This window comes from Loxodonta africana, chromosome X, assembly GCF_030014295.1.
Source record: "Loxodonta africana isolate mLoxAfr1 chromosome X, mLoxAfr1.hap2, whole genome shotgun sequence".
Classification (NCBI taxonomy): Eukaryota; Metazoa; Chordata; class Mammalia; order Proboscidea; family Elephantidae; genus Loxodonta; species Loxodonta africana.
The window spans coordinates 67,551,810-67,695,988 of record NC_087369.1 but is presented as its reverse complement, the minus strand read 5'-3'; the positions used below and the strand labels follow the sequence as shown (position 1 = coordinate 67,695,988).

The 144,179-nt window shown below is 39.4% G+C and overlaps 2 protein-coding genes, 1 long non-coding RNA gene and 1 pseudogene across 3 annotated transcripts; 1 reads left to right on the top strand and 3 right to left on the bottom strand.

Annotated features, from left to right (window-relative positions):
* Positions 1-11,499: 11,499 nt before the first annotated feature.
* LOC100656060 (male-enhanced antigen 1-like) lies at positions 11,500-13,013 on the bottom strand. The gene has a single exon (XM_003420377.3). It carries the CDS (start codon positions 12,863-12,865, stop codon positions 12,344-12,346), a length of 522 nt encoding a protein of 173 aa, XP_003420425.1. The 5' UTR covers positions 12,866-13,013; the 3' UTR covers positions 11,500-12,343.
* Positions 13,014-13,073: 60 nt separating this feature from the next.
* LOC111747761 (BTB/POZ domain-containing protein KCTD12-like) lies at positions 13,074-14,076 on the top strand (annotated as a pseudogene).
* Positions 14,077-66,485: 52,409 nt separating this feature from the next.
* Positions 66,486-130,002, bottom strand: LOC111747766 (uncharacterized). The gene is made up of 4 exons (XR_002783714.2): positions 129,202-130,002; positions 74,587-74,627; positions 70,349-70,420; positions 66,486-67,225 (listed from the first exon to the last, which is right to left on the bottom strand). It is a non-coding gene; the product is annotated as an uncharacterized LOC111747766 (long non-coding RNA).
* On the bottom strand, positions 97,081-104,796 carry UBQLN2 (ubiquilin 2). The gene has a single exon (XM_010599922.3). It carries the CDS (start codon positions 104,519-104,521, stop codon positions 102,629-102,631), a length of 1,893 nt encoding a protein of 630 aa, XP_010598224.1. The 5' UTR covers positions 104,522-104,796; the 3' UTR covers positions 97,081-102,628.
* Positions 130,003-144,179: the final 14,177 nt, after the last annotated feature.

The window sequence follows — 144,179 nt, the reverse complement described above, 5'->3', positions numbered from 1 at the left end:
AATGCCTTTTCTGCATCAATTGATAAGATCATGTGGTTTTTGTCTTTTGTTTTATTTATGTGAAGGATTACATTAATGGTTTTTCTGATATTAAACCAGCCTTGCATACCTGGTATAAATCCCACTTGATCGTGGTGAATTATTTTTTTGATATGTTGTTGAGTTCTATTGGCTAGAATTTTGTTGAGGATTTTTGCATCTATGTTCATGAGGGATATAGGTCTGTAATTTTCCTTTTTTGTAATGTCTTTACCTGGTTTTGGTATCAGGGAGATGGTGGCTTCATAGAATGAGTTGGGTAGTATTCCGTCATTTTCTATGCTTTGAAATATCTTTAGTACTAGTGGTGTTAACTCTTCTCTGAAAGTTTGGTAGAACTCTGCAGTGAAGTCATCCGGGCCAGGGCTTTTTTTTTGTTGGGAGTTTTTTGATTACCATTTCAATCTCTTTTTTTGTTATGGGTCTATTTAGTTGTTCTACTTCTGAATGTGTTAGTTTAGGTAGGTAGTGTTTTTCCAGGAATTCATCCATTTCTTCTAGGTTTGCTAATTTGTTAGAGTACAATTTTTTGTAATAATCTGATATGATTCTTTTAATTTCAGTTGGGTCTGTTGTGATGTGGCCCTTCTCGTTTCTTATTCGGGTTATTTGTTTCCTTTCGTGTATTTCTTTAGTCAGTCTAGCCAATGGTTTATCCATTTTGTTAATTTTTTCAAAGAACCAGCTTTTGGCTTTGTTAATTCTTTCAATTGTTTTTCTCTTCTCTAATTCATTTAGTTCAGCTCTAATTTTTATTATTTGTTTTCTTCTGGTGTCTGATGGATTCTTTTGTTGCTCACTTTCTATTTGTTCAAGTTGTAGGGACAGTTCTCTGATTTTGGCTCTTTCTTCTTTTTGTATGTGTGCATTTATCGATATAAATTCACCTCTGAGCACTGCTTTTGCTGTGTGCCAGAGGTTTTGATAGGAAGTATTTTCATTCTCGTTGCATTCTATGAATTTCCTTATTCCCTCCTTAATGTCTTCTATAACCCAGTCTTTTTTTCAGGAGGGTATTGTTCAGTTTCCAAGTATTTGATTTCTTTTCCCTAGTTTTTCTGTTATTGATTTCTAGTTTTTATTGCCTTGTGGTCTGAGAAGATGCTTTGTAAGATTTCGATGTTTTGGACTCTGCAAAGATTTGTTTTATGACCTAATATGTGGTCTATTCTAGAGAATGTTCCATGTGCGCTAGAAAAAAAAGTATACTTTGCAGCAGTTGGGTGGAGAGTTCTGTATAAGTCAATGAGGTCAATTTGGTTGATTGTTGTAAGTAGGTCTTCCGTGTCTCTATTGAGCTTCTTACTGGATGTCCTGTCCTTCTCCGAGAGTGGTGTGTTGAAGTCTCCTACTATAATTGTGGAGGTGTCTATCTCACTTTTCATTTCTGTTAAAATTTGATTTATGTATCTTGCATCCCTGTCATTGGGTGCATAAATATTTAATATGGTTATGTCTTCCGATCAATTGTCCCTTTTATCATTATGTAGTGTCCTTCTTTATCCTTTGTGGTGGATTTAAGTCTAAAGTCTATTTTGTCAGAAATTAATATTGCTACTCCTCTTCTTTTTTGCTTGTTGTTTCCTTGATACATTTTTTTCCATCCTTTGAGTTTTAGTTTGTTTGTGTCTCTAAGTCTAAGGTGTGTCTCTTGTAGGCAGCATATAGACGGATCGTGTTTCTTCATCCAGTCAGAGACTCTCTGTCTCTTTATTGGTGCATTTAGTCCATTTACATTCAGCGTAATTATAGATAAATAAGTGTTTAGTGCTGTCATTTTGATGCCTTTTCATGTGTGTTGTTGGCAATTTCATTTTTCCACATACTTTTTTGTGCTGAGACGTTTTTCTTAGTAAATTTTGAGATCCTCATTTTCGTAGTGTTTGACTTTATGTTTGTTGAGTCGTTACGTTTTTCTTGGCTTTTATCTTGAGTTATTGAGTTGTTATACTTCTTTGTGGTTACCTTAATATTTACCCCTATTTTTCTAAGTAAAAACCTAACTTGTAATGTTCTATATCGCCTAGTATCACTCTCCATATGGCAGTTCTATGCCACCTGCATTTAGTCCCTCTTTTTGATTATTGTGATCTTTTACATTTTGACTTCAATGATTCCCTGTTGTGAGCATTTTTTAAAATTAATCTTAATTTGTTTTTGTGATTTCCCTTTTTGAGTTGATATCAGGATGTTCTGTTTTGTGACCTCGTTTTGTGCTGGTATCTGATATTATTGGTTTTCTGACCAAACAATATCCTTTAGTATTTCTTGTAGCTTTGGTTTGGTTTTTGCAAATTCTCTAAACTTGTGTTTATCTGTAAATATCTTAATTTTCCCTTCATATTTCAGAGAGAGTTTTGCTGGATATATGATCCTTGGCTGGCAGTTTTTCTCCTTCAGTGCTCTGTATATGTCGTCCCATTCGCTTCTTGCCTGCATGGTTTCTGCTGAGTAGTCTGAACTTATTCTTATTGATTCTCCCTTGAAGGAGACCTTTCTTTTCTCCCTGGCTGCTTTTAAAATTTTCTCTTTATCTTTGGTTTTGGCAAGTTTGATGATAATATGTCTTGGTATTTTTCTTTTTGGATCAATCTTAAATGGGGTTTGATGAGCATCTTGGATGGATATCCTTTCGTCTTTCATTATGTCAGGGAAGTTTTGTGTCAGGAGATCTTCAACTATTTTCTCTGTGTTTTCTGTCCTCCCTCCCTGTTCTGGGACTCCAATCACACGCAAGTTATCCTTCTTGATAGAGTCCCACATGATTCTTAGGGTTTCTTCATATTTTTAATTCTTTTATCTGATTTTTTTTCAGCTATGTTGGTGTTAATTCCCTGGTCCTCCGGATTTCCCACTCTGCATTCTAATTGCTCGAGTCTGCTCCTCTGACTTCCTATTGCTTTGTCTAATTCTTTAATTTTATTTTTAATCTTTTAGATTTCTGCATGCTGTCTCTCTATGGATTCTTGCAACTTATTAATTTTTCTACTATGTTCTTGAATAATCTTTTTGAGTTCTTCAACAGTTTTATCAGTGGCTTTTTCTGCAGTTTGCCTTATTTCGTTTCTGATGTCTTGAAGCATTCTGTAAATTAGTTTGTTATATTTTGTTTTTTATCTGATAATTCTAGGATTGTATCTTCATTTGGGAAAGATTTTGATTCTTTTGTTTGGGGGGTTGTAGAAGCTGTCATGGTCTGCTTCTTTATGTGGTTTGATATCGACTGCTGTCTCCGAGCCATCACTGGGAAACTTATTTTTCCAGAAATTCCCCTGACTGGGACGCTGGCTCCAGGCTGTGAAAACAGTCGCTGCTTCCCCGTATTTGTTCGTTTTCCATCTCTAAATCTGTGTTTGTTGTTCAGGGTTCGTAGGTTGTTATGTATGTGATCGATTCACTTGTTTTTCTGAGTCTTTGTTGCAAGAGGGATCCGGGGTAGCGTTTACCTAGTCCGCCATCTTGGCCCCGCCCCCAAGATATGTTATTCTTGATTGGCATTTTTTTCTTTCAAGGTTTTATGTTTGCCATTGTATTGTCTTCTTTCCTGCATTATTTCTGCTGAATAATCAGAGCTTAGTCTTATTGTTTCTCTTCTGTATGTGACTTTTTGTTTTTTCAAACTGCTCTCAGGATTCTGGCTGTGTCTTTAGATTTAGCGAGTGTGATTAGGATATACCTTGGTGATTTCTTTTGAGGTCTATCCTATATGAGGTTTTTTGAGCTTCTTGAATGGCCAGATTTAGGGACATTTTCTGTCAGCAATTTTTTAACGATCCTCTCTGTGTTTTCTGTTTTCTCCTTGTGTTCTGGAACACTGGTCACTCGAAAATTTTTACTTTTGATTGTATCCCACATAATTTTCAGGGTTTCTTCATTTTTCATATTTTTTTTCTGATTTTTCCTCAAACAGGGTAATTTCCAACTGTCTATCTTCAATATTGCTGATCCTGTCTTCCATCATTTCAAACCTGCTCCTCAGCCCTTCTATGACACTGCCCATTTCTGAAAACTTTTTGTTTATCTTTGTGCTTTCTACTTGTTGTTTTTAATGATGTCCAGTTGAGAATTTATTTTGGCATATTTTTCCTGTACTTCTCCATTTTTCATCTTTATTTTTGATGAGTTTGCCTTTTCTATGTATTTGTCTATTTTTTCCTCATTTTTGTCTGCTTTTTGCTTCAACTTTTAGATAGCTCTTAATATTAGAGATTTGAATTCCCTACCAGGTAATTGTGGAAACTGGTGGTATAGTGGTTAAGTGTTATGGCTGCTAACCACAAGGTCGGCAGTTTGAATCCACCAGGTGCTCCTTAGAAACTCTATTGTGTAGTTCTACTCTGTCTTATAGGGTCATTATGAGTTGGAATCTTCTTGATGGCATTGAGTTTTTCTTTAATCAGGTAATTCTAATATGTTTTCTTTTACTGGGAAGTCATCCAGTGTTTTATTTTCAATGCCTACTGAAATCATTCTGTATTTTTTTTTAAGCTTTGATATTGTCTGCTGTCTTCAGGAAATTCAGTAGTTATTTTTTTGTGTGTGTAGATTTTTTTTTTGTTTCATCCCTTTTTTTTGTCTTATTTGGTTCTGTCTGAGCAGGCAGGCTGTGCGCTTTTTGTTGTTTTCTCATTTGTGGGCATGATTATTTTCACCTCCCTGTTCAATGGGCAGAGCCAATTGCTCAGCTAAGTTGCAGCAGGTCAGATTCAGCTGAAGGGGAGCAGCTGGGATGGGTTGTTTGTGGCACATACTAGGGCCTACGGGGTGGGCTTGGAATCAGTGCAGGGTAGCTTCCGGTAGGTTTTGCCTGTGCTCCTCAGGAGTGTGATGTTCAGTGCATGGTGTAGATAGGGAGGAAGGAAGAGGTTGTGATGTATGCAGCTAAGATGGACATGGAAAGAGGAGAATGAAACAGTAGGCAAAAAAAAATTAAAAAAAGTGCTAAGGGAGCTTGCTGTTGGAGCAGAGAGATGAGAAACCAAAAAATGGAGAAAAACAAAAAGGGAAAAAGAAATAAATAATAATTATATATAAAAAAGAATAGAATAGCAAAGCCCCTCAGGATCCCTCCAAGTGGGGTTGGTAAGACAGGGGAAGTGGCTTCCAGGCCACTCACTACAGCCTGGATAGAAGGGGTAGAGATGTCACACAGATCAAGGTATTCAGGAGACAGGAAAATAAGATAAGTATAGTGAGACGAGAAACTCAGAAATGAAGAAAGACAAAAAGGAAAAAAGAAAAGAAATGCCTCCAGGGATCCCACTGGTGCAGCTGAGCAAACTGGGGAAGTGGCTGCCAAGCTGCTAAAAGAAAAAGAAAATAAACAGAACAGAACAGAACAAAACAAAACAAAAAAATCTCCGGGGATCCCACTAGCGTGGTGGCATGGTCCAGGGAAACGGTTCCTCAGTAGAGCGGCACTTCACATCCCTTCAAAAAGAAGCTAAGATGGCACACTGAGCCACGTGTTTTAGAGAAAGCAGAGGGAGGTGTTGAGAGGCATGGAAGAACCCAGAAGAAGCAAAAGAAAGCAACAGCAACAACGAAGAAATGGCACTCAGGGAGCCGGCCTATGTGGGCAGGGCAAATCCAAGTGGCATGTTGCTGAAGCCAGTGTCTCCCGGTCAAAAGACTGTGGCTGGCAGGAAGCAGAGGAGGCCGAGCAGGGAGGAAGAATGGTGGGGGTGGGTGGGAAAGTGTGTATCACTGGTTACTAGGTGCCGTCTCCTGCTGGGAACTCCGTGAAGCTGTTTTCCCGTACTCTCTGTCCACTGAACTCTGAAGTGGGCAGGTTGAATCCAAGCAGCAGGATCCTTGCACTTCCCGGCCGGCCGAGCTACTTCAGCCAGCTAGTAAGTAGCAGAGGTAGAGCAGTGGGGAGAAGGATGGGGGGCTGGAAAGTGTATATCACTGGTTACTAGGTGTTCTGTCTCCTGCTGGGAGCTCCGTGAAGCTGCTTTCCCATACTCCGTGTCCACCAGTCTCCAACAGGAGCCCAAGATGTCACAGGAGTCCAAGATGTCGAATCTGTGCTGCGTATTAGCTGATAGGGAACCTCTGCACGTACCTCTCCTTGCTCTCTGTTCTCTGTCAGTTTCTTATTCCATTCAGTGCTTGGCTGAGATCTTTATCTCTTCATTTGAGACTTAGGGTTCCAGGAATGACATTTGTCTCTGCTTTACATAGTTTTTCGGGTCTTTGCCGTGGAGGGATGGCATGGCACTTCCATCTATACAGCCATGCTTTTCCTCCAGTTGTGAGGATTTTTGTTTTCTTTATGCTGAGATGTAATCCATACTGAAGGCTGTGGTCTTTGATCTTCATCAGTAAGTGCTTCAACTTCTCTTCACTTTCAGCGAGAAAAGTTGTGTCATTTGCATATCACAGGTTGTTATTGAGTCTTCTTCCAGTCCTGATGCCACATTCTTCTTCACAGAGTCCAGCTTCTCAAATTATTTGCGCAGCATACAGATTGAATAAGTATAGTGAAGGAATACAACCCTGACACAGACCTTTCCTGATTTTAAAACATACAGTATCCCCTCGTTCTGTTTGAATGACTGCCTCTTGGTCTATATACAGGTTCTGCATGAGCAAAACTACATGTTTTGGAATTCCCATTCTTTGCAATATTATCCATATTTTTTTATGATCCACACCGTGGCATTCCTTTGCATAGCCAATAAAACGTAGATAAACGTCTTTCTGGTATTCTGTGCTTTCGCCAAGATCCATCTGACATCAGCTGTGATATCCTTCATTCCACATCCTCTTCTGAATCCAGCTTGAATTTCTGGCAGTTCCCTGTCTATGCACTGCTGCAATAGCTTTTGAATTCTCATCAGCAAAATTTAATTTGCTAATTAATGATACCGTTTGATAATTTCTGCATTCTGTTGTATCACCTTTCTTTGGAGTGGGCACAAATATGGATTTTTTCTGGTTAGTTGGCCAAGTAGCTGTCTTCCAAATTTCTTGGCTCAGATGATTGAACTCTTCCAGTGCTGCATTTGTTTGTTGAAACATCTGAATTGGTATTCTGTCAATTCCTGGAGCCTTGTTTTTCACCATTCCCTTCATTGAAGCCTGAACTTCTTCCTTTAGTACCATCGGTTCCTGATCATATGCTGCCTCCTGAAATGGTTGAACATCAGCTAATTCTTTTTGCTACAGTGACTGTGTGTATTCCTTCCATTATCTTTCTGTGCTTCCTGCATCATCCAATGTATTTTTAAACTGCTGTGGTAATAGAGATTATGAGAGATTGATTTGGGGTTGGGCAGTTTGAGAGTGTATTTTATTTTAGCAAAATCTTAAGGAATTACTATGAAACTTCTAGTTCCTTGATCAACTCAGTGCACAACAAACTTTCCCTGCTTGTCCCAGGACAAACTAAGTGAGGCAAAAAAAAAAAAGTGAGGTAAGGTAACCATTAATTAAACACTTACTATGAGTTAGGCATTGTGTTTAGTACTTTGCATGCATTGTATATAATTTCCTCCTCCTCTTATCAATTTTCTCATCAATTACAATTTTTTATTATATCCCTTTTCTGGATAAGGAAACTAAGGCCTTGAAAGAATAAGTAATTTGCCCAAAGATACCCAGCTAGTAAGGGCAGAGTCAGGATTCAAACTCAGAACTTTCCAAAGACATTATTTATATTATCCAAAGAAGCAACAGGGAGGTGGGAGGGGTGGGTTGGATAAAAGAAAATATTCCAGGTAGAGACAATAATATGTTTAAGACATGCGGACATGAAAAAATGGATGAGTTCGGTGAACTGGTCTGGATCCAATGTGACTAAAGCTAATTTTTGTTTTGGGGATGCCACAGGGGAAAAAGATTGAAATTAAAGTTCAAGACCAAGGTAAATACTGAATTTTGGAAATGTCCATACACCATATTTAATGTGTTTGAGCTTGGTTCTGTGGATATTGAGGACCCTTTGACAGTGTTTATGCTAGGATGGCCATGTCATAATAAGTTTTATATTTTAAAAAGCTAATTCTAGTAGTAGTGTGAATGGTAGATTAGTGAGTGTACTGCTGAAAGCAGTAGTCGACATGAAGAATTATAATGGATTATGCCTCCAATTCTTCCTCTGAGAAATGGGAATTGCAATGGTATTTACCTCATTAGACTGCTGTAAGTCTTAATGAAGTTATTACATAAAAAAAGAATTAGAAGAAGAATGGCATATATTAAGTGCCTCATAAATGTTAGCTATTGTTACCATGTATATTATTATTATATTATGTAAAGGAATAGAAAATCATAGGAATAAAAAGGTGAACTGGGGTTTTCAACTTAAAAATAAAAACTATGAGGACGCTAACTGGTTGGAATTTAAATTGGTCATTGAAGTATGGATAAAAGTCAAAGAGTGGAATAAGTCTATCCAGAGTGGAAAAGGTGTGAGCAAAGACCACAAAAATGAATACATCATGGACGAGGAGCAGTGATTATACATTTTCATGCATGTGTAAAAGTATTAGAAGATACAGTCAAAGGGGGCCATATAGTATAGTGATTAAGAGCATGGACTCTCAAGTCCTGCTGCTTGGGTTTAAACCCCAGCTCTGTTCCTTATTAGCTATAACCAAAAAATCCGTTGTCGTCCAGTCGATTCCGACTCATATATTCCTTGCAAATTATTTGCCAGTTATTTACCAGTTTCTTCACTGGTAAAATGGGGATAATAATAGTACCTACCTTATTGTGTAGGAACAATGCATGGTACATAGCATGTCTTATAATTAAAGAGGGAATGGGGCTAGTTTGTAGATAACTTTGAGTTTCAAGGTAAGGGATTTGATTTTGTCTATAGGCAAAGTAAAGCCACTGGAGATTGTTAAACAGAGGAGAAGGTGACACGATAACAACTGATCTGGTAGTGGTATGTAGGATATATTGGTGGTGGGGCTAGATGTGGATAGGTAGCAACCAGAGATAGACAGAACAATTAGGAGGTTCTTATTATATTAGTGTAGGAAACTCTGGTGGTGTAGTGGTTAAGAGTTTGGCTCCTAACTAAAAGGTCGGCAGTTGGAATCCACCAGGCGCTCCTTGGAAACCCTATAGGGCAGTTCTACTCTGTCTTACAGGGTCGCTATGAGTCAGAATTGACTCGACGGCAATGGATTTCTTTTTTAAAAAATATTTGCGCAGAATGAGAAAAAGAAGTGACAGTGGTAATAATAAGTATTCAAGAGACATCATAAAGGAATAATTTTTTAGGTTAGTGAAGAATATGGATTCGGAGAAAGAATAAAGTGTTAAAGATGACTTTGAGGTTTCTAAATTTCACTGTTGGATGACTGGGGAAATTGTAATACCACTGACAGGAAAAAAAGTTGAAAATGTGATTTGTTTTAGCTAGAAAAATAAAGACAGAAATAATAACAACTTACATTTTACAAAACACCTTCACATATATGAGAGTGGTTTTAGACATGCTGAATTCAAGGTGCTGCCAGGGATTGCAGCAAATAATTGCTAATATTGGGCTGAGTTTTAGGAGAGAGAGGGGCCAGGATTTGGGGATCATATTTGTAAAGGTGATAGTTGGAAAACCTGAGGAGAATGAGTTCTCTGAGGGAGAGATTAGAAAGTGAAGAACACAGCTCTGATGTACAGTCGCTATTTAGGATGGTTTGAAGAAAAAGAGAAGATCCAGTGACAGAAATGAAATTAGAATGGACAGAGAGGTAGGAAGATACTCAGAAAAGTCTAGGATTACCAAGTCTAAGGAAAGGAAGAGTTTCATGAAGGAGAGTATGGCCAATAATGTTGAATGCTGCAAAGATAAAAAAAGAATGAGAATGAAAGAAAAGTGGTTAGCATGCCATGTTTGACCTTGGAAATGGTGGTTCTAGTAAATTGGTAGGTGCAGGAGTTAGAATATGAGAGGTAAGGAATGAATGGACAGTGTATAGCTATGTAAGTGTTGATGCTACTGTGGTTGCCTATATTCTTTGGTTTAAAATTAATGTATTAGAGCATAGAGATAACATGTTACACACAGTGGCAAAATTTTAGAAATGTAGATAATACCAAGTCATGTTGGGTATGTGGGGGCACAGTGGAAATATAGACAAGACCCATTTTAGAGAGCAATATGACACTACTTAACCAAATTAGGTATATGCATGCTCTGTGACCCAGCAACCCCACTGTTGATTATATAGACCAAAGACATTCTCCCACAGGTCAATAGGGAACATGTCTAGGCCTGTACATTGGAGCAGGGAATTGGAGACAATCTGGGGATGGTAAAATGTGGTGGATGTGCAACACAGCATGTTATGCCATCATTAGAAGCAAGGGATTATATGTACACATAGCCACATGGAGGGATCTGAGAAATATAGTGCTGAGAGCTTAAAAAGTAGTAAGAATGAAAAAAGAAATATATAATACAATAAAATATGCATGTATTTTAAAATACATATATATGTTATTATTGTTGTTAAGTGCTGTCGAGTCGGTTCTGACTCATAGTGACCCTATGTACAACAGAACAAAACACTGTCTGGTCCTGCACCATGCTCACAAACATTGTAAGCTTGAGTCCATTGTTGCAGCCACTGTGTCAATCCATCTCTTTGAGGGTCTTCCTCTTTTCCGCTGTCCCTGTACTCTGCCAAGCATGATGTCCTTCTCTAGGGACTGATCCCTCATAACAACATGTCCAAAGTATGTAAGACACAGTGTCACCATCCTTGCTTCTAAGGAGCATTTTGGTTGAACTTCTTCCAAGACAGATTTGTTCCTTCTTTTGGCAGTCCATGGTAAATGCAATATTCTTTGCTAACAACCACAATACAAAGGCGTCAATTCTTCTTCGATCTTCCTTATTCATTGTCCAGCTTTCACATGCATATGATGCGATTGAAAATACCATGGCTTGGGCCAGGCGCACCTTAGTTTTCAAGGTGACATCCTTGCTTTTCGATCTTTAAAGCGGTCCTTTGAAGCATATATACAGACAAAAAAAACCCCATTTTACAAGAATACGTACAAACAAAAAGATGGGCACTGAAATTCTTCTCACTCCAACAAGGTTGGCATTAATCCAAAAAACACAAAATAATAAATGTTGGAGAGGTTGTGGAGAGAGTGGAACACTTATACACTGCTGGTGGGAATGTAAAATGGTACAACCACCTTGGAAATCAATTTGGCACTTCCTTAAAAAGCTAGAAATAGAACTACCATACGATCCAGCAATCCCACTTCTTGGAATATATCCTAGAGAGATAAGAGCCTTTACACGAACAGATATATGCACACCCATGTTCATTGCAGCATTGTTTACAATAGCAAAAAGATGGAAGCAACCAAGGTGCCCATCAACGGCTGAATGGATAAATAAATTATGGTATATTCATACAATGGAATACTATAATTCGATAAAGAACAATGATGAATCCGTGAAACCTTTCATAACATGGAGGAACCTGGAAGGCATTATGCTGAGTGAAATTAGTCAGTTGCAAAAGGATAAACATTGTATGAGACCACTATTATAAGAACTTGAAAAATAGTTTAAGCACAGAAGAAAATATTCTTTGATGGTTACGAGAGCAAGGAAAGAAGGAGGGAGACGGGTTTTCACTAATTAGATAGTAGATAAGAACTATTTTGGGTGAAGGGAAAGACAACACACAATACAGGAGAGGTCAGCACAACTGGCCTAAACCAAAAGCAAAGAAGTTTCCTGAATAAACTGAATGCTTTGAAGGCCAGTGTAGCAAGGTGTATATAAGTTTTTGTATGAGAGACTGACTTGGTTTGTAAACTTTCACTTAAAGCACAATAAAAATTAAAAAAAAAAAGATCTACACTAAACAGAATGGTTACCAATGTTGGGACCAAAGGCAGGAATGGGAATGTGCATATAAATAGAATAGCAAAATAAACATCACAAAAGAGGGGGCCTTGCGTGGACTGTATTAACCTGCCACAAACTGATAAGCATGATCACCTGGCACACCCACGTTTTGAAGGACATTGAGAGAAACATTCCAAGCGCGAAGCATGTACTAATTTTATTTTTTTTTGGCTGTGTACATAGGGTGCTTTATTCTCCATAGACTGGTTCATGCTACGGTGGGTTGGGCTTGGGCCAGTGTGCCCATATGTACAGAACTGAATAAATTGGGTCTCTGAGAAGTCTGATTTGCCTTAATGTGGAAAGGGAGATGGGGAAGATGGAGGTGGGCATAAAAACCTGGGAAGTGTTCAGTCCTGTGCTACTTCTGGCCTGGAATGCAGGGTGAGATAAGGCAGCTCAGTGTCATCACTTCCAGGCTGGTGATGCCTTCTGGGCTTGGAGGGCCTCCTGTATCACATCTTCCCATTCAGCATCTGAGATCTCCAGAGCCCAGGCCGGAACTGCTCGTGCAGGCAGGCTTATTCCATCCATTGTCCTTTTCATCAGCTCTACGTGTTCTGGGTCCATGGGAATATAGCTGTAGTTCTTCAATGCTGAAGCTCCCTCCACTTCTTCATCTTCACTCTTTAATGGAGAGTCTGGCAAATGTAGCCCCAGGAACTGGAACCACTCCTGGATGTCAGCAACTACATCTCCATCCCCCACCAGTGCCAACTCCACTTCCTCTTGTTCAGAATCTTGGTTCAGGGGCTGGTAGGAGTAACCAGTTGGACCTGCCCATGCTTCCCCCTGGTGTTTCTTGTGTTCCTCACTGCCCCAATCTCCAGTGCCTTCTGTGGGGCCTACCTGAGGCCCCAGTTCCTCAGTCTGATTGGGGAAGATACCCTCTGGGCCCATGGTGTCTCCCCCTAGAATTACTGCTGCCATTTGGGGCAGGAGCCACTCGGAGCCCTCTATACTATTTTTATTTGCTGAAGTTTTCAAGTTAAAAAAAAGTTAATTAGCAAAGAGTTGTGTTTTTGCTTGACTTTCTTGGTGTGTAATGCACATATGTGTAGAAAATTAATGCTTATAAGCAGAATCCCCACACCCTAAACCATTACTTAGAACCATCTCTTTTGGTTTTGCAGTTCAAATGGCCCTACCAGAGAAATCAAGTCATATCAAACCAAGTGAAGATTTCAGTCATTTCCCTGAGATTACTGAACTCAATGTAGGCAGTCCGGTGTATATTAATTGCTACCCTATTTTTATTAGCATGCCGTGTTCCGTGCTCTGGGAGACGTTCAGTGAAAAGAATCATTGCTCCCTGATCCAGGACAGTGAAGGGAGATTGTCTGTAGATCGAGATGGTTTCCTTTTCCACTATGTACTAGACTACATGAGAGACTGACAGCTAGTGTTTCTTGACTGCTTTCCAGAGTGGAGTAGGCTCCAGAGAGAAGCAGACTATTTCAAGTTCCCACAGATGTTCAAAATGTTTGCTAAAAAAATGAACAAACTCAACTCAGTTGGTGATAATCTACGCCAAAGTGACCTAGAAGAGCAGTCCCCCAACACTGACACTATGTATAATCTCTCTTTAAATACTACCACTCAGGATAGTGGGAGTTCTGACCACAAGAAGGCAGGTTTCATCACTATTGGCTATCGAGGTTCCTATACCCTGGGTTGTGATAGCCAAACAGATGCCAAATTCGGCCATGTGGCCCGAATCGTGGTGTGTAGTAAGATCTCCATGGCCAAGTAGGTGTTTGGAGATACTGTGAATGAAACCAGGGACCCTGATCATCCTCCTGAGTGGCACACTTTTAGATACCAAACAAACAAACAAATAAAAAACCCGAAATCCACTGCCATCGTGATCCCATAGGGTTTCCACAGCTGTAAATCTCTTCGGAAGCAGACTGCCACATCTTTCTGCCGGTGTTTTCAAACCACTGACCTTTCGGTTAGCAGTTGAAAGCTTTAACCACTGTGTCAAATTTACCTTCCTGGAACAAGTCTTTGACAAACTAGCTGAGGCTGGCTTCCACGTGGTAGCAGGCAACGCCACAGGCACCTGCACTGTCACCCATGACCAAGCAGATGACAAGATCTTGACCTCTTACACTGAATATGTTTTCTACCATGAGTGAAACTTTTAAAAAAATCACCCAGAAAATACATACCAAAAAACAAACTCTTCCTCCACTTTCTATTCCTCTGTCAATTATCTCCTTTAGAAATAGACACATTATTCTGGATCTTAGATCTTCTTTCTAATATTGGAAAATGCCACTTCCTTCACCATAACTAGTTGAACTTTCTTTGCTTCCTTTTTATACATCATTCCATTCTATGTGGTTTCCAGTTTGCCTTGGATTCTGGAGTTGGATGCCTTTTGGGGAAACGTATTCAATGTGTAGGCATATGCACATGCAATTAAGACAGATAGTAGAGGTGTATTTGTTGAGTGAATGAAGGTAAATAGAGCCAAAAAGTTTAGTTAGTAGAGAAATGCTGAGCCATGGCTTTCAAACTGGTTCTCAGCACCACTTCTTGGACTTGCTTATATATCTTACTCTTTGTATTCACCTAGGGAAAGCCCAGTAATTATCAATGCATCTTGATTGCATGTTTGATCAATTTCAGACTACAGAAGTTGGTAAAAATATTCAATTTCTTCATCTCTGGCCTTAGTCGTTGGTGCGCAAATTTGAATAATAGTCATATTAACTGGTCTTCCTCGTAGGTGTATGGATATTATTTTATCACTGAGTGTTGTACTACAGGATAGATCATGAAATGTTCTTTTTGATGATGAATGCAACTCCATTCCTCTTCAAGCTGTCATTCCCAGCATAGTAGACCAGATGATTGTCCAATTCGAAATGGCCAATACCAGTCCATTTCAGCTCGCTAATGCCTATATTATCCATGTTTATGCTTTCCATTTCATTTTTGGCGGTTTTCAATTTTCCTAGATTCTTACTTTGTACATTCCATGTTCTGATTATTAATGGATGTTCGCAGCTGTTTCTTCTCATTTTGAGTCATGTCACATCAGCAAATGAAGGTCCTGAAAGCTTGACTCCATCCACATCATTAAGGTTGACTCTATTTTTTGAAGAGGCAGCTCTCTTCCCCAGTCGTCTTTTGAGTGCCTTCCAACCTGAGGGGCTCATCTTCCAGCACTATCTGAGACAACGCTCCACCATTATTCATAAGGTTTTCATTGGATAATTCTTTTCAGAAGTAGATCGCCAGGTCCTTCCTCCTAGTCTGTCTTAGCCTGGAAGCTCAGCTGAAACTTGTGGCCATGGGAGACACTGCTAGTATTTGAGTACCGGTGGCATAGTCTCCAGCATCATAGTGACATGCAAGCCTCCACATTAAGACGAACTGACAGACGAGTGATTCGAATGTGAAAGTTGAAAACAAACAAGAAGGAGCAGTATTTGGAAAATATGACCTTGATGATAGAAAGGGTGTCGGAGATTGCATGATAGATTTTTGCAAGACCAACAACTTATTCATTGCAATACCAACAACTTATTCATTGCAATACCTTTTTTCAACAACATAAACTTCGACTATACATGTAGATTTCACCAGATGGAATACACAAGAATCAAATCGACTATATCTGTGGAAAAAGAAGATGGAAAATATCAATACCATCAGTCAGAACAAGGCCAGGGGCCGCCTGTGGGACAGACCATCAATTGCTGATATGTAAATTCAAGTTGAAGCGCAAGTTCAAATTGAAGCTGAAGAAAATAAGAACAAGCCCACGAGAGTCAAAGTACGACCTTGAGTATATCCCGCCTGAATTTAGAGACTATCTCAAGAATAGATTTGATGAGTTGAATACTAATGACTGAAGCCCACACAAGTTGTGGAATGATATCAAGGACATCATACATGAAGAAAGCAAGAGGTCATTAAAAAGACAGGAAAGAAAGAAAAGACCAAAATGGATGTCAGAAGAGATTCTGAAACTTGCTCTTGAACGTTCAGTAGCTAATGCAAATGGAAGAAATGAAGTAAAAGAGCTCAACAGAAGATTTCAAAAGGTGACTTAAGAAGACAAAGTATTATAGTGACATGTGCAAAGACCTGGAGTTAGAAAACCAAAAGGAAACAACACAGTCGGCATTTCTCAAGCTGAAAGAACTGAAGGAAAAATTCAAGCTTTGAGTCGCAATACTGAAGGATTCTACAGGGAAAATATAAAATGATGCAGGAAGCATCAAAAGAAGATGGAAGGAATACACAGAGCCACTATACCAAAAAGAATTGGTCGACATTCAACCATTTCAGGAGGTAACATATGATCAGGAATGGATGGTACTGAAGAAAGAGGTCCAAGCTGAAGTAAAGGCATTGGGGAATAACAAGGCTCCAGGAATTGATGGAATACCAATTGAGATGTTTCAACAAACAGATGCAGTGCTGGAAATGTTCACTTATCTATGCCAAGACATTTGGAAGACAGCTACCTGGACAACCGGCTGGAAGAGATCCATATTTATGCCTATTCCAAAGCAAGGTGATAACGACAGCATTGGGAAATTATGGAACAGTCTCATTAACATCATATGCAAGTAAATCTCTCTCTCCATGTACTTTTTTAAAAATGTATTTGGAAACCCTGGTGGTGTAGTGGTTAAGAGCTACGGCTGCTAACCAAAAGGCCAGGAGTTCAAATCCGCCAGGCTCTCCTTGAAAACCCTATGGGACAGTTCTACTCTGTCCTATAGGGTTGCTATGAGTCAGAATTGACTCGACTGCACTGAGTTTTTTTTTTAAATATATGTGTGTGTGTGTATGACCAGTGAAAACCAAACTATTACATACATAATTGGTCATATAATTGAATGTAAATGTCAACTGCTAAGTTTTATTTTTCCTTGACTAAGTGTGTGTGTGTGTGTGTGTGTGTCTGTATCTGGGATGGGTGTGTGAAAGGGAGAGAAGGAAATTGGAAAAAGGGAGGAGAATTAAGAATAGCAAATAAAGTACAGTTTATATTTTGGAATCCCTACTGATGACTTTTTATTACACAGGTTGAAAGCAAACAGTCTCATATGAAAACGCAAGGATTGGGACAAGCGATTGGCTTGGTGGAGACAGGTCAAGAAAAAGAGACCTGGAGGGCTCATTTTAGAGGATCATTAAATGTTCAATTGGCCTTTTCTTTCCTTAATGTTCCTTATTTGCCAAAACCACAATCTCTCTTGATTTCTTTCCTTTGATTTGTTTTCTAGTCAGGAATCTTTGGTTGCAAGGAACTAAAACCCATCAGTGTGGCTTGAGAAAAAGAAAAAGTGGGTGTGTCAAGGGCGTGAATGCATTTTAAAGATGCACCTGTCCTTTTGAGTGCAAGGACAGGAAATGGACAGTCAGGCGTCAAAGATCTTGGGGAGAGGTCAAGAACTGATGTTCTCTTTTGTCTCTCAGAGGCCACATGGCTTCTCCTTTGAGCATCTTCAGAGTCTGTCTGTTCTATACTTATGTCTCCACACAGGTTACCTTAGTCTTGTTTTCCTCAGCTTGTATCTGGCCTAAAACAGTCACTTCAGCCCTTGAATGAATATGACTATTCAGCCAATCTCTCCATATCTTCTAATGCTGCTATAACAGAAATACCACAAGTGGGTGCCATGGGCAAACAGAAATTTATTTTCTCACAGTTTAGGAGCCTAGAAGTCTGAATTTAGGGTGCTGGCTCTAGGGGAACACTCTCTTGCTCTTTTTGGTCTGGAGGAAGGTCATTGTTTCTTTTCAGCTTCTATTCCTAGGTTCCTTTGTGATGATGTGGCTTGTATCTTCCCCTCTGTTTGTGCTTGCTTGCTGGCTTAATCTGATTTTTTATATCTTAAAAGACATTGTTTTGAGACATACCCTATATTAATACTGCCTCATTAATGCAACGACAGTCCATTTCCAAATGGGATTATAACCACAGGTATAGGGGTTGGGTTATAGGGGTTAGGATTTAGAACACCACAGTTAACTTCTTTAGTGATACTTCATCCCGTTAAAAAACCTCAATCAGTTGTTTCCTAGGAAAGAGAGACTGAGTCAGCAGCAGGCACTGTGTTTGTTGGGGGTCAACTCCAACAAGAGACTTTGATTAACATTTCCAAATGAATTACTACCTGTACCTGATATATAGTAAACACTCAATAAATGTATAATGTATAACAGACTTTTTAATGAATAGCCAAGGGTTTCAGGGTCCAGATTGACTTAATCGGTATGATGTGTTTAAAATGTGTTCTAGTCATTTTGTGTAGTCTTCCAATCTAACTCCGCCAATATCTTTCTGATCAGTAAGTGACTGCCCTAGAGGGCAGCTGAACACGTAGCCTAACAGGCAGCCTACATTTTAGATTTGTAGAGAAAGTGTTTGACAAGCTTCAGTCATTTGTGTATCATCATCAAAGTTTTTGCTGCTTCCATGTCACTCTTGCGCTGTTAATTTAATCTTTATATAGGCTTACTTTGTCTTTTACTCAAATAGATTTACTAATGCTTATGCCCCTTGGCATGTTTCTGATATACTCTGTGTATCAATGGCCCCACCTGTCCAATAGTAAGGAGGCTATATTTTATTCCACTAGTTGTATGTATGCCACAGTTAGGGCATAGCAGAGGGAGATGTGCAATGGTGACCTCTTGCTTTATGCAACTGCCTGGAACCCGGTCTTCTAGAAATGTAGTTAACATTCTTTAGAGAGAATTTGAAACCCTACTTAGAGCCTGGCTTACTGCTCTACTCACTTTTACTCTGTCATTAATTTACTGTACTCTTGGATTCAAATTAGCCCTGAAACACAGTGACATCTGTTCTTAAATTGTAATCATATTAGCTCAATAAGAAGAAAGAGTAGGAATAAATTATAATAATCTCTTAGGTTTGTGCAATGCATTAGGAAGGTAAGTAATAGGCTGGTTCAAAGGCTATATAGAGGCTATCTAACTGGCTAGATACACAATTGCATATTTGCTGTCTTTGAGAATCTTTAGTGAGGTGAATGTTTACAGATAATTGCTCAAACAATAGTTAAAATCATAAAAGGGTTTGTCTTAATTATCTAGTGCTGCTATAACAGAAGTACCTCTAGGGGATGGCTTTAACAAAAAGAAGTCTATTCTCTCACAGCCTAGAGTACTAGAAGTGCAAATTCAGGGCCCCAACTCCAGGAGAAGGCTTTCTCTGTTGACTCTAGGGGAAGGTCCTTGTAATCAATCTTTCCCTGGGTCTAGGAGTTTCTCAGCACAGGGACCCTGGTCCAAAGGATATGCTTATTTCACAGCTCTTCTTTCTTAATGGTATGTGGTCCTCTCCTCTCTGTTCCATTTTCTTAAAAGAAATTGACTCAAGATATAATCTAATCCTGTGAATTGAATTCTGCCTCATTAACATAATTGCCTCTAAACCTTCCTCATTAACATCGTAGAGATTGTTGTTGTTGTTGTTAGGCGCCGTGGAGTCGGTTCCGACTCATAGCGACCCTATGCACAACAGAACGAAACACTGCCCGGTCCTGCGCCATCCTTACAATCGTTGTTATGCTTGAGCTCATTGTTGCAGCCACTGTGTCAATCCACCCCGCTGAGGGTCTTCCTCTTTTCCGCTGACCCTGTACCCTGCCAAGCAGGATGTTCTTCTCTGGAGACTGATCCCTCCTGATAACATGTCCAAAGTATGTAAGACGCAGTCTCGCCATCCTTGCCTCTAAGGAGCATTCTGGCCGCACTTCTTCTAAGATGGATTTGTTCGTTCTTTTGGCAGTCCATGGTATATTCAATATTCTTCACCAACACCACAATTCAAAGGCATCAACTCTTCTTTGGTCTTCCTTATTCATTGTCCAGCGTTCACATGCATATGATGTGGTTGAAAAGACCATGGCTTGGGTCAAGCGCACCTTAGTCTTCAGGGTGACATCTTTGCTCTTCAACACTTTGAAGAGGTCCTTTGCAGCAGATTGACCCAGTGCAATGCATCTTTTGATTTCTTGACTGCTGCTTCCATGGCTGTTGAATGTGAATCCAAGTAAAACAAAATCCTTGACAACTTCAATCTTTTCTCCGTGTATCATGATGTAGCTCATTGGTCCAGTTGTGAGGATTTTTGTTTTCTTTATGTTGAGGTGTAATCCATACTGAAGGCTGTGGTCTTTGATCTTCATTAGTAAGTGCTTCAAGTCCTCTTCACTTTCAGCAAGCAAGGTTGTGTCGTCTGCATAATGCAGGTTGTTAATGAGTCTTCCTCCAATCCTGATGCCCCGTTCTTCTTCATATAGTCCAGCTTCTGGTATTATCTGTTCAGCATACAGATTAAATAGGTATGGTGAAAGAATACAACCCTGATGCACGCCTTTCCTGACTTTAAACCAATCAGTATCCCCTTGTTCTGTCCAAACAACTGCCTCTTGATCTATGTAAAGGTTCCTCATGAGCACAATTAAGTGTTCTGGAATTCCCATTCTTCACAGTGTTATCCATAGCTTGTTATGATCCACACAGTCGAATGCCTTTGCATAGTCAATAAAGCATAGGTAAACATCCTTCTGGTATTCTCTGTTTTCAGCCAGGATCCATCCATCTGACATAAGCAATAATATCCCTGGTTCCATGTCCTCTTCTGAAAACGGCCTGAATTTCTGGCAGTTCCCTGTTGATATACTGCTGCAGTTCCCTGTTGATATACTGCTGCAGCCGTTTTTGAATGATCTTCAGCAAAATTTTGCTTGCGTGTGATATTAATGATATTGTCCTGTGATTTCCACATTCGGTTGGATCACCTTTCTTGGGAATAGGCATAGATATGGATCTCTTCCAGTCAGTTGGCCAGAAAGCTGTCTTCCATATTTCTTGGCATAGACGAGTGAGCACCTCCAGTGCTGCATCTGTTTTTTGAAACATCTCAATTGATATTCCCTCAATACCTGGAGCCTTGTTTTTCACCAATGCCTTCAGAGCAGCTTGGACGTCTTCCTTCAGTACCATCGATTCCTGATCATATGCCATATCTTGAAATCATTGAATATCGACTAATTCTTTTTGGTGTAATGACTCTGTCTATTCTTTCCATCTTCTTTTGATGCTTCCTGTGTGGTTTAATATTTTCCCCATGGAGATATTAAATAGTGAAGGCACTATTGCAACTCGAGGCTTGAATTTTTTCTTCAGTTCTTTCAACTTGAGAAACGCCGAGCGTGTTTTTCCTGTTGGTTTTTCATCTCCAGCTCTTTGCACATGTCATTATAATAATTTACTTTGTCTTCTCGAGAGGCCCTTTGAAATCTTCTGTTCAGTTCTTTTACTTAATGATTTCTTCCGTTTGCTTTAGCTGCTCGACGCTCAAGAGCAAGTTTCAGAGTCTTCTCTGACATCCATCTTGGTCTTTACGTTCTTTCCGGTCTTTTCAATGACCTCTTGCTTTCTTCATGAATGATGTCCTTGCATAACTCATCTGGTCTTCAGTCACTAGTGTTCAATGCGTCATATCTGTTCTTCAGGTGGTCTCTAAATTCAGGTGGGATATACTCAAGATCATATTTTGGCTTTCGTGGACTTGCTCTGATTTTCTTCAGTTTCAGGTTGAACTTTCATACAAGCAATTGATGGTCTGTTTCATAGTCAGCCCCTGGCCTTGTTCTGACTGATGATATTGAGCTTTTCCATTGTCTCTTTCCACAAATGTAGTCAGTTAGATTTCTGTGCATTCCATCTTGCGAGGTCCATGTGTATAGTCGATGTTTATGTTGGTGAAAGAAGGTATTTGCAATGAAGAAGTCGTTGGTCTTGCCAAATTCTATCATTCGATCTCCGGCATTGTTTCTATCACCAAAGCCATATTTTCCAAATACTGATCCTTCTTTTTTGTTTCCAACTTTCGCATTCCAATCTTCAATAATTATCAATGCATCTTGATTGCATGTTCGATCAATTTCAGACTGCAGCAGCTGATAAAAATCTTCTCTTTCTTCATCTTTGGCCCTAGTGGTTGGTGCGGAAATTTGAATAATACTCGTATTAACTGGTGTTCCTTGTAGGCGTATGGATGTTATTCTATCACTGACATCATTGTACTTCAGGATAGATCTTGAAACATTCTTTTTGACGATGAATGCGACAGCATTCCTGTTCGAGTTATCATTCCCAGCATAGTAGATTATATGATTACCTGATTCAAAATGGCCTATACCAGTCCATTTCAGCTCACTAATGCCTAGGATATCGATGTTTATGCATTCCATTTCATTTTTGAAGATTTCCAATTTTCCTAGATTCATAGCTCATACATTCCAGGTTCTGATTATGAATGGATGTTTGCAGCTGTTTCTTCTCATTTTGAGTCGTGCCACATCAGCAGATAAAGGTCCCGAAAGCTTTACTCCATCCACGTCATTAAGGTTGGTTCTACTTTGAGGAGGCAGCTCTTCCCCAGTCATCTTTTGAGTGCCTTCCAACCTGGGGGGCTCATCTTCCAGCACTATATCAGACAATGTTCCAGTGCTATTCATAAGGTTTTCACTGGCTAATGCTTTTCAGAAGTAGACTGCTGGGTCCTTCTTCCTAGTCTGTCTTAGTCTGGATGCTCAGCTGAAACCTGTCCTCCATGGGTGACCCTGCTAGTATCCGAATACCAGTGGCATAGCTTCCAGCATCACAGCAACACACAAGCCCCCACAGTACGACAAACTGACAGACACGTGGGGATTAGAGATTAGGATTTGCTAAACATAGGACAATCACATTAGATAAAAAAATGGTAGACAACAAAGCAATACTGATATTCATGGCCTAGCCAAGTTAAAACACATTTTTTGGGACACAATTCCATTCATAACAGGTCTCGCAGTTTTTTTTTTATTTTTATTGTATTTTAAGTAAAAGTTTACAAATAAAGTCAGTCTCTCATACAAAAAATTTATATACACCTTGCTACATAATCCTCATTGCTCTCTCCCTAATGAAACAGCATACTCCCCCCCTCCACTCTCTCTTTTCGTGTCCATTCGGCCAGCTTCTGGCCCCTTCTGTCCTCTAATCTCCCCTCCAGATAGGAGATGTCAACATAGTTTCATGTGTCTACTTTACTGAAGAAGCTCATTCTTCACCATTATCATTTTCTATCCCATTGTCCAGTTTAATCCATGTCTGAAGAGTTGGCTTTGGGAATGGTTCTTGTCTTGGGCTAACAGAAGGTCTGGGGACCTTGACCACCAGGTCCTTCTAATCTCAGTCAGACCATTAAGTCTGGTCTTTTTATGAGAGTTTTGGGTCTGCATCCCATTGCTCTGCTGCTCCTTCAGGATTTCTCTGTTGTGTTTCCTGTCAGGGCAGTCATCGGTTCTAGTCAGGTAAAAAAAAACCATCTAGTTATTCTGGTCTCGGGTTGATGTAGTCTCTGGTTTATGTGGCCTCTGTCTCTTGGGCTCATAATTACCTTGTGTCTGTTGTTTTCTTCATTCTCCTTTGCTACAGGTGGGTTGAGACCAATTGATGCATCTTAGATGGCTGCTTGCTAGTGTTGAAGACCGCAGACGCCACTCTCTAAAGTGGGATGTGGAATGTTTTCTTAATAGATTTTATTATGTCAACTGACCTAGATGTCCCCTGAAACCATGGTCTCCAAACCCCTGTCCCTGCTACGCTGGCCTTCATTCAGTTTATTCAGGAAACTTCTTTGCTTTTGGTTCTTTCCAGTTGCTGACCTCTCCTATATTGTGTGTTGTCTTTCCATTCACCTTAAGTAGTACTTATCGAATATCTGATTAGTGAATATTTGTCTCCCTCCCTTCCCCCTCTCTAACCACCAAAGAATATTTTCTTCTCTGTTTAAACTCTTTCTCCAGTTCTTATAATAGAGGTCTGACGTAATATTTGTCCTTTGGTAACTGATTCATTTCACTTAGCATAATGCCTTCCAGATTTCTCCATGTTATGAAATGTTTCACAGATTCATCACTGTTCTTTATCAATGCATAGTGTTCTATTGTGTGAATATACCATAATTTATTTATCCATTAATCCATTGATGGGCCCCTTGGTTGCTTCCATCTTTTTGCTATTGTAAACAGTGCTGAACTGAACATGGGTGTGCATATAACTTTTGATGTAAAGGCTTTTATTTCGCTAGGGTATATTCCAAGGAATGGGATTACTGGATTTTATAGTAGTTCCATTTCTAGCTTCTTAAGGAAGAGCCAAATTGAATTCCAAAGTGGTTGTACCATTTTACATTCCCACCAGCAGTGTATGTGTTCCAGTCTCTGCAGAACTTCTCCAACATTTATTATTTTGTTGTTTTTGTATTAATGCCAGCCTTGTTAGAGTGAGATGGAAGCTCATTGTAGTTTTTGTTTGCATTTCTCTAATGGCTACTGATCTTGAGCATTTCCTCATGTATCTGTTAGCTACCTGAATGTCTTCTTTAGTGAAGTGTCTGTTCATATATTTTTCCCATTTTTTAATTGGGTTATTTGAGTTTTTGTAGTTGAGTTTTTGCAGTATCATATAGATTTTAGAGATCAGGTGCTGATCAGAAATGTCATAGCTAAAAACTTTTTCCCAGTCTGTAGGTAATCTTTTTGCTCTTTTAGTGTAGTCTTTGGATGAGCATAGGTGTTTGATTTTTAGGAGCTCCCAGTTATCTGGTTTTTCTTCTGCATTGTTAGTAATGTTTCTTATACTGTTTATGCCATGTATTAGGGCTCCTAACATTGTCCCTATTTTTTCATCGATGATCTTCGTAATTTTAGGTTTTATATTTAGGTCTTTGATCCATTTTGAGTCAGTTTTTGTGCACGGTGTGAGGTATGAGCCTTGTTTCTTTTTTTTTGCAGATGGATATGCAGTTACACCAGCACCATTTGTTAAAAAGACTGTCTTTTCCCTATTAAACTGATTTTGGGCCATTGGCAAATATCAGCTCCTCATATGTGGATGGATTTATGTCTGGATTCTCAATTCTGTTCCATTGGTCTATGTATCTGTTGTTGCACCAACACTATACTGTGGCAGTATAAATCAGGTAGAGTGAGGCCTCCTACTTTATTCTCCTTTGTAGTGCTGCATTTCTTATCCAGGACCTCTTTCTCTTCGACATGAACTTGGTATTTGTTTCTCCATTTCCTTGAAAAATGTCTTTGAAATTTGGATCAGAATTGCATCGTATCTATAGATAGCTTTTGGTAGAATAAACATTTTTATAATGTTAAGTCTCCCTATCCATGAACAAGGTATGTTTTACCACTTCCGTAGGTCTCTTTCGGTTTCTTGCAGTAGTGTTGTGTAGCTTTATTTGTATAAGTCTTTTACATCTCTGGTAAGTTTTATTCCTAAGTATTTTATATTCTTGGGGTGTACTGTGAATAGGATTGATTTGGTGATTTCCTATTCGATGTTCTTTTTGTTGATGTAGAGGAATCCAAGTGATTTTTGTATGTTTATCTTGTAACCTGAAACTCTGTGGAACTGTTATATTAGTTTCAGTAGTTTTCTTGAGGATTTCTTAGGGTTTTCTGTGTATAAGATCATGTTGTCTGCAAATAGAGATAATTTTACTTCTTCCTTTCAAATCTGGAAGCCGTTTATTTCTTTGTCTAGTTTAGTTGGTCTGGCTAGGACCTCCAGCACAATGTTGAATAAGAGTGGTGATAAAGGGCATCATTGCCTGGTCCCCATGCTCAAGGGGAAGCCCTTCAGACTCTCTTCATTTAGGGTGATGTTGGCTGTTGGCTTTGTATAAAGGCCCTTTATTATGTTGATGAATTTTCCTAGTATTCCTATTTTTCTGACAGTTTTTATCATGAATGGGTTTTGGAATTTGTCAAATTCCTTTTCTGTATCAATTGATAAAATCATGTGATTCTCGTCTTTTGTTTTATTTATATGATGGATTATATTAATTGTTTTTTTAATGTTGAATCATCCCTGCATATCTGGTTTGAATCCCACTTAGTCATGGTGAATTATTTTTTTGATCATTTTTTGAATTGTAGTGGCTGGAATTTTGTTGAGGATTTTTGCATCTAAGTTTATGAGGGATATAGGTTTGTAATTTTCTTTTATTGTGGTGTATTACCTGGTTTCAGGATCAGAGATATCCTGGCTTCGTAGAACGAGTTTGGGAGTATTCCATCCTTTTTTATACTCTGAAATACTTTTAGTAGTAGTGGTGTTAACTCTTCTCTGAAAGTTTGGTAGAACTCTGTAGGGAAGCTGTCTTTGTCAGGTCTTTTATTTGTTCGGAGTTTTTTGATTACCTTTTCAATCTCTTCTTTTGTTATGGATCTATTTAGTTGTTCTACCTTTTTTTGTGTTAGTTTAGATAGGTAATGTGTTTCTGGAATTCATCCATTTCCTCTAGGTTTTCAAATTTGTTACAGTACAATTTTTCATAGTAATCTGATATGATTCTTTTAATTTCCATTGGGTGTGTTGTAATATTCCCAATATCATTTCTTATTTGGGTTATATGCTTCCTCTCCTGTTTTTCTTTTGTCAATCTGGCCAGTAGTTTATTAATTTTGTTAATATTTTCAAACAAGCATCTTTTAGTCTTATTAATTCTTTCAATTGTTTTTCTTTTTTTTTCTTTCATTTGATTTTGTTCTAATTTTTATTATTTGCTTTCTTCTGGTTCCTGAGGATTCCTTTTGTTGCTCTCTTTCTATTTGTTCAAGTTGTAGGGATAATTCTTTGATTTTGGTCTCTTCTTCTTTTTATGTGTGAATTTATTGATATAAATCTACCTCTGAGCACTGTTTTCTCTGTGTCCCAAAGGTCCTGATAAGAAGTGTTTTTATTCTCATTGTATTCTATGAATTTCTTTATTCCATCCTTAATGTCTTCTATAATCAGTCTTTTTTGAACAGGTAATTGATCACTTTCCAAGTGTTTGATTTCTTTTCACTGCTTTTGCTGTTATTGATTTCTACTTTTATGGCGTTATGGTCAGAGAAGATGCTTCCTTTATGACCTAATATGTGGTCTATTCTAGTGAATGTTCCATGTTCACTAGAAAAGAATGTATACTTGACTGCTGTTGGGTGGAGTGTTCTGTATATGTCTACGAGGTCAAGTTGGTTGATTGTGGCATTTAGATCTTCCGTGTCTTTATTGAGGTTCTTTCTGGATGTCCTGTCATTCATTGAAAGTGGTCTGTTGAACTCTTCTACTGTTATTGTGGAGTTGTCAATCTCACTTTTCAATGCTGATAGAGTTTGTTTTATGTATCTTTCAGCCCTGTCATTGGGTGCATAAATATTTAATATGGTTATATCCTCCTGGTATATTGTTCCTTTAATCATTATATAGTGTACTTCCTTATTCTTTGTGGTGGATTTAACTTTGAAGTTTATTTTGTCAGAAATTAAAATTGCCACTCCTGCTCTTTTTTGATTGTTGTTTGCTTCATATATATTTTTTCCATCCTTTGAGTTTTGGTTTGTTTGTGTCTCTAAGTCTAAGATGTGTCTTGTGTAGGCAGCGTGTAGACGGATCATGTTTTTAATCCATTCTGCCACTCTGTCTCTGTAGTGGTGCATTTAGTCCATTTTCATTCAGCGTAATTATGGCTAGGTATGAATTTAGTGCTGTTATTTTGATGTCTTTTTTGTGTATTGTTGACAGTTTCTTTTTCCCACTTAATTTTTTGTGCTCAGTAGTTTATATATTGTCTTTTCCGCTTATTCATTATTGTTGAGTTTGTTTCTGCTGAGACTCTATTTTTTCTTATATTTTAGTTTGATATGTAGGATAGTTTGTCTCCTTTGTGGTTACCTTAATAGTTACCCCTATTTTTCAAAATTTAAACTGAACTTTTATTGCTTTTTATCGAGTTGACTTACTCTCCATATGAGTCATTTATGACTACATTTCTTAGCCCCTCGTTACTGTTTTAACGTTGTCTTCTTTTGCATAATAACATTGTTGTTTCCCTGCTTTGAGCGTTTTTTAATCTTGATTTATTTTTGTGATTTCCCTATCTGGGTTGACATCTGATTGCTCTGTCCAGTGTTCTAGTCTTGAGTTTATATCTGATGTTATTCATTTTCAATCCAAAGAACTCCCTTTATTATTTCTTGTAGTTTTGGTTTGGCTGTTACAAATTCCCTAACCTTCTGTTTATCTGGATGGTCCTAATTTCACCTCCATATTTGAGAGTCAGTTTTTCTGGACATATGATTTTTGGCTGGCAATTTTTTTCCTTCAGTGGTTTATATAAGTCATTCCATTGCCTTCTTGCCTGCATGGTTTGTTATGAGCAGCCGGAGCTTATTCTTATTGACTCTGTTTTGTAGGTGACTTTTTTTTTTTTATCCATAGCTGCTCTTAAAATTCTCTCTTTTTCTTTGGTTTTGGCAAGTTTGATTATAATATGTCTTGGTGATGTTCTTTTAAAATCTACCTAATGTGGAGTTTGATGAGCATCGTGGATAGATCTCTTCTCATCTTTCACGATATCAGGGAAGTTTTCTGCCAACAAATCTTCAACAATTCTCTCTGTATTTCCTGTTATCCCTCCCTGTTCTGGTACTCCAATCACTTGTAGGTTATTTCTTTTGATACAGTCCCAAATGATTCTTAAGCTTTCTTTGTTGTTGTTGTTGTTAGGTGTCGTCGAGTCGGTTCCAACTCATAACGACCCTATGCACAACAGAATGAAACATTGCCCGGTCCCGAGCCATCCTTACAATCGTCGTTATGCTTGAGCTCATTGTTGTAGCCATTGTGTCAATCCACCTTGTTGAGGGTCTTCCTCTTTTCCGCTGATCCTGTATTCTGCCAAGCATCATGTCCTTCTTTAGGGACGGATCCCTTCTGACAACATGCCCAAAGTATGCAAGACGCAGTCTCGCCATCCTTGCCTCTAGGGAGCATTCTGGCCACACTTCTTACAAGACAGATTTGTTCGTTCTTTTGGCAGTCGATGGTATATTCAAAATGAGTCGGAATCGACTCGATGGCAGTGGGTAAGCTTTCTTTATTTTTTAAAATTCTTTTATCTGATTCTTCTTCAAATATATTGGTGCCAAGTGCTTTATCTTCAAGTTCACCAATTCTGCCTTCCAATTGCTCAATTCTGTTCCTCCGACTTTCTACTGAGTTATCTAATTTTGTAATTTTCGTTTTAATATTCTGAATTTCTGACTGCTGTTTCTCTATGGATTCTTGCAGCTTATTAAATATTTCAGTTTGTTCTTGAATAACCTTTTTAATTTCTTCAACGGCTTTATCTGTGTGTTCCTTGGCTTGTTCTGTGTATTGCCTGATCTCCTTCCTAATTTCGTTCCTGATGTCTTGAAGAGTTGTGTATATTAATCTTGAATTCTGCATCTGGTGATCCCTGGAAGATACCTTTATCCAGAGGATTCCTTGATTCTTTGATTTGAGAGCTTGTTGAGGTGATCATGATCTATTTCTTTATGTGACTTGATATTGACTGTTGTCTCCGAGGCATCTATAAGTTATTGTATTAATTTATTTTATGGTTGCTTACTGTGTCGTAGCTTCTTGCTTTGTTTTGTTTTGATATGGCCAATTGAGTTGCTTGAATGGCCTAGCTTGATTATTTTCCCCTTTGGAACTCTGACATCCTGTCCCTAGATGGCCAGAGGTGTTATCAGGTATATCAGTCTGGAAGTCCATTCCCTTTTCTTATATGAATTCTGCTCAAGTGTCCTGGTAGCTGATCACGAAGTGTGTAGTACAGTCTCTGTCCCACAGTCTTAGAGGGGCAAGGATGATAGGTGTAGGTACTGGCATCTCACTGCAGCAGGGAGCCATGCTTTGAGCAAGGCAGGGTGTTGAGAGTCGTTCCCCAAGTGTCCGTGAAGAAAGCGTGTCCTTCTTCCCTAGAGTGTACAGGTGGCTGGGTTCTGCAGATGGACCATGTGCACGCAATATTTTTGATTGTAATTACTTGGAGGCACCAGTTATCCTTGGACCCCTGTTGTGGGTGTCTGGGTGACCTTAGTGGAGTTTCCAGTCCTTAGTCTCCTGATGTGGGTAGGTGAGAACCCTGTCCAATAGGCAAAGTGGTGTCAAACATGAAACACCCACCTCTCTACCACGCAGCTGAAACAGTTACAGTCTGCCATCAAGGGCCTATTTTCCTGAAATAGGGCACCACATGTCCACTCAGAGGGGAAATGCATTTAATGTCCATGGGCCGTTTATTCCTGGATAGGAGCCGCTGTTGACCTGAGCTCCCTAGATTAGTGGAGCTGGCAAATTATCTTTTCCCCCCAGTTGCAAATTTATTCCTTCTCCAAGGCTGGAAGGATGGCTCCGGGTGCTCAAGAGGGCCTATCTCAGGCCCAGGGAAATCAACAGCCACTGAAGCCGGCTTGGGGATGGGGGGCATGGTATAATATGCGCAAGTACTTAGCTTTTGCCAAGATCACCGTTCTTCTCTGGTTCCACAGGTGTGAGTAGGCTATGCAGCTGACTGCTTGTCCCTGAAGAAACTACGGCCGAACACTACCTCCAGCCCACTGCAGCCACTCCCGGTAATGGTGCCTGAGGGATCCTGGTGATTCTGGTCCGGCAACTCCTCTCTGCTTCTGAACTGTCTCTCCATCACCCTGCCACTCAGTCCATTTTCTAAGTTTACTTTTTATGTTCAAGGCTCCTAGGTTCCCCAAGTGTCTGTGAGGAAAGCATGTCCTTCCCTAGAGTGCACAGGTGGGTGGGTTCTGCAGATGGACCATGTGCACGCAATATTTTTGATTGTAATTACTTGGAGGCACCAGTTATCCTTGGACCCCTGTTGTGGGTGTCTGGGTGACCTTAGCGGAGTCTCCACTAAGGTCTTTGTTGTAAGAAGTTTTGCAGGATGGTTCTGGCTTTTCCACCATCTTGGCTCCGCCTCTCACAGTTTTTTTTTTTTGGAAGAATCAGAAACTTAATCTGGTTGATTTCTGCAGAGAAAAAAATTTGGACAGCTCACAGAATTTCTGGGAAAACCAGAGAACCTGTGTACAAAGCCAGGAACAATGTCCAAAATGACACTTCTTAACTAGTCTAATGGACTCAACAATGTGATTCTTAGGCACTGATATTTGAAACTTGCACTGCCTACATCAAGGGCACTGGATACTGGTGTCACTCCTTTTAGAACCACTGCTATTGTTGTCTGTACCATCACCCATCATCAGGATGAACTCTATGCAATCTCTGATTTCTCTAGTTTGCCATTAAAGTTCAGGGCAGGCATGTTTGACTGGTAGAGAATAGGTCATGTGCAAGCAAACTAACCACAAAAGATCCTGGGAAGGAAGTATCTAGCATTTTCAGCTTTTTTTTTAAATGTGAAGCAGACTCTTCAAATGTGAGATTCTGCAAGCAGAGGAAGAGGATTCGTATGCTGGATGGCCCTACAACTGACAAATATTTACCTCAGAGTAAGAAGAAAACTAACTGAAGTGGAAAAAGTAAAAGCAAATTGCATGCTACTTTGTTCATATGACAGAAACTTGCAACTTAATCAGTGTTAGCTGCTGAGACATATTTCCCATATCTGTTTTCTTAAAAACATAGCAGGTCTTCATATTAGCTTTAGGAAAAAATCAGATAAGAGTATGAATGTGTTACTTTACCAAAGTATCACAATTACATTTTAACAGAAATCTTCTGGTAGATACTGTATTCAGCTATGGTTTTCAAACACTTTTTAATGAAAATTACAAAAAAAAAAAATAAGTTTTTACTTAGATATCTGTTACATGAAACAAAAACTGTAATGGATGGCTTAGATAATACACAATATTTTATGTTTATTATTTGTGGAAACCCTGAAATAAGTTTGGAAACCTTGGGGTTCTATGAAGTGCAATTTGAGCATTAAAGAGATTAGTGTTCTAAGTGGGCAGGGAAGGGGAATTTGGGAACTGTGCAGAGGCAGTTTAGTGAGAAATTTGTGAGAAACTCTAATTTTAAGTTCTAGAAGGATATATAACTTGATAGTTGAAGTAGTTTTTAGTATTTTTGAGTTTCAAGAAGAAAAGGATCAGTTTTATAGCCAATAATTTCACCTAATATCTACCATTTAGTTAACGCCAACAATCGTGCACCATAGTAGTCCTGGTGACGAAGTGTTAGCACACTCAGCTGCTAACCAAAAGGTCGATGGTTCAAACACATTAGCTGCCCCGTGGAGAAAAAGATGTGACAGTCTGCTTCTACAAAGATTTACAGCCTTGAAACTCTGTGGGGCAGTTCTACTCTGTCCTAAACGGTTACTATGAGTTGGAATCAAGTTGATGGCAGTGGGTTTGGTTTATTATGTGTCAGGCATGGTCCTGAGTGATTTACTCGACGGCAGTGGGTTATATCTTTTATCCTTACAACAATCATGACAAGTTGGTTAGATTACCTCCCTTTAGGTTGAGGAAATTAAAGCGGTAATGGAGAGAAATGTCATTTATTGAATATCAATTAGGTACCACATGCTTTACATCCATTGTATAATTTCAATCTTTGTAAAATTCCTGTTGCTGAGATTTGAGGTGCTATCATAGTTGAGAATCCTGCTGTGAATTTGGAACGATAAGAATTAGACAGCGGGAGATCAAAATATCAGTTTTATTTCCTCTAAAGCTAACTTAGAGACTGCATCCTGGATCTGTGGCCACAATGTAGTTTTCTAGTACTTCCCTCCAAAATTAAATGTTCTTGCCCAGATACAGGAGTCCTGATGGTGCAGTGGCTAAAGTATTCAGCTGCGAAATGAAAGGTCAGTGCTTCAAACCTACCAGCCACTCAGAGGTAAAGCAACCGTCCACCCTCTGCATGGGCAGGCTGATTAAAATTTTGTTGATTACTCAAACATTGTGTGGACAGGGCACTGTAAAAAAAAAAAAAGGCAAGCCATGCATGTGTAGATTCTTTCCCCAACATGACTAAACAGATAAATGATTCCTTCTGTAAGGAGTGAGGTGGATGGAATGAAGTCCTTCCTAGAAGACTGATATTTCTCTTTTAAAGGTCCAGGCAAGAACCTTGGGAGAGGGGGATAATGATTACCTGTCCTAACTATGAATAACATATTATTATTTCTGCTTTACAAATGAGGAGATTGAGTTTCAGAGGGGCAAAGTCATGGAACTTATAAGTGGGAGAAGTAGGATTAGAACGTAGATCACTCTGACTCCACAGCCACAGTACTCTAAGTAAAACTAAATGGGCTTAGAATATAGGTTAGGCTGTAGGTGAGAGAAAACTCAAAATAATGGTTGTTTAAAAGTTTCTCTCACAATATGGTGCCCTAGACAGACTCATCATTCCATCCCTCTGCAAAAAGACTTGAAAAACTAAGTAAAACAGCTACAAATGTCAATCCTGGCAGGCTAAGTATCAAATGAAAGGATAAAGAACTAGATCAAACACTGAATGGAAGAAAAACAACTGAAGAAAACAGTGAACGAGGAGAGATATGGAGTGGAGGTCCCCTTCCAACTAACACGGCACAGTGTTGCTATCTTGAAATACAGCCAGCAACCACCCAGGACAAGGAGTGTGGGAAGACAACTTCATGAAGCTAGCAGCAGGAGAAACACACTTTCTCACACCTCACTCCTTTATCCCATATGCCACCTTCACCCATTCCCACGCAACCATGCTTTGCCTCCTTCGCTAGAGAGCCACTGGCCCACTTGCACTCTGGGTCCATCCTGCTCCTACCCACCAGCTCTCACTGTGCCATTTTTTCCCCTTTCTTCCTTTTCTTTCTTTTTTCCCACCTAGCCACTGGCCCACTACTGCACAGGGTCCCCTTGCCCACACCCCCTAGCTTCCATCACGCCATTTTTTCCCTTTCTTTTCTTTCTCCTTCCCATCTAGCTCCGTGTGCCACTTATACCCTATTATAGATTGAATTGTGTCCCACAAAAATATCCATCAACTTGGCTAGGTCATAATTCCCAGTATTGTGTGATTACTCGCCATTTTGTCAACTGATGTGATTTTCCTATGTGTTGTAAATTCTACCTCTATTATGTTAATGAGGTAGGATTAGACACAGTTATGTTAATGAGTCAGGACTTAATCTACAAGATTAGATTGTGTATTAAGTCAATTTCTTTTGAGATATAAAAGAGAGAGGTGAACAGAGAGATGTATCTCATATCGCCAAGAAATTAACCCCTATACCACCAAGAAAGCAACTCTAGGACCTGAGGTTCCTGTGCTGAGAAGCTCCTAGACCAAGGGAAGATTGATTACAAAGACCTTCTACCAGAGCCAACAGAGGGAGAAAGCCTTTCTCCTGCAGGTGGCACCCTGAATTTGAATATCTAGCCCCCAAAACTGTCAGAAAATAATTTTCTGTTTGTTAAAGCCATCCATTTGTGGTATTCCTGTTATAGCAGCACTGGGTGACTAAGACATACCCCTTTCTGTTGGGCCACATTGCACCATCATGGGTAGGAAGTCATTGGCCTGCCGCCACCTTGCATCCACCCCACCCCCACTGGGCAGCTCCTGCGGTGCTGCCTGTCTTAGGCTGGGTTCTCTAACGAAGAAAAAATTTTAAAATATATAAGTATATATATAGAGAGATTTATATCAAGGAAATAGCTCATGCAATTGTAGAGGTTGGAACATCTCAAGTTCATGGATCAGGACAGAGGCTTCTCCTGATTCATGTAGCTGCAGGAGCTGGCAAACCCGAGATTGGCAGGTCAGAGAACAGGGCTCTTATTCACAGGGTGTGAATATCGATGAATCCCAAGATCAGTAGATAAGCTGCTAGCTTAAGTCCCAAGAACCGGAGATCAGATGAACAGGAGGCAGCAGCAGGATTCAGAGCAGGCAAAACCCAGAATGTGCACTTATATTTGGATGCAGGCCACACGCCCAAGGAAACTTCAACTGATTGGCTACTCACAGCAGAGCCCATCATGTGGGTGATCACATACAAACACTGAGAATCATGGCCCAGCCAAGTTGACATGTAATCTTAACCATCACACTGCCATTTTTTTTTTTGCTTTTTTTTTCTTTCTCTTTCTCCCTCTCACCAAGCCCATTATGTCACCTCTCCTCCCAACTGGCCTTTGGGTCAGCTCTGCTCTAACTCGCTGGCCTCCACAATGCCACCAGTTTTTTTTCTTTTCTCTTTCTTTCCTCTTCTTTCTCCCTTCCACCTAGCCCAGTACACCACCTCAACCCCCTGCTGCTGGACCCTGCCAAGCTGCCACTGCTAGAGAGCCACTGACCCATTGCCACTTCAGGTCTGCCCCACCCCCTCCCTCTTCTCCTGCTGTGCCATTTTCTCCCTTTCTTCTTTTTCTTTCTCCCTCCCACCTAACCCCATAGCCACTTCCCTCCGTTCCTGCAAGACCCCCCCCCCACGCCACTGAAGCTATAGATTCACTGGCACACCAACCCACCAATGCCCTGGCTCTGCCCAGCACCTACCAATTTTGTTTTCATTTTCCTTCCCATCTAGCCCAGTAACTCACTTCACTTCCTTCCCATCAGCCCCCAGGTCCACCCCATCCCCACTTGCCAGCCCCACCCACACCATCATTTTTAAAATTTTTCCTTTCTTACTTTTCTTCCCTTTCCCACCTAGCTCTGTATGCCACCCCTTCTGCCTGCCAGCCACAGTCTGACATTGTGGATAAAGTGCAACTGCTGCTCTCACCTCCCACTGCTGTGAGTCCACCAAAACCCCACTTGTAGCCCCATAGCCATGCTATTTATTTTCATTTCCTTTCTATCTCCTCCCTAGCCCACTATGCCACTTTTCTTCCCTTCCCAGTGGTTGCCAGGTCCATATTGCCTCCCCTGCTGGCTACCCCTTTTTGATCTTTCTCTTTTCTTTCTCCCTCCCCCACAAAGCCCTGTACACCAACCCCCTATTCCCAGAGGCACCCACCATGCCAGAATGTCCCTAGCACTCAGGCCCACTGCTGCACCATGCCCACACTGCCTTTCACCTCCCATCCCTCAACCAACTGCTGAATGGTGGGACATGAGCCCATACTGCTCCCCATCAGACACCCCAGGCTATCTAGCCAGGGGATGTGAATGCATCCAAAATGCTGGACCAACATCAGGAGACAGACAATGCCTGCCCATTTGGCCTTCAGCCACCTTATCAAATCAGTGTACAGCAAAGTGAGCTCACCTGCCTGCTGCTGCCCTGTCCACCTGGACAAGGTGGTGAGAGCCATCATGTCTACAGACAAGCAAGTAGCAAGGGATGCCTGGCCCACCTGCCCTAACAAAGCAAAACAAAATAAAGAAGCATGACGAAACAAATGAACACACAATCAATAAAATAAATAATACCTCAATGTCTCAGAGACAGCAGACAATATCGAAACATTAAAAAGCAAGACAATATGTCAAGTAACCAAAATAAAGAATCAGATGACCTTCCAGTAGAAGTAAAATAGTGGAACTATCTGATATGAAATTCAAAAGACTGATATTTAGGGCTCTCCAAGAAATAAGGAAAGAGATCAAGGAAAACACAGACAAAATCATGGAAAACACAGACAAAACCAAAGAAAATATAGCCAAAATTGAGAAAAACATAGACAAAACAATAGAAGAGCTTAGGAAAATAATACAGGAACAAAATGTCAAAACAAATGAAAAATTAGAAATCGTACAAAGGCAGCAGCTAGAAATCCAGAAGATAACAAAATTTTGGAAACGAACAACTCAATAGAAGGTCTTAAGAGCAAATTTGAAACAATGAAGACAGAATCACTAAGATTGAAGACAAATACACAGATGCCACTTTGAGGAAAAATCAGAGAAAAGTATGAAGAAAACCTAAGAATCATGTGGGATACAATCAAGAGCAAAAAGTTGTGCATGATTGGAGTTCCAGAACAGAGGGAAAAAATGGAAACCACAGAGAAGATTGTTGAAGATTTGCTGGCAAAAAGCTTCCCAAATCTAAGAACGAAAAGCTGACCATCTATGACACTCAAAGAACCCCGTATAGGATAGAACTCAAAAGAAAATCACCAATATATCATAATCACACTTGTTAAAATAAAAATAAAGAAATAAAAAACAATGAATCCTGAGAGCAGCTCAAGAGAAAAAAAGAAAATCACAAAGGGGAAACATTAAGACTAAATTCTGATTACTTGACAGAAACTATGCAGGAAAGAAGGAAATGGTATGACAATATAAAACCTAAAACAAACAAACTGCCAACTCAGAATAATATATCCTGCAAAACTCTCCCAAATATGATGGCAAAATTAGGACTTTTCTAGAGGAACAAAAATTAAGTATATTTATAAAAGCCAAACCAAACTAACAAGATATATTAAAGGGAGTCCTTCGGTCAGAGAACCAACAACATCAGACAAAAACCAGACACTAGGACACAGAAAGCATCAGCCAGATATCAACCTAGGTAAAACACTCTCAATAATGAAACAAAGCTGAAAGACTTAAAACAGGGAACCAGAGACACCAATGTGTAATTGATGACAACATCAAAACAATAAAAAGGGGGAATAAACTTTGTAGGTATAAAACTTTCAAATGGAGAGGAAATCAAGGGGATATTAATAAAAGACTGGTTCAAACTTGGCACAGTGAGGCTAAATTTCAAGATAACCACAAAGAAAGTTAGCAATATTACACTTCCGAATACAAAAGAAAAAAAAAAAAGCCTCAGTAAACACAAAATCTATAATAATGAAAGAAAAGAAAAAAAAATCCAAACAAAAGGAACTCAGCACAGGAAAAAAGAGGAACAAAGAAAATGTCAGCACGACAATATTACAGCAATAAACTCACATATATCAATAGTCGCAGTGAATATAAACAGGTAAAGTGTACATGTAAAGAAACATAGAGTGACAAAATGGATAAAAAACCATGACCCATCTATATGTTGTCTAAAAGAGATACACCTTAGACACGAAGACATGAATATATTAAACATGGAAGGATTGAAAAAATATACCTAGCAAACAATAACCAAAAACGGGCAAGAGTGGCAGTACTAATCTCAGATAAAATATACGTTAAGGCAAAATCAACCATATAAGACAAGAAAAGACATTATATATATATATAGTGATTAAGGAGACAATCTATCAAGAAGACATAAGCCTAATATATATCTATGCACCCAACAATAGGGCTCCAAAATACATAAGCTCCAACAGCACTGAAAATCCAACAACAGACATTTCCACAATAATAGTAGGGGACTTCAACACACCATTCTCTGTAAAGGACAGAACATCTAGAGAGAAACTTAAGATAGATACAGAAGATCTAAAGGTCAAAATAAGCCCATTTGACCTCATAGACCTATACAGAACACTCCACCCAACAGCAGCAAAGTATACATTCTTTTCGAATACGCAGGGAAGGTTCTCTAGAATAGACCACAATTTAGGCACAAAACAACCCTCAGTAAAATCCCAAACACTGAGATAATACAAAGTATTTTCTCTGAATTGTTGTCGTTGTTAGGTGCTGTCGAGTCAGTTCTGACTCATAGCTACCCTATGCACAATAGAAGGAAACACTGCCCGGTCCTGTGCCATCCTTACAAACATTGTTATGCTTGAGCTCATTGTTGCAGCTACTGTGTCAATCCACCTCATTGAGGATCTTCCTCTTTTCCGCTGACCCCGTACTTTGCAAGCATGGTGTCCTGAATACACCACCATAGAAGTAGAAATCAATAACAGTTAAAGCAAGGAAAAAAAATCAAATATATGAAAATGGAATAACACCTTGATTAAAACAATTAGGTAGGTGATAGAAGAAACAAAAGAAGGAAACAAAAAATCCCTAGAATCAAATGAGAACGAAAACACATCATACCAGAAACTTTGGGACACAGCAAAAGTAGTGCTCAGAGTTAAATTTATAGCAATAAAAGTACACATCAAAAAAGAAGCATGGGCCAAAATCAAAACGTTAGCCCTACAACATGAACAAATAGAAAGAGAACAGCAAAAAAGCCCATAGGCACCAGAAGAAGGGAAATAATTAAGATTAGAGCAGAAATAAACTCAATAGAGAACAGAAAAACAATAGAAAGGATAAACAAGATCGAAAGTTGTTTGTTTTAAAAAATTAACAAAATCTACAAACTATTGGCCAAGCTGACAAAAGAAAAACAGGAGAGGAAGCACATAACCCAAATAAGAAATGAGATGGCGTATGTTTGCAACTGACCCAACTGAAATAAAAAGGATCATAATACAATATTATGAAAAATTGTACTCTGACAAATTTGAGAACCTAGAGGAAACGCACAAATTTCTAGAAACACTACACACCTAAAGGAACACAAACTGAGATAGAAAAGCTGAAGAGACCCATAACAAGAGAAGAGACTACAGAGGCAAAAAAAAAAAAAAAAACTACCAGCAAAAATATCAACAAGAAATCTGGCCTGGACAACTTCACTGGAGAATTCTATCAAGCATTCAAAGAGCTCATACCAGTATGACTCAAAAAATTTCAGAACATATAAAAGGAAGGGATACTTTCGAATTCTTTTTATGAAGCCAGCGTTACCTTCATACCAAGGCCAGGCAAAGACAGCACAAAAAAGAAAATTACAGACCAATATCTCTCATGAATATAGATGCAAAAATTCTCAACAAAATTCTAGCCAATAGAATTCAGCATTATATACATATAAAATAATAATACACTACACACAAGTGCAATTCATAACAGGTATGCAAGGATGGTTCAATGTAATTCTCCATATATACAGAAGAAAAGAACAACATGATCATTTTATATCAATGCAGAAAAGGTATTTGATAAAGTCCAACACTCATTTCTAATAAACACTACCAATATAATAGGAACGGAAAGGAAATTCCTCAGTATAATTAAGGACAACTATTCAAAAACCAATAGCGAACATCATTCTCAATGGAGAGGCTGACGGCACTCCCTCTGAGAACGGGAACAAGAGCAGGATGCTTTTTATCACTACTCCAATTTAATATTGAGCTGAAAGTCCTAGCTAAAGCACTAAGGCAAGAAAAAGAAATAAAGGGCATCCAAATTGGAAAGAAAGAAGTAAAACTATCCCTATTTCCAGATGATATGATAAACCCATACTATACATAAACCCATAAAAAAAAACAAAACTGGTTGCCATCAAGTCAATTCTGACTCATAGCGACCCTATAGGACAGAGTAGAACTGCCCCATACAGTTTCCAAGGAGTGCCTGGTGGATTCGAACACTGACCTTTTGGTTAGCAGCTGTAGCTCTTAACCACTATGCTACCAAGGTTTCTGATACTGTACATAGAGAACCCTAAAGATTCCACAAGTAAAGCACTGGAACTAATAGATTCAGCAGATTAGCAGGATACAAGATAAACATAAAAAATTAAGTTGGATTCCTATACAACAAATAAGAGAACTTTGAAAGGGACATAAAGAAAACAATACCATTTATAGTGCAAAAAAAAAAAATTATAGTAGCCCCTAAAAAATAAAACATTTAGGAATAAACCTAACCAGGGACGTAAAACACCTATACAATGAAAACTACAGAACACCATTGCTAGAAACCGAAAGACACCTACATAAATGGGAAAACATAACCATGCTCTTGGATAGAAAAACTCAACATTGTGAAAATGTGAATTGTACACAAAGTGATCAAATGTATAATGCAATCCCTATCCAAATACAAACAGCATTTTTTAAAGAGTTGGAAAAACTAATCACCAACTTTATATGGAAAGGAAAAAGGCCCCGTATAAGCATGAACTATTGAAGAGGAAGAAAAAAGTAGGAGAACTCATACTACCTGATCTCAGAACCTACTATATAGCCACAGCCTGCTTCTGGTACAATGACAAATGGAAACAAATGAATCAAGAACCTAGATGTAAATCCATCCACCTATGGTCAACTGGTCTTTGACAAAGGACCATTAAATGGGGAAAAGATGATCTTTAAAAAAAATGGTGCTGGCTAAACTGAATGTCCATCTGTAAAAAAATGTAAAAGATATTATACCTCACACCATTCACAAAAACTCAAAATGTGTCAAAGACCTAAATATAAAACCTAAACTGATAAAGATCATGGAAGAAAAAACAAGGACAACACTGGGGGTCGTAATACATAGCATAAAGAGAACGCAAACTGTAACTAATGATGCACAAACACCAGAAGAGAAACTAGATAACTGAGAGCTAAAAATTAAACACTTAACGCTCATCAAAAGACTTCACCAAATAAGTAAAGAGGGAACCTACAAACAGAGAAAAAATTTTTTTGCTAGGACATATCTGACAAGGGTGTAATCTCTAAAATCTGTAGAATATTTTAACACCTCAGTAATAAAAAGACAAGTAATCCAATTAAAAAGTGGGCAAAGGATATGAACAGACACTTCACCAAAGAAGACATTTAGGCAGCTAATAGGTACATGAGGAAATATTGTGATCATTAATTAAAAAAGAAAAAATTAAAAAGAACCCAGAAAATAACAAACTTTGAAGAGGTTGTGAGGAGGTTGGAACTCTTATGCATTGCTGGTGGGAATGTAAAATGGTACAACCACTGTGGAAAACAATATGGTGCTTCCTTAAAAAGCTAGAAATAGAACTACCATATGACCCATCAATCCCAAAGCTAGAAATACACATTAGAGAAATAAGAGCTGTCACAAGAATAGACACATGCACACCCATGCACACTGCAACATTATTCACAATAACACGAAAATGGAAACACCCTAAGTGCCCACCAACAGATGAATGGATTAACAAATTATGGTACGTATGCACGATGGGATACTATGCAACATTAAAGAACAATGATGAATCCATTAAACGTCTCACAACATGGATGAATCTGGAGGGCATTATGTTGAGTGAAATAAGTCAATCACAAAAAAAGATAAATGCTGTATGAGACCTCTATTATAAAAACCCAAGAAAAGGTTTACCCACAGAAAAAAACAATCTTTGATGGTCACGAGGGAGGGGAGGGGCGGGGAGGGAAAATAACTAACTAGATTGTAGACAAGTGTTAACTTTGGTGACACACAATATAGGGAAAGTCAGCACAACTTGACCAAGGCAAAGTCATAGCAGCTTCCTAGACACATTCATACACATTGAGGGACCACATCATTGGGTCTGAAGACTGGAGACCATTGTCTCTGGGGACACCTAGGTTAATTGGCATAACATAGTTCTTACGGAAAATATTCTACATTCTACTTTGGTGAGTAGCATCTGGGGTCTTAAAAGCTTGTGAGTGGCCATCTAAGATTCATCTATTGTTTCCATCAAGTTCTGAGCAAAGGAGAATGAAGAAAACCAAAGACAGGAAAATACTAGTCTAGAAGACTAATGGACCTCATGAACTAGAGCTGCCACTGCCCTGACAGGAATCACAAAAGAGGGTCTCAGACAGAGCAGGAAAAAAATGTAGAACAACATTCTAATTCAGAAAAAAAGACCAGACTTACTGGTCTGACAGAGACTGGAGGAACTTCTGAGGCTATGGCCCCTAGACACCCTGCTAAGTCAAAACTAAAGCCATTCTTAAAGTTTACCTTTCAGCCAAAGATTAGAAAGGCCTATAAATCAAACAGTAAGACATGTGAGTAAGGTGCTTCTTAGTTCAGTCAAGTATATGAGATTAAATGGGCAACACCTGCCCAAAAGCTAAGATGAGAAGGTGGGAAGGGACAAGATATTGGCCAAATGGACTTTGAGCATACAAGTTGGAAAGGGAAAGGTGGGGAGTGCTGACACATTGCTGGAATTACGACAATATCACCAAACAATTTGTGCACAAATTTTTGAACGAGAAACTAGTTTGTGCTGTAAACTTTCACCTAAAACACACACACACAGAAAAGGATTATAGCCTGGGAAAACCCTATAGGGCAGTTCTGCTTGGTTCTATGAATTAGAATTGACTCAATGGCAATGGGTTTTGTTTTTCTCTTTTTAATACTGTCACTACTTTTATTTATATTTCACAATTTCTTCAAGAAAAGTTTTTTATTTTGCTGTAAAAAAAAAAGTTTCTCTCACCTGTAAAAATTCTGAGGCATTGCTCGCTGAAATGCGGCTCTACTCTGCAAAAATGTGAAGGGCCCAGGCTTTTTTTGTGGCTCTCCTGTCGTTGTGGTACTGTCTTTACCCACAACAGTCCAATATCATCCAATCAGAATTAAAACCAGTGGGAAGAGGAAAAGAGGAGGGCCTGACCCTTCTCCTTAAGAACATAACCCTGAAGTTCCACATATCACTTCTGATTCTTCATATTTTCCAGAACTTAAACACAGTCCCATGTATCTTCAAGGAAGTCCAGGATGCATAATCTTTTTTTCTGAGTGACCATACCTAGTTACAATTTCCATTTGCATAGAAGAGGAGAACAGTTATTGGGAGACAAGTAGTAGCCTCTACCACATTTCTGGAGAATCTGAATTTAGAGAAGCAGCAATCAGTTATGTAATAATTAATCATTTTTCTACTCTGTCAAAGAACACCCATTCGGATACCTAACAGCTCACCCCCTAGAGTAGGTCAGGGCCCCTTGAACACTCCTATTACTTCTAATAAACCAAAAAGTTGCTGTTGAGTTGATTCCGACTCATAGCTACCCAACAGGACAGAGTAGAACTGCCCCATAGGGTTGCCAAGGGCGGCTATTGGATTTGAACTGCCTCCCTTTTGGATAGCAGTCGAAAGCTTAACCACTGCACCCCCAGGGCTCCATTACTTCTAACACTTTTCCTTAATAATACTAGTTAGTTAGTAACAATGTATTTTTGAAATTTGATTGAAGTTCATCTCTTCCACAAGACTATACGCCCATGAGGATATACGCTGTCTATTATTGTGTTCATCATTTTATCTCTAACACCTGGCACATAAGAGATGGTCGATACACATGTGTTGCATAAATGAATAAATGACTGACTTCCTCAATGTCTAAATGCTATGTATTAGGATTAGGGTCTGGGTGGCAAGGAAGACAAAGCATTAAGTAAATTCTGCACACTGATATCTTCCTGTGCTTAACAATACCTGGCACTGGATCTAAGCTTCTGTGAGACTCAATATAGTAGTCTGAATACATTTTTTTTCCTTAATTTTTTAATTAACATTTATTGAGGTTCAAGTGAACGTTTACAAGTCAAGTCAGACTGTCACATATAAGTTTATATACACCTTACTCCGTACTCCCACTTGCTCTCCCCCTAATGAGTCAGCCTTTCCAGTCTCTCCTTTCGTGAAAATTATGCCAGCTTCCAACTCTCTCTATCCTCCCATCCCCCCTCCAGAGAGGAGATGCCAACAGAGTCTCAAGTGTCCGCCTGATGTAATTAGCTCACTCTTCATCAGCATCTCTCTCCTACCCACTGTCCATTCCCTTTCATGTCTGATGAGTTGCCTTCGGGGATGGTTCCTGTCCTGTGCCAACAGCAGGTTTGGGGACCATGACCGCCGGGATTCCTCTAGTCTCAGTCAGACCACTAAGTATGGTCTTTTTATGAGAATTTGGGGTCTGCATCCCTCTGATCTCCTGCTCCCTCAGGGCTTCTCTGTTGTGCTCCCTGTCAGGGCAGTCATCGATTGTGGCCGGGCACCAACTAGTTTTTCTGGTCTCAGGATGATGTAAGTCTCTGGTTCATGTGGCCTTTTCTGACTCTTGGGCTCTTAGTTATCGTGTGACTTTGGTGTTCTTCATTCTCCTTTGATCCAGGTGGGTTGAGAACAATTGATGCAACTTAGATGGCCGCTTGTTAGCATTTAAGACCCCAGACATCACATTTCAAAGTGGGATGCAGAATGTTTTCATAATAGAATTATTTTGCCAATTGACTTAGAAGTCTCCTTAAACCATGGTCCCCAAACCTCCGCACTTGCTCCGCTGACCTTTGAAGCATTCAGTTAATCCCAGAAACTTCTTTGCTTTTGGTCCAGTCCAGTTGAGCTGACCTTCCATGTATTGAGTATTGTCCTTCCCTTCACCTAAAGCAGTTCTTATCTACTAATTAATCAGTAAAAACCCTCTCCCACCCTCCCTCCCTCCCCCACTCGTAACCACAAAAGTATGTGTTTTCAGTTTATACTATTTCTCAAGGTCTTATAATAGTGGTCTTATACAATATTTGTCCTTTTGCCTCTGACTAATTTCGCTCAGCATAATGCCTTCCAGGTTCCTCCATGTTATGAAATGTTTCACGGATTCGTCACTGTTCTTTATCGATGCGTAGTATTCCATTGTGTGAATATACCACAGTTTATTTACCCATTCATCCATTGATGGACACCTTGGATGCTTCCAGCTTTTTGCTATTGTAAACAGAGCTGCAATAAACATGGGTGTGCATATATCTGTTTGTGTGAAGGCTCTTATTTCTCTAGGGTATATTCCGAGGAGTGGGATTTCTGGGTTGTATGGTAGTTCTATTTCTAACTGTTTAAGATAACGCCAGATAGATTTCCAAAGTGGTTGTACCATTTTACATTCCCACCAGCAGTGTATGAGTTCCAATCTCTCTGCAGCCTTTCCAACATTTATTATCTTGTGTTTTTTGGATTAATGCCAGCCTTGTTGGAGTGAGATGGAATCTCATCGCAGTTTTAATTTGCATTTCTCTAATGGCTAATGATCGAGAGCATTTTCTCACGTGTCTGTTAGCTGCCTGAATATCTTCTTTAGTGAAGTGTGTATTCATATCCTTTGCCCACTTCTTGATTGGGTTGTTTGTCTTTCTGTGGTTGAGTTTTGACAGAATCATATAGATTTTAGAGATCAGGTGCTGGTCGGAGATGTCATAGCTGAAAATTCTTTCCCAATCTGTAGGTGGTCTTTATACTCTTTTGGATGAAGTCTTTGGATGAGCATAGGTGTTTGATTTTTAGGAGCTCCCAGTTATCTGGTTTCTCTTCGTCATTTTTGGTAATGTTTTGTATTCTGTTTATGCCTTGTACTAGGGCTCCTAAGGTTGTCCCTATTTTTCTTCTATGATCTTTATCGTTCTAGTCTTTATGTTTAGGTCTTTGATCCACTTGGAGTTAGTTTTTGTGCATGGTGTGAGGTATGGGTCCTGTTTCATTCTTTTGCAAATGGATATCCAGTTATGGCAGCACCATTTGTTAAAAAGACTCTCTTTTCCCCAATTAACTGCCACTGGGCCTTTGTCAAATATCAGCTGCTCATATGTGGATGGATTTATATCTGGGTTCTCAATTCTGTTCCATTGGTCTATGTGTCTGTTGTTGTACCAGTACCAGGCTGTTTTGACTACTGTGGCTGTATAATAGCTTCTGAAATCAGGTAGAGTGAGGCCTCCCACTTTCTTCTTCTTTTTCAGTAATGCTTTGCTTATCCGAGGCTTCTTTCCCTTCCATATGAAGTTGGTGATTTGTTTCTCTATCCCCTTAAAAAATGACATTGGAATTTGGATCGGAAGTGCATTATATGTATAGATGGCTTTTGGTAGAATGGACATTTTTACTATGTTAAGTCTTCCTATCCATGAGCAAGGTATGTTTTTCCACTTAAGTATGTCCTTTTGAATTTCTTTTAGTAGAGCTTTGTAGTTTTCTTTGTATAGGTCTTTTACATCCTTGATAAGATTTATTCCTAAGTATTTTATCTTCTTGGGGGCTACTGTGAATGGTATTGATTTGGTGATTTCCTCTTCGATGTTCTTTTTGTTGATGTAGAGGAATCCAAGTGATTTTTGTATGTTTATCTTATAACCTGAGACTCTGCCAAACTCTTCTATTAGTTTCAGTAGTTTTCTGGAGGATTCCTTAGGGTTTTCTGTGTATAAGATCATGTCATCTGCAAATAGAGATAATTTTACTTCCTCTTTGCCAATCCGGATGCCCTTTATTTCTTTGTCTAGCCTAATCGCTCTGGCTAGGACTTCTAGCACAATGTTGAATAAGAGCGGTGATAAAGGGCATCCTTGTCTGGTTCCCATTCTCAAGGGAAATGCTTTCAGGCTCTCTCCATTTAGAGTGATGTTGGCTGTTGGCTTTGCATAGATGCCCTTTTTTATGTTGAGGAATTTTCCTTCAATTCCTATTTTGCTGAGAGTTTTTATCATGAATGGGTGTTGGACTTTGTCAAATGCCTTTTCTGCATCAATTGATAAGATCATGTGGTTTTTGTCTTTTGTTTTATTTATATGGTGGATTACATTAATGGTTTTTCTAATATTAAACCAGCCTTGCATACCTGGTATAAATCCCACTTGATCGTGGTGAATTATTTTTTTGATATGTTGTTGAGTTCTATTGGCTAGAATTTTGTTGAGGATTTTTGCATCTATGTTCATGAGGGATATAGCTCTGTAATTTTCTTTTTTTGTGATGTCTTTTCCTGGTTTTGGTATCAGGGAGATGGTGGCTTCATAGAATGAGTTGGGTAGTATTCCGTCATTTTCTATGCTTTGAAATACCTTTAGTAGTAGTGATGTTATCTCTTCTCTGAAAGTTTGGTAGAACTCTGCAGTATAGCCGTCCCGGTCAGGGCTTTTTTTTGTTTGGAGTTTTTTGATTACTGTTTCAATCTCTTTTTTTGTTATGGGTCTATTTAGTTGTTCTACTTCTGATTGTGTTAGTTTAGGTAGGTGGTGTTTTTCCAGGAATTCATCCATTTGTTCTAGGTTTGCAAATTTGTTAGAGTACAATTTTTTGTAATAATCTGATATGATTCTTTTAATTTCAGTTGGGTCTGTTGTGATGTGGCCCTTCTCGTTTCTTATTCGGGTTATTTGTTTCCTTTCCGGTATTTCTTTAGTCAGTCTAGCCAATGGTTTATCAATTTTGTTAATTTTTTCAAAGAGCCAGCTTTTGGCTTTGTTAATTCTTTCAATTGTTTTTCTGTTCTCTAATTCATTTAGTTTTTCAGCTCTAATTTTTATTATTTGTTTTCTTCTGGTGTCTGATGGATTCTTTTGTTGCTCACTTTCTATTTGTTCAAGTTGTAGGGACAGTTCTCTGATTTTAGCTCTTTCTTCTTTTTGTATGTGTGCGTTTATCGATATAAATTGGCCTCTGAGCACTGCTTTTGCTGTGTCCCAGAGGTTTTGATAGGAAGTATTTTCATTCTTGTTGCATTCTATGAATTTCCTTATTCCCTCCTTGATGTCTTCTATAACCCAGTCTTTTTTCAGGAGGGTATTGTTCAGTTTCCAAGTATTTAATTTCTTTTCCCTAGTTTTTCTGTTATTGATTTCTACTTTTATTGCCTTGTGGTCTGAGAAGATGCTTTGTAAGATTTCGATGTTTTGGATTCTGCAAAGGTTTGTTTTATGACCTAATATGTGGTCTATTCTAGAGCATGTTCCATGTGCGCTAGAAAAAAAAGTATATTTTGCAGAAGTTGGGTGGAGAGTTCTGTATAAGTCAATGAGGTCAAGTTGGTTGATTGTTGTAATTAGGTCTTCCGTGTCTCTATTGAGCTTCTTACTGGATGTCCTGTCCTTTTCAGAAAGTGGTGTGTTGAAGTCTCCTCCTATAATTGTGGAGGTGTCTATCTCACTTTTCAGTTCCGTTAAATTTTGATTTATGTATCTTGCAGCCCTGTCATTGGGTGCATAAATATTTAATATGGTTATATATTCCTGATCAATTGTCCCTTTTATCATTATGTAGTGTCCTTCTTTATCCTTTGTGGAGGATTTAAGTTTAAAGTCTATTTTGTCAGAAATTAATATTGCTACTCCTCTTCTTTTTTGCTTATTGTTTGCTTGATATATTTTTTTCCATCCTTTGAGTTTTAGTTTGTTTGTGTCTCTAAGCCTAAGGTGTGTCTCTTGTAGGCAGCATATAGATGGATCGGGTTTCTTTATCCAGTCCGAGACTCTCTGTCTCTTTATTGGGGCATTTAGTCCATTTACATTCAGTATAATTATAGATAAGTAAGTGTTTAGTGTTGTCATTTTGATGCCTTTTTATGTGTGTTGTTGGCAATTGCATTTTTCCACTTACTTTTTTGTGCTGAGAAGTTTTTCTTTGTAAATTGTGAGATCCTCATTCTCATAGTATTTGACTTTATGTTTGTAGAGTCGTTACGTTTTTCTTGGTTTTTATTTTGAGTTATGGAGTTATTATACGTCTTTGTGGTTACCTTAATATTTACCCCTATTTTTCTAAGTAAAAACCTAACTTGTATTGTTCTATATCGCCTTGTATCACTGTCCATATGGCAGTTCTCTTGCACCTGTATTTAGTCCCTCTTTTTGATTATTGTGATCTTTTACATATTGACTGCAATGATTTCCTGTTTTGAGCATTTTTTAAAAATTAATCTTAATTTTTTTTGTGATTTCCCTATTTGAGTTGATATCAGGATTTTCTGTTCTGTGACCTTGTGTTGTGCTGGTATCTGATATTATTGGTTTTCTGACCAAACAATTTCCTTTAGTATTTCTTGTAGCTTTGGTTTGGTTTTTGCAAACTCTCTAAGCTTGTGTTTATCTGTAAATATCTTAATTTCGCCTTCATATTTCAGAGAGAATTTTGCTGGATATATGATCCTTGGCTGGCCGTTTTTCTCCTTCAGTGCTCTGTATATGTTATCCCATTCCCTTCTTGCCTGCATGGTTTCTGCTGAGTAGTCTGAACTTATTCTTATTGATTCTCCCTTGAAGGAGACCTTTCTTTTCTCCCTGGCTGCTTTTAAAATTTTCTCTTTATCTTTGGTTTTGGCAAGTTTGATGATAATATGTCTTGGTGTTTTTCTTTTTGCATCAATCTTAAATGGGGTTCGATGAGCATCTTGGGTAGGTATCCTTTCATCTTTCATGATGTCAGGGAATTTTTCTGTCAGGAGATCTTCAACTATTTTCTCTGTGTTTTCTGTCCTCCCTCCCTGTTCTGGGACTCCAATCACACGCAAGTTATCCTTCTTGATAGAGTCCCACATGATTCTTAGGGTTTCTTCATTTTTTTAAATTCTTTTATCTGATTTTTTTTCAGCTATGGTTGTGTTAATTCCCTGGTCCTCCAGATTTCCCACTCTGCATTCTAATTGCTCAAGTCTGCTCCTCTGACTTCCTGTTGCATTGTCTAATTCTGTAATTTTATTGTTAATCTTTTGGATTTCTGCATGCTGTCTCTGTATGGATTCTTGCAACTTATTAATTTTTCCACTGTGTTCTTGAATAATCTTTTTGAGTTCCTCAACTGTTTCATCAGTGTGTTCCTTGGCTTTTTCTGCAGTGTGCCTTATTTCATTTCTGAGGTCATGCCTGATGTCTTGAAGCATTCTGTAAATTAGTTTTTTATATTCTGTATCTGATAATTCCAGGATTGTATCTTCATTTGGGAAAGATTTTGATTCTTTAGTTTGGAGGGTTGTAGAAGCTGTCATGGTCTGTTTCTTTATGTGGTTTGATATCGACTGCTGTCTCTGAGCCATCACTAAGATATAGTAGTGATTTATTCTATAATTGCTCACTGAGTCTTATCTTGTTTTGTTTTCTTTCAATATACGTGGATGGTCTACTAGATTGTGCTGTCTTGTTTGTTGTAGCCCTTGACTAACTTATGACCTATTACCAGCTGGTTTGGGCTGTTACCAGATATATATGCCTGAGTCTATTCACTATTCTTGAGTAGAATCTGATTTTGGGTCATCAAGTGTGTGATGCACCCTAACACCTATCCACCTCGAGAAGTAGTGGTGATAGTTGTGTGCAACAGATTCTATTAGCAGCTGGGGTTCACACTCCAGGGCGTCAGGATGCTGACAGTCTTCCCCCAAGTGTTCAGTGAGGGAGGTGTGTCTCTATTCCTAAAGCACCTTGGTAGGAGGGCTCTGCAGCTGTACCTTAGGCACCCAATGCAAGTATCTCTGCTGATTAGTAGGTGTCACTCTCCTTAGACCCCTAAGGCAAGAGGCTAGGTGGTCTGGGGGGAGCTTCAGCCCTCAGTTCCCTGTTGTGGGTCAGTTAGGGCTCTGTTGAATAAGAAGAGATATCAGACCTGGGATATTTGTTTTTCCAGTAAATCTGCTGAAAAAAATGCAGTCAGATCCCTGTCAGAACTGCCTTTGCATTATAATAGCCACCTTGTTCCCTGTAAGGATGAAAGCCCGAGATTTGGATCATATATGCTTGGCTGGAGCTGGTTCTGTGTTTTTAGTCCAATTAGGGAAGGATTTTTGGTCCCTGGGTTTTTTGTGGTTTTTTTCTCTCAGGCCGGAGGAATGGGTTAGGAAAAGACCAAAAAAAAAAGAAAAGAAAGAAAAAAAAGGAGGAAAGCAAAGCCGCGGAACCGGAGCCATTCTCCCTCTGGCTCAGGAAATTCCAATGTTAATGAAGCCGCCTGGGAAGGGGAGGGGAGGGTTCAGAAAAACAGCAGAGAGTAGCACCCCGGAATATAGCCAAAGTTGCTTGTCTTGCTTGAGATCAGTATTTTATCTGAGATTCCCGAGGGGTGTCGCCTATGTGTGCTGGCTGTGTGGAGATTGTCCCAGAGGGTCTGTCCCGCTGAAGCTGTGGTCAGATCCTCCGTTGCCAGTCCAAAGCCCAGCGTCAAGGTTCCCGTGCTGGGACACTGCACTCCCGGCTCCAAAATCATTCGCTGCCTCCCGGGGACTTCTCGTCCCACCAGTCGCGTCACCCTGCCACCCTCATGGACCGGTTGGGCCCCCTCCCAGGGTCAGTTCAGGGGAGTAGGGCTTCGCCCCGTGTTTGCGCTGTCACAGATGTCGTGTTCAGCTCCCCTGTGCCCAATCCTAAGCATAGCGTCAAGGTTCCCATGCTGGGACACTGCACTCCCGGCTCCAAAATCATTCGCTGCCTCCCGGGGACTTTTCGTCCTGCCAGCCGCATCGCCACGCTGCCCCCGAAGACCGGCTGGGCCTCCTCCTGGGGTTAGTTCAGGGGAGTAGGGCTGCGCCCCATGTTTGTGCCGTGACCAGATGCCGTGTTCAGCTCCCCTGTGCCCAGACCAAAGCCCGGTGACAAGGTTCCCCGGCTGGGACGCTGCACTCCCTGCTCCAAAACCGGTCACTGCCTCCCGGGGACTTCTCCCGCCAGCCGTGTCGCCACGCCGCCCATGCGGACCTGCTGGGCCCTCTCCCGGGGTCAGTTCAGGGGGGTAGGGCTGCGCCTCGTGTTTGCGCCGTCACAAGATGTTGTGTTCAGCTCCCCTGGGCCCAGTCCTAAGCCCGGCGCCAAGGTTACCTGACTGGGATGCTGGCTCCAGGCTCCGAAAACAGTTGCTGCTTCCCCGTAGTTGTTCGTTCTCCGTCTCTGTCACTCAGGTCAACTCTTTAAATCTGTGTTTGTTGTTCAGGGTTTGTAGATTGTCATGTATGTGATCGATTCACTTGTTTTTCTGAGTCTTTGTTGCGAGAGGGATCTGAGGTAGCGTCTACCTGGTCAGCCATCTTTGCCCCCCCTGAATACATTTTTGTGTGCTTGAAACAGGTTAAGCCTTACTTGCTTTTGATGGGGTTGGGATATACAAACCGTGCATCAATTGAATATACAGTTTGGAGTTGCTCTAACAGCAAAGCAAAGCAGCACCCACAAGTACAAACTACCAGAAACATTAGGGACAAGATAAGAACTAAGTGCAGAATTGTAGGTAACATTGTGTGGTGGATCTTTAATCTGATCTTACTATGGATTCATACACTTTGGTTTTCAAAGGATGAGTGAGCAAATTCAATTTGTGGCTCAGATTCGTGTGTTATGGCTGTTGTTTAAAAAGGAGGCACATGCCAATATTAAGATGTCACCAGGAGAGACGTGCTGGCTGCTTACAAGGTGACATTTACATTGGTGAACACCTTGTAGTATAAGATCTCGCCCTGAGCCTAGTTGTTTCAGAAACATGAAGTAGCAGATCCATCACTCAGACACTAACTCTCATTAGTCATGCTCACGAAAAGGTTGATTATACCTATTGACATATCTGTAAAAACCACTTTTGTGCTTCTGGTGTTTAATTTGCAGTTAAACAGAACAGAGTACTGTATTCAACAGGGAGTCACTTTTGTCACATCTATTTTTTTCTATATGGAAGGAAATATTACAATGTAAAAGTTGTTTGTTTAGCCTGGAATCAGAACTTGGAAAGCTATTTGAATGAAGCAACTATTTAATGGCACTAGGCACAAATTGCCTGATGTGTTCCTTTTTTTTTTTTTTTTATGAAAGATGAGTCAGTTAAGTCTGTAGGCCAGGACGTCTCCTTGCCTGGATATGTTATACAGGAGTTGCCTGTATTTGCCTGTCTGACTTCAGCTTTATTATGTCATAATTTGAATTACCTCCCTGACTGCTACTTTCTTTCTTTATCCAGGTTCACACTTTCAGTCAAGGCTTGCGGTGGCTTAGAAGTTACTGAATCTTTAAGGTGGCTTTGCATAGCTCTGATCTGATCACTGTGCGTGAGTTTCATAACTTCTACTCCCAAAGGACAGTATTATTTCCTAATCTTTTTTGGGGGGGAAAGGGAGTACAGTCTTTCATATTCCTGTCTCTCCTCCCCCACCCCATGTTCAGTTTGAACCCCAGAAGCTAATTATTCATCCTCTGAAGCCAATGTATAATTCTGGGCATGCAGTTCTGGAGTTTTCAGGGTGCCGTGAGTGCTTATGGACAGGCAAGTGTGTTTCTGCTATTCAGGATATAGGCTAGAATTAACACATATGAGAATGAAAAACATTCCTAGGCTGGTTCACAGAGTTTTCAAATATCTGTCCAGTTTTCATTTATAAGAGATGGTGTTGAATCTGATTGGAAAGGCAGGATTCGTGCAGGTGTGTCAAAGACTTTATCAGGTGGATAGGATTCCTCCAGCCTGTTTTCTAAAGTTCAGCCTGAGAATGGATCTGGGAGAAGAAGAAAGAAGGAAGGGAGGAAGAGAAATTGGGAGGGAGGAGATCAAAATATGTTGAATTTTTTTAAATTCATAGAACTGCTAAATGGTTTTAATACATTACTGATTCAATCTGACAACAATCCTCTGTGGAGGGTTTTATTATCTCCTTTTTTAGAAATGATAGAATGGAGGCCCAAAGAGGCTAAGGAAAATGCACAAAGTTACACAGTTACATTTAGGATTCAAACCTAAGGCTTTATGACTTCAGAATCTATATTCTTCATATTACACTGTATAGATTGAGTAGACATTACAGGGAAGGGATTAGATGCTTGAATACAAACTGAGGCAGAGCACATGACTCAAAGCTCATTTCAGCCTGAGACTCTTTATGTGGTTTGACTCCCTCTGGGTGAGTCCTTTGAGTTTAAGGGGCTGGGTAATCCAATGTTGGCACCAGTGATTTCAGATTCTCTTATTCAGAAGGACACTTGGGCTGGAGTAGCAGGGTACCATGTGTTTGTTGTTGTTGTATAGGTGCCGCCAAGTCAGTTCCTACTCAAAGCAACCCTATGTACAACAGAACGAAACACTGTCTGGTCCTGAGCCGTCTTCAAGATCAGTGCTATGTTTGAGCCCATTGTTGCAGTCACTCTGTCAATCCTCCCCCCGCCCCAGGGTCTGACTCTTTTTTGCTGATCGTCTACCTTACCAAGCATGATGTCCTTCTCCAGGGACTGGTCCTCCTGATAGCATGTCCAAAGTATGTAAGACAAAGTCTCAGCATCCTCGCTTATAAGGAGCACTCTGGCTGTATTTCTTCAAAGACAGAGTTGTTCATTCTTCTGGAAGTCTATGGTATATTCAATATTCTTCACCAACATCGTAATTCAAAGTCATCAATTCTTCTTCAGTCTTCCCTATGCATTGTCCATGTGCCTACTCAGAGTCAAATCTTGGTGTGAAGGAGCCTCAGAACATTGTGATAGCCATAAACTTTACCACCCTTAAGCCATAAAATTCCTCATCTCCCATTACACAATCACTTTCTGGTACTAAATAAGGAAGAATGCTATCTTTGGGTCTTAATAATTTGTTAGAAAACTATACTTGTTTAACAGAATGATAAATATTCAAGTTAGAAGTGACTTTAAAGATTATCTAACCCAGTTTCCTTACTTTACTGGGAAAAAAAATTGGGTCCCAGGAAGGTTAAATGACTTATTCAAGGACTAGTGCAGAACTGGGCCTAAAATTAAGATTTTCAAACTCCCCCAGCACAATCCTCACTTTTCATCACATTGCAAACCTTACTCCATGGAAAAAGCAGGAAGAATGTCCTCTAGTGCAAAGAATAATGAAATGACTATTAAATTACTTTTCTTTGGAGATCACATTCATATTTTCACCAATGCAATTGATCCCTTGACATAGATTAACTTTCCAACAATTCGAACTGTTCAAAATGAGAACAAAGTACAGATATTGAGAGTTCTATTATTAAGAATGTCAAGATTACCACTTGCTGGAAGAAATAATGGGAATTCAAGAATCTAATTGATTAGGCATAGAACAACCCTACATATCATCCACAACTTTGAGACAAGGATATTTGATAATTACATTATTCCCAAAATCAAAATCTTTGCTGTTGTTAGGTGCCGTCAAGTTGGTTCTGACTCATAGCTACCCTACATACAACAGAATGAAATACTGCCCGGTCCTGTGACATCCTCAAAACCATTGCTATGTTTGAGCCTATTGTTGGAGCTACTCTGTCAATCCATCTCTTAGAGGGTCTGCCTCTTTTTCGCTGATCCTCTACCTGACCAAGCATGATGTCCTTCTCCTGGGACTGATCCCTCCTGATAAGATGTCCAAAGTATGTGAGATGTAGTCTTGCCATCCTTGTTTCTGAAGAGCATTCTGGTTGTACTTCTTCCAGGACAGAATTATTTGTTCTTTTGGCAGTCCATGGTATATCTTTTGCACCTCTTCCCTTTCTCCCCAACTACATTTCTACATATTGAATTGTTTGAAGAACATCTCCTTGATGTTCAAACTCTACATGTTCAAAACCACATTGATAATTGTTGTACTCCACTCTCTCTCCTATCCCCAAATCAGCCTTTTTTTTCCTGTTATTAACACAATTCTCCCAAAGTTGTCTTGGACCTTTATTTTTCACTTGCCGTCTGCATCTAAACAACCACCAGCTTTTACTTATTCCTGGGCGGTGTCTCTCTTCTTTGTTACTTTCTTTCCATTATCACTGCCAATATTTCTAGTCCAGAGCCTCTGGCATGGATAGGTATAATAGCACAGCTAGTAGTTTTCCTTCCTTCTGTTTTCCCTTCCTCTAATGTATCCTCCAGACTTCTCCTAGACTAATCTTGTTTAAGTCCCACTTTTGCATTTGATCTTCTTGCTAAAAAAATTCAATGGCTTCCCCTAGCAAATAAAGTCCAAATAACTCAGAAATACGACATTCTACTATTTGATTTTTTCAGTCACTGTTCTTTTTTTTGAGATCTATTCATGCTGACATATGTAGATTTAATTAATTTCTTTTAACTTCTTTTTAGTATTGCCCTGGGTATAGGCACCACGTTTTGTTTTTGCTATATTCTTACTGGTGTATCCTCTCTGATATTCTGCTATTTCTACTCTGACTCTTCCTTGCTGAATTCAGTAGCTATATCTTTGTAATTCTTGCTACACAAAAGGCAATTTCCTTAATATTGAGGAAAGAAGACTAATAAAAATTGCAACTAACATGGTTTGCAACTTAATCATTTATTGATTCCAAAATAACACATGCTCATTCAGATAGGTTCATTTTTTGGCTACATGTTTTTAACGGTCAAATCCCATATTTGAAGTGATGAAGATGGCTTGCAGTATCTGCAGCTTTAGGCTTAGTGTGGAGCATTCCTTAGAAAGGCCCTTCTCCTCACCTGTTATTTTCTACAGACTTGTTTCAGCTGTATGCTGATTCTTACATATTTTCACAGCACATGTACACATGGGCTATATACATAGATCTAAGTACGAATAATCTGATATTTGTCTTGTAATTTCCTAAAGGTCCTATGGTGGGTGCTGTGGATTGGTTCCTACAATATCCATTCTAACCTCTCTAGTATTCAGAGGCTGGAAAGCTGATACTAACAATAACAATAATAATGACAATACATTCTCTAGATTTCCTTGCAGCTAGGGTTCTGAGCCTGATTAAAATTTTACCCATCAGATAAGATACACTTCTATGAGACTTTGATTCCGAAATGAATCACATGAGAGAGAGGGGCAGAGCATAGGGTATTCATTTTGCCAGTATAAACTATGGCAGAGGTGACATAGTTTGGAAACTTGCAGCTATAATGGCAGCTTCCAAGTTTGGTAAGCAGTCTCTTGAACTGTCAGGTTCATGCAGTAGCAGGGACAGCTTCCCTAATTTTGGGCAAGGTAGAGTGTTTTGGGGGACTAGTATTTGTTCCTAGAAACAAAACAGACTAGTGCCTGCACTCTTCCAGTCCTTCCAACAAGCTCATAAGCACTTATTCTTTTCTATAAAATTATTTTCTGCTTAAACTAGCTAGAGTGGGTTAGGTTGTCTTTAACTGAACACTGACCAATAAAGAAGTTCTGTAATAATTCCTGTTTCTTCCTAGAAATTTATAACAGTAGAAAAGGACAAAGAAAACAACAATTACAAACATTTTGGCAATCTTTTTGCTTTTGGAAAGCATTTTTTTCATGTTGTTAAAATATATTGTCTTTTTAAAATTAGTACATAACAGATGAAGCTAAAACTCCTCTTGACATCTACCTTCCATGTTGATTCCCTCCACCCTCACCTGAGGAAAACTCAATTATTAGTTTTGAGCATGTCTTCCTAAATATTTTTAAACATTAATCAAACCTTAAAGTGCATATCTCTAAGTCAATAGAAAATATATATTAGTTTCACGTGTTTTAATAGAGTATTTTCCTATATACGACATTCTACTACTTGATTTTTTCAGTCACTTTTCTTTTTTTTTTGAGATCTATTCATGTTGACATATGTAGATTTAACTAATTTCTTTTAACTTCTTTTTAGTATTGCCCTGGGTATAGGCACCACGTTTTGTTTTTGCTATATTCTTACTGGTGTACCCTCTCTGATATTCTGCTATTTCTACTCTGACTCTTCCTTGCTGACTTCAGTAGCCATATCTATTATATTTAATAATCAAAATCTTGGGACTCTTTGCACCTCAGTAACATTCTTGTGTCCAGCATGCAGCAGGCCATTACATTAAGTTAGGACCTTCCCTTTCCCCAGATCAAGGAAAGCTTCAGGTAGAAAAAAGTCACAATACCCATTTATAGACAAAATTTCCAATGCTTGACGAGGGTCATTTCAAATCAATAAAGATTACTTGAGTTTTCCTATCTATGAAGCATTATGTTAGGCACTGGGTTAAGTGAATTTCTCAAATGCTATATGGCTGTTATTTTGAAAGATAGGAAATTGTTAAAAAAAAAAAAACAGCAATTTTCCAGGAAAATTTTAGTAACAGACACTAGTGTTATTTTAAGATATATGATATTTCAATGAAATGAGGAGGGGTGCTCTTCCTGTTGATTTTTAAATTAAGTTTTAAATGTTACTACCCACTTGTCTCTCAGTTTATTGTAGTATGGTGGCATGCATGTTGCTGTGATGCTGGAAGCTATGCCACTGGTATTTTAAACACCAGTAGGTTCACCCATAGTGGACAGGTTTCAGCAGAGCTTCCAGACTAAGACAGACTAAGAAGAAGGAGTTGGCAGTCTAGTTCTGAAAAAACTGGCCAGTGGAAACCTTATGAATAGCAATGGGACATTATCTGATATAGTGCTGGATAAAAAGCACTCAAAATATGACTGGGGAAGAACTGCTTCATCAAAGTAGAGTCCATCTTAATGACATGGATGGAGTCAAGCTTTTGGAACCTTCATTTGCTGACGTGGCATGACTTAAAATGAGAAAAACAGCTGCAACCATTCATTAATAATCAGAACATGGAATGTATGAAGTATGAATCCAGGAAAATTAGAAGTGGTCAAAAATGAAATGGAACACATAAAGATCAATATTCTAGGCATTAGTGAGCTGAAATGGAATGGTGATGGCCATTTTAAATTGGCCAATCATATGGTCTAGTATGCCAGGAATGACAACTTGAAGAATGGCATTGCATTTATCAATAAAAAGAACTTTTCAAGATCTACCCTGAAGTATAATGCTGTCAGTGATAGGATAATATCCATACACTGACAAGGAAGACCAGTTAATATGACTATTATTCAAATTTATGTACCAGCCACTGCCAAAGATGAAGAAATTGAATTTTTTAATCAATTTATGTAGCCTGAAATTGATCAAATACGCAATCAAGATGCATTGATAATTACTGGTGACTGGAATGTGAAATTTGGGAACAAAGAAGAAGGATCAGTAGTTGGAAAATATGGCCTTGGTGATAGAAATGACTTAGATCACATGATAGAATTTTGCAAGACCCACGACTTTTTCATTGCAAATACCTTTTAGCAACAACATAAAAAGTGACTATACATGTGGACCTCATGGATGTAGTACACAGAAATCACATTGACTACATCTGTGAAAAGAGACAGTGGAGAAGCCCAACATCATCAGTCAGAACGAGGCCAGGGGCTGACTGCAGAACAGACCACCAATTCCTCCTTTGCAAGTTAGAGTTGAAGAGGAGGAAAATTGAAACAAGTTCACGAGAGCAAAAGTATGACCTTGAGTATACCCCATCTGAATTGAGAGACCATCTCAAGAATAGATTTGACACATTGAACACTAATGACTAAAGACTAGACAAGTCGTGGAATGACATCAAGGATATCATACATGAAAAAAGCAAGAGAGCATTAAGACTACAGGAAGGAAAAGACCAATATGGAGGTCAGAAGAGACTCTGAAAGTTGCTCTTGAACGTAGAGTAGACAAAGCAAGGGGAAGAAATCATGAAGAAAAAGAGCTGAATAGAAGATTTCAAAGGGTGGCTCGAGAAAACAAGGTAAAGTATTATAATGAAATGCACAAAGACATGGAGTTAGAAAGCCAAAAGGGAAGAACACGCTCAGCATTTCTCTGAAAGCTGAAAGAAGTGAAGAAAAAATGCAAGCCTCGAGTTGTAATACTGAAGATTCTATGGGCAAAATATTGAACGAAACAGAAATCATCAAAAGAAGAAGAAAAGAATACACAGAGTCACTGTCCCCCAAAAAACTTGGTCAACTTTTAACTATTTCAAAGTAGCATATGATCAAGAACCAATGCTATCAATGGAAGAAGTACAAGCTGATCTGAAGGTACTGACAAAAAACAAGGCTCCAGGAATTGATGATATACCAATTGAGATGTTTCAACAAACAGATGCAACACTGGAAGTGCTCACTCGGTATGCCAAGAAATTTGGAACACAGCTACCTGGCAGGCTAACTGGAAGAGATCCATATTCATGCCCTTTCCAAAGAAAGTTGAGTCAATGGAATGTAGAAATTATTGAATGATATCATTAATATCACACACAAGAAAAATTTTGCTGAAGTCAATTCAAAAACTATTGCTGCAGTATTTAGAAAGGGAATTGCCAGAAATTCAAGCCAGATTCAGAATAGGACGTACAATGAGGGATACCACTGCTGATGTCAGATGGATCTTAGCTGGAAACAGGGAATACCAGAAATATGTTTACCTGTGTTTTATTGAATAAGCAAAGATATTCAACTGTGTGGATCATAACAAATTATGGCCAACATTGCAAATAATGGGTATTCCAGAACACTTGATTATGCTCATGAGGAAACTGTACCTAGGCCAAGAGGCAGTTTTCAAACAAGAATAAGGGGATACTGCATGGTTTAAAATCAGGAAAGGTGTGCACCATGGTTGTATCCTTTCACCATACTTATTCAATATGTATAATGACCAAACAAACAGAGAAGCTGGATAATATGAAGAAGAATGTGGAATCAGGATTGGAAGAAGACTCATTAACAACCTGCAATATGCAAATAACACAAATTTGCCACCTGAAAGCAAAGAGGACTTGAAGAATTTAGTGATGAAGATCAAAGGCTACAGTTTTCAGAATGGATTATACCTCAACATAAAGAAAACAAAAATCACAACTGGACCAATAAGCCATATCATGATAAATGGAGAAAAAAATTAAAGTTGTCAAGGATTTCATTTTAGTTGGATCCACAATCAACATCCATGGAAGCAACAATCAAGAAATCATACAATGTATTGCATTGGACAAATCTCCTGCAAAAGACCTCTTTAAAGTGTTAAAAAGCATAGATGTCACACACATTAAGGAGTAAGGCTTGCTGGACCCAAGCCATGGCAGTTTCAATTGTCTCATATGCATGTGAAAGCTGGACAATGAATAAGACCAAAGACGAACTGATGCCTTTGAATTATGGTGTTGGTGAGGAACACTGGATATACCATGGACTGCCAGAATGAATAAATCTCTTTGGTATAAGTACAGCAGGAATACTCCTTAGAATCTAGGATGGCCAGGCTTTCTCTCATGTACTTTGGACATGTTATCAGGTAGAACCAATCCCTGGAGAAGGACATCATAGTTGGTAAACAAGAGGGTCAGTGAAAAAGAGTAAGTGCCTCAACTAGAGAGATTGACACAGTGGCTGCAACAATGGACTTAAACATAGCAATGATTATGAGAGTGCAGGATTGGGCAGTGTTTTGTTGAGTTGTTTATATGGGCTCTCTGAGTCGTTATCGACTTGATGACACCTAACAACAACAGCCAGGGGGTAAACTGGAATAAATTTTATTTTATTAAACACCCCACCTCCAAATTCTGCCTGAATATTTTGTCATTGTCAGTCTAAACAGTTCAATGGTATAGATCTTGACTTGGAAATTATCCCTCTCTAAGTATAAACTCATGTTACATCTTTTCGTCTCAATTTTCTACTCTTTGACCCAATCCATTTCCCCAGCCCTTCAATCCTACCTTATCAATGGCCATTCCTATGTAAAACATTGTCATAATTATAATTTTTGAATGCCTACCTCCTAAAAAAAAAAATCAGAAACCCAAGGGGCATAGTGGTTAAGAGCTATGGCTGCTAGCCAAAAGACCGGCAGTTCAAATCCACAAGGCACTCCTTGAAAACCCTATGGGGCAGTTCTACTCTGTCCTTTAGGGTCGCTATGAGTCGGAATTGACTTGACGACCCACCTCCTACATACCAAATATTTTATATACTTTATCTTATTTAATCTTCACAAAAGCCTGCAAGGCAGATATTATTGCCCTTGCCTAACAAATGAGGAAGTGACATAATCACGGTCAAAGATGAGTAAATGAAGGATACATGTTTTGGACCTCAGTGTGTATGAATCAATGAGCCATGATCTTTCCACTTCAGACTAATTACTTTAGCTATCACCCTCTTTTTGCTGTCATCCTTACCTCCTTGACCTTGTGAGGTGACATTCTTACTAGTTCTAAACCTAGGAAAATCCTATCATCGTCTTTCTTTGATCTTGCTTCTTGACTTTGGAGCATTGCTGGAGAAATTCACAAGACCTACTTGATTTTTTTTCATTACAAGCACATGCCATCTAATCTCAGCTAGCTCAAAATAGAATATTTTGATGCAGCTATGACAAAAGGGCAGCTCGAGAAGACAAAGTAAAATATTATAATGACATGTACAAAGAGGTGGAGATAGAAAACCAAAAGGGAAGAACACCCTCGTTGCTTCTCAAGCTGAAAGAACTGAAGAAAAAATTCAAGCTTCGAGTAGCAATAGTGAAGGAGTCTATGGGTAAAATATTAAACGATGCAGGGAAACATCAAAAGAAGATGGAAGGAATACACAGAGTCATTATACCAAAAAGAATTAGTCGACATTCAGCCATTATAAAAGGTAGCATATGATCAGGAACCGATGGTACTGAAGGAAGAGGTCGAAGCTTCACTGAAGATACAGGCAAAAAACAAGGCTCCAGGAACTGAGGGAATTTCAGTTGAGATGTTTCAACAAACAGATGCAGCACTGGAGGTGCTCACTCATCTACGCCAAGAAATATGCAAGACAGCTTCATGGCCAACTGACTAGAAAGATCCATATTTATGCCTATTCCCAAGAAAGGTGATCCAACCGAAAATGTGGAAATTATAGAACAATATCATTAATATCACACGCAAGCAAAATTTTGCTGAAGATCATTCAAAAGCAGCTGCAGCAGTATACCAACAGGAAACTGCCAGAAATTCAGGCTGGTTTCAGAAGAGGACGTGGAACCAGGATGTTTATCTGTGTTTTATTTACTATGCAAAGGCATTCGACTGTGTGGATGAAAATAAATTGTGGATAACATTGTGAAGAATGGGAATTCCTGAACACTTAATTGTGCTCATGAGGAACCTTTACATAGATCAAGAGACAGTTGTTCAGACAGAACAAGGGGATACTGAGTAGTTTAAAGACAGGAAAGGTGTGCGTCAGGGTTGTATCCTTTGACCATACCTATTCAATCTGTATGCTGAGCAAATAATATGAGAAGCTGGACTATATGAAGAAGAACAGGGCATCAGGATTGGAGGAAGCCTCATTAACAATGTACATTACACAGATGACACAATCTGAATTGCTGAAACTGAAAAAAACTTGAAGCACTAATGAAGATCAAAGACCACAGCCTTCAGTATGGATTGCACATCAACATAAAGAAAACAAAAATCCTCACAACTGGACCAATGAGCAACATCATGATAAACGGAGAAAAGATTGAAGTTGTCAAGGATTTCATTTTACTTGGATCTGCAATCAACAGCCATGGAAGCAGCAGTCAAGAAATCAAAAGACGCATTGCATTGGGCAAATCTGCTGCAAAGGACCTCTTTAAAGTGTTGAAAAGCAAAGATGTCAACTTAAAGAGTAAGGTACGCCTGACCCAAGCCATGCTATTTTTAATTGCATCATATGCATGTGAAAACTGGACAGTGAATAAGGAAGACCAAAGAAGAATTGACACCTTTGATTTGACAAAGTCCAACACCCATTTATGATAAAAACTCTCAGCAAAATAGGAATTGAAGGAATATTCCTCAACATAATAAAGGGCATCTATACAAAGCCAACAGCCAACATCACTCTAAATGGAGAGAGCCTGAAAGCATTTCCCTTGAGAACAGGAACCAGACAAGGATGCCCTTCATCACTGCTCTTATTCAACATTGTGCTAGAGGTCCTAGCCAGAGCAATTAGGCTAGGCAAAGAAATAAAGGGCATCCGGATTGGCAAAGAGGAAGTAAAATTATCTCTATTTGCAGATGACATGATTTTACACACAGAAAACCTTAAGGAATCCTCCAGAAAACTACTGAAACTAATAGAAGAGTTTGGCAGAGTCTCAGGTTATAAGATAAACATACAAAAATCACTTGGATTCCTCTACATCAACAAAAAGAACATCGAAGAGGAAATCACCAGATCAATACCATTCACAGTAGCCCCCAAGAAGATAAAATACTTAGGAACAAATCATACCAAAGATGTAAAAGACCTATATAAAGAAAACTACAAAGTATTACAACAAGAAACTAAAAAGGACCTACTTAAGTGGAAAAACATACCTTGCTCATGGATAGGAAGACTTAACATAGTAAAATGTCTATTCTACCAAAAGCCATCTATACATACAATGCACTTCCGATCCAAATTCCAACTACATTTTTTAATGTGATGAAGAAACAAATCACCAACTTCATATGGAAGGGGAAGAAGCCTCGGATAAATAAAGCATTACTGAAAAAGAAGAAGAAAGTGGGAGGCCTCTCTCTACCTGATTTTAGAACATATTATACAGCCACAGTAGTCAAAACATCCTGGTACTGGTACAAAAACAGGCACATAGACCAATGGAACAGAATTGAGAACCCAGGTACAAATCCATCCACATATGAGCAGCTGATATTTGACAAAGGCCCAGTGTCAGTTAATTGGGGAAAAGATAGTCTTTTTAACAAATGGTGCTGGCAGAATTGGATATCCATTTGCAAAAAAATGAAACAGGACCCATACCTCACACCATGCACAAAAACTAACTCCAAGTGGATCAAAGACCTAAACATAAAGACTAAAACGATAAGGAACATGGAAGAAAAAATAGGGACAACATTAGGAGCCCTAATACAAGGCATAAACAGAATACAAAACATTACCAAAAATGACGAAGAGAAACCAGATAACTGGGAGCTCCGAAAAATCAAACACCTATGCTCATCTAAAGACTTCACCAAAAGAGTAAAAAGACGACCTACAGATTGGGAAAGAATTTTCAGCTATGACATCTCCAAACAGCACCTGATCTCTAAAATCTACATGATTCTGTTAAAACTCAACCACAAAAAGACAAACAACCCAGTCAAGAAGTGGGCAAAGGATAAGAACACACACTTCACTAAAGAAGATATTCAGGCAGCTAACAGATGCATGAGAAAATGCTGTCGATCATTAGCCATTAAAAAATAAAACTACGATGAGATTCCATCTCACTCCAACAAGGCTGGCATTAATCCAAAAAACACAAGATAATAAATGTTGGAGAGGCTGCGGAGAGATTGGAACTCTTATACACTGCTGGTGGGAACGTCAAATGGTACAACCAGTTTGGAAATCTATCTGGCGTTTTCTTAAAAAGTTAGAAATAGAACTACCATACAACCCAGAAATCCCACTCCTCGGAGAAATAAGAGCCTTCACACGAACAGATATATGCACACCCATGTTTATTGCAGCTCTGTTTACAATAGCAAAAAGCTGGAAGCAACCAAGCTGTCCATCAACGGATGAATGGTTAAATAAATTGCGCTATATTCACACAATGGAATACTACGCATCGATAAAGAACAGTGACGAATCTGTGAAACATTTCATAACGTGGAGGAACCTGGAAGGCATTATGCTGAGCGAAATTAGTCAGAGGCAAAAGGACAAATATTGTATAAGACCACTATTATAAGATCTTGAGAAATAGTATAAACTGAGAAGAACACATACTTTTGTGGTTACAAGGGGGGCAGGGAGGGAGGGTGGGAGAGGGTTTTTTACTGATTAGTTAGTAGATAAGAACTGATTTAGGTGAAGGGAAGGACAGTACTCAATACATGGAAGGTCAGCTCAACTGGACTGGACCAAAAGCAAAGAAGTTTCCGGAATAAACTGAATGCTTCATAGGTCAGTGGAGCAAGGGCGGGGGTTTGGGGACCATGGTTTAAGGGGACTTCTAAGTCAATTGGCAAAATAATTCTATTATGAAAACATTCTGCATCCCACTTTGAAATGTGGCGTCTGGGGTCTTAAATGCTAACAAGCGGCCATCTAAGATGCATCAATTGGTCTCAACCCACCTGGATCAAAGGAGAATGAAGAACACCGAGGTCACACGATAACTAAGAGCCCAAGAGACAGAAAGGGCCACATGAACCAGAGACCTACATCATCCTGAGACCAGAAGAACTAGATGGTGCCCGGCCACAACCGATGACTGCCCTGACAGGGAGCACAACAGAGAACCCCTGAGGGAGCAGGAGATCAGTGGGATGCAGACCCCAAATTCTCATAAAAAGACCAGACTTAATGGTCTGACTGAGACTAGAGGAATCCCGGCAGTCATGGTCCCCAAACCTTCTGTTGGCCCAGGACAGGAACCATTCCCGAAGACAACCCATCAGACATGGAAGGGACTGGACAGTGGGTAGGAGAGAGATGCTGATGAAGAGTGAGCTACTTGTATCAGGTGGACACTTGAGACAGTGTTGGCATTTCCTGTCTGGAGGGGAGATAGGAGGGTAGAGAGGGTTAGAAACTGGCAAAATTGTCACGAAAGGAGAGACTGGAAGGGCTGACTCGTTAGGGAGAGAGTAGGTGGGAGTATGGAGTAAGGTGTATATAAGCTTACATGTGACAGACTGACTTGATTTGTAAGCGTTCACTTAAAGCTCAATAAAAAGTATTAAAAAAAAAAGAATTGACGCCTTTGAATTGTAGTGTTGGCCAAGAATATTGAATATACTGTGGGCTGCCAAAAGAACGAACAAATCTGTTTTGGAAGAAGTATAACCAGAATGCTCCTTAGAAGCAAGGATCGTGAGACCGCGTCTTTCGTACTTTGGACGCGTTGTCAGGAGTGATCAGTCCCTGGAGAAGGACATTGTGCTTGGCAACGTACAGGGTCAGGAGAAAAGCGGAAGACCCTCGGTGAAGTGGATTGACACAGTGGCTGCAATAATGAGCTCAAGCATAACAATGATTTTAAGGATGGCGCAGGACCGGGCAGTGTTTCCTTCTGTTGTGCATAGGGTCGCTGTGAGTTGGAACCAACTTGACAGCACCTAATAACAACATGACAAAATGGCTCCATCAAAATTGGAATGTTACTTTTTAAACCAGCATATATGTACAACAGATATATGTGATTCACATCAGATTATGGAGGATATTTACTTTCTATTTTATTAATTTACGTATTGTTTGAGTTTTGTGGTTATACATTATTTTTAATATCAGAAAAATCAATAAATATATTTTGAAAGTCTATGAAAACTGGATACATATCTAACAACAACAATTATATAGCATGTGCCACATGCAGGTACTATTCTAAGTGCTTTACAGATATTATTAATTAGTATAATACTAACAACAACTTCATGAAATGGGTATACCATTATTATCTCCATAAGATAGATGAGGAAATCAAGGTAAAAAGAGATTAGGCAATTTGCTCAAGATTATGTATGTAGTAAATAATATTCAAGCAGTTATAAGTACTCCCCCCATATCATTAATATGAAAAATTATATCTATTTATATCTATATCTTTATTTGTATATATATAAAAAGAGAGACAGAGAGAGAGATAGAAAGGGGGAGAAACTTGTTATAAATTTAATTTAGGATTTTGTGGTACTTGTAATGGAGACCACAGTAGAGATTGTGGCCTAAATATCCTCTGGGTCTGCATCCCTTGGCCTCCCCTGAGTGTTAATATATACAGCATCAAGCAAGATTAGTATACTCAGGAAGCATACAAAGAACAGAGATGTCCATCTTTTATATTTTCAAATTGAAAATGGAATGATTTCCATTATTTATTGTGGCGGGCTGAATAATGGCCGCCAAAGATGTCTGTGCCTTAATCCCCAGAACCTGTGAACATGTTATGTTACATGGAAAAAGGGACTTTACAGATGTAATTAAGGTTATAGACCTTAAAATAGGGAGAATATCCTGAATTATTTGAGTGGGCCCAATCTAACCATGTGAATCTAAAAAAAACCCTGAACTTTCTCAGGCTGGAAGCAGTAGAGATGCAGTGGAAGAAGCAGTAGGAGATAAGTGGCAGATGGGAAAGTTGGAGAGATGTGAAGCATGAAAGGGAATTGACCGATTGTTGGAAGGAGAGGGGCATATGGAAAGCATGAGAAGGAAAACAGGCAGCCTTTAGGATAGGAGAGCTGGCTGATATCCAGCAAAAAAAATGGGGATCTCAGTCCAATGGCTGCGAGGAACTGAATTTGACTAACAACCTAAAAAAGCTTGGAAACAGATTCATCCCCAGGGCCTTGAGAAAGGAACATAGACCTGTTGACAGCACCTTGATTTTGGCCTTGTGAGACTAAGCAGAGGACTCCAAAAGAACCTTTCAGTATTTAGACCTTACATTTCACAGATCTAAGAAACTGTGAGAAAATAAATATGTTTTCTTTTAAGCTGCTAAATTTGTGGTGATTTGTCACAGCAGCAATAGAAAACTAATACATTTATCAACTTAATCTATTAAATAATCAAATTCTTGTTACTTTAAGGGAGAAGTTAGTGAATTTAAGATACAACCATTTAATTACAAATGAGTTCTCAGAGAGGGTGCAAACAAGTGTCTCAGAATGATTTGTGGCACTTTCTGAGATAAGCAAGAGTGGTAAACAAATGTATTCCAGTTACAAGTGGTTTGTCTGCCAGATGGTGTCTAGCCCTCATTCCATTCCTAAATCTTGCTCCATCTCTCATACTATTTATGGATCTCACTCCATGCCTTGCTTTATCCCTGATATTTTCACCATTTTTCTTTCTCACCCCATCCCTGATACTCACTTCAGTCTTAGGAATCATGGATGGAGTAAGGATGTAGTTTCGTACATTACTTAGGAATAAAACATATAAACTAGTTGGAAGTTTTACTTTTGTTTTTTTGGTCACATCAATATGTCTCTGGAATTAAAACAGCTGTGCCAAAATCACCATGTTAAAGTGTCATGTACCCAGGTGGATCATCACTAATATTTTGTAGTTCTTTGATTTTTTTAATAGTAGATTCCCTATTCCAAATATTTGCCATTATTTTGAAGCCTTAAACTCATATTTGTATTTCTCCCATACTCAGCAGATGACCTTGCCTTTTATTTTGCAGAAAGCCCAAGTGTTTCTATATCAGACCTGTCCAGAGTGCAGCTCTGTTTCTACTGGTCATGTAAGTGGATTCTTCTTGATGTACAGAAATAGCACCTACACTGACAATTTTCTCAGAAGAATTTTAAGGCTTCGGGTTCACTGTGAATTAATGTGTATTTGTTGTTCTTTATGTGTATTTAATATATATTAGATTTGTGTGTGTGTATATTCATTGATTGACTCATTAAAATACTTATCATTGACTTGGTATTATATGCAAAACACTGTTTCATGCACTGAGAATACAAGAATAAACCAAGAAAAATGAATGCTCTGCTGTTGTAGCACTTACATTTTAGTGGGTGAGGCAGATGATAAACAATAACAAGAAAAATAAATACAACATCAGGTACTGATAAGTGTTATAATGAAAAAATAGTGTAAGGAGTTAGGCAGGGATGTCAAGTGACATTTTATACAGGTTGATCATGGTAGACCTCACTGTGGAACAAATACTTGAGTAGAAATAAGAATCTTCATTCAAATGGATAATACATAGGGGAAGGGTGTGTTCCAGGCAGAGAAAACAGAAGGTTCAAAGCTCTGAGGCAGGAGTTTGCTTGCTGTATTTGAGTAATAGGAGGACAGTGTGACTGGAACAGAGTAAGCAAGAGGTAGAGTTGCAGGATATGAAGTCAGAGAAGTAGTTGACAGCCACATTGTGCAGGTCCTTGTGGGCAATGGGGATGATTTTGGATTATATTCTGAGTGTGAGGAAATAGGGAGGGTTTTGAACAGAGGAGTAATATAATTTGACATATTAAAAGATTGCTTTGGCTAATATGTGGAGAATAAACTATGATTAAAAAAATGATAGTCAAGGTTAAAAGTAGGGAGACCATTTAGCAGACTATTTTATTTGTCTAAGCAAGAGAATCAGTTTTCTAAGGGCAATGTGAAATCCTACCCCTAGTTGTATTACATTCGCCTTGGTTCAAAACTCAAAAATCATAAGAAAAGCATACAACGAAATGTCTCCTTCACATCTTTGTCCTTTATCTTACCAGGTCTCAACATGTTTCCATAGGTTAACATTATTCTTAGTTTCCTGCGTATCATTCCAGATTTTTCCACACCTATGTAATAAATGCAAATATAGATTATTATTTTTCCCCTTTTGTACATTCAGAAAAGGCAGCACACTTTTCTGCACACTGCTTTTTTTCTTCAGTTAATGTATCTTGAAGATCTTGCATTTCCTGCAAATATACAAGTATATCTGTAGCATACATTCCCAGAAGTGGGTTTGCTTGGTCAAAGAATTTATGCATTTTTAGTTTTGGTAGATATTGTCAAATTTCTCTTCATATGGTTTGCACCAATTTCCACTTTCACGACCAATGTATGAAAGTGCTTATTTCTCCACAGCCTTGAGAATAGATCAGTTCTGAGAAAGGCATGGCTAGTAAACTGTTAGTTTGGTGGTTCTCAGAGTGACAAATTTCACACTTGAGATAAAAAAAAAAAAGCACATAATAATTAGTCTGCCCAGACTGCATTTTAAAATTGAGAAAGGGGCCTTCTAGGTGGAAAAATATTTTCGTATCCATTGATAAGATGGACTCAAAATGGGAAGAACATCAATAAGATCTTTCTCAAAATTGAAAAGAAGGAAGAAGTCCACTGCAATTTCTTTTTACAGGGACAGGAAGAATAGAGTAACTTTGAAGAGTTGTAAATTCCTTACGCTTGCTCTATTTTTGTTATCCTCTGTTGTTTTTAAAATAAATAGGTTCTGGTGCTCCTTTTGGGCAGCAAAGTTGCAAATGGAGAGACTGTGTTCCATGAACTCTAAAAAGGAGCTATGAGTATGGCAACAAGGAAAGGGAAAGTAGGGAAGCAGAAGAACCCTAAGTCCTATATGAATAAAAGGAACAAATCAGGAGCCAGTGGAGGCTGCAGAAGAAGCCCAAGACCTGAAAGTAGAAAGACTAATGTGGGATTATCTAATATGCACAGTAGCTTCCATGTTTTAAAGTTCCCACCATCCGTCTGCCACTCAGGTTATCGGAAGTAGGAGATAGAGAATTCTCTGACATTTAAAAAAATTTCAATCGAAACATTAGCTACACACCTACTATGTGCCAACTCAATACTAGGTGAAGAGTGGAACCACTGAGTATCTGGATTATTTGGCAACTATACAAAGAAATTACCTACATTTTCAGGGAAAATGGCATGTTCTGAGGCAGGAAGAAGACGGAAAAAGAGATGCTAATGAGCTTCCATTTCTCCTGAAGTTGTTAGCATGGCTGTGCAGGGGCTGTCAAATACTTCCCTGACTTTTTAAAATTCTTGTTAAGAAAATTTCAAGAACACCAAGGCAGTGCAAAAAGGGTTCTCTTATTTCCTCGAGACCCATGGAGAAGTAGAGATAATTGTTAGGGCAACAGGGGATCTTTTTCCTCAGAGAAGTTAATTAATGTTCATGCACATGAGCCTGTTCTGTAGTAATGTTTCTAAAACTTGAATGTCTATTGTCTTAGGCTGGGTTCTCTAGAGAAGCAAAACTAGGAAAGCATATATATATATATAAAGGAAATGGCTAATGAAGTTTTTAGAGGCTATATGTCTCAAGTCTGTGGGGTAAGAAAGAGGATTCTCCTGATTCACATAGCCACAGGGGCTGGTGAACCCAAGATCTGCAGGCTGGAGAGCAGTGCTGCAGCAGGCTGTGAAGGTCAATGAATTTCAAGATCAGCAGGCAAGCTGCTAGCTCAAGCCCCAAGAACTGGAGGTCAGACAAACAGGAGCCAGCTACAGGATCTAGAATGAGCAAAAGCCCTGGCAAGGCAAGCAGAAAGAGCTAGGTTGCAGAGGGCTGAGAGATGAAGGCAGCAGGGGGTGGTGAGCCTCCACAGGCTCTGTCCCCATTGGTACCACAGCAGATCCCATCATAGGGGTGATCACGTATAAAATCTCAACAGGGAAGTGATCACAACATTAAACAACTGTCAAAACACTGAGAATCATGGCTCAGCCAGGTTGACACACAATCTTAACCATCACATCTATAAACCATTTAATGGGTATTGAGCAAACATAAAGGTTCTCTAGGTGGTGCAAATGGTTATTACATTTGGCTACTAAAGAAAAAGTTGAAGGTTCAAGTCTGGGTACAGGTACCTTGGAAGAAAGGCCTGGCTATCTGCTTCTGAAAAAAACAGCCATTAAAAACACCATGGTGCGCAGTTCTACTCTGACACGCATAGGTTCATCATGAATCAAATCAACTCAATGACAACTGGTTGGTAGCACACATTTGAAACACCAATTTTAGGTAAATATTAAAAATTACATGTTTAAAATAATAAAAATAAAATATACTTTAAAATTACTTATAATTGTTTAATATCAGAGGGAGGAAGTATATTGTTTGCGGTATGTCTAAGGTAGCTAGGACCATAGGTAAGGTTTCACATTCAGTTAGTTTCTTCCCTTAGCCTTTATTTGTGTCTACTAAAAATATATAAAATCTTAAATCACAATTACGGTTTGTTAAATATTAAATAAAATTAACGACTGTGCCAGGTGCAAAATCTTTTCAAGAACAATAAATCAAAGTGGCCAATTGTGCCAGGTACAAAACTTGACAGAACATAGGAAGTTTTCAAATTATTATAACTGCAGAGACTTTCCAAGAGAAACAACTTGACTTTGAAGAATGTTTCTCACCATGCCAGAACAACCAATTCCCAACAAACAAGTATACCTGCGAAACCAGTGACAAAGAATCCTGCGTTATAAAACTATCCATTCACCTAAGGACACAGCTAAGATCCAATCACTTGTAGCTTCCCTACTGGAAATCCTCTAACTTGTTTTAAAAACCCTGTACTTGTGCTGTTCAAAGCAGCTCTTCCTCTTTTAGAGCTTAATGAATATTAAGACCATAATGGTATTCTTGAAAAATCAGAATTAATCTCACATTTGAATTTGTTGAATACATTGGGAAACAACTGTTTCTCTGAAATGAATAAAATATGTGATCTCCAGCTGACCTAGGCTGGAAAAATACTCCCTCACAAGACACTCTTTTTCTTGGATCCTCCTGAAATCTTGTGCTAAAAAATGTTGAAAGTTACAGAGAATATTTAGGTGAAAGAGTAGAGCGTATTTTGTACTTGGTGTGCTCTGAGAATAAGATGATCCAGATACAATTAATTTATACCAGCATGTCTCAAACGTGAGTATGAATCAGAATCACCTGGAGGGCTAGTTAAAGCACAGGGAAGCTAAAACGGATGGAAGAAATGATTAAGTAAAAGAGATGAACAGAAGATTTCAAAGGGAGGCTCAAGAAGATAAGGTAAAGTATTATGACAAAACGTGCAAAGACCTGGAGTTAGAATACCAAAACGGATGAACATGATCGGCATTTCTCAAGTTGAAAGAACTGAAGAAAAAATTCAAACCTCTAGTTGCCATACTGAAGGATTCTATGGATAAAAAACTGAATGACACAGGAAGCATCAAAGATGATAGAAGGAATACACAGAGTGATTGTACCAAAAAGAATTTATCTACATTTAACCGTTTCAGGAGGTATCATATGATCAAGAGCCACTGGCACTGAAGAAAGAAGTTCAAGCTGCGCTGGAGACATTGGCGAAAATTGAGGCTTCAGAAATCGACAGAATATTAACTGAGATGCTTCAACAAACAGATCCAAGTGTGGAAGAGCTTACAGCCAACTGAAAGAGATCCCTATACCCATCTTTTCCAAAGAAAGGTGATTAAATGAAATTCTGAAATTGTCAAACAATATCATTAATGTCACAGGCTAGCAATATTCTGCTGAAGATAATTAGAAAATGACTGAAGCCATACATTGACAGAGAACTGCCAGAAGTTCAAGATGAATCCAGAAATACCAGAAAGTGTTTATCGACTACACAAAGGCACTTGACTGTGTAGGCCATAACAAATTATGAATATCGTTGTGAAAAATGAGTATATCAGGACATTTAATTGTGTTCATGCAAAACCTGTATGGATCAAGAGGCAGCCATTTGAACAGAAAAAGGAAAAACTGCCTGGTTCGAAACTGGAAAAGGTGTGTGGCAGGGTTGTATTCTTTCACCTAGCTTGTTCAATATGTATGCCGAACAAATAATCCAAGAAGCTGGACTATATGAAGAAGAAGGTGGCATAAGGATTGTAGGAAGATTCATTAACAACCTGCTATATGCGGATGACACAACCTTGCTTGCCAGAAATGAAGATGACTTGGAGCACTTACCGATGAAAGTCAAAGTTGACAGCCTTCAGTATGGATTATACCTGAATGAGAAGAAAACAAAAATAATTGGAAATGGGCCAATATACAACATCATGATAAATGGTGACGAAATTAAAGTTCTCAAGGATTTCATTCTACACGAATTAACAATGTTCATGGAAACAACAGTCAAGAAATCATGGTCTCGGGGGACATCTAGCTCAACTGGCATAACATAGTTTATAAAGAAAATGTTCTACATCTTACTTTGGTGACTAGTGTCTGGGGTCTTAAAAGATTGTGAACAGCCATCTAAGATACTCCACTGGTCCAACCTCATTTGGAGCAAGGGAGAATGAAGAAAACCAAAGACACAAGGTAAATACTAGTCCAAAGGACTAATGGACCGCAAGTACCACAGCCTCCACCAGACTGAGTCCAGCACAAGTAGACGGTGCCCGGCTACCCCCACCGACTGCTCTGACAAAGATCACAATAGAGGGTCCGGGACAGAGGTGCAGAGAAATGTAGAAGAAAATTCTAACTCACCAAAAGAGGCCAGACTTACTGCTCTGACGGAGACTGGACACGCTTTTAACTTAGTACTGAAGTCTCTCCTGAGGTTCACCCTTCAGCCAAAGATTAGACAGACCCATAAAACAAAACGAGACTAAAGGGCCACACCAGCCAAGGGGCAAGGACTAGAAGGCAGGAGACAGGAAAGCTGGTAATAGAGAGCCACAGGTCAAGAAGGGGAGAGTGTTACATGTCATGGGATTGGTAACCAATGTTACAAAACAATAAGTGTACTAATTGTTTAATGAGAAGCTAGTTCTGTAAACCTTCATCTAAAGTACAACAGAAAAAAAAAGGAATGCTCCTTAGAAGTGAGGATGGTAAGACGTTGGCTCACTTACTTTGGACACGTTATTAGGAAAAACCAATCACTAGAAAAGGTCACCATGTTTGGTAAAATATAGAGTCAGGATGAGGAAAACCATCAGTGAGATCAATTAATACAGTAGCTACAATAATGGAGTCAAACAGATCAACAATCATGAGAATGGTACAGGATTGGGCAACTTTTCATTCTGTTATACCTACAGTAACCTTGAGTTGGAGTCAACTGAGCAGCAACTAAAAACAACATCTTTAGAAGACCTTTTAAAATCACACATCCGCAAGTGGTTATCTCTTAATTTCTGTCCTACATTTCTATGATTGGTACATATAGACTTGAGTTATAGTAGGTCTTCACCATACAAACTGTGGTGGAAATTTAGCAATGGGCCCCTTAATTGGTATGTACATACTTTGTATTCAGGCAGACTTTGGTTCAAACACCATCTTGGCCACAGACTAGCTGTCTGACCTAAAATAGGTTATTTAATCTCATTTTCCTCCTCTATAAATTTTGGATAAAAATCCTGCAAGGCTGTCATAAGGACTAAATAAAATGACTGGCACCAGCTGCTGCTTGATAACAGTATTTGATTGCTTCTACTTCTGCATCTTCCTCTTTGACAGGATGCCAATTATATTAGCTTTTGTAGCAGATGCTTTTCCGTTAGTGGGAATATTCCTCAAGTGGTTTTGTCATAAAGAGAAACATCCAATAGCCAACATAGTAAGTACTGATGTCAAATAAATCACAATCAGGCTTAGATAGAAAGCTGCTTTATTCAGAAAGAAAAAGGGAAAGGAAAGGGGCTATTGCAATAGTGGGGGAGGAGTACTACTAAAATATAGACAACACTCCAATCAAGCATCTCAAAGAATTAGGGGAAGAAGTTCTTTTATGCAGACTGAGAATAAACAAGACTAGAAAAACCCAGTCATGTGGAAGTAGAGTGAAATGTGATGTCATAGAACAGTACATCAGCATGTTTTGCATTGTGGTCAGCCTATTCTCCGGGAGAGGCCCTTAACAAGTGGTAGCCTGTTGGCTCAGACTGAGGGTGGGCCAGAGTTTAGGGATTTGGCGGAAGAAGTTTAACCCAAGTCTGGTTAATATGGATTTTGTTTCTGACTGATCGGTGAGGAAAAGCAATTCAGTTGCTCATTCTTGAAGCAAGGAATGGGAATTTGGAGGGTCTGTGTCTGATCTGAGGAGTCCCTGGATGGTGCAAATAGGTAACACCTTTGGCTGCTAACTGAAAGGTTTGAGGTTCAAGTCCACCCAGAGGTGCCTATTTCTGAAAACCCTATGGAGCACAGTTCTACTCTGACACATGGTATTGCCCTGAGTCCTAATTTACTAGAAGGCAACTGCTACTGGTATACCTTATTCAGATTTCCTTAGTTTTTACCTAATGTCCTTAAAAAAAATTCTACTGTGTTTTCGGCAAAGGTTTATACAGCAGTTTAGGCTCCCATTCAAGAAGTTCTATACAAACTGTTCAGTGACATTGGTTACATTCTTCACAAAGTATGAACATTTTCATTATTCACGTTCTGGTTGTTCCATTTCTTAACAATGTATGAACATTTTCATCATTCCTGTTCTGGTTGTTCATTTCCATCAATCTACTTTCCCTGCTGTCTTACATTCTCATCTTTAATTTAAAGTAATTGTTGACTTGTTTCACAGAGATGATTTTTTAAAGAGCACAGTACTCAGGGGTGACATTCTTTTTTATTGTGCTTTAAGTGAAAGTTTTCAATTCCAGTGAGTTTCTCATACAAAATTCATACACACATTGTCATGTGACTCTAGTTGCTCTCTCTACAATGTGAGGGCACACTCCTTCTCTCCATCCTGTATTTCCCAGTTCCATTCTACCAGATTCTGTCCCCTTCTGCCTTCTCATCTCGCCTCCAGACAGGAGCTGCCCACATACTCTCATGTGTCTACTTGAGCTAAGAAGCGCACTCCTCACCAGTATCATTTTATGTCTTATGTTGTTGTTGTTGTTAGGTGCCGTCGAGCTGGTTCCAACTCAGAGCGACCCTATGCACAACAGAACGAAACACTGCCTGGTCCTGAGCCATCCTTAAAATCGTTGTTATGCTTGAGCTCATTGTTGCAGCCACTGTGTCAATCCATCTCATTGAGGGTCTTCCTTTTTTCCACTGACCCTGTACTCTGCCAAGCATGATGTCCTTCTCCAGGGACTCATCCCTCCTGACAACATGTCCAAAGTATGTAAGACGAAGTCTCACCATCCTTGCCTCTAGGCAGCATTCTGGCTGCACTTCCTCCAGGAGAGATTTGTTCATTCTTTTGGCAATCCGTGGTATATTCAATATTCTTCGCCAACAACACAATTCAAAGGCGTCAACTCTTCTTCGGTCTTCCTTATTCATTGTCCAGCTTTCACGTGCATATGATGTGATTGAAAATACTATGGTTTGGGTCAGGTGCACCTTAGTCTTCGAGGTGACATCTTTGCTCTTCAACACTTTGAAGAGGTCCTTTGCAGCAGATTGACCCAATGCAACGCGTCTTTTGATTTCTTGACTGCTGCTTCCGTGGCTGTTGATTGTGGATCCAAGTAAAAAGAAATCCTTGACAACTTCAATCATTTCTCCGTTTATCATGATGTTGCTCATTGGTCCAGTTGTGAGGATTTTTGTTTTCTTTATGTTGAGGTACAGTCCATTCTGAAGGCTGTGGTCTTTGATCTTCATTAGTAAGTGCTTCAAGTCCTCTTCACTTTCAGCAAGCAAGGTTGTGTTATGTGCATAACGCAGGCTGTAAACGAGTCTTCCTCCAATCCTGATGCCCCATCCTTCTTCATATAGTCCAGTTTCTCGGATTATTTGTTCAGCATACAGATTAAATAGGTATGGTGAAAGAATAAAACCCTGATGCACACCTTTCCCGACTTTAATCATTATCCCCTTGTTCTGTCCAAACAACTGCTTCTTGATCTATGTAAAGGTTCCTCAAGAGCACAATTAAGTGTTCTGGAACTCCCATTCTTTGCAGTGTTATCCATAGTTTGTTATGATCCACACAGTCGAATGCCTTTGCATAGTCAATAAAACACAGGTAAACATCCTTCTGGTAGTCTCTGCTTTCAGCCAGGATCCATCTGACATCAGCAATGATATCCCTGGTTCCGAGTCCTTTTCTGAAACGGGCCTGAATTTCTGGCAGTTCCCTGTCGATATACTGCTGCAGCCGTTTTTGAGTGATCTTCAGCAAAATTTTGCTTGCGTATGATATCAATGATATATCGTTCTATAATTTCCACATTTGTTTGGATCACCTTTCTTGGGAATCTGCATAAATATGGATCTCTTCCAGTCAGTTGGCCAGGAAGCTGTCTTCCATATTTCTTGGCATAGACGAGTGAGCACCTCCAGTGCTGCATCTGTTCGTTGAAACATCTCAGTTGATATTCCATCAATTCCTGGAGCCTTGTTTTTCGTCGATGCCTTCAGAGCAGCTTGGACTTCTTCCTTCAGTATCATCAGTTCCTGATCATATGGCCCCTCTTGAAATGGTTGAATGTCGACTAATTCTTTTTGGTATAATGACTCTGTGTATTCCTTCCATTTTCTTTTGATGCTTCCTGCTTCGTTTAATATTTTCCCCATAGAATCCTTAACTATTGCAATTTGAGGCTTGAATTTTTTTTCAGTTCTTTCAACTTGAAAAATGCCACGCGTGTTCTTCCCTTTTGGTTTTCCATCTCCAGCTCTTTGCGCATGTCCTTATAATACGTTACTTTGTCTTCTCGAGAGGCCCTTTGAAATCTTCTGTTCAGTTCTTTTACTTCATCAATTCTTTTTTTGCTTTAGTTGCTCGACGCTCAAGAGCAAGTTTCAGAGTCTCCTCTGACATCCATCCTGGTCTTTTCGTTCTTTTCAGTGACCTCTTGCTTTCTTCATGGATGATGTCCTTGATGTCATTCCACAACTCGTCTGGTCTTCAGTCACTAGTGTTCAATGCGTCAAATCTGTTCTTCAGATGGTCTCTAAATTCAGGTGGGATATACTCAAGGTCATATTTTGGCTCTTGTAGACTTTCTCTGATTTCCTTCAGTTTCAGCTTGAACTTGCATATGAGCAATTGATGGTCTGTTCCACAGTCGGCCCCTGGCCTTGTTCTGACTGATGATATTGAGCTTTTCCATCGTCTCTTTCCACAAATGTAGTCGATTCGATTTCTGTGTGTTCCATCTGGCGAGGTCCATGTGTATAGTCGCCGTTTATGTTGGTGAAAGAAGGTATTTGCAATGAAGAAGTCGTTGGTCTTGCAATATTCTCTCATCATTCGATCTCCGGCATTGTTTCTATCACCAAGGCCATATTTTCTAACTACTGATCCTTCTTTGTTTCCAACTTTCGCATTCCAATCATCAGTAATTATCAACACATCTTGACTGCATGTTCGATTAATTTCAGACTGCAGCAGCTGATAAAACCAGAGTGTACATCATCCTGGGACCAGAAGAACTAGATGGTGCCTGGCTAGAACCGATGACTGCCCTGACAGGGAATACAACAGAGAACCCCTGAGGGAGCAAGAGAGCAGTGGGATGCAGACCCCAAATTCTCATAAAAAGACCAGACTTAATGGTCTGACTGAAACTAGAAGGACCCTGGTGGTCATGGCCCCCAGACCTTCTGTTACCCCAGGACAGGAACCATTCCCGAAGCCAACTCTTCAGACATGGATTGGACTGGACAATGGGTTGGAGAGGGATGCTAGTGAGGAGTGAGCTTCTTGGATCAGGTGGACACTTGAGACTAAGTTATCATCTCCTGCCTGGAGGGGAGATGAGAGGGTGGAGGGGGTTAGAAGCTGGTGAAATGGACATGAAAAGGGAGAGTTAAGGGAGAGAGCGGGCTGTCTCATTAGGGGGAGAGTAATTGGGAGTGTGTAGCAAGGTGTATATGGGTTTTTGTGTGAGAAACTGACTTGATTTGTAAACTTTCACTTAAAGCACAATAAAAATTATAAAAAAATGTATTTCTTCATCTTTGTCCCTAGTGGTTGGTGCATAAATTTGAATAATAGTCATATTAACTGGTCTTCTTTGTAGCCGCATGAATATTATGCTATCACTGACAGCACTGTACTTCAGGATACATCTTTAAACATCCTTTTTGACAATGAACGCAACAGCATTCCTCTTCTAGTTTTCATTCCCAACATAGTAGACTATATGATTGTCCAATTCAAAATGGCCAATACCAGTCCATTTCAGCTCACTAATGCCTAGGATATCGATGTTTATGTGTTGTATTTCATTTTTGATGATTTCCAATTTTCCTAGATTCATACTTTGTACATTCGAGGTTCCAATTATTAATGGACATTTGAAGCTGTTTCTTCTCATTTTGAGTCGTGCTACATCAGCAAATGAAGGTCCCGAAAGCTTTACTCCTTCCACATCATTAAGGTCGACTCTACTTTGAGGAGGCAGCTCTTCCCCAGTCATCTTATGAGTGCCTTCCAACGTGGGGGGGTCATCTTCCAGCACTGTATCAGACAATGTTCCGCTGCTATTCATAAGGTTTTCACTGGCTAACGCTTCTCAAAAGTAGACTGCTGGGTCCTTCTTCCTAGTCTGTCTTAGTCTGGAAGCTCAGCTGAAATCTGTCCTCCATTGGTGACTCTGCTGGTATCTGAATACCGGTGGCAAAACTTCCAGCATCACAGCAATATGCAAGCCCCCACATACAACAAACTGACAGACACGTGGGGGTTCTGTCTTATACTGCAGTCTAATCTTTGTCTGAAGTGTTGGCTTCGGGAATGGTTTTAGTTTTGGGCTAACAGAGAGTTTGGTGGCCATGACCTCTGTGGTCCCTCCAGTCTCAGTCAGACCATTAAGTCTGGTCTTTTTATGAGAATTTGAGGTCTGCATCCCACTGTTCTCCTGCTCCATCAAGGATGTCCTGTTGTGTTCCCTGTCAGGGCAGTCATCAGTGGTAGCCAGGCACCATCTAGTTCTTCCAGTCTTAGGTTGATGGAGTCTCTGGTTTATGTGGTCCATTCTGTCTCTTAGGCTCATATTTTCCTTGTGTCTTTGGAGTTCTTCATTCTCCTTTCCTCCAGATGGGTTGAGACCAATTTATGCATCTTACATGGCCACTTGCTAGCTTTTAACACCCCATTCCCCACTCACCAAAGTGGGATGCAGAACGTTTTCTTAATACACTTTGTTATGCCAGTTGACCTAGATGTCCCCTGAAACCATGGTCCCCAAATACCCGAGGGGTGATATTTTTTATTTTGTGAGCCAATCTGTTTAGATAAAAGGTGACCCCAGGGGCTAGTTTCAGCTCATGGTTTAAAGGGTATCTCCGGGCAATGTTTCCAGGAGTCCTCTAGTTTTAGCCAGTCCAGTAAGTCTGGATTTTGAAAAATTTGTGGTACTGCTCTACATTTTCCTCCCCTTCTATCAGAATCCATCTATTGTGGACCTTGTCAGAACAGTTGGTATTAGTAGCTAGTTCTGGTCTCAAGGTAGATGAGGGCATGGTTTGTATAGACTATCTGTCCTGTAGACTAGTTTCTTCTTTGAGTCTTTCTTTTCCTTCTTTCTCTTTTAGTCTGGATGAATAGAGACAAATAGTTGTTCTTAGATGGCCCCTTGCAAACTTTTAAGAGCCTGCACTATTCATCAAACTAGGATGTAGAACATAAACTTTATGAAGTGTATTTTGCCAACTGATCCTGCTGTCCCTAAGCCTTCGAAATCAGAAAACCTATCCTGCAAGGTGTTTGCCTATGTCTAAAAAAGTATCTGTAAGTGTTCCGTGTATATGCTTTATTTTGTATATGAATATACATGCATGTACACACATGCATACGCATACATCTATGCATACACACATATACATACCTATACGCATATATGCCTACATGCTTACATATATAGCTGCACATATTTTTTTGGTTGTTGTTGCAAAATTATATATGCCATAGCAATTGCCAAACCTACTGTCCTTTTCTGTTCCAGGATTCCATTCCTGATCCTACATTACGTTTAGTCTTCATGTCTTCTTAGGATCCTCTTGCCTACATTTAAGATATTAAAAAGCTGTCATTGTAAGTAGGACCACCATAATACCTATGTCTCATAATTATGATCATTGAAGGACCAACACCAGTACTTTTTTCCTTTTATGATTTTAAATATATATAACAAAAATTTATCTTTTTAACCATTTTAAGTGTACAACTCACCAACATTACAGTAATTACATTCACTGTGTTGTACAACTATCATCATTATCTTTTATAAGTTTTTCATCATCCCAAACAGAAACTCAGTACTGCTTAAGCAATAACTTCCTATTTCCCACTATCCCCAGCCCCTGGTAATAACTAATCATCTTTTGTCTCTATTCATCTACCTATTCTAGATATTGGATATAAGTAGGACCATACAATATTTGTCTTTTTCCATCTCCCTAATTTCACTTGTCATAACGTTTTCAAGGATCATTATGTCATACTATGTATTAGAATTTCATTAATCTCTGTATCTAAATAATATTCCATTGTATGTATATAACACATTTTGTTTATCCCTTCTTCTGTTGATAGACACATTTTTTCCACCTTTTAGCTATTGGGACTAATGCCCCATTGAATATTGGTGTACAAGTACCTGTTTGAGTCTCTGGTGTCAAGTCTTTGGATATGTACCTAAGAAGTGGAAGTGTTGGGTCATATAGTAATTATTTTTTTACTGTGCTTTAGGTGAAATTTTACAGAGCAAATTAGTTTCTTATTCAACAATTTATAGTCAAATTTTTTGTGACATTGGTTGCAATACCTGTAATTTGTCAACATTCTGCTCTTCTCCATCCCGGGTTCCCCATTTCTTTTCGTCCCATTTTTCTGCCCCTTCCTGTCTTCTGATTTTGGCTTTTGGGTATGTGTTGCCCATTTAGTCTCATCATGACCGAGCTATGAAGCATGTTCCTCACCTGTGTTATTGTTTGCTTTATAGACCTGTATAACGTTTGCCTGAAGGGTAAACTTTGGGAGTGACTTATAATCTTTGCCTGAAGGGTGAACTTTGGGAGTGACTTCAGGTCTGAGTTAAAACGGTGTCTGGGGGTGATAGTCTCAGGGTTCCTCCAGGCTCTGTCAGACGAGTAAGTCTGATCTTTTTTGTGAATTAGAATTTTGTTGTACATTTTTCTCTTGTGCTGTCCAGGACACCGTATTGTAATCCCTGTCAGAGTGGTTGATGGTGGTAGCTGGGCACCATCTAGTTGTTCTGGGCTCAGTCTGGTGGAGGCTGTGGTAGTTGTGATCCATTAGTGCTTTGGACTAACATTTTCCTTGTGGCTTTGGTTTTCTTCATTTTTCATTGCTCTGGATGGGGTGGGATCAGTAGATGTATCTTAGATAGCTGCTCACAAGCTTTTAAGACCTCCGACACTACTCATCAAAGTTATATGTAGAACATTTTCTTTATAAAGTATATTATGCCAATTGAACTAGATGACCCCAGGTCTATGGTCCCCATTCCTCAGTCCAGTAACTCGGTTCCTTAGGGTGTTTGAATGTATCTATAACATTTCTATGACTTTTCCTTGGTCATGCTGTACTGACTTCCCCTATAATGTGTATTATCTTTCATCACATTTACCACTTATCTACTATATAGGTAGCCATTTCCTCTCCCTACACCTCCCCTCCCTTGTAACCATTAAAGGTGTTTTCTGTGTCTAAACCTTTTCATGAGTTTTTGTAATAGTGATCTCACACAGTATTTGTCCTTTTGTGACTGATTTATTCCATTCAGCATAATGCCCTCCAGATTCATTCGTGTTATGAGATACTTTGCAGATTCATAGTTATTCTTTATCATTGGGTAGTATTCCATTGTGCGTATGTACCATAATTTGCTCACGAATTCATCTGTTGATGGGCACTTAGGTTTTTCCATCTTTTTGCTATTGTGAATAATGCTGCTATTAACATGGGTATGCATATGTCTATATGCATACATGATGATTTTCTCTAGGATATTTTTCTAGGATATATCACTAGGAGTGGGATTGCTGGACCATGTGGTATTTCTATTTCCAGCTTTTCAAGGAAGCGCCGTATTATTTTCCATAGTGGTTGTACCATTTTCCATTCCCACCAGCAGTGCATAAGAGCTCCAATCTTCCCAAAATCTCTGTAACATTTTTTATTTTTTTTATTAGTGCCAGTAATGTCGGTGAGATGGTATCTCACTGTAGTTTCGATTTGCATTTCTCTAATGGCTAATGATTGTGAGCATTTCCTCAAGTGTCTGTTAGCCACCTGAGTGTCTTCTTTGGTGAGGTTCATATCCTTTGCCCATTTTTTAATTGGATCGTTTGTCTTTTTATTGTTATGGTGTTACAGTATCTTATACATTTTAGAGATTAGATCTGTGTCAGATAGTTTGGAGCCAAATTTTTTTCCCCAGTCTGTAGGTTCTCTTTTTACTCTTATGGTGAAGTGTTTTGATTTGCATAAGTGATTTATTTTTAGGAGACCCAGTTATCTAGTTTATCTGAGGGTCTTGTACATTGTTAATAATGGTTTGTATCCTATTTATGCTATATATTAGTGCCCCTAATCTTTTCCCTATTTTTATTTCCATGATCTTTATAGTTTTAGCTTTTATATTGAGGTCTTTCATCCATTTTGAATTAGTTTTTATGTAAAGTGTGAGGTATGGGTCTTGTTTCATTTTTTTATAGATGGACATTCAGCACCATTTGATAAAGCTACTGTCTTTTCCTCAGTTAATGGACTTTGGTCCTTTGTCAAAGATCAGCTGACCATAGGCAGATGGATTTATGTTTGAGTTCTCGATTTTGTTTCATTGGTCTATACGTCCCTCGACGGCACTGGGTTTGGTTTATACGTCCGTTGCTGTACTGGTACCAGGCTGTTTTGACTATTGTGGCAGTATAGTGGAGCCCTGGTAGCGCAATGGCTAAGAGCTCAGCTCATAATCAAAAAGGTTAGAAGTCTGAATCCACCATTAACTCCTTGGAAACCTTATGAGGCAGTTTTACTCTGGCTTATAGGATTGCTATGAATTGAAATCGACTCTGGCATTGGGTTTGGTTTGGCTTTACAGTAGGTTCTGAGATCAGTAGTATGAGGCCTCCTACTTTGTTCTTCCTCTTCAATAATGCTTTACTCATCCAAGGCCTCTTTCCTTTCCATGTAAATTTAGTGATTAATATTTCCATCTTGTTAAAGAACGCTGTTAGTATTTGGGTTGGGATTGCAATATATCACTTAGATTTTTACAATGTTGGCTCTTCCTATCCATGAACTTGGTATCTTTTTTGATTTACATAGGCCTTTTTTGATTTCTTGCAATAGTGTTTTATAGTTTTTTTTGTATAGGTCTTTTACATCCCTGGTCAGATTTATTTTTTATTTATATATTTTTTAGGGGTGATTTTTATTTATATATTTTTTAGGGGTGATTATAAATGGTATTGTTTTCTTGATTTCCTTTTCAAAATTCTCTATGTCTGTGTATAGGAACCCAACTGATTTTTGTATGTTGATTTTGTACCCTGCTACTCTGCTGAATCTTTCTATTAGACCCAGTCACTTTCTTGTGGAATCTTTAGGGTTCTGTATGTATAATATCATGTCATCTGCAAATAGGGATAGTTTTACTTCTTCCTTACCCTTTTTTTTTCTTGACTCATTGCTCTAGCTGGAACTTCCAGTGCAATGTTAAATAGGAGTGGTGATAAAGGGGGGTCAAGGTCTTGTTTCTGTTTTCATGGGGAATGCTTTCAGCCTCCCTCTTTTCGGAATGATGTTTGCTGTTGGTTTTGCATAGATGCCTTTTATTATGTTGAAGGACTGGAAGAGATCCATATTTATGCTTAATCCGATGAAGGGTGATCCAACCGAATTCAGAAATTATAGAGCGACATCGTTAATATCACATGCAAGTAAAATTTTGCTGAAGATCATTCAAAAGCTGCTGTAGCAGTATATCAACAGGAACTGCCAGAAATTCAAGCTGGATTTAGAAGAGGACATGGAATCAGGAATATCATTGCTGATGTCAGATGGATCCTGGTGTGAAAGCAGAGAATACCAGAAAGATGTTTACCTGTGTTTTATCAACTATGCAAGGCATTCAACTATGTGGGTCATAGCAAATTTTGAATAACATAGGGAAGAATGGGAGTCCCAGAACACTTAGTTGTGCTCATGCAGAACCTGTACACAGATCAAGAGGCAGTCATTTAAACAGAAAAAGGGGATACTTTGTGTTTTAAAGTTAAGAAAGGTGTGTGTCAGGGTTGCATCCTTTCACCATATCTATTCAGTCTATAAACTGAGCAAATAATCCCAAAAGCTAGACTGTATGAGGAATGGGGCATCAAGATTGGGGCAAGATGCATTTAAAACCTATATTATGGAGATGACAGAACCTTGCTTGCTGAATGTGAAGAGGATTTTGAGCACTTAATGATGAATATCAAAGACTACAGCCTTCAGTATGGATTACACTTCAACATAAAGAAAACAAAAATCCTCACAACTGGACCAATAAGCAACATCTTAATAAATGGAGAAAAGACTGAAATTGTCAAGGATTTCACTTTGCTTGGATTCACAATCAACACCCATGGAAGAAGCAGTTAAGAATTCAAAAGATGCATTCCATTGGGTAAATCTGCTGCAATGTCACCTTGAAGACTAAGGTGTGACTGACCCAAGACATGATGTTTTTAATGGCCTGACACGCATGTAAAAGCTGGACAAAGAATAAGGAAGACTGAAGAATTGACGCCTTTGAGTTGTGGTGTTGGGGAAGAACACTGAGTATACCATGGACTGCCAAAAGAACCAACAAATCTGTCTTGGAAGAAGTACAACCAGAATGCTCCTTAGAATCAAGGATGGTGAGACTATGTCTCACATACTTTGGACATATTATCAGGAGAGATCAGTCCCTGGAGAAGGACATCATGCTTGGTAAAGTAGAGGGTCGGTGAAGGAGAGGAAGACCCTAAACAAGAGGGATTGACATAGTAGCTGCAATAATGGGCTCAAGCATAACAATGATTGTGAGGATGGCTCAGGACTGGGCATTTTTTCATTCTGTTGTACATAGGGTCGCTGTGGGTCAGAATCGACTCAGTGGCACCTAACAACAACAACGTTCCTATTTTATTGAGAGGTTTTTTTTTTTTAAATCAGGAATACGTGTTCGACCTTAACAAGTGCCTTTTCTACTTCGGTTGGGATGATCATTTGGTTCTTTTGTTCTATTTATGTGGTGGATTACGTTGATTGATTACAAACCTGATGAATCCCACTTGGTCGTGGTGTATTATTTTTTGATATGATGCTGAATTCTGTTGGCTAGAATTCTTTTGAGAATTTTGCCTCCATATTTATGAGAGATATTGATCTGTAATTTTCTTTTTTTGTGTGATGTCTTTGCCTGGTTTTGGTATAAGGCTTATGCTGGCTTCATAGAGTGAATTCAGGAGTATCCTTTCCTTTTCCATGCTCTGAAACTGTTTGAGTAGTACTGGTTTGAGCTCTTCTCTGAATGTTTAGTAGATTTTTCCAGCTAAGCCATCTGAGCCAGGGCTTTTTTTTGTTGTTGGTATATTTTTTAAATTATCTTTTCAGTTTATTTTCTTGTTATGGGTCTGTTCAGACTTTCTACCTCAGTTTTTGTTAAAGTAGGCAGTATGTTTCTAGACATTTTTCCATTTCTTATAGGTTTCCATATTTGTTGGCATAATTTTTTTTTTTTATAGTACTCTGTCATCCTTTTTATTTCAGTTGGGTCTGTTGTAATTTCCTCCATCTCATTTCTTAATTGGGTTATTTGCTTTCTCTCCTTTTTCTTTTGTCATTTTGGCCAATTGTTGATTTTGTTCATCTTTTTAAGAACGATCTTTTGGTCTTATTGACTCTATTGTTTTTCTATTCTCTATTTCTTTTGTTTCTGATCTAATCTTTATTATTTCCTCTCTTCTTGTGCTTGTGGGTTTCTTTTGCTGTTCTCCATTTGATTTTCACAGAAACCAACGTTTATTAGTGGTTACCAAGGATGGGTGTTGAGGGGAGGAATTCACTGTATAGGTAGTAGATACTGGATAATTTTGGTGATGGTAAAAGTAACACCAAATGAAGGTGACGTGCACACAGCTTGATGAAGGTAAACTATGTCGCTAAAAAGTTCACAAGAAAAAAGGACCTGTTGGTAATTGCTATGGCATATATAATTTTGAAACAATAGAAAAAACAATAAAAGAATATGTGTGGGTACATATGCATGTATGTAGGCATATATGTGTATAAGTATGTATATATGTGTGTATTATAGGTGTATGCACGTGTATATGCACCTATGTGACAGTATGCACATATATTCATATATATAATAAAGCTCATGGGGGGCACAGTTACTGATGCTTCTTAGACATAACCAAACACCTCACAGGATTAGACTTCTCGGTTTGAAGGATTAGGACCACAGTCCTATGGGACATCTCAATCAATTGGCATAATATATTTCATAACCTTATATTCTACATTCTAGTTTCGTGAATAGTGTCTGGGGTCTTAAAACCTTGCAAATGGCTATCTAAGATATGTCTATTGGTCTCTACTCATCTGAAGCAAAAGAGAAAGAAGGAAACCAAAGACTCAAAGAAGAAACTAGTCTACAGAACAAATGGTCTACATGACCCACAGCCTCTTCTACCCTGAGACCAGAAGAACTAGTGGTGCATGGCTGCCACTATCTACCATTCTAATCAGGGCCACAATAGATGGACCCTGATAGAATGGGAGAAAAATGTGGAACGCAAACTCAAATTCCTAAAAAAAAAAACCCAGAAAGTACAAAACCAAAATGAAAAAAAACAGATCCACTGGACTCGTTGAAACTGGAGGACTCCCTGAGACTTGTCCAGAGATACTCCTCAAACCTTGAACCAAAACTGACCCCTGAGGTCATCTAGTATTTAAATATCTAACTGGCTCAAAAAATAATGAATATTACCTGTAAGTATGGTGCTCTTTTAAAAAGCCCCCTACACGAAACCAAAGGATAACAATAACTTTAAAACAAAGATGAGCATGTAAGAGGCAAGGAAACTAGATTAATGGAAATGAAACAACTGGAATGGAAATATGAGAATGTTCATGCATTGTGAAGAATGTAAGCAATGTCTCTGAACAACTTGTATAGAAGTCGTTGAATGGGAACCTCCTATGTGAAAGAAACTAGTTTGAAAAGTCTACATACTGCATGATTCCAATTATATGACATCCCGGAAAAGGCAAAACGGTAGCAATGATAAAAAGTTCAGTGGTTGCCAGGGGCTCGGAGGAGGGAGTTGAACAGGTAAAGCACAGGGGATTTTTTTAGGGCAATGCAACTATTCTATTTGATACTATAATGTTGGATACATGACACTATGCATTTGTCAAAAGCTGTAGACTTTTAAAGCACAAAGAGTGAAAGAATGTATGCAAAATTATAAAAATCATTTAAGAATTAGGGAGATCCCTGGATGGAGTGCAGAATATGACAAAACAATCTAACTGTGTTACAAACGTATGAAACAACCTCACTGAACGGTGTAGGGGAAAAGGTGCTGACTTAAGTAACTTTGGAAATAAATGAAGTCTGTAAGACCAAAAGCAGAAAAAAATTGTACATAAGGACTATACTCCAGTTTATAAAGTAGATAAACCCATGCAGGTACAGGTTAACAATTTTCATATCTCTATACACATATCCTGAAATTGAACAATTAAGTAAACAGATGACAGATGACGAAAGCCAGGTTTCTCACTGTTGGAGCGGACAGTTACAGGTAAGCAAGGGGAGGAGGCTAGAATGATCCATATGGATTATTAATGATCCATATGGTGACAAATTCTAGTTGAAGCCGTCAGTAAGAACTCAAGTTTAGCTTAATATATATACAGATGGTTACAGTTAGAAATATTTATAGATATTTTATGTATATGTATGGGCTAATATAAAGAAAAAAATATGCTAATATATACACATATATTTCCTTGTTCCGTCAGCTGAGAGGACCTACAAGCATGAAAGCCCAGTAGCAACGAACATATCTAATGCCCAGATGTTGGTTTCTAATATCATTCTCCAAAAAATGAAACCAGGGATCCTTGGAGAAGAAGTGGGCCAGAAAATATACAAGATGAGTCTGGGGCATCTTGTAGTGCCAGAAAGTAAGGAAGGGCTCAAAAAACAAACAAAAAAAAAATGGTGGAGGTATGTCAAAAGGCCTTGAGAGTCAACCTAAAAGAGCAGCCAATGGCCAAAACTGGAACAATTTGAGCAACGAAATAGTGTATTATAACTAAAGTGTTAAATGAGTCCATACTGATATAAATAAATGATTGAATAAACAAATAAATGTGGGAGAAGAGGCAAATCTCCCATGCAGGAGAATTCCAAATAATTTATGTAGACACTGTGCCTCCTAGGAGATGGAGCATTCCTGTGGTGCAATGGATTGGTTTTATATGACCTTTTTAACCATGGTCTTCTAACTCCCACCAAATGATTGGGTGGGACCATGCAAATAAGGTATATGGCACCCTAAAGTGATTGGTCAGTTTTGCCATCCCATTAGTCTTAAAACGAGCCATCCCAGAAGTGGAAAGGGGACCTGACTACCACTAAGAAGAAGAGATGGCAGCAGAGCAAGTCCTTTGGACCCTGCACTGAGAACCTCCTAGACCTAGGAGACAAAGAGAGTTGTAACACCGGAGACAGCACAAGGCAGCAAGAAGCAGAGACAGAGAAACGGCACCTGCGGAACCAGGATACCTGCACAAGATGGCACTGTGGGCTTCCCGGCCCACAGAGCAAGGCGGTTACAGTGGGTATGCCAAACCACTAAGTGAGAGAGCTGAAGGCCTTTGGGCAGGAGGCTTCCTGGTAGAGTGGAACACCCCTGGGCACTTATTGATGGAGCTAAAGATCTTTTAATACTTGCTCAAGCAAGGCAGAGGCTGGGCCAAGGGGCCAAGAGGTTGAGGCTCAGAGAGAGGCCTGCCTGCAGGCAGAACTGAGAAGATGCTGTCCTGGTAGAAGAACTGTATACTGAGTACTTCCTGATCCTGAATTGTAAACTGCTACTTCCGTAACAAACCCCATAACTGTGAGCTCTGTGTGGCCACTGCAACAAATTATCAAGCCCAGCAGAGGAGTAGAGGGTGCTGTGGGAGAGATGGCTAGTGTGTCAGAACTGGTAAAAAGGTTGGAGGATGGAAGTCTGTCTGACCTCTGCTTTATAGGAATCAGCCTTGGGCTGTTGATGCTGATAATGGTTCTCTTCCCCTCTCTTGAATTGGAAGAGGTCAGGCACCTCCTTCAAGCCATTTTTACAACTCCCCATTCCTTAAGTATGGGTCGCACATAGTACATTCCTTCCTAAGAGTACAGTATTGCAAAGAGGTAAAAAGAGTAATACCATGATAAATAAACCTGGCAAACACTACCTCAAGCCAAGTGATCAAGGTCAGCATCAATGATAAGTCATGTTCATAGTATCCCTTGATATGATGTGATGAAAATGGAAGTTTGCCTCTGCAATCTTCCTCCCCAAAATCTATAACCCCAGTGTAATAATGAGAAAAATATGAGACAAATCCCAATTGAGGGACATTCCACAAAATACCTCATCAGTACTCCTCAAAACTCTCAAGGTCATGAAAAACAAGGAAAGTCTGGGAAATTGCCACAGACAAAATAGCCTAAGGAGACATGATGACTAAATGTAATGAAGTATCCTAGATGAGATGCTGGAACAAAGAAAAAGAACATTAGGTAAATACTAAAGAAATCTAAATAAAGTACAGACTTTAGTACTCTGTACTATATTCAAAAAATTTCTGTAAAGCTAAAATTGTTTTAAAATTTAAAAAAAAAAAAGTCATTGAGGCTGAAACCTTCTTGACATGGAAATGGATCCAGAAATGGGAGCAAGCCTGTTAGGGAAGCAACAAGGCTGAGATAATTTCCCCAGTGGCCTCTGGTCACATACATGGCAACCCAGTTTAAGGCCCATGGAGAGGAAAAATATCTACACAGAGAACGGATGACTGGATGAGTGCAGGTCATCAGTATGATTATGTAGAGAGGACCTTGATTTAGCTGGCAAAACCAGTTCTCTCTCTCTCTCTTTCACACACACACACACACACACACACTCCCCACTCATACACATAATTGAGATTCAATTCACATTCCTTGAGTAAGGAATCTGATGTGTGCTTCAGCCTGTCACTGACTGCAGGATGCTCTTCTCCATACCCTTTGGAATCCTAGGGCAATTTACAAAGAAGATAAAGCATAGTAACTTAAGAATCTTAAGGTCCTTTGATGTGAGGACACCCACTTGAATGTCATTTAAGGCAAGGTATGAACATGTTTTTGCTCCCAAAGAATCACTTTGACCAAAAAACTACATACAAAAACTTTTTAAATACAGCTGACCATCACATCTTACATTCTCTCTGTTTCAGCTCCTTCCCTTAACAACCACTGTGAATAACAGGGGATAGGGGAATATCAAGAGAAACAGAAGGTGAGACTACCCTTATAACCTTCACCCTCAAACAGAATCTTTGACCTCAGGCACCCCTCCTATTTTATCCTCCCAAGCTCTCAGCACTTTGTAACATTTTGTTTAAAACCTTGTAGTTTGGGTCCTTTGCCCACATTTAGCATCAATAGATTAAATGAATATTGAATTTACCTAGATTTTATACGTCAAGTAAGATGTTGATTGAAGCTGTCAAGGATTTCATATTACTTGGATCCACAACCAACACCATGGAAGCAGAAGTCAAGAAATCAAAAGACGCATTGCATTGGGCAAATCAGCTGCAAGAAATCTCTTCTAAAGTGTTAGAAAGCAAAGACATCACCTTGAAGACTAAGGTGCACCTGATCCAACCCATGGTGTTTTCAATCATTTCATACACATGTGAAAGCTGGACAATGAATAAGGAAGACTGAAGAATTGATGCCTTTGAATTGTGGTATTGGCGAAGAATATCGAATATACCACGGACTGCCAAAAGAACAAACAAATCTGTCTTGGAAGAAGTACAACCAGAATGCTCCTTAGAAGCAAGGATGGCGAGACTATGTCTCACATACTTTGGAAGTGTTGTCAGGAGGGATCAGTCCCTGGAGAAGGACATCATGCTTGGTAGAGGGTCAGTGAAAAACAGGAAGACTCTCAATGAGATGGATTGACACAGCAGCTGCAACAATGAGCTCATGCATAGCAACAAGAGTGGGGGTGGTCAGGACCGGGAAGTGTTTGGTTCTGTTGTACATAAGGTTGCTATGAGTATAAACCGACTTGACAGCACCTAACAACAACAATGACAAGATGCATGCAGTCTACTACTGAGTTGCTGTTTACCAAACTAGGAAACGCAGGATCGAAGTTTTCAAACATGACTTTATTCTGGAACAGCTTTGACTGACCCCAGATCTTGCAACTTAGTGGAAAGCTAGAAAATATATTGAGAGAACATAAGATTTGGAAGGAATCTTTTGTCATTAGTTGCCTTTGAGTCAATTCTGCCTCAAGGCAATCCCATGTGTGCAGAGTAGAACTGCTCCATAGGCTTTTCAAGTTTGTGAAATTTCAGAAGCAGATCGCCAAGCCTGACATCCAAGGCATCTCTGGGTAGGTTCGAAAAGCTAACATTTTGGCCAGCAGTGGAGCACTTAACCATTTGCGCCATTTGTACCACTCAGGGACCCAGGAATCTTAAGTGTGTTCTAATCTAAAATTTTACTTAATCCATAAAACCATTCTTAAACATTTCTGCCAAGTGGGCTTGTTTAAACAGCTCCAGTGAGGAGGACCTCTTCAATTGCTAAAACGTTCCTAAGAGTAGGCAAAAATCCTGACTTCTTATAACATCTGAATTGATTTGCCTTCTGGAGCCATTCCAAGTGAATGTTATCCCTCTTCCACTTGATAGGCCTTCAATTATTTGAAGAAAACATCTACAATCTGCAATCTTTAGACTAAAGCATTCTTGACCCTTTCACTAATTTCTTTCCTGTATATGTTTGCAAACCTATCACCATCCTGGTCGCTTTCCAGGTTGTCTGTGTTCGTCTTAGTTGTGGCACTCTGAAATAACCGTACCTCCCAACATAAACTATCGATTAGAGAATAAAGGCCTTCCTTGTTCTGGATATCATGTCCCTATTAATGGAGAGTAAGATTTTATTACATATGTGTGAATGCTGTAACTTTACTTGGCTGACTCAATTTGAATAAACATATAACCACTTACCCTTGGTAACTGAATTTTTGATACAAGTGCAGGACTTTATATTTGATCCTACTCAATAATCCTACTAGGTGTGTCTATTTTTTTCCTCCGCCTCCTAAGAACTTTTTGGATATTCGAGCCATCCAGTGCATTTGCTCTGCCTATACTATTTGCAATAGGGATGAGTGTGCTAGTTTGTTTTCATGCTAGTCACTGAAAAATAACTTCAGTGGAACAGGGCTGAGATTGGAAACCTCTGTGCATGTTGATTGATACATTGTTTAACACTGTCAATTCAAATTACTAACCCTCCTACTGTGTTATCATTATTATCTAGCTCATATTACTCCATTTTATTGTAAAGGACATTCTAAGAAATTGTCAAATGCCTTCACGAGGTTTACAATGTTTGTTGGCTTCTGAGGTCTTGGAGGCATCTCAACAACAGGCATCCTCCAGAGCAGCTGAAGGACAAGTGGCCTGTGTGATTGCCAATTTGGAGAAATATGTATTAGGACACTGTGGACAGATGCATTGAACAGCAGTTGCAAGTATTAGCCACAACTCGAAAGTCAAAAAGGCAAACTCCAAATGGCCGTTATTGATTTGTGACAAAGTTACTTCTGACATGTGCACTTTTACATAATCGGCTCCAAGGTGAACAGCAGGAGAGATGTATTTAACAACAGCTAATGTGTCTCCTAAGGAGCCCTGGTGGCACAGTGGTTAAGCGCTTGGCAGTGCAAACCCACCAGCCACTCTGTGGGAGAAAGATGTGGCACTCGGCTCTGGTAAAGAGTTACAGCCTTGACAACCCTATGGGGCAGTTCTACTCCGTCCTATAGGGTCTGAGTGGGGATGGACTCTACGACAATGGGTTTTTAATGTGTCTACTGAAAAACGCCTGGAAGGCCAGCTATGTAATTTATTATAAAATCTCTATGATAGATGAAGAGACAAAATCATGGGGCAGCAGTATATTGTCCTGGTTGCACTCTGAAATCTCAAAGCTGGGCAAGTTACTTAACCTCTTTTAACCTATTTTCTCATCTGTAAACTGAGGAACATAGTAGTTTTACCTTATAAGGTTGTTATGAAAATTGAACATAACAGTGAATACATGTTAGCTATTATTGTTATCCCAGTGTAACAGAAAAATTGCTTTAGTCTGACAACACAATCTCGTGAAATCCACACTAGGGCTCAATACTCATCTTTATTCTTTCTTTCCTGTCTATCAGCTATACTTTTAATAATGAAATATAGAATCTTTCCTGAAATTACCATAAGTTTGCTAATCTATACATTGGGTCAAGAGGTTCTGAAGTTGGATTTTGAAAATGCTGTTTTAGAGATCCCACATCTGTGTTCAGATACCTCAATACAGGCAGAACTGCAATATATCAAATATGTTGCCTTTGAATGTTGTGACAAAAAAACAAAACAAAACCTCATTTAAGGGTGGCTTACCCAAACTTTTGAATTTGATGGCTTAGAGTTTTTATCTATCATCAAAGTGTAGAAAGCGTAGGCAAGTGCATACACCACCTGACAAAGCTTGTACTTTGGGGTGGCTCCAGTCTGACATCTGTCAAATCATGCTTCTCCTATTTTTAGAAAATTGCTTTTCCCTGAGTCTCCTAACAGACTTATGGGAAGATGGCAGCATAACATGCCTCCAATTTTTGCCCTTCCTCCCACAAACCAACAGAAGTTGTCCCAGGAAAACAAAAATTAAGGGGAACCTGTACAAGCAATGAGGGCAGTACAATGCTCAAGGAATTTCTGTAAGACATGATGCTGATGGGGCCACATTGAAGGATACTGCCTTCCCCGAGACAGAATGCTCTGTGATATCCCAACAAATCAAGAAAATCCTGGCAGAAACCCACTAATACTATCCAGTTTAAAGGAGCCAAGAATGGAGGTGGGGGCAGGCAGTGGAAAAGACTGGAATGAGAACCTCTCTTTCTAGAGGTTACATTTTATTTAAGCTTCCCAGTATATTTTTGAAGTAAAATAATATCAAATTAGGGTTATCGAAATTGCCATATAATTTACAATTTTTACATCTAAGCTGTGTGGACATCTTTCCTTTAGGTCAGTCCGGCTCTGTGGCTAGAGTTACCAATACATTTGGGGATAATGTCAAAAGTGTGAATTTGAGTCCCTTCACAAATAATTGTTAAGACTTAGGCCAAATGGCTCTCCTGACACCCTATCCCCAATCCCTGGGCTATGTTCTGACAGGAATCACCCTTTTTTTTTTTTTTGGCTTTAACAAAGAGAAATTTATTTTCTCACAGTCTAGTAGGCTAGAAGTCCAAATTCAGGGTGTCAGCTCCAGGGGAAGGCTTTCTCTATTGGCTCTGGAGGAAGGTCCTTGTCATCAATATTCCCCTGGACTAGGAACTCCTCCACTCAGGAACCCTGGGTCCAACGGATGCGCTCTGCTCCCGGCACTGCTTTCTTGGTGGTATGAGGTCCCCACTCCCTGCTTGTTTCCCTTTCATTTCATCTCTTGTAAGATAAAAGGTGGTACAGGCCACACTCCCTTTACATTGGATCAGGGATGTGACCTTAGTAAGGGTGTTACAATCCCACCTTAATCCTCTTTAACATAAGATTATAATCACAAAATTGAGGACAACCACACAATACTGGGAATCATGGCCTAACCTAGCTGACACATATTTTTGGGGGACACAATTCAATCCATGACGAACTCTAAAATAAAGATATGATTATGATATCCATTTTACAGATGGGAAAGTAGGGCTTAATTTTCATAATGTCACATAGCTAGAATGTGGTAGAGCCAGGGTTTGAACCCAGGCTGTCTGACTCTAAAGTCTTAAGTCCTTAAACACACATATGCATTGTTCTCTCACTGCTGATCTGCTCTGTTACAAGAAACACATCAAAAACAAAGCTAAAAGACAAGATTGGTGGAGAAAATATTTGCTATATGTATCTATATACATTGGAAACCCTGGTGGTGTAGTGGTTACGTGCTACGGCTGCTAACCAAGAGGTCAGCAGTTTGAATCCGCCAGGCACTCTTTGGAAACTCTATGGTACAGTTCTACTCTGTCCTATAGGGTTGCTATGAGTTGGAATTGACTCGACGGCAGTGGGTTTTATCTGTATACATACAAAAGATCAAAATCTACAATATACAGAGAGCTCATACAACTGATAAAAGGACAACTCAATTAAAATAAAGGCTAGTGATATGAATAAACAATTTATGGAAAAAGAAACTTTAGGGGCCAAAGAACAAATGTACTAAAGCTCAACCTCATCGCTATCAGGGAAATGCAAATTAAAATAACATTTTGCCCATCAGTATGGCAAAAGTGCAAAAGAATTTTTTTTTTAATAATGTAGGAAAACGGTTGTGAACCTCCATCCTCTACTGGGGAGAGTGTAAATTGTTACAAACACTTCGAAGGGCATTTTAACAGTGTTACTCAAATTTTAAAAAATTGTTATCTTCAAACTAAGTAGTTCACTGTATTGTTGTAGGGTAAAAAAACATCAAAATCAAAAAGGTTTCATTCAGCATATATTCAAAAAGACAAGAGTGGGAAATGGACATGCATGCTGCCAGAGTTAATGTCTGCCCAAATCCAAGGAACTATTACAGAGCAGACAAAGGTGGGAAAACGGTCAAGCATGCTACCACAGCCATGTTTGCCCAAGTTCAGAGAATATTTCAGAATACGCAAGAATGGGAAAACGGACAAGCCTGCTGCCACAGCCATGTCTGCCTGAGTCTGAAGAACATTTCATAGTCATCAGTATATATTAACACTACACAATGGGCAAAACCATTGAAAGCTTCACCTTTTCACAGATTGGCTAGAAACTGTGATCTTACATTTTTTGTTTTTTTAATTTTTATTGTGCTTTAAGTGAAAGTTTACAAATCAAGTCAGTCTCTCACACAAAAACTTAAGTACACCTTGCTACATACTCCCAGTTGCTCTCCCCTTAATGAGACAGCCCGCTCCCTCCCTCTACTCTCTATATTCGTGTCCATTTCGCCAGCTTCTAACCCCCCCCCCACCCTCTCATCTCTCCTCCAGGGAGGAGATGCCAACATAGTCTCAAGTGTCCACCTGATCCAAGAAGCTCCCTCCTCACCAGCATCCCTCTCCAACCCACTGTCCAGTCCAATCCCTGTCTGAAGAGTTGGCTTTGGGACTAGTTCCTGTCCTGCATGCACCCCACTTATTGCTATCTTGACACTGAAAATCAGGACTTGGAGCAGGCTGCCTCCTCTCAGCGGGCCAGCTCAGCCACATCCAATTACAGGTGTCTCCTGAAGTGATTACTCACCTAACATGGTGGTCTCCACCTGATACAAAATTCCTCTTTACTGCAGCAGCAGGGCTTGTTTTAATGCTGTATTATCACTTCCCCCCCCCAACCACACACAAGTGGTGAGAATTCATATACCACATACCTGAAGCAGAGGTCAAAAGGGCAAATGTGGAAAGCTGCCTACAGGTGAAATCTTCTTGTTGGGGTTATTCTTGGCCCTAGCTCCCTACTACCTGACCCTGCTAGACCAAACTTACACCATCCAGCCGTCCAGTGTAGGCCTGGGGAGGGGGTGACAACCAAGCAAACAGTGACAGAATACGAAAATCACCTCTATTCTCTTATTGGAGAGAATGGATAGCAGGTCATAGATACCTTTCTTGACTCAATGATGAATAAATGGATAAATAGTATGTGAAGAAAGCCTAACAGCAACAAAAAACCCAACAGAGCCTGGAAAAAGGGCCTGCAACATAATAGGAGAAAATTACATTATGCAAAGGATCGAAGAAGAGCAGTTAAAAGCAATAAAAAAGAAGCCAAAATAATTAAAGTTACAAACAAAAATTTATGAGCTGGAAAGTGGAGAAACATTAGAATTAATAAAGACTTGGATCTTTTCAGGGAGAAAAACAAAAATAGATTAAAAATAGATAAACATTTGGCAAATTAAGATTTCTGTTTCTTGAATGTTTGAAATTAATTTACCTGCTAAACTGTCTGGGCCAGGCCTCAGACAGCATTCAGGTTCTCCTATGGTTATTGACTTATTGCTCTCTTATGCCTCTGGTTGGTTTTAGTATTTTCCTGTAAAATCATCCATTTCGTTAAAATTTAAAAATTTATTACAGCAGACTTTGTGATTATCTCAAACACTCACCACCATATAGCAGTGAAGTAATAAATCACCATTTCCTAAGTTGGTTTTCTGAAGAACAGTGGTAGGCCAAATATTACTAGGTGTGTTTAAAAGAAAAAAAGTGGTCCTTTACTCAAGTAAGTTTGGGAAATGCTGAGTTAAAAAGTTAACAGTTTTTTTTAATTGTAAGAACTTACTCATTAAAAAATAACATTAGCCAACATTTATTGTACAATAAATCTCAAAGAAAGAGTATATGTAGTATACAGCATTTTTCAAACTTAATTGCTTAATCATCTCTCAGAAGGATGTTTCACAAAACACAATTTAGGATTGTTGCAGCAAACGTAATCTGGTTAAAATGAGAAAAAAGATAAGGATGCCGCTGCCACCTTTATTACTTAGCACTACTCTGGAAGTGTTTAAGCCATGCAGTCAGAAACTGTCATAAATTCTGCAAAGAACATAGTATTATAACTTATCATTGATATATGATTGCCTATTAGAAAATCCAAAAGGATCAACTGAATACCTTTGAAATTAATATATTAATACTTTAATAAATTGTCTAATTTTAATCTATGAAAATAAATTCCTCTCCAACCATGATCATATAGGTAACACAATGAGTAAGGGCTCCCACTCACAGTATCAATAATTATACAGGACTTAAAACTTTCTTGAAGGATGTAAAAAGCTTTTTAAAATGGAGGCAACATACTGTGTTTCTGGAAAGAATTGCAATTCTGTTCTCAACATCTTATCAATTTGAGGCAATAACCAAATTTCCAATTTATTTTTTGGGGGGGATCTATTAACTGTAAAGTTCATCGGTTAAAATAAACACGTCAGGATCATCAGAAAATTATGAAAAAAAATTGATCAAGAGGAAGACTCAAGATATGAAGTCTTATTTCTAATAACTAGAGGCTGATGTACTCAGGCTACTCAGATGACTTACTCAGATAGTTCAGTGATACTAAAAAGAATACAAACACAGAATAAAGTGTATATATACATACACTTTATATAAAGTGTATTAAATGTATAAAAAATGTATATATATATATACAAATGAAAGTTCAAATGGAAGGAGATGAACTACCGGCTAATAGCAGGCTAATCCTTTGGGGAAAAAGAGTTAGAATACCTAAATCTATACATCAGGATCCCTGGTGGTGCAGTGGTTAAGCGCTCATCTGCCAACCAAAAGGTGGGTGGTTTGAATCCACCAGCCACTCTGAGGGAGAAAAGATGTGGCAGTCTGCTTCCACGAAGATTACAGCCTTAGAAGCCCTATGGGGTCAGTTCTACTCTGTCCTACAGAGTCCTGTAAGTCAGAATCAACTGGATGGCAATAAGGTGGCTTGTACATCAAAATAATTCCATTTGGCCCAAAAATAATTTTTTTTTTAAATAAAATGATAAGTTAAAGAAAGAAATATAGGATAAGATTTACAGAACCTTGAGGTGGGCAACCCTTCAAAACATGATCCTAAGGCCAGAAGGCAAAAAGGAAAGGATTTATCCATTTTTTATTATTTTATTATTTTTTTAGTCATTTTTTACGCATTTTCCCTGTGCACAAGAGAAATAACTGATAAAGTCAAAAGATACAGTTTCCTTTATACATATCAGTTAGAAGTAATTCAAACACCACATGACACTTTCAGGAAAAGTTACATTTCCAATTACAAATCAAAATGCATATTAGGGTCTCTTTATCGAAGAAGCTGAGAAGAAAGCCTTAGGTGAAAAGCACTTTCCTGGCATTACTACACTGATCCTTCAGGTTGCACAAAGATTAAGATCATATACAATCTGTAAGTGCTGACACAATGTTACACTGACAGTTTTCTGTACAATTAAATGTATACTTAGAGATAACCAGGATAAACATTTCTACTATATTTTAACTGAACTTGCCTAGCCAACATTTTCACTGAGTTCATCAAAGATGCTGTAAGATTCTACAAAATTGGGAGACTTAGTTTCAGAAATATTTATTCTTTCTCATTTTGGTTACACATATTCTGCTCAGTCTATTGCAATCTCTAAAAGATGCACAGTTCCAATTGTGCTTACTGTACTGTGTACAAATATAGCAAAAAAGGTAAGTGGTATAAATCTTACAGCATTTTTCTAGCAAAAATACATGCCAAACTCACAATAAGCAATATTATACCACAAATTAGAGTGCTTCAAATAATTTGCTTCTAATATCTTCATCTCACATTAAATTACTATCACAGGCTAATGTTTAAAATGCAAATAAACTGGACATCTGTAGGACAAAACTTGCTCACCCAACTGTGAAGGTTGATACCTGTTTCCAAAAATCACAATAAATGCAGAGTAAAAAGAAGTGTTTGCATGCAGCACTTCTGAGTGAAACAGTATTGATTCCCACCATTCACAACAGAGAAGGAAGGAAACAGAAGGAAAAAGGGAAGGAAAGGGAAGGGACTCCACCTTAAAATGCATCATATTAGATTTATAACTAGATAGATTTAAAAGAATCAAAATGAAAGTAAAGCACGGGTGTGTGTTTAAAGATTTAAGAGCCATTATCAAAAATAAGATACGTTTTTTTTCAAGGTACAGAAATGTAATTAGGATGGCTGGGAGCCCAGCAGCCTCTCAATTGCTGCATTGATGTCGCCTCCTGTTGCTATAAGAGCCTGCAAGTTTGCTTCACGGTTTAAAAACCCCATTGCGTTGAGCTGTTCCAGTTGTTGCTGAAATCTGACTTCTGGATTCGGCAGCTGTGGAGTATTTGCTCCAGCCAGAGCCTGCACCATCTGCTGAATGAACTGCTGGTTTGGTCCAGGTTCTGATGTTGGACTCGTGGTTTCACTGGGTGCAGAGCTAGACACCGTGGACCCAGTATGGCCACCAGAGCCAGCAGGGCCACCAGAGCCAGCGGGGCCAGGGGGTCCTGCGGGGCCAGTGGGTCCTATGGGCCCAATGGGGCCTATGGGGGTAAATGGGACTATGGGGCTTATAGGGCCTATGGGAGTGACTGGGCCTACAGGACCTATGGCAGTTCCTAGCACCCCCACCCCCACACCTGGAGTGAAGCTTGGAATGAGGCCAGGTGCTTCTGTGGCTAATGTCTGCAGACCCTGTTGGATCTGCATTAAAGCTTGCATTGCTCTTGGGTTTGACATGGCTGCTAGCGTGTCTGGATTCTGCATCTGCTGCAGGAAACCTGGGAGTTGTGGACGCATCTGCTCCTGCAGCTGAGGATTTGCAGCAAACAGCGGATTATTCAGCATCATCTGTGCAGCCAGATCTGGATTCTGGCTCAGGGACTGCATCATGCTTCTCATGTAGGGTGCAGACAGCATATTCTGGATCAGCTGGGGGTTTTCAGTTATCTGTTGCAGCAGACTCTGCATTCCTGGGGTACTGAAGACGCTGGCGACATAATTGGCTGCAGCCACTGTGTTCCCAGTAGTATTGCTGGAGCTACTGCCAGATCCACTCCCACTGCTTGTAGTGGTATTGGTGGTCGCAGAACTCGGAGTAGCCTGTGGTGGCGCCCATGGGTTGGGTAGTGGATCTCGATTTTCTGTGCGGGAAGGCTGTGTACCTTCCCCGGAGGAGGAACTGCTCCCCACCGAGGCAAACGGATTACCCCCAAACTGCTCCTGTGCAGCATTCAGCATAGGTTCTTGAATGTCAGTGTACATGCGCCTCAGAGCATTGTAGCCACCTGGGATGCTTTCGAGATTGCTCAGAGCCAGGTCTTGATTTCTCATCATTTCTTGCATCATGGCTGGATTCCTGGCGATTTCAAGGGTCTGCCTCATTATATCTGGGTTGTTAAGCAGGTGACTTATTTCTGGGTTTCTCTGAATCAACTGTTGCATCTGTGGGTTGGCCATAATAAGCTGCCTCATCAGATCGGGGTTCGAAAGCATGCTCTGAACAAAGGGATTTTCCATGATTTGGATCATCATCTCAGGGCTGGACAAGAGCTGCTGCTGCATCTGGCTCTGGAGCTCAGAGAAGTTGGTCGAGCTCAAGCCCAGGCTGCTAAGGCTCGCAAGTCCTCCCAGGTTCCCCAACCCAAATGGGTTGCTATTTGTGGAAATCGGTGTGGAGTTACTCCGGGGAGTCGATGCCGTGGTAGTATTAGTTCCCGCGGCATTGCTAGGCTGCGTGGACTGGCCCTGAGGTCGGTTCTGGCTTTTGATGACAAGGTGAACAGTCAGTCCATCATGGATGCCGTGCTGGATCAAGGTATCTTGATCTTTTAAGATTTTTCCGGCAAAAATCAGCACTAGCTGGTCGGTTTGGGATTTGAAGCGTTTTGAAATCGCTTCCTTAAACTGCTGGACCGAGCTATTCTCGGGCACCGCGAACTCCTCTTTCTCTTTGGGGGTCTTCACAGTGACTTTGATGATTTTGGGTTCCGCGGCGGCAGTGGCCGAGCCTTGGGCCGCAGCAGGGCCGCGGGAGGGGTGCGGGAGGCCGTTGCTCTCGCCGTTCTCAGCCATGGCGGCCGCGGTGACGCAGGCAGGCAGGGAAGGCGCGGGCTGGTGAGCGAGAGAGCGAGGGAAGAAAGAAGGAGGCGCCGCCACAGCAGGCTAGGCCGGACCGTGTGGGGAGCGCTTAGCACCGTACCTCTGAGTTGAAGGCTGCGGTTCCCTGGTCCTCCGGTGGTGGTGGTGAGAGGGCTGGCGTAGGCCGCGGGCCGAGATATCCGCGTTCAGGGCTCTGAGCCTCAGCAGCCGCCGTGTGATCCCACCGCGCGCACTCCCAGCAGCTCCTGCAAACTGCTCCGCCCGCTCCTCCCCGCCCCTTCCCCTCCCCCAGCTCTAAGCCCGCCTCCCCCCCCCCACACGCCCAGTTGACGTTGCCAGGCCTAGATTGATAGAATTGACTCGGTCGAAATTAAAAACTTCTGTACTGAAGGGGAGAGAGGGAGAGAGGGGCAGAGAGGGAGAGAAGGAGAGGGGAAGAAAGCGGAAGAAGGAGAGGGAGAAGAGGAGAGTGGAAGGGTGGGAGGGAGGGAGTGAAGGAAGTAAGTGTCTGTAAAGGACATTAGAAGACAAACGGAGAATATATATTAGCAGTCTGTAAGGCAATAAAAGAAGCCCTGATGACGCAGTGGTTAAAGCGCTTGGCTGCTAACCAAAAGGTCGGAAGTTCGAAACCACCAGCCACTACAGGAAAGATGTGGCCGTCGGCTTCCGTAGAGATTTATAGCGTTGGAAACCCTATGGGGTCGCTCTGAGTCGGAATCTAAGATGGAAAGCCTGAATCCAAGAGTCTCTGCAAAAGACGAAAAAGGAATAATAAAGAACTCTGACAAAGGAAAAGAGGAACACTCGCTAATGGGGGAAGGGGAGAAGACTGGGCAAGAGCACGCGTTTTACATAAGAAGTGCAAAGGGACAACAGACAGAAAAGAATGATCAAACTCACTAGCAATCAATGAAATTGATATTAAAACAATGAAATCCCATTTTTGGCTTTTGTTGGCTAAGAAGAAAAATAAACCTTACCATTGGCAGGGAGTTGAGAAAATGCACTTTCATGCTGTGAATTGTTATAATCCTTTTACAGTTATTTAAAAATACGATCAGCATTTTAAATATGTCCACCTTTATTTAGAAATGCATCAACTAGAGACCTGGGCTAAGAAAATAATCAGATAACGATGCAAAAATACACATGTATAAAATTATTATTTAAAAAAGACAGTGCCTTTACACAGAAATGGTCAAATGTATGATGATATTACAATAAAATCATACGCATCATGTTTTTTAGAAATGACTATTTATATGATATAAACAATCTTTAATCCTGAGTGAAACAGACATTAGTTATAGGGAGATCCTAGACTATTTTCACTTTATGTATTTCTATAGTTAAAATTTTTACAAGAATGTACATTTTAATACCAAAAATACAATAAAGACACTTTTCTTTTAAAATAAAGTTTTGAATAGTTTGTGTATGTAAACTGTATGTGTATGTATAAAAGTAAGTCAGACACTATACAGGCAGTCCCCGCATTAGAATGGCTAACCTACTGACAACTCCTACTTAAGAATGGACTGCCATAAACCCTATTATATTAAAAATTTGAGTTAAATACATACAATGGTTTGTAATCACAGAAACGCAGGCACTACTTTGTGATACTCATGAAAACATTGTGGGTTTGGAAGTGTTTTTTAAGTCTTTTATATGCATAAAAAAGTGCAATATATACTATATACTAAGACAAACATTTTACTAACTGACGCTAAATAAGAACCATACATGTACCTGTTCTGACTTACTTAAAAATTGGACTTAAAGACACACTTACAACAGATCTTTTTTGTAACCTGGGGACGGTCTGTACACTGATATGTTAATGATGCTTATTACTGAATGCTGAAATTATGTACAATTCTTATCTTCTTATAAGATTTTCAGTTTTCTGATGGCTTTTACAAGTAGGCACTGGATGTATAACTTTTTGAAAATCAGAAAGTTATTTCGGGGATAGGTTATAGGTCGAAATTCACAGGCACAAAATTGTAGTGGCATACATTAACACATTTACCTAACTTCTTTACAGATTAAGTTGGAGAAATAAAGATGTAGCAGTGCTGAGAAAGAGAACTTGAATAACAAAAGAAATAATTTCAAATTTATGTATAAATATCTAACTCTGATATAAAAATCGTATATAGAAATATTTTTACGCTAGTATCCAAAGAGTATGTAACAACATTTGAAGTCATTAGGCCACAGATACCTTAATAAATCTCAAGACAAAGAAAAAAAAATATGGTGCCTAATGTCCATAAATCGGGAATGGGTTAACATAGTATGATGAATATGATTAATAGTATACAGTAAGTAAAAGAAATGAACCAGATCTAAATGTTCCAATATGTATAAATCTCAGAAACCTAATTACCCAAAAACCCATTGCCGTCCAGTCGATTCCGACTCATAGTGGCCTAAAGGACAGAGTAGAACTGCCCCATAGAGATTCCAAGGAACACATGGTGGGTTGGAACTGCTGACTTTTTGGTTAGCAGCGGTAGCACTTAACCACTATGCCACCAGGGTTTCTGAAAACTAACTAGCACATGAAAAACAATACTCTAGGTGTTTATAGATGAATTCATGTGTATGTGAAATTATTGAAAGTATACTAGATTGGAAGCGATGTGTAGAAATTGGAAGCGATGTGTAGAAATTGGAACCCTCATCCACTGCTATTGGGAATTCAAAAAGGCACAGCCATTGGGAAAAACAGCCTGGCAGTTCCTCAAAAAACTGGAGGTAGAGCTGCCATATACCCAGCAATTCCACTCCTAGGTATATACACTAGGGATCTAATAGCAGTGACACAAACAGACATATGCACAACTGTATTCATCATAGCACATACAGCATTTTTACTCAAATAACTTGTGCCTTCCGTGTTTTTTTTGCTGGCCTCGCCCTCCCTCCCTTCTCCCCCACCCCAGGTATTTTCAAAAGCATGCTATGCTAATTTTTTTTGCAGCAACAAGTGGAAGAGGACTGGCTTGGCTTGCCCTTGTGAGGGTGTCTGGAGGGGGGTGGGGGTGGGCGGAGGGCATAAAAATATGGTATTTACAATAGCAAAAAGATGGAAACAACCTAAGTGCCCATCAAAGGATGAATGCATAAGTAAAATGTGGTATGTACAGAACATGGAATACTACTCGGTGATAAAGAAAAATGAGTTCCTAAAACATCTTGGAAGATGGATGAACCTGAAGGATGTTATGTTGAGTGAAATAAGCCAATCACAAAACAGTAAATACTGTATGTTCTCACTTTTATAAAATGACACGAACAAGTAAATAAACAGAAACCAATGCACATTAGTGGTTACCAGGGATGGGAGGCAAGAGGCGGGGGGGTGGGGGGGGTCGAGATTTACTCTATAGGTAGTAGATACCTGTTTTTTTTTTGGTGAAGGAAAAGGTAATACCAAATGAGAGTGAACTGTACACAGCTTGACAAAATTAAACAATGTCATTAAAAAGTACACAAATAAAAAGGAAATACTGGTAATTGCTACTGCATGTATAATTTTTGAAACAACAGTAAAAACAACCAAAAAATATATGTGCTGGTATATATGTATGTATGTAGGCATATTTGTGTATAACACCAAAAAAAAAAACCAAACCCATTGCCACATATTCCACTAGATTCTGACTCATAGTGACCCTATACGACAGAGTAGAACTTCTCCATAGGGTTTCCAAAGCTGTAAATTCTTTATAGAAGCAGACTGCCACATCTTTCTACCTTGTAGCTGCTGGTGGGTTCGAACTGCCAACCTTCTGGTTAGCAGCTGAGTGCTTAACCACTGAGCCACTAGGGCTCCATATTTATGTATGGGTATATATATGTGTATATATAGGAGTTTGCATATGTGTATGAATCTGTGTGACTGTATGCACATACATTCATATATATAATAAAGCACATAGGTGGCACAGTTACTGATACTTTTTACACATAAACAAATATCTTTGGGGGATTAGATTTCTGGATTTGAAGGATTAGGACTGTAGTCCCATGGGACATCTCAGTCAATTGGCATAATATAATTCATAAAGTTATGTTCTAAACCCTAGTTTGGTGAGTAGTGCCTGGGGTCTTAAAAGCTTGTGAACGGCCATCTAAGATACAATTATTGGCCTCTACTTGTGCGGAGCAAAAGAGAAAGAAGGAAACCCAAAACTCAAAACAGAAACTTGTCTATGGGACAAATAGTCTACATAAAACACAGCCTCATCTACCCTGAGACCAGAAGAGCTAGATGGTGCTGGACTGCCATTACCAGCAATTCTAATCAGGGCCATGATAGAATGGGAGAAAAATGTGGAACAGAAACGCAAATTCCTAGAAAAAAAAATCCACTGGACTGGTTGAGACTGGAGGACTCCTCGAGTGTATTGTACTGAGTTACTCCTCAAACCTTGAACCAAAACTAATCCTTGAAGTCTCCTTGTAGCTAAATAACAAATTGGCTAAAAAAAAGTAGTGAATGCCACCACTAGGTACGGTGCTCTTTTAAAAAGCCACCTACATGAGACCAAAGGTCAACAATAACTTTAAAACAAAGATGAGAATGTAAGGGGCAAGGAAACTAGATTAATGGAAACAGGACAACCAGAATGGAAATATGAGAATGTTCACGCATTACGAAAAATGTAACCAATGTCACTGAACAACTTGTGTAGAAATTGTTGAATGACAATCTAAGCTTATGTGTAAATCTTCACAGAAAACACAAAAATTATTATTCAAAAAAAGAAGTATATTTGAGTGATTTATACAAAAATTGCACCGGTAGTTTCCCACAAGGAGAAGGAAATGGAACAGCATAGAGGATAGTGATTAAACGGATCTTGAATTAAATTTGTAAAAATGTGTTTCATTTTTAGAGTGGAAGTGAATATGGCAAAATATCAGCAATAGTTAATTCTAGGTAGTGGGAATATGAGTATTTCTTATAATAAATACTGTTTATATTTTTTATATTTTTAAATTTCTCAAAAAACTAAAGAGAAAAATAAGAAAATGTTACAGGCCACCTTCTTTAACCTCAATAGAATAAACCTGGATATTAATAATGAAAATGTAAGTAAAAAATCCAAACACTTGGAAATTAAAAAACCAAACACTTGAGAAAAACTGCAAAACAAAGATTTTATTAGAGTGAATTTAGAAATAATGACAACGAGAATCACTAAGAGTGGTCTGAGGAGTTGTCTAAAAATGCAGATTTCTAGGCCTCATGCCAAACCTACTGATATAAATGATATCCAGGAACCTGCATTCTTAACAAAACATCTGTTTAATGATATTTGATTCATGTGGTACTATGTGGATGAACTCAGCGTCAAATTTATACACTGTTGTTGTTGTTAGGTGCCGTCGAGTTGGTTCCTACTCATAGCGACCCTATGCACAACAAAACGAAACACTGCCCGGCCCTGAACCATCCTTACAATGGTTGTGATGCTTGAGCTCATTGTTGCAACCACTGTGTCAATCCACCTCGTTGAGGGTCTTCCACTTTTCCACTGACCCTATACTCTGCCATGCATGATGTCCTTCTCCAGGGACTCATCCCTGCTGACAACATGTCCAAACTATGTAAGACACAGTCTCGCCATCCTTGCCCCTAAGGAGCATTCTGACCGCACTTGTTCCACAACAGATTTGTTCGTTCTTTTGGCAGTCCATGGTATATTCATTATTCTTCACCAACACCACAATTCAAAAGCGTCAATTCTTCTTCGGTCTTCCTTACTCATTGCCCAGCTTTCACATGCATATGATGTGATTGAAAATACCATGGCTTGGGTCAGGCGCACCTTAGTCTCCAGGGTGACATCTTTGCTCTTCAACACTTTGAAGAGGCCCTTTGCAGCAAATTTGCCCAGTGCAATGCGTCTTTGGATTTCTTGTCTGCTGCTTCCATGGCTGTTGATTGTGGATCCAAGTAAAAAGAAATCCTTGACAACTTCAATCTTTTCTCCGTTTATCATGATGTTGCTCATTGGTCCAATTGTGAGGATTTTTGTTTTCTTTATGTTGAGGTGTAACCCATACTGAAGGCTGTGGTCTTTGATCCTCATTAGTAAGTGCTTCAAGTCCTCTTCACTTACAGCAAGCAAGGTTGTGTCATCTGCATAACGCAGGTTGTTAATGAGTCTTCCTCCAATCCTGATGCCCTGTTCTTCTTCATATAGTCCAGCTTCTTGGATTATTTGCTCAGCATACAGACTGAATAAGTATGGTGAAAGAATACAACCCTGACACACACCTTTCCTGACTTTAAACCAATCAGTATCCCCTTGTTCTGTCCGAACAACTGCCTCTTGATCTATGTAAAAGTTCCTCATGAGCACAATTAAGTGTTCTGGAATTCTCATTCTTCGCAATGTTATCCATAATTTGTTATGATCCCTACAGTCGAATGCCTTTACATAGTCAATAAAACACAGATAGACATCCTTCTGGTAGTCTCTACTTCCAGCCAGGATCCATCTGACATCAATGATATCTCTAGTTCCACGTCCTCTTCTGAAACCGGCCTGAATTTCTGGCAGTTCCCTGTCGATATACTGCTGCAGCTGTTTTTGAATGATCTTCAACAAAATTTTGCTTGCACGTGATGTTAATGACATTGTTCTATAATTTCCACATTTGGTTGGATCACCTTTCTTGGGAATCAGCATAAATATGGATCTCTTCCAGTCAGTTGGCCAGGAAGCTGTCTTCCATATTTCTTGTCATAGACAAGTGAGCACCTCCAGCGCTGCATCCCTTTGTTGAAACATCTCAATTGATATTCCATTCATTTGTGGAGCCTTGCTTTTCACCAATGCCTTCAGAGCAGCTTGGACTTCTTCCTTCAGTACCATCGCTTCCTGGTCATGTGCCACCTCTTGAAATGGTTGAACATCGACTAATTCTTTTTGGTATAATGACTCTGTGTATCCCTTCCATCTTCTTTTGATGCTTCCTGCATTGTTTAATATTTTCCCCATAGAATCCTTCACTATTGCAATTCGAGGCTTGAATTTTTTCTTCAGTTCTTTCAGCTTGAGAAACACTGAGCAAGTTCTTACCTTTTGGTTTTCCATCTCCAGCTCTTCACACATGTCATTATAATACTTTACTTTGTCTTCTGGAGCCGCCCTTTGAAATCTTTTGTTCAGTTCTTTTACTTCATCGACTCTTCCTTTTGCTTTAGCTGTTTGACTTTCAAGAACAAGTTTCAGAGTCTCTTCTAACATCCATCTTGGTCTTTTCTTTCTTTCCAGTCTCTTCAATAACTTCTTGCCTTCTTTATGGATGATGCCTTTGATGTCATTCCACAACTCGTCTGGTCTTTGGTGACCAGTGTTCAATGCATCAAATCTACTCTTCAGATGGTCTCTAAATTCAGGTGGGATATACTCAAGGTCATATTTTTGCTCTCCTGGACTTGCTCTGATTTTCTTCAGTTTCAGCTTGAATTTGCATAGGAGCAATTGATGATCTGTTACATAGTCAGCCCCTGGCCTTGTTCTGACTGATGATATTGAGCTTTTCCGTCGTCTCTTTCCACAGATGTAGTCAATTTGATTTCTGTGTGTTCCATCTGGCAAGGCTCATGTGTATAGTCAATCTGTCAGTTTGTCGTACTGTGGGGGCTTGCGTGTTTCTGTGATGCTGGAAGCTATACTACCGGTATTCAGATACCAGCAGAGTCACCCATGGAGGACAGGTTTCAGCTGAGCTTCTAGACTAAGACAGGCTAGGAAGAAGGACCTGGCAGTCTACTTCTGAAAAGCATTAGCCAGTGAAAACCTTATGAATACCAGCGGAACCTTGTCTGATATAGTGCTGGAAGATGAGCCCCCCAGGTTGGAAGTCACTCAAAAGATGACTGGGGAAGAGCTGCCTCCTCAAAGTAGAGTCAACCTTAATGACATGGATGGAGTAAAGCTTTCAGAGCCTTCATTTGCTGATGTGGCATGACACAAAATGAGAAGAAACAGCTGCAAACATCCATTAATAATCAGAACTTGGAATGTAGAAAGTATGAATCTAGGAAAATTAGAAATTGTCAAAAATAAATGGAATGCATAAAGATAGATATCCTAAGCATTAGTGAGCTGAAATGGACCGGTATTGGCCATTTTGAAACGGATAGTCATATAGTCTACTGTGCTGGGAATGACAACTTGAAGAGGAATGGTGTTGCATTCATCATCAGAAAGAACTTTTCAAGATCTATCCTGAGGTACAACGCTGTCAGTGATAAGGTAATATCCATATGCGTACATGAAGGACCAGTTAATATGACTATTATTCAAACCAGTAGGGCCAAAGATGAAGAAATAGAAGATTTTCATGAGCTGCTGCAGTCTGAAATTGATCCAACATGCAATCAAGATGCATTGATAATTACCGGTGATTGGAATGCGAAAGTTGGAAAAAACAAAGAAGGATCAGTAGTTGGAAAATATGGCCTTGGTGATAGAAACAATGCCAGAGATAATATGACCACACTTAATAATTAACCTCTCTATATCTCAATATGCTTCATTTAGAAAATGAAGTGTTGTTTTAAGAATCAAGTAAATTAACATACATTAAGCACTTAGAACAGGACTTCATGCATAGTAAGCAATACATGAATATTATTACTGTTATTGCTATTATTGAAAACAGGTACTTCATACTCCTCTGGTGATTAGGTTTCTTGGTGATTACAACTTATCTGAAGGGCAAGTTGTTAATAAACACCAAAAGCTTAATAAAATATGTAGAAAATTTTATTGAGCAATTCCTTTTTATGAATTTTAATGATCAACCTGAAAGAATTTGCCCTGCAGTAATAATAGGAAAAATGTTGACAATAATGTAAATGGCAGAAAAATAATCTATAGAGTAAAATTTTATTTTATATGCATGTATTTTTTTTTTATGAGTATGGTTAAGAATGTAGCTATATATTTGCCCAAAGTGACAAAACTTCTTGGTAAATTTATACCTGGAGTAGAGGCAGTATTCTATATTCTATTAAAAAAAATATTGTTGGGTAATATCTAACTGGCACCAGAAGAAACAGACACATTGTAATGGTAAAAAAAAAAAAAAAATCCCTGCTGTTGAAGTCTGGAGGTGACCCTACTAATCAAATATTGTGCTGTCTTCCTGAGAAAGGCCTGGCAATCTACCTCTGAAAATTCAGCCACTGGAAACCCTTTGGAGCACAGTTCTACTCTGACACACATGCGGTCACCATGAGTGGGAGTCGACTGGAAGGCAATTGTTTTTGTTTTGTCTTCCTGGAGTGTTATCTACAGAACCTAAGGGAAGTTTCATGATTGCTCCCCAGTCCTGCTCATGAACACAGGGGGCAAATATACAGTCAGAACTAGAGAGGCAACAGGATGTTATAGTGGCAAGAGCATAGACTGAACCAAACAGACCTGGGTTTCAACTCCCCCTCTGTCACTTATAGCTGTGTGACCTTAAACAGTTCATTTACTTTTCTGAACCTCGGCTTTTATTCCAGCTAAAATGGGACAAATATGCATCCCCTTCAGGGCTGTAGTTACAGGCAGTAAATACAGGAGAAGGACAATAAAATGAGTAATAAATGAATCTTCGCTATTAAAATAAATGTTTGTTCTTGGTAAATTAGATTAAAAAATGAAACAAAAAAAAATGCTAATAAAGGATCAGAGCAGAGATACAGTCTACCTGGCAGGCAAATAATTCTATTCTGGCAATATACGTTCAATTTATCTATCGCCTTAGTTCTGACTTTGTGCTCCTTATATAACTTATAATAATTATGCTTTTTATCTAGTTTGCATAAAAGAACTAATGTCTAAGTTCCTGTCAAATTTCTTGGGCATCCAGAAATTCTAGTGTTAGATATTCACTTTAATCTTTAAGACATAAATTATAAACCTGCAATTTACGGACTCGCTTTTGCATGCCAACACCTAAAACTTGGCAAATTTCCCAAACAAATTCAGATTTCAAGTTTCTGTTTCAAAATTGGGTGGTCTGGCTGCATTGGGCCCATAGACTTGAAGGGCCATGATTTGACTGGAGCTGCCTATAAATAAGGCAAGTATTCTGAATGGTCAGCCTCCACCAGGTCGACTTCATATATTATTTATTTTGAGCCCTGGTGGCACAGTGGTTAAGAGCTATGGCTGCTAACTGAAAGATTGGTAGCTCAAATCCACCAGCTGCTGCTTGGAAACCCTATGGGGCAGCTCTGCTCTGTCCTATAAGGTTGTTATGAGTCGGGCTCGACATCAACTTTTCTTTTCTTTTTTTCACTTTTATTGTGCTTTAAGTGAAAGTTTACAAACCAGGTCAGTTTCTCATGCAAAAACTTATATACATCTTGCTATATACTCTTAGTTGCTCTCCTTCTAATGAGACAGCACACTTCTTCCCTCCACTCTCTATTTTCGTGTCCAATCGGCCAGCTTCTGACCCCCTCCACCCTCTCGTCTCTTCTCCAGACAGGAGCTGCGCACATGGTGTCATGGGTCTACTTGATCCAGGAAGCTCACTCTTCACCAGTATCATTTTCTATCCCATAGTCCAGTCCAATCCCTTTCTGAAGAGTTGGCTTTGGGAATGGTTCCTGTCTTAGGCTAAGAGAAGGTCTGGGGACCATGACCACTGGGGTCCTTCTAGTCTCAGTCAGACCAGTAAGTCTGGCCTTTTTACGAGAATTTGGGGTCTGTATCCCACTGCTCACCTGCTCCCTCAGGGGTTCTCTGTTTTGTTCCCTGTCAGGGCAGTCATTGGTTGTAGCCGGGCACCATCTAGTTCTTCTGGTATCAGGCTAATGTAGACTCTGGTTTATGTGGCCCTTTCTGCCTCTTGGGCTCGTAATTACCTTGTGTCTTTGGTGCTCTTCATTCTCCTTTGCTCCAGGTTGGTTGAGACCAATTGATGCTTCTTAGATGGCCACTTGCTAGCATTTAAGACCTCAGAAGCCACTGTTCAAAGTGTGACGCAGAATTTTTTCTTAATAGATTTTTTTATGCCAACTGAAATATATGTCCCCTGAAACCTTGGCCCCAAACCCCTGCCCGTGCTGCGTTTGCCTTCCAAGTGTTCAGTTTATTCAGGAAACTTCTTTGGTTTTGGTTTAGTTCAGTTGTGCTGACCTCTCCTGTATCGTGTGTTGTCTTTCCCTTCACCTAAAAGAGTTCTTATCTACTACCTAATTAGTGAAAATCCCTCTGCCTCCTTCTCCACTCTCATAACCATGAAGGAATATTTTCTTCTCTGTTTAAACTGTTTTTTGAGTGCTTATAGTAGTGGTCTCATACAATATTTGTCCTTTTGCAACTGACTAATTTCACTCAGCATAATGCCTTCCAGATTCCGTATGTTATGAAATGTTTCAAAGATTCCTCACTGTTCTTTATTGATGCATACTATTCCATTGTGTGAATATACCATAAGTTATTTATCCATTCATCCTTTGATGGGCACCTTGGTTGCTTTCATCTTTTTGCTATTGTAAACAGTGCTGCAATGAACATGGGTGTGCATATATCTGTTCGTGTAAAGGCTCTTATTTCTCTAGGATATATTTCAAGGAGTGGGATTGCTGGATAGTATGGTAGTTTTATTTCTAGCTTTTTAAGAAAGCTAGAAATTGATTTCGAAAGTGTTTGTACCATTTTACATTCCTACCAGCAGTGTATAAGTCTTCCAGTCTTTCCACAACCTCTCCAACATTTATTATTTTGTGTTCTTTGGATTAACGCCAGCCTTGTTGGACTGATATGGAATCTCATTGTAGTTTGGGTCTACATTTCTCTAAGCCCTGGTGGCGTAGTGGTTAGGTGCTATGGCTGTTAACCAAAGGGTCAGCAGTTTGAATCTGCCCGGCGCTCCTTGGAAACTCTATGGGGTAGTTCTACTCTGTCCTATAGGGTCGCTATGAGTCAGAATCGACTTGATGGCACTGGGTTTGGTTTTTCTTTTTTTAATGGCTAATGATTGTGAGCATTTCCTCATGTATCTGTTAGCTGCCTGAATGTCTTCTTTAGTAAAGTATCTGTTCATAACCTTTGCCCATTTTTTAATTGGGGACTTGTCTTTTTGTTGTTGAGTTTTTGCAGTATCATATAGATTGTAGAGATCAGGAGCTGATCAGAAATGTCATAGCTAAAAACGTTTTCCCAGTCTGTACATAATCTTTTAATCTTTTGGTGAAGTCTTTGGATGAGGATAGGTGTTTGATTTTTTAGGAGCTTCCAGTTATCTAGTTTCTTATCTGCATTGTTAGTAATGTTTTGTATACTCTTTATGCCATGTATTGGGGCTCCTAACGTTGCCCCTGTTTTTTCTTCCATGATCTTTATAGTTTTAGATTTTATATTTAGTTCTTTGATCCATTTTGGGTTAGTTTTTGTGCATGGTGTGAGGTATTGGTCTTGTTTCATTTTTTTTTGCAGGTGGATATCCAGTTATGCCAGAACCATTTGTTAAACAGACTGTCTTTCCCCCAATTATCTGACTTTGGGCTTTTGTCAAATATTAACTGCTCATATGTGGATGGATTTATGTCTGGATTCTCAATTCTGTTCCATTGGCCTACGTATCTGTTGTGGCACTAATACCAGGCTGTTTTGACTACTGTGGCAGTATAATAGGTTCTAAAGTCAGGAAGAGTGGTGCTTCCCGCTTTGTTCTTTTTCAAATGCTTTACTTATCTGAGGCCTCTTTCCCTTCCATATGAAGTTGGTGATTTGTTTCTCCATCACATTAAAAAATTTCTTTGGATTTTGGATCAGAGTTGCGTTGTATGTATAGATGCCTTTTGGTACAATAGACATTTTTACAATGTTAAGGCTTCCTATCCATGAGCAAGGTATGTTTTTCCACTTATGTATGTCTCTTTTGGTTTCCTGTAGTTACTGTCTTGTAGATTTCTTTATATAAGTCTTTTACATCTCTGGTAAGATTTATTCCAAAGTATGTGATCTTCTTGGGGGTTACTGTAAACGGTATTGATTTGTTGATTTTCTCTTCAATGTTCTTTTTGTTGGTGTAGAGGAATCCAACTGATTTTTGTATGTTTATCTTGTATCCTGATCCTCTGGTGAACTCTTCTATTAGTTTCAGTAGTTTTCTTGAGGACTCTTTAGGGCTTTCTGTGTATAAGATCAGGTCATCTGCAAATAGAGATACTTTTACGTCTTCCTTACCAATCTGGATGTCCTTTATTTCTTTATCTAGCCTAATTGCTCAGGCTAGGGCTTCCAGCACAATGTTGAATAAGAGTGGTGATAAAGGGCATCCTTGTTTGCTTCCCGATCTCAAGCCGAATGTTTTCAGGCTCTCTCCATTTAGGATAATGTTGACTGTTGGCTTTGCATAGATGCCCTTTATCATGTGGAGGAATTTTCCTTCTATTCCTATTTTGCTGGGAGTTTTTATCATGAATGCGTTTTGAGCTTTGTCAAATGCCTTTTCTGCATCAATTGATAAGTTCATGTGGTTCTTATCTTTTGTTTTATTTATGTGATGGATTACATTAATTGTTTTTCTGATGTTGAACCATCCCTGCATACCTGGTATGAATCCCACTTGGTCATGGTGAATTATTTTTTTGGTATGTTGGTGAATTCTGTTGGCTAGAATTTTGTTGAGGATTTTTGCATCTAAGCTCATGGGGGATCTAGGTCTTTAATTTCCTTTTTTTTTTATTGTGTCTTTAGCTGGCTTTGGTATCAGAGGTATACTGGCTTCATAGAATGCATTTGAGGGTATTCGGTCCTTTTCTGTGCTCTGAAATACCTTTAGTAGTAGTGTTGCTAACTCTTCTCTGAAAGTTTGGTACAACTCTGCAGTGAAGCCATCCAGGCCATGGCTTTTTTTGGGGGTGGGGGGAGGATATTTAATTACCTTTTCATTCTGTTCTTTTGTTTTGGGTCTATTTAGTAGTTCTACCTCTGTTTATGTCAGTTTAGGTAGGTAGTGTGTTTCTAGGAATTCATCTATTTCTTCTAGGTTTTTAAATTTGTTAGAGTACAATTTTCCATAGTGATCTGATTTGATTCTTTTAATTTCAGTTGAGTCTGTTGTGATATCACCCTTCTGATTTCTTATGTGGGTTATTTGTTTCCTGTACTGTTTTTCTTTTGTCAGTTTGGTCAGTGGGTTACCAATTTTGTTGATTTTTTCAAAGAAGCAGCTTTTGGTCTTGTTAATTCTTTGAATTGTTTTTCTGTTTTGTATTTCATTCACTTTTGCTCTGATTTTTATTATTTGCTTTCTTCTGGTGCCTGAGGATTTCTTTCGTTGCTCTCTTTCTATTTGTTCAAGTTGTAGTTACAATTCTTTGATTTTGGCTCTTCCTTCTTTTTGTATTTGTGCATTTGTTTATATAAATTGACCTCTGAGCACTGCTTTCACTGTGTCCCAGAGGTTCTGAAAGGAAGTGTTTTCATTCTCATTGAATTCTCTGAATTAATGCTACTACCAGCCCGCCACAGCCTGAGGGTTCCTGTCGATTCGGGCCTGGCATCTCCTCTCCACTTCTGAACTGTCTCTCCCTCCCCCTGCCGCTCAGTCTGTTTTCTAACTTTGCCTTTGATGTTCAGGGCTTCTAGCTTGTCATAAATGTAATCATTTCACTTGTTTTTTTTGGACTTTGTTGTAAGAATGTTCACCGGAAGTGTCTGACTACTCCAGCATCTTCGACCCACCTCCCTTTTTTTGTGTGTGTAGGCAATACAATTTTTGACTGGGGCAGTTTTACTCTGTCACTTGGGGTCAGTATGAGTCAGAATTAACTCAAGGACACCCAACAACAACAATGAGGGAGATCAACCGTTTCCTTCCTTTACTCTACCTCCTGAAGAGTAGAGGCACTGAAGCACTGAGGTAAGTTGGAAAAGATGAAGAACACAGTTGGGTCACTATCTCAGAGGGTGGGGTATTCACCCTGTTGTTTTTATTATTAGTTGCTGTTATGGATTGCATTGTGTTCCCCCAATATATGTGTGGAAAGCTTGGTGGCGAAGTGGTTCAGAGCTACAGCTACTAACCAAAAGGTCAGCAGTTCGAACCCACCAGGCACTCCTTGGAAACTCTATGGAGCAGTTTACTCTGTCCTATCGTGTTGCTGTGAGTCGGACTCAACTCAATGGCAATGGGTTTGGTTTTATGGTTTGATACATGTGTTTTTTATCTTAGCCTCCTATACCTGTGGTTATAATCCTATTTCAAAATTTTCTTTGATATGTTAATGAGGCAATAAAAGTGTAGGATTTTTTTCCTTAATTAAAAATGTTTTATTTACTTTGTTGTTGAAAATATACAAGCAAAACACACACCAATTCAACAGTTTGTATGTGTACAATTCAGTAATGTTATTTACATTCTACAATTCAGTAATGTTATTTACATTCTTTGAATTGTGCAACCATTCTCACCCTCCTATTCTGAGTTGTTCCTCCCCCATTTACATACACTCGCTGCCCCCTACGTTTCCTATCTGCTGTAGTATAGGGTGTGTTTTAAGCCAATATCTTTTGAAATTTAAAAGAGCAGATTAAGCAAGCACAAACTGAGGGGAAGATATATGCTCCATGACCACTGTTTTGTTTATCTAGTGCTGCTATAACAGAAATACCACAAGTGGGTGACTTTAAGAAACAGGTTTTTTCTCTCACAGTCTAGTAGTCTAGAAGTCTGAATTCTGGGTGCCAGCTCCAGGGAAAGTCTCACTCTCTCTGTGTTGGCTCTGGAGGAAGGTCCTTGTCATCAATTTTCTTCTGTTCTAGGAGCTTCTCAGAGCAGGGACCCCGGGTCCAAAGGATGCACTCTGCTCCTGGCACTACTTTCTTGGTGATATGAAGTCCTCCTGTCTCTCTACTCACTTCTTTCTTTTATTTCTGTAAAGAGGTTGACTCAAAATACAACCTAATCTTATAGATTGAGTCCTGCCTCATTAACATAACTACCTCTATTCCTGCCTCGTTAACATCATAGAGGTAGGATTTACAACACATAGGGAAATCACATAAGATGACAAAATAATGGACAATCACACAATACTGGGAATCATGGCCTAACCAATTTGACACTCATTTTGGGGGAACACAAACCACCAAGGACCTTCCCCCAGAGTGCACAGAGAAGGAGAGCCTTCCCCTAGAGCCAGTGCCATGAATTTGGACTTCTAACTTACTGAACTGTGAGGTAAAAAAAAAAAAAACCTCTTCATTAAAGTTGCCCACTAGTGGTATTTCTGTTATAGCAGCACTGGATAATTAGGACAATTGCCTTCAGGTAGGCTCCAACTCAAGGTGACCTTATGTATAAAATAGTTTACACATTATAACATTGTGAATTGTCTAAGTTCACGAGAGATAAGAATCAGGATAAGTACAAATCTGGTATGGTGGAGGTCAAACATGCCTTTGGTATCCAATTTCTTCACCATTTCTGACACTAGCCGTCTCCTCCATGGCACTCTCTACTCCTCTGTTGCGTTTGATAATTCATTGCCGTGGCCGCACATTGCACAGAGACCATACTCACAGTTATAAGGTTTATTAGGGAAGTGACAGTCTACAACTTGGATCAGACTCTCCACCGTTGGGCTCCCCGTCATTGGCCTCTCTGCTGTCGGCCTCTCTGCAACTAACTGGCCCAGCTCATAGTCAGGGTAGCAGCCTGCGCAGATCTTTCAGCTGCCACACTTCTATCAGCAGCTGTCTGCCGTCGGCCTCTCTGTCAGAGGCTGCTAACTGGCCCAGCTCATAGCCCAGCTCTCCTAGCAGCAACTTTCTGCTATTAGGCTTCTCCACCTTTGGGCTTCCCTGCTGTCAGGTGCTCTGCTGTCAAGCTATCTGCCATCAGCTTCTCTGTCGTTGGCCTCTCCATTGCTAACTGACTCAGCTCATAGCCTGTGTAGCAGCCGACTCAGTTGCTGCCCGCTCAGCAGCAGCCTTCCACTGTTGGGCTTCTCTGCTGTCTGGTGCTCTGCTGTTGGCCTGTCTGTGGCTAACTGGTCCAGTTCATGGCCAGTGTAGCAGCTTCAGAACCACTCAGCTTCCACATTTCTCTGTTCCTCAGCCAACATCTTAGCCAACATCTCAGCCAACATCTGTCTCTCTTCCAGCAGACCTCTCTGAAACCTCTGCATTTCAGCCTTTTATATACCCCAATCCTCTTCAGTTACAAGGTGTAGCCACCCTCACCAGACCAGAGTTCAACCAACCCTCAACTACCCATGAGATGTCAATTAACTCAGGTCTTATAAATTACCAGGCAAAAGTATTAAACCGTCAAACTGTTTACAGCTTACCCAGGAAATGTTTATCAATCCAGGAAATCCCCTGGGCAAAAGTAACAAACCCTGTGGGATAGAAAACAACTTGGAAGTCCCCCCACTCAAGTTGCTTTTCCATAGTTCCAGGACAAATGTAACTCCTTAGGAGTAAGGGAAAAATCTCCCAAGATGTCCTTCCAAAGAACCAATGCAAAAGGCCCCATAAAGGAACTCATTGTCCCACATCAGCTAAGTTATTAAAACAATTTATGAAGATGGATCATTATGTGACTTTTGGCATATTATTTGGAAGGAGCTTAAAGATTGAAGGAAATTAACAAACATCCTTCTGTTCCCATCTATTCATTTATTTATTAAAAAGATTTTTTGGTGCTTATATAAGGTGTTTATATAACTATATATATATATAATTATAAAAACAAAGAATTAAAAGACTTGCTAGAAATGAAATGATATTCATGTATGAATAAATAAACTATTAGAAAAAAGTCCCTAAATATGTTTCCAATTAAATTTCACTTTTTATACTTAATATTAATTGAAGCTAAGAATATATTTATATATTTTGATCAATTGTTTACTAACAATAATTGTAATGGTAATGTAATGGTAAACAATTTTTTTTGCCCTTAATACTTCATGGTCCTACAACTTTTTAAAAAGTTAATTTTAATTCATATAGATTTTGTGGTGGAGAAGTATGCTAGGGTGATCAATGAAAGGCTTTTTAACAGAAAAATATATAAAATTAGGTTAAAAATTCTATACTGGAAATGGAAGTACATATAAAATAAACAAGAAACAACGTAAACTTTCCAATTGTCAAAGAAGAGTCTGTTCATGTATTTTAAAAACAAATGATGTTATTGTTTTAAGTGCCACTGAGTCAATTCTGATTCATAGCGACCCTAAATACAACAGAAGGAAACACTGCTTCATCCATCGCCATCCTCGCAACCCTTGTTATGCTTGAGACCATTGTTGCATCCACTGTGTCAATCCATCTTATTGAGGGTCTTCCTCTTTTTCGCTGACCCTCTACTTTACCAAGCATGATGTCCTTCTCCAGGGACTGGTTCTTCCAGATAAAATGTCCAAAGTATGTGAGTCAAAGTCTCACTTCTAATGAACATTCTGGCTGTACTTCTTCCAAGACCGATTTGTTCGTTCTTTTGGCAGTCCATGATATAGTCAAAATTCTTCAGCAGCAGCATAATTCAAAGGCATCAATTCTTCTTCTGTCTTCCTTATTCATTGCCCAGCTTTCACTTGCATATGAGGTGATTGAAAACGCCATGGTTTGGGTCAGGCACACCTTAGTCCTTAAAGTGGCATTTTTGCTTTTTAACACTTGAAAGAGGTCTTTTGCAGCAAATTTGTCTAATGCAATGCATAATTTGATTTCTTGACTACTGCTTTCCATGGGCATTGATTGTGGATCCAAGTAAAATGAAATCCATGATAACTTCAACCTTTACTCCACTTATCATGATGTTGATTCTTGGTCCAGTTGTGAGGATTTTTGTATTCTTTATGTTGAGGTGTAATCCAAACTGAAGGCTGTAGTCTTTGATCTTCATCAGTAAGGGCTTCAAGTCTTCTTCACTTTCGGCAAACAAGGTTGTGTCATCTGAATATCACAGGTTGTTAGTGAGTCTTCCTCAAATCCTGATGACACGTTCCTCTTCATATAGTCCAGCTTCTCAGATTATTTGCTTAGCATACAGATTGAACAGGTATGGTGAAAGGATACAATCCTGACGCACACCTTTCCTGATTTTAAACCACTCAGTATATACTTGTTCTGTTTGAATGACTGCCTCTTGGTCTGTGTGCAGGCTCCTCATAAGCACAACCAAGTGTTCTGGAATTCTTTTTCTTCACCATGTTATCCGTAATTTGTTATGATCTACACAGTTGAATGCCTTCGTATACTCAATAAAACACAGGTAAACACCTTTCTGGTATTCTCTGCTTTCAGCCAAGATCCATCTGATATCAGCAGTGATATCCCTGGTTCCAAGTACTCTTATGAATGCAGCTTGAGCTTCTGGCAGTTCCCTGTCTGTGTACTGCTACAACTGCTTTTGAATGATATTCAGTTTGCTTACTGTATCCTAGTTTCTTGCTTTGTTTTGTTTTGATATGCCAAAATGGGTTGCTTGAGTGAACTAGCTGGATTATTTTTGCCTTTGGGGCTCTGACATCCTGTCACCAGATGGCTAGAGCTGTTATCAGGCATATGAGCTTATGAGTCCATTCACTTTTCTTGTGTGGATTCAGCTCAGCTGTCCAGGTAGTTGCTCATCAAGTGTGTGGTGCATGCTCTGTCCTACAGTCTTAGATGGGCAGGGGTGTTTGGTGTAGGTACCAGTATCTGGTTGCAGCAGGGCGTCACACTCTGAACAAGGCAGGGGTTGAGAACAGTCCCCCGAGTATCTCTGAGGAAAGCGCATCCCTGTTCCCTACAGCATGCAGGTCGTTGGATTCTGCAGACGGCCCATGGGCACCCAATGTTTTAGGTTGTAAGGACTCAGAGGTATCAGGTATCCCTGGACCCCTGTTGCGGGGGCTGTGTGACCTAAGAGGAGCCACCAGTCTTTAGGCCCCTGATGTGGGTAGGTGAGGACCCTGTTTAATAGGCAAAGTGGTGTCAGGTATCAAACACCCACCTCCCCACCGCACAGTTTAAACAGTTGCAGTCTGCCAGCAAGGGCCTATTCTCCTGGAATAAGCCCACACAGGTTCATCCAGGGGGGAAAGTTATTCAAAGTCCACGGATCGTTTATACCTGGACACGAGCTGCTTCTGTCCTGAGCGCCCCAGTTTAGTGGAGCTGGCAAATTATCTTTTCCCCCTGTTGTGATTTTATTCCATCTCCAAATCTGGGAGCATGGCTCAGGGCACTCAAATGGGCCTATCTCAGGCCCAGGGAAATCAACAGCCACAGAAGCCAGCTTGGAGGCCGGGGGTGCAGCAAAATATATGCAAGTACTTAGCTTTTGCCTAGAGGGTTGTTCTTCTCTGGTTCTGGAGGTGTGAATAGGCTGTGCAGCTGGCTGCTTCTACCTGAGAAAACTGCAGCCAAACGCTACCACCAGTTTGCCGCGGCAGCTTCCAGGAATGGTGCCTGAGGGCATCCCAGCGATTCAGGTCTGGCAACTCCTCTCCGCTTCTGAACGGTCTTACTCTCCCCCTGCCACTTAGTCTGTTTTCTATCTTTGCCTTTGATGTTCAGGGCTCCTAGCTTGTCATAAATATAATCATTTCACTTGATTTTTAAGGTCTTTGTTGCAAGAGCGATCCCCAGAAGCATCTGGCTATTCTGCCATGTCGGCCCCGCCTCCTCCCATTTCATTTTTGATGATTTCCAATTTTCCTAGATTCATACTTCATACATTCTGTATTTCTGTTATTAATGGATGTTTGTAACTGTTTCTTCTCATTTTGAGTCATGCCACGTCAGCAAGTGAAGGTCCTGAAATCTTCATTCACATCATTAAGGTCTACTCTACTTTGAGGAGGCAGCTCTTCCCTAGTAGTATTTTGAGTGCCTTTCAACCCGAGAGGCTCACCTTCTAGCACTATATCACACAATCTTCCATTGCTATTCATAAGTTTTTCACTGGCTAATTTTTTTCACAAGTAGACCCCCTGGTCCTTCTTCTTTGTCTTAGTCTGGAAGCTCAGCTGAAACGTTTCCACCAAGGGTCACCCTGATGGTATTTGAAATACTGGTGGCATAGCTTCCAGCATCACATCAACATGCAAGCCACCACAGTACGACCAACTGACAGATGCATGGGGTGATCAAACAAATGATGGTAGATCTCAAATTGGTACAGTATATATATTCTATTGGATACATTTAAGAATGACACACAGTTTATTTCAAAATGTCACTATTTATAATACACCAGAAATTACATTATTGCAGTTATTTAAATTTATGATGACAAACTTTAGATGTCAACTTAAATTTGTGTCAGGGGGTATGCAGTTGTTCAAAATTATTTTAGGTGGTATATAAGCAAAATGTTTGATGTTCACTGCTTTAAGGGCTGCTTTCCTGGCACTGGTCATCTGTTTTGCAGGTTTAGAGACTCACTCTTATCAGCCTCCAGAGGGGTTCAGGCTCTGAGAAACTGACTCACAGAATGAAAAAGCACATGAGACTGAGAAAAACATGAAAACAGCAACTCATTAGTTTCCAGTGAGAAATAGAACTTTCACACCTTTTGGAAGTAGTCGTGTCTTTCCATTCAGCACATTTTCCCCCTACAAAGCTAAATGGAAAGCCAAATTGAAATCAGAACTAGAAAATAAGGGATAGTTGATTGGCCTTTGAGTATAAATTGTAAGCCCAGCATATTATTTATCAGAGCAAACACAGGCAAGATCATTTGAAAGATGTGTAATAAGGTACAGTAGGATAGTTGAGATGTAAACCATGATTCAGAAAATCGCAAACCAAAAGTTTAATGGCATAAATCTATGCTAGTGCTGTATAGCCATGTCCCGACAGAGAGGGTGTTGTTCATGGGATAGGAAATATTGGGAGTCTAATGGCTAATATTCCTTTATTTGTTGGGTAAAGCCAATGTTTACTTCAGTGACTCTCTTTTTTCTCTGTTTTTATGGCTCACCAATTTCTCCAACCCCTTCAGATTCACACATTTTTTCCTTAGATGTTAATATACAGTAGTCAATCAGGTCACCATATGCTCATGCCTTAGGGGTCTGAGAGTCATTCTGTCTCCTTCAGATGATTTTGCATCTGTTTTCTTTGATTAATGATGTGTCGATCCTACAATTAAATTCTCAAAGGGCAACCAAATAGCTGTCATTTTCTGGCTCTTGAGAGGGGAGCACTGCAGTGGAACTTCATCACAGTTTCTAGTCCGATATCTGCTCAGGAAGAGCAACATCAATGAAGTAAGCAAATACTGTATTTTTCTAGTTACAATAAGGAAATTAGTAACACATTATTGTGGAAGGAGTTCATAGGCTTGTGATGCCAGAGGGACTACATTGTCACACACATACCCTCACCACATGTATGTGAGAATTTAGTGGGTGGTATAGTCATTTTTTTTTATAGTCATTACTCAAAATATGCAGAAGTAATCAAATAGAGAAAAACTGGTAAGGCAGAAGTTAGAAAGAAAATAGGAGTGGGGATAAATCTATCTGGAAGTGAGAAAACTGTTAACGGCCAAAAAGAGAAGATTGGAAAGCAAGTTTCAGTGAGGAAATGAGGCCAGAAGACATTAGCCACCAAAGAAAGAACCATGTTGGATAATAATGACATCGGCAGAAAGTGATGGGGAGTGAACACCAAGAGTCAAGAAATGGAAGAAAAGACAAAGAATATTGGAGTGGCAGTCCCATTCTACAAAGGATAACAAATTAACATTACCTTTCTAGTATTTACTAGGAATATCTAAAGATAATCTTAAAGTTCTCAAAGTGTATTCATTGCCCAGATTAGCTAGGAATCTAAACAAGAGATTGTCTATGTAAATTCACTATTAGTTGGAAAGGGATCACCTAAATTTGTTTAGTTGGATCTACCACACAAAAACATATCATCTATAAAGCACACAAAGTTTGTCTAGAGAAAACAGAAGGCATAGAAAAATTTATATACGACAAACAAGTTTCTATTAAAGAATACATGATTAGCAAGATAATACAGGATGGACTTCTCCTGTTGGAGGTCTCTAGTTAAACTGTCTAAAACATATTAAGTGTTTTCCCTGAGGGCACGCTGTCTCTCATTGGTTTACTTATTAAGTCATGGGTCACTTTCTCAAAAGTAGAAGTGGAATTTAAGACAAAATGGAGTCTGAGTCATGAGGTTGATCTCTGAGAACCTGATTTCTTTAAGTTACATAATTTTCTATATATCAAGAGGGTAAGAGTTTGATTACAAGCATTAGACAGGTATTTCATACAACATTGTCTTGAAAACTGATTAAACCAATTACTGATTTACCTTAAATATAACTCTACTGATTTTTTGGAGTCAGTTTCTCAAAACAGACTGAATTCTTCAAAAAAAAGCATAACGTCTGGAGCAAAATGGTATTGTTAGTTTATCTGGACAATTGTTTGACTACTAGTGGCTTCAGGAATCAGTTTTTTTCTCAAAGCTCAAGGTTTAAAAGGACACCCAAAGGTGATGGCCCATGTAGGTTGCCCCAGGCTCTATGAAAGTCAGAAATCTGGATTTTAGGAAAATTATGTACAGTCTTTCACGGTTGCCTCTTTGGATCAGGATCTTGTAATAGAATCTTTGATTAAAAATGTTTAGTAAATGGTAATTGGTCACTATCTGGTTTTTAAGATCTCAGGCACCATACAGTAAATCAGGAGGTAAAATAGAAACACTAACACTAGGCCAATTGTCTGAAATAATCAATGAAACCATGACTCTAAGGTCTTTGAACCAAGGAAACAAATCTCATGAGGTGTTTGTTTACACATAAGTAGCATCAGTAACTGTTTTTCATGTGTCTCCGTAACAACTACATTCTCTCAAACCTAAGATTGTGTATTAATATAAACACAGCAATATTTATCTATTAAGGAACAAACTATTTGAGAGAACTAATAGAAAATCTGATGTTATTCTAATTTGTAAAATCATAGCTCAAATTTTAGACACTTTTCTGGTTATGATATTTATAACTTTGCTAAGTTTACCAAAAGGAACTTCTAATTCAAGAGTTAAAATAATTAAACCCATTAGTTGGGTAATTTAGGAGAAAAGAGGAAAATGATTTCTTATATCTAGAATGTAGGACCTGAAAGCATTATTTCCAGAAAGAAAGACTTTAAAATATTAGAAATATTTTTTACATAAAACCCACGGTATCGTTTCATTTACTCAATCTTATGTAGTTAACTTCTGTTGCAGGTGATTCTGGATCGACTGCAGTTTGCAAAACCATCAGCTTCTGTATAAAAAAAATATATATATATAGAGTTCTGGAAATCTTGACTGAGTCTAGTCACAGTCTCTCTGCAAGTTCAATAAAGTCCATATTTTTTTTGTTGAGATATTCTGGTCCAGTGTTTTCAGAAAATTGGCAAAGTAAAAATTTATCTTTTAAATATAGGTAGAAGACAAGATTAGGTCATCCTGATTCATTTACATATGTTTAAGTGCACCTGAAGTTAGAGGCCTCTCCCGCCCAGTTTCTGTTCCTGAGCTGAGGTGGAGACGCATCGGACTTTGTCCGGAGTGGGAATCACGGTAGCTGCCCAAATGAGATCGGGGCGCGCCTTAAGGGGTATCAGGGGTCCGGGTACTCACCGCCCAGGTTTCGCAGTCAGCTGTCGCGGCGGAAGTCGCCAGAATTTGTAACCGAACGCCACTCGGGTCTTGTCCTGTCTTATTAGCCGATTGAAATAAGACGGACACTGATTGCAACGGAAACAGAAAGTGGCAAGTTTATTGTCTGCACATACAAGAAGCACGTGGGGTCTAGTGACCTTAAGGCCATGTGCTTGCTGACTAAGGGGGCTGGGGAGTTTTTTGTTTCCAAAGGCGTCAGGGGGTTGGGTTTGGTACCAGGAATTTCTTGCCATTAGCCCTCCCATGCCTATATTTGTGGGTGGGGGGGGTCAGTTGAAGGATGTGATTTCAATCTGTGCATGCTTCGTGGTGTCGGCATTCCCATTCTAAATGGGCTTTGAAATGAAACCCAAATCCTATTCAGAAGAGGAGAAATAGTACAGAGTCTAAGGCATGATATGAATAGAACCGCAATTGAGGGCTACCTTTAGGATTTTGAAAGAAGAGGAAGTGGGTACTGTTCTGATATGAGAAACTGAGTTTCACACAGACTAGGTTACATGATTGTGTACAAAGTTTTTGGTTGGGGAAACTTCCTACTGGTCATTAGGTGAAGAGGGCAACTTGATTTTTGATAGTTTTTAAATTTTTCCATTGTTTTTCTCAACAGAAAAAAATTTAAGGATCAAAAATATTGACCGGAGTGATTTTTGATGTGTATCCATTTCTCTGGAAACCTTGGTGGCCTAGTTGTTAAGAACTACAGCTGCTAACCAAAAGGTCGGCAGTTGAAATCCACCAGGCACTTCTTGGGAACTCTATGGGGCAGTTCTAGTCTGTCTTATAGGGTCACTATGAGTCGGAATCGACTTGAGGGCAATGGGTTTGGGTTTTTTTTGGGATCCATTTTCTGAATATGTCTAATAAAGTGAAGCAACTATGGGGGAAGAAAAGTTAATTCAGACAAACAGTGACTCATCTGTACACAGAAGAACAAGTTATTTTTAAGGGAAATTCCAATATGTCTCAGAGTAAGGGGATGAGGCTGGTAGATGAGAGATGACCGTTGCTGATACAGGCAAGCATGACATTTGTAGTAGGTCGAGAAGAGTATTTTAGTAAAATTTCTCTCCCAGAGCCAGGAATTTGTGGGTATGAATACATTCCATGGAAGAATCACCTTTACAATTTCCCCTAAAAATTAGATAAGAAACAATTCTACAGACAGCATTGAATAGTCACCTTAGGTTTTTTTCCTGTAGCTGGACTTCCAGGATTTTCAAAACAGTTTACATCACTTCCTAGAAGACATGTATGAGGACTGCCTGTACATGTAGGGACTTGAGGATCTGGCTGGTGAGGACAATTGTCTTAATAAGACAAAAAGAGTTATGAAATTAATTATGAGAATAATTATGATGATCATTAGCTAAGGGATGGCATTGAATTTATTGAATTCTCATAGCAACTAGGTACTAGTAGGTATTCACTATTCCCATTGTGTAGATTAAGAAAATAAGGTGCAGAATTGTTAAGTCACTTGCCCAGGGTCACACATCTAATAAGTGGCAGAGCCGGGATTCAAACCCAGTCAATTCTGCTCATACACTAGAGTGTTGGACGGGGCCTTAATGAACCTGTGTTTAAATGATATGTGTATATTTAGTTGTGGCTATTGGTTAGAAGTGCCACTATGTGATAGTCAAATGATAACAGTACTGTCTTGGATAAAACATAAACCCACAATCAGCCATATAGCTACATTGAAAGGAAAAAAATTTTAAAGTAAATATTTACAAAAATGCACGAAGTATGTGTGTAGAGCTCAAAGAATACACCTTAAGCAGGATCCAGATTTAGAGGCAGAATATTACTTTTCCCCCAGTGATCACCCTCCTGTTTCCTTATACAGTCACAAATCCCTCCAAAGGTAACCACTATCCTGAATTCTAACAGTAGATTTGTTGTACCTGTTGTTGGACTTCATGTAAATGGAATCAACAAGTATGCACTACATAGTGTCTGGCTTCTTTTGCTCAACATTATAAGATTCATCCCTCTTGTGTGGTAGTAGTTCATGCATTCTCATTGCTGGAAAGGAATTTTTTTAAATTTTGTTTTAAGAAAACCACAGATAACCTCTTTTTGCTGAACTATATGGGTCCACCAAAATAGCTGGACAATCGAATCAGTCATTTAGCAATATAACATAGTACTAAAAACAGGTTTTGGCTTTTGAAGTTAGTCAAATCCGAATCAACCTGGAATTTAAACTTAGTTTCTGCATAAACTGACTCCATAACTTTGGACTATCCACTTAATATCTCTGTGCTTTCAATTTCTCCAAATGAAAAATGGAATGATACTATCTATGTCACAGGATTGTTGTGAAGATAAAATGAGATAGTTTATGTAAGTGCCTGATACAAGGCCTAACACATTGTAGATGGTCACTAAATTGGTAATAGTCATTGTTTTAATTTTTATAGCTAAGGCCTAAATACTTAGTCATCAAAGCTGACCAGTTTGATAGTAAAAATAATTTTATTTAAAAAACATACATTTAGCTATTAATATGTTACATTTGGATGGCAGAATCTCTGCACCTTATAAGTTCTGTGTGGCAAGAAATTTTCATTTCTCTTACCGAGGTGTTCAGAAACCCCTGGGGGGGCGGGGATCCATGAACATAATCTCAAGGAGCAGAAAGTTCTCTATAAGAATTTAATCTTTGTAGCTTTTTGTTTTGATCATATTATAATAGAAATTAATAAAAGCACGTTCTGGTTCATCTGGTTGAACACCTTATAACTGAATACTGCCATCATTTTGGGGCCTTTGTTAGTAACCACTTCAGTGGCAGGACACTTTTCATTTAATGAAATAAGAGGAGGACAATGGTGAAATTAACTTGTAAATGATGTGTTCTCACCAAGGGAAGGCTAAATGGCACCATGGCAAGCTACACAAGAAATGGTTCTGTAGTAGTTGGGATAGAAAAAATATAGTGGGAGAATTGAATCTTTTCACAGTACGTGTTGATACAGACATGAGCATTTAAAATAATGTGCACTGTAGCAGTCAGTAACACATCATGTTATAAATGCGAAATTATTTGTAGCAAAACAATAACATCTGAATGTCATGTGAAGCAGTGATTAAAGCACTTGGCTACTAACCAAAACCCATGAGCTGCTCTGTGGCAGAAAGATGTAAGATTTACAGCCTTGGAAACCCTATGGGATAATTCTACTCTGTCCTATAGGGTTGTTATGAGTTGGAACCAACTCGATGACAGTATAGTTGGGCTTTTATTGTTCTATGTGAAGACAGACTGAAGAGGCATGACAACTAAACACAATGCCTGAGTTTGGATCAGGAAAAAAAGCTAGAAAGGATATTACGAAAATAATTGGGGACTGTATATTAAAAAAAACCATTGCTGTCGAATCAATTCCGACTCATAGGGACCCTATAGGACAGAGTAGAATGGCCCCATAGAGTTTCCAAGGAGTGCCTAGTGGATTTGAACTGCCAACCTTTTGGCTAGCAGCCACAGTACTTAACCACTGTGCCATCAGGATTTCTGACTGTATATTAGATAATATTATTCTATCGGTGTTAAATTTCTTGTGTATAAAATGGTGTTATGGTTGTGTAGGAGAATATACCCTTGTTCTTAGGAGATACATGCTACAGTATGTATGGGTGAAGTGTCATGATGTCTACAACCAACTTTCACATGGTTCATCAGAATGAGTGGAGGGAAAGAGAAAGCAAACGTAACAAATTTTTAACAATTGGTGAATCTAAATAAAGAGCATATAGGTTTCATTTTTAAAATTCTTTGGATGTTCCTGTAGGCTTGAAACTTTCAAAATAAAAAGGTAGAGAAAAATGATAGTAATTCCTGAAAGGCTGGATATGAGGGTGAGGAAAAAAGATCAAGGATAATTTGTAGGGTTTTGGCCTGATCAACAGAGTGTATAGTGATGTCATTCAGGGAGATGAGGATGATAGTGTCATGTGGAGGTGAGATTGAAGACAGTGTGAGAATGAAGAGCTCCCTTATGGTCATGCTCAGTGTGAAATACTTAAACATTTGCCTGGCAGTTGGATTTATAAGTCTGGAACTCAGGGATTACGGTAGAACTGGACATTATCAGCATGTAGATGATATTTAAAAGCCATGGAACTGGATAGGATCTGTTAGTGAAAGAATGTAGAGAGAAAGGAAGAGAAGGGAAAGGAAAGAGAAGAGAAAGGATAGGGAAGGAAGAGGGGAGAAGAGAAGACAAAGCCTAGAACTGGCTCCTGGAACACTGTAAGATGTTGGGAAGAGGAGGAGCAGAGACTGAGGAGCAGCCATTGTGGTAGGAAGAAAACCAGAAAAGTGTATCACAGAAACGAAGAGAAGACAGAGATTGAGAAAGAGGGAGTAGCCCACTGTATCAGATGTTTCTAAAAGTTCAAGATGAAGGGAAAAATTTGCCAGTATGTTTGGCACAGAGGCATAGAGGTCATCAGTGGGTTGAGTGGAATGGTTGGGAAGGAAGCTTGACTGGAGTGGACTGAAGAGTGAAAGGACGGTAAAGCAGGGAGTGGAAATAATTTTCTAAAATTAAAAAAAGTGGGAGATAGAATAGTTTGTGCAGTCAGGGGAAGTTACATTTGGTAAGATGGGAAATATTAGATCATATGTGTAAGCCGATGGTAATGATACTGGAGAGAGGAACAGAACGATGATTTAGGAAAGAGGGAGGTTAATTAAAGGAGTGAAGTTCTTGAGAAGATGAAAGGGTATAGGATCCAGAGTACACGTGTGGGAACAGGAGAGATGACAACAGATAGGCGCGGTAGGTTTAGAGATTTAAAAGGGGAGGGGGAGATAAGGAAGATCTGATACTTATTATTTTCTCAATGAAATAATGAAATATTAGGCGCATTAACTAAGGGTAAGGGGAAAGGGGAATAGGAGCTTTTAGAATAGTGGGGAAGCAGACCTACTAAGGGAACATAGTAGGATGTCAGGCAGTGTTGAGTGCCAATGAAAAGTTTTGGTCATGCATTTTAAGTGCAACCAGGCAGTTTAGGTGTGTGATTTTTTTTTTTAATTTTTGTACGAGTAGCACTTGTGCTTTTTATAAGATGGGACAAATGCTCTCCAGTTTGCCTCAGTCCTCTTTTGCATTTCTTTTTGTAGTTCATCTGCCCCTCTTCATTCATTTACACTACCTACTTGGCCCCTGAAAAAATTTGAGCATGAGACTCCTGATGTACATGCAGAGGGAAGTAGTACACTACATGTTGTCATACCAAAAAATCTTCACGAAAGGGATTTTTATAACTTTGGAGAGTTCTTCAACATGAAATCCCCAGACATTAAGGGATATATCATTTGGTTGGAGAGTCATTTACCTACATAGTCTTGCACACTGCTGTAGTTCAATAACTATTTATTGAATGAATAAAAAAATGAATGTATGACCAAGTGAAGCTGCTGGGAGAATTCAATATTTAAATCTGTGAATGTATTAGGTAAACTTTAAGATTTCTGTTGCTCTGAAATTTGAATTCAATAATCTAAACGATTCAAAGCCATCAGTATAGCATACCATAAAGTCCCTGGGTGATTAATTAGCTAGACTGCTAATAGAAAGTTGAAAGTATGAGTCTGGCCAGAGGCACCTCGGAAGAAAGATCTGGCAATTAACTTCAAAAATCAGCTGCTGTAAGCCCTGTGGAGACAGTACTACTCTGATACACGTGGAGTCACCATGAATAGGTATCAACTCAGTGGCAACTAGTTGGTTATACCATACTACTTCAAATTGAATATAATTACACAATTGGGATTTTTAATCTGGGAGGAACCTTTTGAGAACATCCTGTCCCTCCCCAATTTCACTATTTAACAGAGTGATAAGTTGGAGGCCCAGAGGAGATCTTTTGTGTTTTGTTATGTTTCCTTTCACAATCCCGGAGAAATGACCACTCTTTCCTCTTTGCTACACCCAGGGCAAATGTCAAAGTATCTACCTTGGTTTTCTATTACTGCTGTGACAAATTACCACAAGCTTAGAGTCCTCAAAAAAAAAAAAAACACAAGTCCACCAAACACATGAAAGTATGCTCAATGTCATTAGCCATAGGACACATGCAAATCAAAACCACAATGAGATACCATTTAACTCCCACTAGGATGGTATTGGCCATTTTGAATTGGATAATCATAATGGTCTCCTATGCCTGGAATGATAAATTGAAGAGGAATGGTGTTGCACTCATTGTCAATAGAATGTCTCAAGATCTATCCTGAAGTACAATGCTGTCAGTGATAATATCCATACACCTACCAGGAACACCTATTAATATGGCTATTATTCAAATTTACACATGAACCACTAAGGACAAAGATGAAGAAATTAAGGATTTTTACCAACTTCTGCAGCCTAAAATTGATTGAACATGCAATCACGATGCATTGATAATTACTGGTGAGTGGAATTCGAAAGTAGGAAACAAAGAAGAAGGACTGATAGTTGGAAAATATGGTCTTGGTGACAGAAATGATACCAGAGATCACATGATAAAATTTTGCAAGACTAACAACTTCTTCATTGCAAATATCTTTTTTCAACAACATAAAAGACTATACACATGGACCTCTCCAGATGGAATACATAAGAATCAAATCGACTACATCTGTGGAAAGAGAGTATAGGAAAGCTCAATATCATCAGTCAGAATAAGGCCAAGGGCCAACTGTGGAGCAGGCCATCAATTGCTCACATGCAAGTTCAAATTGAAGCTGAAGAAAATTAGAAGTCCACGAGAGCCAAAGTATGACTTTCAGTATATCCCACCTGAATTTAGAAAACAACTAAAGAACACATTTCATGCATTGAACAATAATTACCTAAGACCAGATGAGCTGTGGAATGACATCAGGAACATCATACATGAAGAAAGCAAGAGGTCTTTAAAAAGACAGGAAAGAAAAGACCAAAGGATGTCAGAAGAGACTCTGAAATGTGCTCTTGCACATATAGTAGCTAAAACAAATGGAAAAAATGATGAAGTAAAAGAGCTGAACATAAGATTTCAAAGGGCTACTCAAGAAGGCAAAGTAAAGTACTATAATGACATGTGCAAAAACTTGGAGTTAGAAAACCCAACAGGAAGAACATGCTCAGCATTTCTCAAAATGAAAGGACTGAAGAAAAAATTCAAGCCACAAGTCGGAATATTGAAGGATTCTACAGGGAAAATATTAAGCAATGCAGGAAGTATCAAAAGAAGAAGGAAGGAATACACAGAGTCACTATACGGAAAAGAATTGGTCTACATTCACCCACTTCAGGAGGAAGCATATGATCAAGAGCCAGTGGTACTGAAGGAAGAAGTGGAAGCTGTACGGAAGACATTGGCAAAAAACAAGGCTCCAGGAATTGATGGATTACCAACTGAGATATTTCAACAAACAGATGCAGCACTGGAAGGGCTCACTCATCTATGCCAAGAAATTTGCAAGACAGCTACCTAGCCAATTGACTGGAAGATATCCATATGTATGCCTATTCCAAAGTAAGGTAGTCCAACTTAATGGGGAAATTAGTGAGCAACATCATTTAAATCATATGCAAATAAAATTTTGCTGAACATCATTCCAGAGCGGTTGTACAACTATATGGACAAGGAACTGCCAGAAATTCAAGCCGGATTCAAAAGAGGAAGTGGAATGAGGGATATCATTGCTGATATCAGATGGATTCTGACTGAAAGCAGAGAATACCAGAAAGATATTTACCTGTGTTTTATTGACTATACAAAGGCATTCAACTGTGTGGGTCATAACAAATTGTGGATAACATTGTGAAGAATGAGAATTCCAGAACACTTATTTGTGCTCATGAGGAACCTATACATAGTTCAAGAGGCAGTCATTTGAACAGAACAAGTGGATACTGAGTGGTTTAAAATCAGGAAATGTGTGCATCGGGGTTGCATCCTTTTACCATACTTATATGAGTTGGAGTCGACTCGACGGCAGTGGGTTTGGTTTTTTTTTGGTATTCAATCTGTATTCTGAGCAAATAATCCGAGAAGCTGGGCTATATGAAGAAGAATGTGGCAGCAGGGTTGGAGGAAGTCTCATTAATAACCTGTGATATTCAGATGACACAACCTTGCTTGCTGAAATTGAAGAGGATTTGAAGCACCCAGTGATGAATATCAAAGGCAACATTCTTTAGTGTGAATTACATCTCAACATAAAGAAAACAAAATTCCTCACAACTGATCCAATAAGCAACATCATGATAAAGGGAGAAAATACTGAAGTTGTCAAGGATTTCGTTTTACTTGAATCCACAGTCAACGCTCATGGAAGCAGCAGTGAAGAAATCAAAGGATGCATTATATTGGGCATATCTGCTGCAAAAGACCTCTTTCAAGTGTTGAAAAGCAAAGATGTCACTTTAAGGACTAAGGTACTCCTGATCCAAGCCATGGTGTTTTCAATCGCCTCAAATGCATGTGAAAGAGCAAAATCAAAGAAGAATTGCCATCTTTGAATTATGGTGTTGGTGAAGAATATTGAATATACTATGGACTTCCAAAAGAATGAACAAATCTATCTTGGAAGAAGTACAGCCAAAATGCTCCTTAGAAGCAAGGATGGTGAAACTTTGTCTCACATACTTTGGACATGTTATCTGGAGGGGTCAGTTCCTGGAGAAGGACATTATGCTTGGTAAAGTGGAGGGTCAGCGAAAAAAAGGAAGACCCTCAGTGAGATGGATTGACACAGTGGCTACAACAATGGGCTCAAGCATAACAATGATCACGAGGATGGCACAGGACTGGGCAGTGTGTCCTTCTGTTGCACATAAGGTTGCTATGAGTGGGAAGTGACTCAACAGCACCACCACCACCAACAACAAGATAGTTAAAAAAAAAAAGATGGTTAGGATTAAAAAAAAAACACATGTTGGCAAGGATGTGGGGAAATTGGAATCATTATCCATTGCTGGTGGAAATGCAAAATGGTACAGCAGCTGTGGAAAACAGTGTGGCGTTTCCTCAAAAAACTAAAAATAGCACTACTGTATGACCCTGCAATTCCACTCCTAGGTGCGTAACCAAAAGACCTGAAAGCAAAAACCAGAACAGATACTTGTGCATCAGTGTTCATTACAGCTCCATTCACAATAACCAAAAGGTGGAAACAACTTAAATGCCCATCAGTGGATGAATGGATAAACAAAATGTGGTACATACATAAAATGGAGTACTACTCAATGAGTAAGAGAAATGAAGTCTTGATACGTGCTACAGTGTGGACGGAGCTTGAAGACACTACGCGGAGTGAAATAAGTTAATCACAAATGGCAAATATTGTATGACCTCACTTATATAAAAAGAAAGAACAGGCAAATATATAGAGATCAAAGTTTAACAGTAGTTACCAGGGCCGGGAGGGGGGAGGAAAAGGAGGCTTATTGCTTATGGAGTACTGAATTTTTGTTTACAGTCATGGAAAAATCACATTGATTAAGGATAGTGTTGCATAGCCAATTATTGTAATTGTCGTCAACAAGTTGCTGCTGTTAGGTGCCGTCGAGTCGGTTCCGACTCATAGTGACTCTACGCACAACAAAACCAAACACTGCCCGGTCTTGCGCCATCCTTACAATCGTTGTTATGCTTGATCTCATTGTTGCAGCCACTGTGTCAATCCACCTCGTCGAGGGTCTTCCTCTTTTCAGCTGACCCTGTACTTTGCCAAGCATTATGTCTTTCTCCAGGGACAGATCCCTCCTGACAACGTGTCCAAAGTATGTAAGAAGCAGTCTCTCCATTCTTGCCTCTAAGGAGCATTCCGGTTGTACTTGTTCTAAGACAGATTTGTTCGTTCTTTTGGCAGTCCATGTTATATTCAATATTCTTCACCAACACCACAATTCAAAGGCATCAATTCTTCTTTGGTCTTCCTTATTCATTGTCCAGCTTTCAGATGCATATGATACGATTGAAAAGACCATGGCTTGGGTCAGGCACACCTTAGTCTTCAAGGTGACATCTTTGCTCTTCAACACTTTAAAGAGGTCCTTTGCAGCAGATTGACCCAATGCAATGCATCTTTTGATTTCTTGACTGCTGCTTCCATGGCTGTTGTACACCTCTAAAAAGCTGAATTTTTAAAAATTGTAAGGTAGGTGTCTTACTCATCTAAGTGCTGCCATATCAGAAATATCACAGGTGGATGGTTTTAACAAAGAGAAATTTATTTTCTCACAGTCTAGTAGGTCACAAGTCCAAATTCAGGGTGTTGGCTCCAGGGGAAGGCTTTCTTTCTCTGTTGGCTCTGGAGGAAAGTCCTTGTCTTCAATCTTCCCCCAGTCAAGGAGCTTCTCGGGCGCAGGGACCCTGTGTCCAAAGGACGTGCTCTTCTCCTGGTGCTGCTTTCTTGGCGGTATGAGGTCCCCAACTCTCTGCTTTCTTCCCTTTCTTTTTTATCTCTTAAGAAATAAAAGATGGTGTAGGCCATACCCCAGGGAAACTCCCTTTACCTTGGATCAAGGAGGTGACCTGAGTAAAGGTGGTGTTACAACCCCATTCTAATCCTTTTAACATAAAATTATGATCACGAAATGGAAGACAACCACAGAATACTGGGAATCATTGTTTAACCAAGTTGATACACACTTTTTTAGGGGGACATAATTCAATCCAGGACAGTAGGTACACTTCAAACAATGACAAAAAAAAAAAAAAGAGTAGCTGCTGAGGCTGTTTATGTAATACCAAATACCTCATGGGATTTGGTTCCTTGGTACGGAGGTTTAGGGTCATGATTTCATGGGACATTCCAGTAAATTGGCCTAATAGTGTGTTTAGTGCTTTTGTTCTACCTCCTAGTTCCTTGTGTAGTGCCTGGGGTCTTAATAGCTTGCAAGGGGCCATCCAAGGTGCAACAATTGGTCTCTATTCAATTGGAGGAACAGAGGAAGAAGGAGAGTCAGGAATAAGAGGAGGAAATTAATTTGTGGCTAATTGCTTCCATGAACAACTGCCTCCTCTGGCACGAGACCAGAACTGGATGGTGCTGAACATTTTTTAAAAATTATGTTTTAGGTGAAACTTTACAGTGGAAATTAGTTTCTCATTCAAAAATCTATACACAAATTGTTTTATGACATCGATTGCAATTCCCACAATGTGTCATCTCTCTTTCCTTTTCCTTTACACCCTGGGTTCCCCATGTCCATTCAGCCAGGTTTCCTGTCCTTTGCTGCCTTCTCCTCTTTGCTTTTGGGCAAGTGTTGCCCATTTGTTCTCATATGCTTTATTGAACTAAGAAGCACATTCCTTATGTATGCTGTTGTTTTTTTATAGGCTTGTCTAATCTTTGACTGAAATGTGGACTTCCGGAGTATCTTCATTTCTGAGTTAACAGGGAATCCAGGGGTCATAGTCTCAGGGGTTCATCTAATCTCTGTCAGACCAGTAAGTTTGATCTTTTTTTGTGAATTTGAATTGTGTTCTAGGTTTTTCTCTATTGCTAGCCGTGTCAGAGTGGTTGGTGGTGGTAGCTGGGCACCATCTAGTTCTGGACTTAGGCTGGTGAAGGCTGTGGTTCAAGTGATCCATTAGTCCTTTGGACTAATATTTTCCTTGTATCTTTGGTTTTCTTCATCCTCCTTTGCTCCGAACATAATCAGACCAATAGATATATTTTAGATGGTTGCTGGCAAGCTTTTAAGACCCCAGAAGCTACTCACCAAAGTAGGATGTAGAACATTTTCTTTATGAACTATGTTATGCCAATCGTCCTAGATGTTCATTACTGAACATTACGACCAAAGATTCTATAGAAGAATCCTGATCAAAAGGGCAAAAATGCAGAACAGAATTTAAAATTCTAAGGGACTCCAGACTTTCTAGAGCCATGGAGGCTGGATGAACTCATGAAACTATTGCCCTGAGGTAACCTTTAAACCTTAAACCAAAAATATCCTTTGAATTCTTCTTAAAACCAAACAATAAAACAAAAACAAAAACAATAGTTAAGCTTAATTAGTAAAGAGTGTCTGCCTTAAGCATTATGCTTTTTGAAGATATATTTATATGGAATCGAATTAACAACAACAACTCAAAAGATTACATAGAAACCTTAGGGAGCAATGAGTTTATTTTAATGTGGGAGGAACAACTTAGAAAAGGACAGGGAGAATGTTTGCACAACTAGAAGAATGCAATCACTGTCACTGAATTGTACATGTAGCAACTGTTGAATTAGTGTATGCTTTGCTGTGCATATTCTCAACAACTACAACTACAACAAAAAGTGAAATAAATTATATTTTAAAAACCCCACTAGTTTATTATCTCAGAGTTTCTGTAGGTCATAAGTCCAGGCACAGGGCGGCTTGGTTGGTTTCTCTGCTCCAGGCCTCACAGACTGAAATCAATGTGTTGGCCAGCCTAGGCTCCCACCTGGAGGCTCTGGGGGAGAATTCCTTCCCACGCTCATTCAAGGTTGTTCATTGAATTCTGTTCCATGTGATTGTTGACAGAGGTCTCCATTGTGGTATTCTATGAGCACTGGCTGAATGAATAAATGAATGAGTAAATTACTATTGCATTGAATTCAGTCTCTGACACCACATAGCCATGCTGCTTAGGAATTATAGGCTTAATAGGTATATAATTTCTTGGCTTAGCTAAATAGGTTATGCAACTTATGCAAGGTTATACAGGTAATTAATCCTTGTTTTTTTTTTTCTATGGTGTGATTATTTATGTTTCCCTGTGCATATTTAATATCTCAATTATATTTCAAGATGAAAATATACAGTAAAGAAATTAGTGTTATTGGTGGTCAAGAAGGACAGAAATTAAGTCATTATGGAATCGAAACTAACTCCCTGAATGGCGACATGATTAATTTAGCAATTCCTTCCCCATGCTTGGAGATGAGAACCTGCAGAAGGCTGAGAGATCTATAAATTGAAGAGGAATTGTCACTTTAAGAGTCATTTGTTGATACTCCAAAGGAATTCTGGGAAGATGGCAGTGTACACAAACCATGGTTCAGGTTTTCCCCCATAAATACAACAAGAAATACAAGGAAACAGTGCTTGGCTTTCAGGTACTCTGAATCGGGTCTCAGAGGAAAGGAGCAGAAAACTGCAGATAGGTAAGAATCAATGAATCAACAAGTCAAAATGGCAGGAAAATCTCTTCTCCCACCAACCCTGCCCCTTCCCACAGCCATGTGGGCTACTGGCTGCTATGAATTGGGGAAGTGAACTAGGGAAGTGGCCCCAGAAAAAGAGCCTATTTCCCTAACCACCACACATCCTGCCTGTACAAAGAGACAGAACCCAAAACTTCTACTCTAAAATCAACAAGGCAGAACTTCCTGGGTGTCCATTGGGGGTGGTCACACCTCCCTCACCCAGACACTGTCAGATAGAAGCCTACTACTATGTCTTGTTACAGAAGGCCCCATGTAGTGGAGTCTGCTCTAATATTCAACACTCTACCAGCCTCCCTGTGGACCCCATAGCTCAAGCTTCTGAAACCAATAGTACAAACCTCTCAGGGAGTCAGCTAAGGTCTGTTTGCTCTCCCTTCTGGTCAGTACTGAGGACTGATGACTGATGACTGAGGCTGCTATGTGCTAGGAAGCAGCCATCTTGAGTGGAGGCTACACCACAGCCAACATACTATGAGGCAGGTACGATGTAAGCTCTGATAGCAACAGGGCAAACCTCCCTGGGGGTCCATTTGGATTGTGACTAAAAAAAAAAACCCAGTGCCCTCGGGTCGATTCCGACTCATAGCAACCCTATAGGATGGAGTAGAACTGCCCCATAGAGTTTCCAACGAGCGCCTGGCGGATTCGAACTGCCAACCCTTTGGTTAGTAGCCGTAGCACTTAACCACTACACCACCAGGGTTTCTTGTGCACAGGCAGACAGGGGGACTAGCCCTCTCCAACTGGTGACTGTTGGCATCTGGACTGATATGAATTCATAGAGAAGTTTTCCTACAGTGGAACCAGGAGGTGGGTCACCTAAGTGGAGACTGCTCCCCCAAACACCACTGGGGCTCTGAAACCAAAAAGACATCTTCTGGAGGTTCTTCTGGGGAGTGCCAGCTCTCCTTCTTGTGAAGCAGAGGAAAGTCTGCTCGTGCCTCTCCTGAATGCCACCTCAGATACAAACACCCATGTCTTGGTCATGTAGTGCTGCTATAACAGAAATACCACAAGTGAATGGCTTTAACAAAAGTAGGCTAAAAATCCAAATTCAGGACATCAGCTCCAGGGGAAGACTTTCTTTCTGTGTCAGCCTTCTCATCAATCTTTCCCCAGACAATGAGCTTCTCCACGCAGAGATCCCAGGTCTAATGGACACGCTCTGCTCCTGGCACTGCTTTCTTGGTGTTATGAGGTCCCCCTGTCTTTCTGCTGGCTTCTCTCTTTTATACCTTAAAAGAGATTGCCCCAAGACACAATCCAATCTTGTAGACTGAGTCTTGCGTCACTAACACAACTGCCATGCATCCTCTTTCATTAACCATAGAGGATTTTCAACTCACAGGAAAATCGCATAATACCGGGAATCATGGCCCAGCCCAATTGATACATATTTTGGGGGGACATAATTCAATCCATGACAAACCCTCACAAAATGGGGAAGGAAACTTGAGGCAAAACCAGGGGGCAACATCCACCCCAGAACGGGGCTTGCTGGGTGTGGGTTTTCTGACTAGAAACATGATTGGAGAAACAGAGAAGGGAAGGGACTAATAACCAAAGAGAGAGACTGTGTTGTCTGGTAGACAGATTGAGTAGTACACGATATCTTGCCTGAGTGGAGATGCCTGCTGGTGGACAGGTTGACCACTGTGTGTTCTCTGGTGTGTTTGGGAGAGATTGTAACTTGAGAAATGTGATCTGGAACTTTTGAATCCCACTTTAA

Bases quoted from the DNA above. Each gene is read 5' to 3' on its own strand.
- LOC100656060 (XM_003420377.3), bottom strand. From the start codon at position 12,865: ATGGCAGCAGTAATTCTAGGGGGAGACACCATGGGCCCAGAGGGTATC.
- UBQLN2 (XM_010599922.3), bottom strand. From the start codon at position 104,521: ATGGCTGAGAACGGCGAGAGCAACGGCCTCCCGCACCCCTCCCGCGGC.